The sequence below is a fragment of the Peromyscus maniculatus genome, chromosome 13, assembly GCF_049852395.1.
Source record: "Peromyscus maniculatus bairdii isolate BWxNUB_F1_BW_parent chromosome 13, HU_Pman_BW_mat_3.1, whole genome shotgun sequence".
NCBI classification, from domain to species: domain Eukaryota; kingdom Metazoa; phylum Chordata; class Mammalia; order Rodentia; family Cricetidae; genus Peromyscus; species Peromyscus maniculatus.
Genome location: NC_134864.1, coordinates 42,948,387 through 43,092,565, shown reverse-complemented (window position 1 = coordinate 43,092,565; position 144,179 = coordinate 42,948,387). Strand labels below are relative to the sequence as shown.

At 43.9% G+C, this 144,179-nt stretch overlaps 2 protein-coding genes and 1 long non-coding RNA gene across 14 annotated transcripts; 1 reads left to right on the top strand and 2 right to left on the bottom strand.

Moving 5' to 3' along the window:
* The first annotated feature begins 27,274 nt into the window (after positions 1–27,274).
* Atic (5-aminoimidazole-4-carboxamide ribonucleotide formyltransferase/IMP cyclohydrolase) lies at positions 27,275–53,226 on the top strand. The gene is made up of 16 exons (XM_006972242.4): positions 27,275–27,426; positions 27,656–27,782; positions 30,214–30,290; positions 31,763–31,829; positions 34,923–35,011; positions 35,419–35,570; positions 35,863–36,019; positions 39,715–39,840; positions 42,438–42,545; positions 43,263–43,348; positions 44,520–44,609; positions 46,268–46,396; positions 47,723–47,815; positions 50,114–50,296; positions 51,360–51,515; positions 52,364–53,226. The coding sequence occupies exons 1-16, from the start codon at positions 27,408–27,410 to the stop codon at positions 52,481–52,483; spliced, it is 1,779 nt and encodes a 592-aa protein (XP_006972304.1). The 5' UTR covers positions 27,275–27,407; the 3' UTR covers positions 52,484–53,226.
* A 9,082-nt stretch (positions 53,227–62,308) lies between these two features.
* On the bottom strand, positions 62,309–132,644 carry Fn1 (fibronectin 1). Of its 12 annotated transcripts, none has more exons than XM_006972238.4 (46): positions 132,259–132,644; positions 130,912–131,040; positions 129,867–130,004; positions 128,474–128,605; positions 127,271–127,408; positions 124,883–125,038; positions 122,498–122,689; positions 121,627–121,806; positions 120,869–121,045; positions 119,745–119,897; positions 118,468–118,596; positions 117,237–117,380; positions 112,440–112,561; positions 109,806–109,983; positions 109,407–109,583; positions 108,208–108,336; positions 107,902–107,991; positions 106,958–107,152; positions 105,861–106,133; positions 104,034–104,300; positions 99,203–99,297; positions 97,780–97,948; positions 96,966–97,052; positions 93,290–93,481; positions 91,708–91,980; positions 90,374–90,556; positions 88,608–88,697; positions 86,787–87,056; positions 85,429–85,545; positions 84,350–84,514; positions 83,546–83,701; positions 82,635–82,748; positions 81,286–81,555; positions 79,859–80,046; positions 78,559–78,646; positions 77,577–77,753; positions 76,095–76,184; positions 75,708–75,887; positions 74,817–74,906; positions 73,724–74,190; positions 72,712–72,850; positions 69,595–69,759; positions 67,391–67,516; positions 66,881–66,987; positions 63,667–63,777; positions 62,309–63,064 (listed from the first exon to the last, which is right to left on the bottom strand). In XM_006972238.4, exons 1-46 carry the CDS (start codon positions 132,407–132,409, stop codon positions 62,993–62,995), a joined length of 7,431 nt encoding a protein of 2,476 aa, XP_006972300.1. In that variant the 5' UTR covers positions 132,410–132,644; the 3' UTR covers positions 62,309–62,992. The 12 variants fall into 12 exon arrangements, with proteins under 12 accessions (XP_006972300.1, XP_042116099.1, XP_042116104.1 ...); XM_042260165.2 differs by having other exon boundaries at positions 73,724–74,115; XM_042260170.2 differs by having other exon boundaries at positions 73,724–73,830.
* LOC143268310 (uncharacterized) lies at positions 71,636–71,954 on the bottom strand. The gene is made up of 2 exons (XR_013044109.1): positions 71,815–71,954; positions 71,636–71,716 (listed from the first exon to the last, which is right to left on the bottom strand). It is a non-coding gene; the product is annotated as an uncharacterized LOC143268310 (long non-coding RNA).
* Positions 132,645–144,179: the final 11,535 nt, after the last annotated feature.

Here is a 144,179-nt window from a genome sequence, read left to right as displayed (position 1 = left end):
TGCTTGCAGATCTAGGCATCTTGCACTATCACTCTCCACCTTACATTTTGAGACCGGGTCCCTCACTGAATCTGGAGCTCACAGTTTCATCTAGACAGGGCTGTCCAGTGTGCTCCCAGGAACAACCTATCTGGGCCCCACCCTTACTGGGGCTACAGGTTCACACCAACACCCCCACCTTTCACGTAAGTGGGGATCCAAACAGATCTTCATAGCACCTGACTGAACAAGCCATCTCCTCTGCTCCAATTCTGTCATGCTGTAAGATCATGTAAACAAGCCTCCTTCGCGTCCAGCGGCAGTAGAACTGGTGACCGTCACTTAGGGCCTGTGATGTTAGCTATTTAAATTGTAAAGACTAGTGACTACAAATAATCTCTAACCGGAAGAGGAGCTAGCTCTGCAAGTCTGGGTCTATTGCCCTGTAGAGGCACTCACCAGATTTGCATAGGATTTAGCAATCTAATTTCAGGTGTTATTTATTGTTTTACTTGCTGTATATGTCAGTCTGATATTCTCATTTACATTGGCTCAGTTAACCTTCTGATTAAATAAAAACCTGATTCATGTTATCAACTTGAATGCAAGATATATATAGATAGATAGATAGATAGATATATAGATATAGATATACATATACATATATACATGTATATATACACACATATATATACATGTATATATATATTGAAATAATACATTTGTACCTACTGCAATAACTTGTAGACAATCATATCAAAAGACATAACACTTGCAATTTTGTGTCTGGTTGGCTAGAGATAGAAAAGGACAAAGGAAAAGGAAAAAAATACATCTCAGGAATTGTTTTTAAAGTTGAGGGGAGTGGAAAGCAACATTAACATCATGGTTTAAAATGAGACTACAGCAAATAAGCTTCATAAATTTATCTCAGCATATCCAAATATGCAGCTAATAGTAATAATTTTCAGTAAGTGCGTGTACTAGCTAGTTTTATGTCAACTTGACACAAGCTAGAGTCATCTGAGAGCAGGGAGCCTCAGTTGAGAAAACGCCTCCATAAGACTGGGCTGTAAGGCATTTTCTTAAAGAGTGATCAGTGGGGGAGGGCCCAGTCCATTGTGGGTGGAGCCATCCCTGGACAGGTGGTCCTGGATTCTATCAGAGAGAAGGCTGAGCAAGCCATAGTGAACAAGCCAGTAAGCAACACCCCTCCATGGCCTCTGCTCAGCTCCCACCTCCAGGATCCTGCCCTGTTTGAGTTCCTGTCCTAACTTCCTTTGGTGATGAACAGCAACATGGAAGTATAAGCCGAATAAATCCTTTCCTCCCCAAGCAGCTTTTGTTCATGGTGTTTCATCACAGCAATTGAAAGCCTAACTAAACAACCGTCTTCCGTATCCAGAGGTCAAGAGGGTGCCTGGACTGGTCTACTCTGGTGACCGGTCTAGTGAATACCCTAACTGTCATCATAGAGCCTTTGTCCAGTGACTGATGGAGGCAGATGCAGAGATCCATGGCCAGGTGCCAGGCTGAGCTCCGGGAATCCAATTGATGAGAGAGAGGAGGGATTCTGCAGGCAGGGGACTTCAAGATCATGATGGGAAGATGTGCAGAGATGACCGGCCACACTGGTGGAAGCCCATGAACTGTGGTCTGATGGCTATGGAGCCCCCTGGGACTGGACTAGGCCCTCCGTCAATCTGTCATCTTATTACTATTTTGTATTGGTTACTATTGTCCTTTTTCTCTGTTTTTAATCTTTTTATTTCCTTTATGGTTTTAATTAAACATTTTATATTATCCTGAAAAGAAAGAAAGCCTAACTAAGACAGTATACGAGAATTATATGTTTCTTTTAAAAGGTGTGGTATAAAAAGTGTCAGTTTGTCAATTGTTAATTCAGAAACGGTGGGATGTAAATCTCACTCCTAGAAGTATGATGTGCCTTTTTGTTTATTTTTCTTGTTTGTTTGTTTGTTTTTAATTTCAGATAAACCAAAATTTATATTTGCCAGAAATATACTGTAAGGCTTTATTTTGGGGCGTGTCATAAATGGTAGCTGTATAAATCATTGCGGTAATCAATTAATTCAGTGTGTGAGCTCCTGTGCAAGGCCAAGGCCTTGCCTCTGACTCTCAAAAGATCAGTCTAGTCTTGTGGACTTCATGCTGTGTCATTAGTCTCAGGAAACTAATGGGAATCTAGATAAAGCAGTACAAACCTGTCAGTGCCATGACCTCGAATGACCTCAAATGACCTCGATTGCACACCCCAAAGTCCACGGGGTTGTTAGCTTCCATCATAATATGAGGCCTAAAGGAGCAGGTCAAACCTAACACTAATTATAGACACTGAATGCTCTTTTGTGTTTTTTAAACTAATGAAAGATAAGATTGTTCATCATGAAACATCATTGAAAGCTTATTTAGTTTTAGTAACCCATCCACCAAACTATTAAAAGATAGCTCCTCTTATACAATTAAAAAAAAAAAGTTTTCTCTATCCATTGGCTATTATGAATTGAAGCTTCATCTGAACCCAGCCACTCTCAGGCTTCTACTCACTCCGTATTACAGGGATTGTGGGGTCCCCACCATCAAAACAGTTCTAAAGGATGCTAAAACCACTGGAGGAAGCCCTTATTCCTTTACTGTAGTTTTTAGGGTCTAGAATTCAACTCCCCTCACCTCCTCTCTCCCTGCTTCCCTTCGCCTCCCCTCCCGCTGCTTCCCCTCCTCCTCCCTCCCTTCCCTTCCCTCCTGCCTCTCTCCCCCCACCTCCCTTCCACTCCCCTTCCCCTTCCTCCTCTCCCTTCCTCTCCCTAAAGACCCAACATGGTCTTCCTTGGCATCTTTATGAGAAAGAAATGAGAGTAAAATCCTTTCCTGAATACATGTTTTCCTTCTATCAATCACATTCGTTTCTTAATTCCCAGAACTACATCCAACAGAGTTCCATTCATAAAGCAGTAGGGTTTCTAACATTTACTTGGCTTTTTTTTACTTAAAAATAACATTAGAGGTAACGTTACTTCTAACATCACTCTGGCTTCTTATCAAAGTCTGTCCTCAATGAGGTGTGGAAGTTTGGTTGTGTGGTGGTGTTGATGGTGCTTTTGTGTTTATTTGGTTGTTTGGTTGGTTGTTTGGTTGGTTTGTTTGGTTGGTTGGTTGGTTGGTTTGATTTGGATAGTGCCAGGGATTGAACCCGGGGCCTCATGCCTGCCAGGTAAGTACCCTGTCACTGAGCCACAGCCCCGTCTAGAGATAGTTTTTTAGACAACCTCTTACACATTCAGACAAAAGAGACTCTGCCCATATACCAAGCTGTTTTCTCAGTCATGGCCTGCACTTCTGTCTGCTACAGGAAGCCAAATGCTGCTATTTCTTTTGTTTATTTTTTCCTTTGGCAATATTCCACCAATTGTACTTGCGAGGTCACTCTTGTTACATATTTTCATAGTTTGTATCCTCAAAAAGATTCTTTTTAGGCCTAAGTTCAGTAACTTTCTTTAGAAAAACAATAGGAATCCTAAACTTTTGTAATAATTTGTTAAATTTTCCACTTCCTACTCCCACAGTGATTATGGTCAACAACTCTCTGGGAGAATGATGCTTGCTCCTCAGAAGTTCAGTAAGGTTATGACACAATAGGGTCACCCCAGATGCAGGTTTCCCCGATTTCCACAAAACAGGGCACCTGTCCCGACACTCCCGCCATAAGGCTGTAAAGGACACCGTGCTCCAGCAGACCCACACAGCACACTGCCCATGTCGCTCATTTCCAAACACATGCTTTCTAATCCCTTTGTGGTCATTCAAAGCCAGGAAGCCCAAACCCTGACAGAAAAGACAAATGCAGGACCACTCTGAGGGAACAGCTTTGGTGGGTGTTGCCTGTTGGCCCCTGGGAACTACCCATTGATTGACCCAGGTTTGGAAAGCAAGAGCTTCCACAGGAGGAGTGGCATCTAGAGATAGGTCCTATCTTGGGCCTCTCACCAGTATGATTTTCCCATTTAAGTTCATGTCTGAGCTTAATTCCAATCTTTTTACTTCTTAAAAAAAAAATCATGATAGTAAGGGCTATAGTTGAGCCCACAGGTCAAAGGCCACTGGCAGGTCTCTCACTGACAATCGCAAGCAGAAAGAGTGAAAGATGACTGAAGATAGGTTGTGTATGGGAGAATTTCACCTGAGAACTAGTCTGTCCCCGCCACCACCACCACTGGAACTCAGCAACCTAGCTTTGCATGTCAAATATCACTCTTTATTTAGATGACTGGATTCTAGATCAGATGGAAACTCTAGTCCAACAGGGGTGTAGCTGAGTAAGAACGGAAGAACCCGGAGTTCTAGTGTAGTAAAATAACTATGCTTGACCATAAGTGGAGTAGTTGAAGATAGCTCTCTGAAAGGACGGTCAGTTTTCCCCACACAAAGAAATAATCAGTGTCTGCAATGGTAGATGTCCTCATTGTCCTGGTCTGGTCATGGTGCACTGTACATGAACTGCAGAACTACACCCCATCCCACGGTACACACAAGTGTCCATTAGAAATAAGAATGCTGGGGCTGGAGAGATGGCTCCATTGGTAAAAGCAGTGACTGCCCTTACAGAGGATCAAACTTCATTCCCTTTGGAACTCAGAGTCGAGGTGTATTTTAAGTAGATCTACTTTTTGAAAGGATCACTTCCTGGCTACTCTGTGGACTGCAGGATGCAAGAACAGAAAGAGAGAGTCCAGTTGAACAGAAATAAACAATCCAAGAGAAAGGACAAGGACCCAAGCATGGCTGGTGGTAACACAAAGCCACTGGATTCTGTGAACATTTAGAATTTCTTTATTTTTATTATTACTTTTTATATATTATTTTTATTTTTTATTGGCAGGATTTGTTGGCATGTTAAGTGTGAGATACTAAGTCTGAGAGAAAGAAGATAAGGAGAACTTCAAGGCATTTGCCTTGAGCGTGTGGGTAAATTTTGGGAAGCATTCTTGGGAGTTGGAAATAACATGTTGGGATCAATAGTTGTCTGCCACATTCTCTCTCTTTCACACACACACACACACACACATACACACACACACCACACACACACCACACACACACCACACACACACCACATACACACCACACACACACACCACACACACACCACATACACACCACACACACACACATCACATACACACCACACACACACACACTACACACACCACATACACACACCACACACACACACACACACCACACACACACCACATACACACCACACACACACACACACACCACATACACACCACACACACACATATACACCACACACACACCACACATACACACACCACATGCACACATACCACACACACACCACACACCACACACACACACACACACCACACACACCACATACACACCACACACACACACACACACACCACACACACACACACCACATCAACTCTTTGCGCACTCTGCAAAGATCAGTACTAAATTTTAGAGCCCGTGTTAAGCCATCCTCTTGACTCCGTAATAGCTGTCTCTACAGGTTTCTATGTCTTTTTGTCTCCCAAAGCTGCCACCATTACATATTCGCTACAGTAAACCATGCTTAGGGCCCAAATGACTCCTTGCAAATCCTTCTAGAAAGATGCCACACAAAACTGGACTTCTATATCCAACCATAGATATCATTTAGCTGGGCTGGTGGAATTCCAGCACTCAGAGAATTGGGCAGAAGGATTATGGATTCAAGGTCTGCCCAGGCTATATAGAGAGACCTTATTTCAATTAAAAAAAAAAAAGTCATTGGCTGTAATATATATCATTGGTTTTTTTGTTTGTTTGTTTGTTTTGGTTTTTTCAAGACAGGGTTTCTCTGTGTAGCTTTGCACCTTTCCTGGAACTCACTTGGTAGCCCAGGCTGGCCTCGAACTCGCAGAGATCCGCCTGGCTCTGCCTCCCGAGTGCTGGGATTAAAGGCGTGTGCCACCACCGCCCGGCATATATATCATTGTTTTTTTTATCAGTGTTGAAAAGAAAATATAGTCATCTGACATATGAATAATGGTTCTTATGCTTATCCATGAATTACTCAGACATAATTACACACACATAAAAGGGGAAAGATAAATAAATAGTGAAGTATTCTTAAAATGTTTTTCTTTTACTAGGGTATTACCTGCATAATTCATTAAAGTAAAGCCCTCACTTACGCAATTAAATAAAGTTTGGACATTATGCCCTAGTTAGTATTAAGTTCATCAATATTACTTAAATAATAGGGAAAATTTTAGGATTAGAGAAAGTAGAAAATAGGCCAGCAGTTAAGAACAGAAAATAAGGGGCAGCTTCCCTTGACCCACTACCAAGTTAGATTTATGCCCAACATCCATTGTGGATTAAACAAAACTTGTTAGGCCAGAGTCCACCGTGTTGATTATAAATAAACCATGCATAATTGTAAGAATGCCTGTGGGCCCTGCAACTTCTATATGCTTCTAGTCTGACATCATTTCAAACCCATGCTAGCTGTGTGACAAGGAACTTCCAAATTTAGAAGATTAAAATGACAAACGTTTATTACCTCAGTTTTTAGGAGTCCCAAGTCCAAGAGACGATTAACTACGGACCCAGTTCAAGACATCTCCTGAGGTTGTAGTGAGACCTGTCCCCAGAGGCTGTGGTCACCTAAAGGACAGCTTATTAGACTGTGGCTCCTGTCCCAGTATGGGTTATATAACCTACTGTGGTTGGGCTTGAAACCTTTGGCAATAGTAAAAGTTTTCTGGGCATGCAACATCAAAACCTCGTTCAAGATCAAATGTGAAATGAATCTGAGGTGTTTCTGTCATTCTGTCTCTCCTGGGTTGTATCATACTACTTCACTCCAGCCTCAATTCTGAATATACAACATAAGCACCTTGCACTGTGCATGCCATCACGCCAGCCAGCGCTAATGGATGCTACCTAGGCATGGGCTCAGATTCAAGCCTATTGGAAGGTATGGGTTACGGTTCTCTTACTGTACACATACAGTTTTCTACTATCGAAGGGACACAGTGGTTTAATTATGGGAAACAAAGACTTGTAATCATTTCCGCCTGTCATGCCTCACCATGCAAGAATCAAACTAGTCCATCTTTGGATTGTGTTGCATTAGAATGTTCCACTTTTAAAACTGCTATTTGAGTTGCTGACTTGAATTTCACTTAAAAGTTTATTAAATTAATTTTGGCTGCAGATTAAAATAGAATTTCCGATGATTTCTCAAATGACCTAAAATATACTTCTGACATTTTGTGCTATGTTTTCATGTAAAATGAAATTCTCAGCAATAGCAACTATAAAATCACACTGTTGACCAACTCTGAAAGACATTGAAGATGTTCTACATCCATTTTGTGTAATGTTGGACTCTCTATTTTATAAATATCTTTGGAAAGGATTTTCTTATTTTGCCTGTAGAGTTCCACAGAGGCTTCCTGGTAAGACCTTACTCAAGGTCAGAGAATCTGAGCTTGCTTTACTCAGCAGGGCTGCATCATGGGATGATTTGACCACAGGCATGGTTACCAGGTATTTGGAAGGGTTTACACTTGCCTGTATGTTGTGCTTTGATCTTGCAAGGGGTAGGTCTTTTGCCACTCCCCTTGGCATTTATAAAAAGTCTTTTTTAATAAACCTTGAGGTGGCTGGGAATTGACCCAGGGCCCTCCCGAAGCTATCCTGTGTCTCTGTCTCTCCGTTTATGTCTATATCTCTATCTATCTAATTTCCTCATTCTTCTCTCCTCCCCCCAAGAACCCTTCGACAGGTCAGAGCTGGACTCCAACAGACTCCCACATTTGCCTTATTCTTTGCATATCCTGCAGTATCAAATATTCAGTCAAGATCTAATTTTTTATGCAAAAACAAACAAGTGCATTCTTCTGACTGGTAAATTTTCTTTTACCTTTAACAAATTACTCATATACCAAATAATTGTTTTAATTAGTTGATTATTGGTAAATGTTTGCTACGTACAGTTATTTTCTATGCCTATATACCCAAGATTACAGAAGAATTTTTCAGGCAAAAAGAGATCATAAATGGAAAAAGTCTATGATGCCCTCATCTAAGGGACTGAATAAGAAAGAGCTGTTGGCAGGAAACCGGCTTCTTGTCACTTGGACCTCCCTTTAGGTCTGTTCACACAGTGGTACCTGATACTTCCTGAGCTATTCCAAGAGAGAGGAAAAGTAAGTGGGAGTACATTACTGGTTACATTGACCAACTTTATTACAACGTGAGACACAACTACACAAAGCTAGGTGCTTCTACACAGTGGCCACCACTTTGTACTATTTGAGGATTCTGACCTCCACAAACGAGTTTTATTGATTTCTGTGATCGTCTGAACAATAGTTTCATATCTATCAAGAGTCAGTAATGCAACATTTGTCAAAAAGAATGTCTCACCATGCTATCCTTATATGAGGAAGCCAGAGGAAAAAGGGTTTTGGCAAGCAACTGACATCCATTTTGCATAATGTTGACTCTGCCTTAATAGATATCTTTTGGAAGGGTTGTCTTATTTTGCTTTGCTTAGTTTCTGCCTGAACTCTATCCTCTTATCTTAATATTTTCGGAAGCAATTTTAGGTAAGATACATAGTAGTTGTCCTATACATGTTTGTTGAATGAATAAACCTTTTAGATCTAATCCAGCTTCTTCATTTTAATAATAGTCCATCGGCCCTTCAGAAATGCTGGTCACAGCAGCCTTATTCCTGCTTGCTGTAAACTGTCTGGTCATCATTGGCAGCTGGAAATACACACAAGGCGGGAAAGGGCTGATTTATTATGATGGAGCATCCCCCCCACACACAGTGTTACTGAGACAATCCAAAGGCCACCTCTACCAATCACCACTACTATTTGACCTAAAATTGAACTTGGCCCTCTTTCTAAAAGAAAAGAATATTCTAACTCTTTTGAAGAAGAGAAACTTCTGGGTGTTCCTCTAGCTTTGCTGATATATCGGAAACTATATGGTAAACTTCACTCTGAAATTTCAACTGAGTATTGACTGGCCTTAAGGAAATGCTCTATGAGTATATTTCGGTATGGACAAAGAAGAGGAATAATTAGGAAGACACAAGATCAAAGGCGTAAGCATGTAAACTCCCTGTCCACTGTACTACTTTCTCTATAAGACTGTGCATGTCTGAGCATAAACACACACACACACACACACACACACACACACATACACACACACACACACACACACACACACACATTGGCTATTTGAATTATTTATATATCCTATTTTATTAAATATTCAGAACGCTTTTTTTGCGTTTTAATTTTCTAAAATTAGATGCAACTTAAAATTAGTGTGTTTTATTATACCTCTTCCCCCACAACAGCAACAAAATCATTTCTCAACAATAAAAAAAAAGGCTATAAAAATCAATGTTGCATACTAAAATTTAAGATGTCAACAGGTACTTCTTCATAGCAGAAATCTCTGAGCCCGCGTCCATCACCATTGGCTCTCTGCTCCTAATTATCCAAGCACACACGTTAGCACCAGGAAGGATGGTGTCAGCCCTACCCCCCCAGCACAGTTACCTGGAGCTCCATCAGGACCCTTCCTGCATCTGAACAGCGGGCTAGGAGTAGACCGGCCCCTCCTGGGGCTGTACTGAGAGCGTGAGAAAGGCACTTCAGCAGGCAGAAAGTGGAGCTGGCTCCCCTTGAACTGTGAAATGCTAACTGGCTGATACCCCCACGACAGCCTTTGCTGCGCCCTAGTGGCGGTGCGCGGTGCGCTCCGAGCTCACCCCTCTCGAAACTAAATCGTTCCCTAACTAGCCTCTGAGGAGATGCTTAAGATTTTTTTTTTTTTGGTAGAACAACTTGATGAGCTCATTCCATAAAGAATGCACAGAGGATAATCTTAAACTTCTCAAACTTCATCTCTCTCTCTCCTAGAGACAGGCCTAATGGCCAGGAAGCCCGCCTTTTCTCCATCCCCGTTTTCTTCTCTTTCATTGCTTTGCAAGCATGAAATTTTGGCGAGGTATAGCCGCAGCCCATACATGAATCTGTGTTATAGGCACTTGCCAACTCACACCTACCTTCTGTCGACTGGAGGTCCTCTGATCCTTTCCTAGCTTGTACAGTTCTTTAAAAAGCAAGAATAAAATATTATTTAAATATTGTTCTTTCTTGGTTTCAAAGAGTTTTTTTTTTTTCCTAAGGGCGAAAAACATGTCAGTGGCTTGTTACTTTAGGGCCCTAGTCCTTGCCCTAGTAACATACTATTCATATCCACACTGAACCAGCACAAGGGGCAAATAAAGGAGATTTAATTTAAAGATTCTCACTGTGTAGTTGAGGCCAGCCTTGAACTCATGATCTTCCTTTCTCAGTCTTCTGAGTTCTGGAACTGCAGACCACGACACCAAGATGCATTCTTACATGCTCATTGAAAATTTAGCATTCCAACGGTGTGTGGTAACACATGCCAGCAATTTCAGTACTGGGGGGGGGTGTAGAGGCCAGAGGATCAGGTCATCAGCAACACAGAGTTCAAAGTCAGCCAGAGCTACAGTGGACTCAATTTCAGAAAACAAATCACAGCAAAAAAAAAAAAAAAAAAGCCAAACTACCATTAAAGAGTCCAAGTAGAGTGTCATGCATGGTGACACATGCCTTTACCCCACATTCTGGAGGTTGAAGCAAGTTAACCTCTGTGAGCTCCAGGCCATCTAGAGCTACACAGTAAAACTGTGTCTCAAAAATTAAAACAAACAAAAAAGAGTCTAAGCAGATTATGTTTTAATATGTTATATTTCTGTATGTTTCACGTCCCTCAACATTTTATAATGGAAAAACATAATAATAAATTATAATGATGCTATTCCCAAACTATAGTTTTGCTTGAACCATCTTTTGGCAACCAGGTTCAGTGATAACCTGGATAGTATGTGCAGGGTATGATCTCCTGGGTCCTATAACATTCTAAATTTGAAGTGCCCTCCCCTCTCCAAAGGGTTCCCATTTTTGAAGGCATGGTCTCAAGCTAGTATGAATTTTGAGAGGTCACTGAATCATAAAAGTATTAACTTTATCACAGGATGGATGGATGGTTAGTTGGTTGGTTGGTTGGATGGAAGGATAGTTAATTGGTTGGTTGGTTTGGTTTGGTTTGTTTCAGAGAGACTTCCTTCATCTCAAGAGTTACAGTTTAACAGCCTCTACATTGAAAAACAACATGAGAATTATATGCTCTATCTTGGGACTAATTCATTATGGTATTTTTCTTGGTGGAAACATGGAAAGCAGGAGTCTGAGTTCTGAGCAAGGAATTCCAGATACCAATAATGAACGGTGGTGTTCGGCCCAGTGTGGGCTATGACAAATGCTGGAGCTGAGCAGTAGTCTCTAACTCCACCAGGACAGATGGCTGGCACACTGGACAAGATAAGCTACAACAGTTGAGTATGGCTGGCCAGGGAAAAGCAGACATTAGAAAATATTTGAAAATCTAGGTAGTCTATGTCTGAGATCAGCAGGATAGAGAGGATGGCAAAGTAAAGGCCGATTACTAGTCCCAGCTAAGGACTTCTGTGATAAATGGTGGGTGGTTGAAAAGAAGTTTAGATTAGAAACTCAAACTAAAGACATTAAAAAAAATCTTTGCCAGTAATGTCCATTCTTCCAAAGGAGCACAGCTCAATAGCTGACATCTCAGATACCAGAACCCTGGTAAATGTGGAGATAATATGGTTTTGTTTTAAACTCTTTAAATACCTGAAGGAACCCAAGTGGCAACCAAAATGAACAGGACACTCCAAAATCTTAAACATAAAACCATGGCAATTATCTTTGAGAAACCCCTGGTTCATATGTTACTAGGATTGATATTTCATGCTGTGTTGTGTTATTCATGAAATTACTATCAACAGAAGTTCCATTGGAACTATATAACTGTTGTTCAGTAGGGACCTTTGGAAAGTAGACATCGATCCTGTCAGCCAAGCACAAGACTCTGGGCACACAGAGTCTCCACACCCTCTCCTTGGCTTCCTATGGCTGTACTCCCAGTATCAACTGCTCTGCCCTAGAAACCTACTCCCTGCATCCATGTTCCTGCAGCCCACATTGTCCTTGCCCTCCTGGCTGATTGACATCTTCCCTCTTGTCTTCGCTTTCTCCCTGTCCTGCTTAGCTTCCATGATCCATCAAGTCCATCAGACTTGCCAAAATCCCTTGACTCCTTTATTTCCTCCCACAGCCTGCTGGCAAAATCCCAGTCCTGGATGAATGGAGCCATCTGCCTTTTTGTGTGTGCCTGGGCAAGGACTGTTGCGCTCCTAGAGTTAAATTACACATCTCCATGGTCTATGAATTCACGGTCATCAACTTCAAATGGGTCTGAATACTGTCTGGCACTCTTCCTCCAGACTGGCTTCTGCTGACACCACTCTACCAAAATGTCTCAGCCAGAGTCACTGGTGATTTTGATGACATTGCTCAGTCCAAGCCACTCTTTGGTTTTCAAAAGTCCTTCCCAAATTATTAAAAAATAATCAATTGTATTTTCAACACCTTGCCATTGACTTTCACAATATCCGGCTGCTTTCTCCTGGAACTTTGTCTTAAACTGTCTTGTCACCCTGCAGCTCCTCTTGCCAAATCATTATCATCTGGGAGAATCACTGTTACTGATGTGTTGAGCGGCCAAATTTACAACCCCAGGAAGATGTATTGACTCTTTTTGAAACAAAGTCTCATTCTGTAGCCTACTTAGGTTGCCTTAAGTATCCCAAGTGCTGGGAGAGTAGGTGTGAGCCCCCAAACCCAGATCCAGGACAGCGTTTCTGAGTATGTCCACTAACATGTTCCACAGAGACCTCTGAAACCGTGAGTCCCAAAGGAAAGTCTTTACTATCCTCCATCACCTGCCCCTCCCTGGTGTTTCCGAGTCAGGAGAGGAACCTTCTTGAAAGAGAGAATTGGGGCTATCCAGCCTTCTCCATGGTATTGCACTCACCACTTCCTGTCACTCACTGGTGATGTTGGGTCTACCTTTTAAATATTTACCTGACTCCTCACACTGTTTTTCACCCCCATTTTAATCTCCACTGCCATCAGTTTCTCTGGCAATCATCTTCTGTATTCCTCTCTGCTGCCTTCCAAAGACAGAAAGTTTGATGGTTGGTTGGTTGGTTTTGTTTTTGCTGTTGTTGTTCTCTAGAACAAATCGGGTGAGTCAACCCCTAAACTAAAACTTTAGTGGTTTATCATGTGCTTAGTATTGTGACTAAAACCTACAGCAGCCTGTCTGAATAGACTCATTTCAATACGCTAGCTGAGTGGTTTCTCTCACTCTTTAGAAACGTACAATGCTTCCTCTATAGATTTTAGTTCTAGTTTTTTGGGTCTTGACACACACTGACTTCTCTTCCTCAATCTCTCCCTCCCACTTCTTTCTCTGGCAATTTTTATATTTATATATATATATATTTGAGGTGTTACGGTGCTGAAGATTAAACACAGGTCCACAAACACACTACGCTAGGCAACTGCACTGACTACCCCTAACCTCTACCCGTGCTCTCTACCTACTTGCTTGTTTTTAATTTTTGTCACATCCTTTTGAAAGACACTGGTCCACAAATGTATTTCCATCATGAAGCTTCCCCACGCTGTCCATGCTAACTGAGGAAAAAGCCCCAGCCTCTGACTGCCTCAGCAAGCATCGAGGATCAACCCAGATGTCACACCGTCTGTCAGAGCAGAGTTGGGGTATTAGCAGCCACACAGGGCACAAGCCACAGACACCTGTGGCAACCTGATGCCTTCTTTCCAGAGACTTCTGCTCAGATGGAGCCAGGATTCTTGATGTCACTAGAGAAAAGAATTTCAGGGTGAGTGGTGTTTGTTTGTTTGTTTGTTTGTTTGTTTGTTTGTTTGTTTGTTTTAGACAAGGTTTCTCCGTGTAACAGCCCTGGCTGTCCTGGAACTCGCTTTTTAGACCATGCTGGCTTTGAACTCACAGAGATCTGCCTGCCTCTTCCTCCCAAGTGCTGGGATTAAAGGCGTGTGCCACCACTGCCCAGTGAGATGTATTATTACTTGTGTTATGACACGGATGGGCCACTGGTATTAACTAATCCATTATGGTGTTTCCAGGCATAGGATAAGAAGCCTACTGTGTTTTTGTTTGATGTGTGTAAGCAGAAAAATTCTCAAACAAATGAAAGAAAGACCCCATTGGGTTTACAGCAAAAGGAAATCTCAGCCCATGAACCAATTTCCAGACTTGAGCCAATGTATGGACCCAGAACCCCTTGGATGAAGAGATGGCCAAATTCTCCTGAGCAAGGACCTTGACAAAATACCTAAAAGTTTTACTATTAGCCTTTATCCAATCTTTCCCCAGAGAGAACTTTGACCTTGTACAAAGGTAACTATACACTGGGGGAGAGAAAATAATCAGACTTTCTGAGGGCTATTGGAAACTGGTTATGAGTTGACACTGCTTCAGGTAGACCTCAGGAAACAGTGTGGCCCTCCAGTTAAAGTAAGGACCTATGGAAGTTGGGTGCTAAATGGAATTTTATCATAAGTTCAACTCCCAGTAGGTCCAGTGGGTCTCCAAACTCATCCTGTCATTATTTCATCAGTCCTAGAATGTATAATTGGGATAGATATACTTAGAAGTTGGCAGGATTCTCACATTGGTTCCCTGACCTGTGGAGTGAGGGCTATTGTGGTTGGAAAGGCTAAAGAGAAGGCTTTACAGTTGCCTCTGCCAGGGAAAATAGTGAATCAAAAACAGCATGGCATCTCTGGAGGAGATGCAGAAGGTAGTACCACCATCAAGGTCTTGAAAGATGCAGGGGTGGTGATTCCCACCACATCTCCCTTTAACTCTCCTCTCTGGCCAGTGCAGAGGACAGATGGATGGTGGAAGATGATAGTGGACTGTTGAAAACTCAGTCAGGTAGCAACTCTGATTGCAGCTGCTGTACCAGATGTGGTGTCCTTACTTGAGCAGGTTGACACATCTGGTGCATGGTATATAGCTATTGATCTAGCAAGTGCCTTTTGCTCAGTACCTGTCCATAATAAGGACCACCAGAAGCAATTTTCTTTCAGTTGGCAAGGCCAGCAGTATACCTTTACAGTTTGCCTCAGGGATATTCACTCTCCTGCCCAGGGTCATACTTAGTTATAAGGATCTTGATCATATGTCTGTCTCCTCCACAAAATATTACATCGGTGCACTATATTGATGGCATTATGCTGATTGGACCAAGCGAGCAGGAGGTAGCAACCACTTTGGACTTGTTGGTAACACTTACGTAGATCAGAGGACAGGAAATAAATCCAACTAAAATTCAAGGGCCCTCTACCTCAGTGAAATTCTTAGGAGTCCCGTGGTGTGGGGCATGCAGAGATATTCCTTCTAAGGTGAAGGAAGAGTTATTGTGCCTGGCCCCACCCACCACCAAGAAAGAAGAACAATGTTTAGTGGGCCTGTTTGAATTCTGGAGACAGCTCATTCCTCACTTAGGTGTGTTACACCAGACAGTGTACCAAGTGGTCCAGAAAGCTGCTTGCTTTGAGTACGACCTGGAAAAGGAGAAGACTTTCAACAGGTCCAGGCTACTCTGACACTTGGACCTATGATCCAGTAGACCCGATGGTACTTGAAATGTGCTGTGGTTTAACTAAGAATGGCTCCCATATGCTCATGTATTTGAATGCTTAGTCACCAGGGAGTGGAACTTTTACTAGGAGGTGTGGCTTTGTTGGAGTAGGTGTGGCCTTGTTGGAGGAAGTGTTTCACTGGGGATGGGCTTTGAGGTTTCAAAAGCTCATGTTAGGCCCAGTCTCTCCCTCACCTCTCTCTGCCTGAAGATCAGGATGTATCTCTCAACTCCTTTTCCATGCACCATGCCTTCCCGCCATGATGATAATGGACTAAACTTCTGAAACTATAAGAAAGCCCCCAGGTAAATGCTTTCTCATATAAGAGTTGCCTTGGTCATGGTGTCTCTTCCCATCAATAGAACAGTGACTAGGACAAGGTGTCACTATAGGTGAACCACAGAATCGACCTCTGGGCTTTCAGAGCCAGGCTCTACCATCATCTACAGACAATCATTCTCCCTTTGAAAGACAGCTCTTGGCCTGCTATTGAGCCTTAGTGGACACTGAACATGATCAGGCCTAAACAGGTCCTGAAGGCACAAGTAAGTTATATGAAAAAGTCACCCAAATGCCAGGCATGGTGGCACATAGCTTTAATCACAGCACTTTGGCACAGAGGTAGGAAGATCTCCGAGGTTTGAATCCAGCCTGGTCTACAGAAAGAGTTCCAGAATAGCCAGGGCTACACAGAGAAACCTTGTTTTGGAAAACCAAAAAAGAAGAGGAGGAGGAGGAGGAAGAGGAGGAGGAAGGGGGGAGGAAGAAATTGCCCAAATGTCTATGGTTTCTATTCCTATTACAATGCTATCTGGTACCAAGCATGTACCTGTAGCCTCATGGGGTGTAGCCCTATGATTGGTTGACTGAGGAAGAGAAGACTAAGGCCTAGTTTTCTGATGGTTCTGCATGTCATGCAGGTACTACCTGGAAGTAGACAGCTGTAGCATTACAGCCCCTTTCTAGGACAACCCTGAAAGATACCAGTGAAGGGAAATCTTCATAGTAGGCAGAAATTTGGGCAGTACATATGGCCATGCATTTTGTTTGGAAAGGAAAAATGACCAAATGTGTAGTCATACAATGATTGGCTGGATGGTCAGAGATTTGGAAAGAGCCTAACTGGGAAATTAATGAGAAAGGCATCTAGAGAAGAAGTATGTGGATAGATCTCTCCAAATGGATGAAGGATGGGAAGATACTTGCCTCCCATGTAAATGCTCATCAAAAGGTGAATTCAGCAGAGGGAGAGTTCAATAATCAAGTGTATAGGATGACCTGTTCTGTGGACAGTCAGCCTCTTTCCCCTTCCTGTCATGGCCCAATGGACCCATGAACAAAGTGGCCTTGGTGGCAGATATGGAAGTTATACATGGGCTTGACAATATGAACTTCCACTCACCAAGGCTGACCTGGCTACAGCTGCTGCTAAGTGCCAGATCTGCCAACAGCAGAGACCAACACTGAGCCCTAAATCTGGCATCATTACCCAGGATGACCAGCCAGCGACCTGGTGGCAGGTTGACTACATTGGACTACTTCCTCAGTGGAAAAGGCAACACTTTGTCCTTATTGGAGTAGATACTTATTCAGGTTATTGGTTTGCCTTTCCTGCATGTAATGCTTCTGCCAAAACCACCATCCATGGACTTACAGAATATATTCCATGCAGTATTGCTACTGACCAAAGAACTCAATCCACAGAGAAGTGGGATAGTGAACCTATGAACATGGAATCCAGTGGTCTTACCATGTTCGCCACCATCATGAAGCGGCTGGCCTGAGAGAAAGACAGAATGGCCTTTTGAAGAAACCATTACACTGCCAATTGGGTGGCAGCAGCCTGGAGAGCTGGGGCTGGAGTCCCCAGAAGGTGGTCTATGCTTTGAATCCAACATATGGTAGTTTCTCCCACAGCCACATCCAGGAAGCAAGGGGCAGAAAATGGAATGGTTCCTCTCACTATCACCCCAAGGGACCCACTAGGAAAATGTTTGCTTCCTGACCCCACAATCTTAAGTTCTGCTGGCCTAGAAGTTTTGGTTCCAGAGTGGGGAGTGCTCCTGCCAGAAGACACAGACATTTCATTGAGCTGGAAGCTCAGACTTCACCTTGGCTACTTTAGGCTTCTGATGCCCTTAAGCCAACAGACTAAGAAAGGGATAGCAGTGTCAAGAGGGGTGATTGATCCATATTACCAAGAGGAAATCGGACTGCTTCTCCATGATGAAGAAAGATAATGTCTGGAGAGCAGGAGATCCTTCAGGGTATCTCTTGGTGCTACCACGTCCTGTGATGTAAGTCAATGGGAAACTACAATGACCTAATCCAGGCAGGACGACAAAGGGCACAGACCCTTCGGGAATGACGGTGTGTGTCACTGCTCCAGAAAAGAACCAAGACATGATGAAGTGCTTGCTAAGTTGGGGAAAAAACAGGATGAGTCGTAGAGGAAGGTGGTTATACATACCAGCTAAGGCCATGTGACCAGTTGCAGAAATGAGGATTATACTTGACATGAGTGTGTCCATCATATTTTGTTAAGAATGTGTTTGAACAGATATTTGTGTTTTCTTTCCTCAGTTTCTTTATCATGTAATGTAACATCAATTAAGAAAGTATCAGTGGTTATCGTATTTAAAGTTTTGAAATAACCAAAAGAATGTCCCTCAAAAGATATTGCCACCTATTCTAAATATATAATGTGTTTGTGAATGTGCATAGAATAGTTATATCATGTTAGACATAATTTTGACCTAGTTATTGTTTTTGTTTGTTTGTTTTTGAGACATGGTTTCTCAGTGTAATCTCTCTGACTGTCCTGGTACTCTCTTTGTAGACCAGGCTACCCTGAACACACAAAGATTCACCTGCCTCTGCTCCGGGAGTGCTAGGATTAAAGGTGTGTGCCACCATGCCTGGCTCTGGTTATTGTTTTCTTTTGGAAATTAAGCATGACATAAGGATGTATGATTGTGTGTCAAGGTGAAAAAGTGTGAGCTTGTGATGGCTATTCTTGATTGTCAAATTGACTACATCTGGAATTAACTAAAACCCAAATGGCTGGGTACACCTGTGAGGGATTTTTCTCTACCTTAAATCTTTTGAAGTGGGAAGAGCCACTTTTAATCTGGATCTTTTGAGATGAGAAAATCCACCTTTAATCTGGGACCCACCTTCTGCTGGCAGCCGGTATAAGGACATGAAAGAAGGAAGCTCTTGCTCTGTGTCTGCTTGTTCTCCCTGTTGCTGGTAAGTCCATTCTTTACTGGCATTAGATCATACTTCTTCAGGATTCTGGCATGTACTGAAGACCAGCTGCGACATCCAGCCTTGTGGATTGATCAGATATTAAATTTTTGGACCATCCATTGGTAAAAAGCCATTGTTGGACTATCTGGACCACAGCCTGTAAGCCACTCCAATAAATTTGGAAATTAAGCATGACATAAGGAGAATATAGATAGATAGAGAGATAGATAGATAGATAGATGATAGATAGATAGAGATAGAGATATATCATTCTATCAGTTCTGTCTCTCTAGAGAACCCTGACCAATACATATGTATATGTGTGCCTGTACACACAGGACATTGGATCCCCTAGGGCTGGAGCTAGAGTTGTGAACCACCAAATGTAATTATCAGGTCTTCTGGAAAAGCAGCAAGTGCTCTTAATTGCTAAGCCATCCAGCCCAGAACTGGAGTTATTATAGGTGGTGTTTTCCTGTCTTACATCCACTCTCAAATAATCTCTCAGAGGCTTAATATTAATACAAATGCTTGGCCAATAGCTTAGGCTTATTACTAGCTAGCTCTTACATTTTAAGTTAACCCATATTCCTTATTTATGCTCTGCCATGTGGTGATATCTTTATTATCATGGCACATTCATCTTCTGCTCCCTCTTCGTCTAGCTGGCAACTCCTCTGACATTGACCTTCTTCATCCCATCTTCAGTCTGGCTTTCCTGCCTAACTTTATCCTGTTCTGTCTATTGGCCAATCAGCTTGTTTATTAAAACCAATCATAGCGACATATATTCACATCATGTACAGAAGGATTATTCCACAGCAAGTTATTAAGAGGAAGTCATGAAGATTTAAGCATGGGGCTCATAGGAAGAAAAGTGGTTAAGGAAAGGATAGTACATACCTAAGCACTAGTGTAGGCTTCCCAAGAGAGATGCCCTTGAGTACCTCTGCAATAACGATAGTCAACATTTCGGGGGCTTCTGCAGTTACATCTCAAATGGTTGCCAAGGAACTTAAATGTGGTTCCTTGGGTGCACTGGACAGAATTACAGCTGATCAGATAAAATCCTAGGTCACAAAGGTTACAGGAGGCAGTTAAGATATGTTTAAAGACTATAAATGAAGTTCGTGAGAGTCCCAGAAGACAGGGACAGAAGCAGGGTTATATCTGGGAAAGAAGGAAGCTATCTGAACAGCATGTACACCTACACCTTGAGCATGGTGCATTGCTATCTTAACGTTCTTGTTTAAAATCTCTCTGTATAAAGAGAATATTGTATCTTTGTGCCAAGTGCTGTTGGTTGTTCAGACATTTTTGACTGAAGACATGTGTAGACCAGACCTGGGGTGCAGGGGGGAAGGATTCTTTTTCCTTTCTGCGTACCCTCAGTTTTCCTTGTGTTTTTCACTTGCGTCACTAATCACTTTATAACACATCTCTCTCCCTTCATGTTACTGAGGGTTAAATAGAAAAAGAAGTCTAAACATACCATCTAGCTTCACTAGCTTTCCGTTGACTAAAAAATGGCTACATCTGAAGGTTACACAGCTGGAGTGATGCCTTATTAGTTTCCCACTGACTTTGCATAGATAATACTGGCGTGTAGGTTACGGCAACAGCTGTCCAGGTACATTTTGGAGGCATAAAGGCCACGTTTGATGAAAACACGCTGACTCTTCAGCTGGGCTTGCCCATGTCCAGTGAGTGGCTGGCACAAGCCGAGAAGGTCTGACACCTCTTCGCTCACACAGCTTCTATCCCCTTTGTTACCTTGACCTGGGGGCAGAGTCTTCCACAGGCTCTGCAGGTAGACATGGTGACAGCTGAAGAGACATTTTACCCAGAACTGTACTGTGGGGTTAGCTCGACCTAGACTTGCCTGGAGTCTCTTTTCTCACCAGCTCTCGAGACCAGAACATAACAGGAGGGAAGTGGGGAGCACATGAGTTATGAAGCACCCCTGCCTGTACCCAGAGCATGCACGCATGCCTATATATCCTCCTCCTCATTAGTCCATCCACGGCAGAAGCTCTGAGCCACACCACCCAGGTCTTGCCCTGGCATGCACTGAAAGTCTCCCCTGGGGTCTGTCTACTCCCTTCACCTCTGAGCTCCACAGCTGGAGTGATCTAGCACCGATGGATTAAATGCCACTTCCGCCCCAAGTTTCCCAAAGCTTCCTTCTCATTTGGAATCGAAGCCCAGTTCTTTCCAGTGGCTCATGGTGCCTTATTCCACCTGTCACTCGGCTTCCTCCCTCTGTTTCCCGCGTTGCAACCATTCTGCTCTTCCGGCTGTTCCCAAAACTCTACCAGCACACTCCCTCTCTCTGTAGGGCCTTGGCATTTGCTGGTTTCTCTCAGCCTGGAACACTCTCCCTCAAGTTTTCTGTCCCCCTACTCAGTATTCGGCTCTTTGCTGTGATCAGTGAAAAAGTTTCTCTGACAAGCCTGCTTAAAATTGCAACTCCTGTCTGCCCTTTTCTGAAGGGAAATGGAGGCAAAGTAGATCTGGGGGAGAGGAGAAGGACGGGGGATGGACTGGGAGAAGCGGAGGGGATGGAAACTGCCGTCCAGGATGCAATATATGAGAGAATTTTTTAAAAAATGCAGCTCCCTGTCCTGACCGTGGTGAAGCAGGCCTGTAAACCATGGCAGCTCTCTTCTGGTCCACTACTGTCTTCGATAATGGTGAGGTATCTTCATCTAACATCCTGTAACATTTATCAGTTCCTTTTGCTTATTAACTTTTTTCTTCTCTGAGACTGCCAGCTCTTTTTTTTTAATTCAAGAATCTTCATACAATATATTCTGATTACAGTTTCCCCTCCCCCAGTTCCTCCCAGACTTACCCACCCACCCAAATCCAAACCTTTCTCTCTCTTTAGAAAACCAACAGGCAAGGAGACACATACACACTCGCACACACAGGAAACCTGTAAAAACAAAATCAGAAGCCATAACGTATAAGCAAAAGGTCTGTAAGGGAAAACAAAAACAAGAAAAACAGACAAAGTGCCATGACATCAAGAAAACCTCCAAACGTACCATCGAGATCATTCTGTGTTGGCCATCTACTGCTGGACATGGGGCCTCCCTTAAGTGTGGTTTGTATACCCAGCGAGACTCCACTGGGGAAAACTAACTTCCTTTGTGGGCAGTTATCAATTGGAGATAGCTTCTGGGTTTGGGATGGGGGCTCGTGTCAGTGATGGGACCCCCCTGTAGCGTAAACCTGTGTAGGCCCTGCGCATGCTGCCACCCATGAGTTCATATGTGCTTCAGTCCTGTTATGTCTACAAGGCCTTATTTCCTTGATGTCTTCCATCCCTACTGGCTCTTACATTCTTTCTGTCTCCTCCTCTTCCAGAGATTCCTGAACCCTGTGGGCAAGATCTGATGGAGACATCTCACCTAGAACTGAATGTCCCAAGGTCTCTTGCTCTCTACACATTCTCCAGTTGTGGGTCTCTGTATTTGTTCCCATCTACTGCAGGAGGAAGCTTCTCTGATGATGGCTGAGCAAGATACTGTATGGCAGAATGTTGTTAGGAGTCATTTTTATTGCTACATTCATTTAGCAGAACAGTATTTGATTTTCCCCTGGGTCTATGTCCTATCTAATCTCATGTTTGTGACCATCCAGGCATTGTCAGGCATGTGCTCCATGGAGTGGGACTTAATTCCAATCAGAAGGAGTTTATTTGGGCTTATGGTTCCAGAGGGTAAGAGTCCACAGTGAAAGGAATAGGAGGCTAAGAGCTCACATCTTGAACTGTAAACACAAAACAGAGACAGAGAGTGAAGAAGAAACAAATATTGCTGGTCTTTTACTCTCAAAGCCCACTCCCAGTGACTTACTCCAACAAGGCCACACCTCGTAAGCCTCCCCAAACAGCGCCACCAACTGAAGACCAGGCATTCAAATGCCACAGACTATGGGTGGCATTTCTCATATAAATCATAAACAACTCTCAAAAGAGATTGGTTTTGTTTGATGCTTGTTTTTGCTTATTTGTTTATTTATTTTAGAGGTCTCACTATGTTGCCCTGGCTGGCCTCAGGCTTCACAATCTTCCTCCCACTCACCCTCCAAGTGTTGGGATTACAAATATGTGCCTAACACTTCGTATATATGGATATCTGAATCCACTAAAAAATGTACAACATCCTCAATAAACACTTATAAGAAAAGCACTTGTTTTAATATCATCATGAACCTATGGCTTGAATTCTACTAGCTACATCCGCACATACTCCTAGAATATTAAATACTTGTTTGAACACATTTTCTGCTTTTGGACTGACCTCTTGCTCAGTCTGTTTGCAAACCTAATAAAGCACTCTTATCTTCTTCTAGGTTTATCAACTTCTAGGCCTTCGATGTCATTAACTTTCCAAATTTGTTTACCTTTAGCTGTCTCTCCCATTGCTAATTTGCATTCATAATTTCAACACCCTCTGTGCTGGCTAGATTTATGTCAACTTGATACAAGCTATTGTCATCTGAAAGGAGGGGACCTCAATTGAGAAAATGCCTCCATACCATAGAGCTGCAGGGCAGCCTGTGGAGCATTTTCTAAATTAATGGTCAATGGGAGAGGGCCCAGCCCATTGTGGGTGGTCCCACCCGTGGGTTGGTGGTTCTCGGTTCTATAAGAAAGCAGGCTGAGTAAGCCATATGGAACAAGCTAATAAGCAGCACTCCTCCACGGTCTCTCTGCATCAGCTCCTGCCTCCAGGTTCCTGCCGTTTGAGTTCCTGTCTTGGCTTCCTTCAGTGATGGACTACATTGTGGAAGTATTAGCCAAAGAAACCCTTTCCTCCTCCCCAACTTGCTTTTTGGTCACAGTGCTTTGCAGCAACAGAAACCCTCAAACACCCTCTGATACGATTTTAGAGTATGTCTATCAGTTATCTGTACTTCAAAATCAATATTTAGAAACTCAAATGATTTGCACAACTACTCACATTGACTTTACACAAAATATACAGATACTGAGACTATACTGTCTTATTTGCATAGGTATATAATAATGTACAGGTTACCTGCCCCACTATATAGTTGTATAACCAAGGTAGAAATGATGGATCTCTCATACCCCATAGATTTCTGTGTCTTCCTGTTCTTTACCTCTGATTTTGTTTTTTTTCTAGACCATTTTCTTTTTTCCTCACTCATTTATTCTTTCATTTCTGCATTGTTGTGAATTGAGCCTTTGCACATGCTAAGAAGCACTCTACCACTTAGCCACCTTCCAAGTCCACACACACACACATACACACACACACACTTCCTTCCTTTTCGTGGTTTCACATCTTTGGTTAAGAGTAGTTATGACAGGAAGATAAAATAACGACTCTGCATTAAAGGAATAAGAAATTGTTTATTCTAAACCAAACATGAGTGATGGTGACTTGGAAACTCAGATTCAAGACATCTTGAATGACCTGCTGCTCTAAAGCAAAGAGACAAGGAAGGTCAACTATTGATGCAGCTAAGAAAAGCACTGGGGGGGGGGGGGGCATTATGTAGGCTGGTTACAGAAAAGGAAGGTGGTTTTAGATGTTATCTTGTTATTCTTAGCCTTAGGGTAACTCAAGGCCAGAGGTCTACGAAAGTGATAGTCCAAGGGGTAATAAGAAAGTTAGGTAAGATATAAGATTCAGAATTGGCCTTTTTTTTTTTTTTAAATAAAGGGTCTAAGATAACTCTAGAGATGTAACATTCTATCTCTCCATAATTGTGATGCTTTCAGGATCTTTAATGAGGATGCAGCTTCTTCTGGTTTACAGTGAGCTAGTTCCAGAACCTTCCAAACTGCTTTCTCATTCTTACTCAATTTTGTATTATTGCCAACTTGCTGTTTCCAAACAGTTCCCAGACCTCAGGGGAAATGCTTGCATTTCTTGATATGTATTAGGTTAACCTTCTCAACTAACATTCTCTACCAAAAGTGATTTTGTAGAAAATACTTAGTATATTAACCCAATAATTTAAACCTCCAGGAAATCGCTTCTTTTGACAGATATTCCCACTGGATTGCACAAACCCTTCATTGGAGTGAGTCCAACATAAATCAGCTTCAATAGCTATCAGAAAAGCCTACATGTGGGAATGGGACAGAGACTTACTTGTAGTAGTAAACTGCCACAAGGAACAAACACCATGAAGCAAAATCAAACTGTAGTACATTCAAGATTGGAAAAACATATACACGAGACTTTTCAGATGTGTTAGGGTCTTTAGGGTCCTCAAGCTCCCTTTGGGTGGGGTAGAAAATAAAAAGATACGCAAGTGTAATCATTATAGAATTTACCTATTCGCTGTCAGTCAGTCTGCAACAGCAGTACCAGTGGTTGATTAGCGCTTCCTGAATGATGGATCTCTCGCTCCCAAGATGCTAGCTTGCTTTCGATGGGCATCGTCAAGGATGTAATCAGAAGCTCCGAGACATATCCAGGTGGTCAAGAGGACGAATGGAGGAGGCATCCTTGTATGTTACCACATTTGCCGGTCACTTCAAAATTTGTTCATTCAGTATTATAGGAAAGGCAGTGATGACCGCCCCCCCCCACCCCGAAGAAGTGACTTTGTCCAGGGTGACGAAACTAAGAACAAAACTTTTTTTCTTCCTGTTACTAACATGTGAAAGAACAATCAAGTCTGTATTCTAAAACTATGAGAGAATTAAATTAATCAGAACTAATTTCAATGGCTTTAAATTAAAGGAATGTGTCTCGCTCTGTTACCAGGGGCCTGAGTTAATTCAATGTAATACCTTGTTTTCTTTGTTCACTGCTCCAGGGTATGCGTCTGTACTTTCTTCCCATCTTGAGTACCTGGGCGGGCAATCAGGCCATAGTTTTCTGTCTTTATGTCAGGCAGAAGGGGTTCAATAAATATTTACCAAATTAAGTACATATGTGTGTGTATATATATATATATATATATATATATATATATATATATATATATAATAATTTACGAGGGAAATGTCTAATATCCAAGCATTGTTTATTTCCTTTCATTGTTTACTGTTTTCTTTGCTTTCTAGTTCCTATAGAAATTTTTGTTTTGTTTTGGTTTGGTTTGGTTTTTCGAGACAGGGTTTCTCTTTATAGTTTTGGTGCCTGTCCTGGATCTCACTCTATAGACCAGGGTGGCCTTGAACTCACAGAAAATTGCCTGGCTCTGCCTCCCTAGAGTGCATGCGTCACCACCTGGCTCCAATGAAATCTAATGTGATTGGCCAGGGTAGTTCCCTGTACCACTAACCATGAACCTCATCTCTGTACATTTAAAGTTGTTAACACATTCTGAAGACACTATGATGATCTTAATATATCTTTCTTAGAAATGTGAGAGGTGTTTAGAGGTAAGGGAAAAATGAAACTCTTGATTCTGGTCAATAGGTATTTGAGGGAGTAAAAAGAGATTGGACTATTAGAGAGGGGAAGACGAGAAGCAAAAATAAATAGCACCCAGGCAACAGAAAAATAGATTTTGCACAGATTGGGAGCCTAGACTGGAAATAAAAAGCTAGGTTTTTAATAGAATTGTAGCATTTTGGGTTATTCTACAGAATTGTAGGTTCTTTTGTTGAATTGTATTAAAGAAGGTTAAAAATAAAAACAATTAAAAACAAAAATTAATAATATTAAAACACTAACGTCAAAAATAGAGCTGTGTTCACAGCAAGATGTGTTTATTTTGTGCCAAAGGTGTCACTTTTATTAAAAAGACTTAGGTGTTCAACTTTGCTATTCCGTTTTTTAGTAAAGAAGTCTTGTTGCAACCTTTAATTATTATCACTCTTCTCACCTGGGCTTGAAGGAAAAGAACATTTTACCTATTTGCAAGACGGTGATCTTGATGTAAATTCTAGGCCGTTTTATAATAAGGTATGAAAACCTCAAGTGATGGTCAATTTCACTTCGTTTGGGCTCTCAACTGGGCTGTGGAGTCAATGACTTCATCTGTAGGTCTCAGGCTTGCTTCCCAAACCTGTAAAAAAAAAAAAAAAAAAAAAAAAAAAAAAAAAAAGGCGATCATGGTAGAAGGCTGCACAAATTCTGACTTCGCCCTCGACTGGGGACTGTTTATTTCTCTGGCTAGTTCCCCCAATCGGTGCTTGGGCCTCGACCGCCCCGCCTCCCGGGACCTCGGCTGCACCCTCCCAAAAAATCCCGCGAATCCCGGGCGTGCACGCCCAGATCTGGTGGTGTCTGAGTCCGGAAGCCCGCGGCTGCAAATTCCCGGCTCGGCATCAGCTGCTGCCCCGCCCAGCGGCACCTCCCGCCCTAGGCTGCAGCTTCGCGGGGCCGGGGCGGGGCCTCGGGTCACGTGGGGGGTCAGCACGCCCCGCCCACCGCTTCCTGAACCGCGGGGTCCCGGCGTACGCACGTGGCCTGCCCATCTTCTTCCTCCGCGACCCCCGCTGCTGCAGCCATGGCTCCCGGCCAGCTTGGTGAGGCCCTCGCGGAGCACGGCCCGGTTCTGCCTGCCCCAGCTCCGCCACCCGCCTGTGCAGCACGCCCGCCGCTGGCCGAGCTGGGGAAGGCCCGGAGCCGGGCCTGCAGACTTGGGTGGCCCCAGTGCCGGGCCTGGGCCCTGCTGCCATCGCATGGCCCCTCCCCAGTCCCGGGAGAACGCCGTGCAAAAAGCCCGCGAATAATGAGCAATGCCTTCTGTTTCAGCTCTGTTCAGTGTGTCTGACAAAACTGGCCTAGTGGAATTTGCCAGAAACCTCGCCTCTCTTGGTTTGGGTCTAGTCGCTTCCGGAGGCACGGCCAAAGCGCTCAGGGATGCTGGCCTGGCAGTCAGGTAAGGCAGTCAAGTAGTGTTAAAGGTAAGTCCAGGGAGAAAAACGTGGTGACCATAGTAACCCGGAAGAGATGTAATCCAGGCACTGTGAGGAAAATAACCTACTCCCAGTAACACTGTGAGGCCCATATGACCCTACTCATTTGTGGAAGAGGAAACTCCCACGTAACAGCATAACAAACAGCGAGGGGTAGACGTGGGGTAGCACTCAGCCGCTGTTTGCAAGCAAATCAATTTAGGCAGGCCGTTTGTTATGCACAACAAACACAAATTCTCAGTGACCAAGGAAGGCCTGGCTTTAACGTCATGATTTACAGCTAGCTGCCTCTTCCATTAGCATCCTGTAACCCTGTGAAAGCACAAGTCATTGGCTTCCTCACAAGCTGCCCATCACCTGACGACTAGGCAGTGGGAAGGGATTGATTGACAAGAGAAGTCAGGAGATGATCCCGAATGTCTGGAAGATAGAAAAGGAAAAAGATCTCAAGGACAGGAAGTTCAGAGGAAGGACACACTTAACCACTGGGATAATATTCAGATAGACAATAAAAGACCTGTTGTCTGTCTTGCTTGCCATAACAATTCTTGGCCTATGGATAATTCCTGGAGAGGTTTATTATCCACCTCTTCATACTCTAGTCTGTGTGAGCAATACGTATCCCCTCTAGATTCGACAGTTTCAGACTGCAAGAATGCCATTACTTCTTAAATGAGTGTTTCTCATTAGGATCTTTTTGCAACTTCTCATGAGAATCAGGAGCATCAGGGACAGCAGACAGTTAGGCTGTTGTGAGTCTCTGGGTCCTGTGGCCAAGCTGGTGCCCACCATTGTTGCTGTTGCGTTTCAAACGAATCAAAATTATGAAGTATAAGGAGTCCTTACATGGTGCATCACCTGGTTTAAATGTTTATCAGATGGTCATTCATATTCCCAAGCCACTGCCCAATCCCTGCTTGCCCCCATTCTGCCAGTAGCTTTTTGATTCTTAGTCTTTTGGTGGTATTGAACATTGACCCCAGTGTCCTGCCTAGTCAGCCACTGAGCCATATCCCTAGCTCATCTTTCGTTATTTTACTTGAGAAACCTTTGAAATTGAGAACCAAGGTCTCTTGAGTTGCCCAGGCTGGTCTTAAACTTATGACCCTCCCGCTTCAGCCTCCTTGAGTGAATGTTGGATTGTGGATATCTTTTAAAGATGAAGAACATCAGTATATTTCCTGCAGAGAGTGAGTGTGTGTGGCCTACATGGTTTATTTAGAGCCTGGCTCAGTCGTGTTCACTGAGTGGAATGTGGACAAGTGGGAGGCATGTTCCATGATTAGTTCTTACAGTTGTTGTAACATCTTTTCTTGATTGTCCTTGTTGGACAAGTGTGTATTTGAAACACAGGCACAAAGAAGTAACTTGTCCAAGGTCATGCAGTTAGCCAAGAAAGAGGTCAAGATTTTCTCCCAGGAAGTTGACCAATGCCTTGTGCAACAAACAGATGAGAGTACCATTAGTGAGGTGCAGTAGTGAGCAGATTGCAAGCTTTATATACAGATTTTAAAATATATTTTATGGCATTTTTTTTGTTGCTATTCAGGCATGCAGGAAGGGAGTTGGTTCTCTCCCATTATGTGGAGCCTAGGGATTGAACTCAGTTCCAAGGCAGGTTCATGTCCCCCCATACACACACACTTTTTTTTTTTTTTGAGCTGAGTCTCTCAATGGACCAGAAACTCTTCAGTTTAGACTGTCTCACAATGTAGCCCCAACTGACCTAGAAGTCCAGATCCTGTGACCTCAGTCTCTTAAGGGCTAGGAATTCAGGTGTGTGTGTGGCCACTCCCAGCAAAGACCTATCTAATGGCCATTAGACTAAATTCCCCCACCCTCTGTGCATAGTACTGAGAATTAAACCCAGGCCCCCACATAGCCAAGACAGGCTACACAACCAAGTAATATTCCTAGCTCTTGTAAAATTAAATTCGTTTTTCTCCTTTTTGGTTTCTGGGTGGTTTTGTTTGTTTTATACAGGACCTTGTGCATTCGAGGCGAACTTTGTACACTGAGCTATACTTCTAGTCCAAAGATATGTTTAATGTTCGTTGTTGTTAATTCTCTATAAATGACTCTCCATTGAATTTATTTCTTGATTAAAGATATTGACTTATGTCTCTGGAAATTGTAAAGCCAATGCTTTCATACCTAATGGATTCTCTAAAACACATATCATTCAGAAAACATAACATTTTTTGTAAAATAAATAAAATTTGGAAATCCAGCATAGTGAAAAAAATTTAAAGGTTTAAAAAATTTAAAAATATACTTGTTTAAGTTGGACTTGAAAAAAATAATCTCCCGGACTGAGTTTAGTAAACTTGGTGGGATTTGCCTGAGGAGTGGAAAATGATAATTTCGTAACTGTTTTCGTTACTCTGTTTTCAGAGATGTGTCTGAGCTGACGGGTTTTCCTGAAATGTTGGGGGGGCGTGTGAAGACCTTGCATCCTGCTGTTCATGCTGGTAAGTGGTTGACGCCTTCCGTTTATAACAGATGCTTTGGTTAAGAGCTTCGAAGGACATAGGAAGAAGACATAAGTCATAAGCTCCAAAACGGTGTTTTTAAACAGTTGTGTTGATTTTATCAGCTTTGCCTTCTGATTTCATAGTCTATTAGAATCCCTTTGGAAGATGACTGGCCTCACCGCAGGACGAGTCCAGATCGCTTTCCCCCAGTTGCTGTTGATCTTGACTAATGACTAGTTCGGCTAATCTGGATTGCAGTGTTTCCTCGTTAGAGTCTGACTGTAGACTTCTGCAGGAGTTCAGACTTGGACTATGGTGTTAAACTGTAACTGACTCTCGAAAGAAGGTGACTTCTGTTCATTTGTCAGGCACAGCAAACCCTCTGTAAACAGTCACAGCAGCAGGAAGTGTATTTCTGTCTTGCGAGCTGTAGGTGAACCTTGAGAAGCAAGGCCAGAAAGCCTGGCTAGAGGGATGGCTGGGCCTTAGCAGTGGAGAGCACTGGTTCGCCTGGCAGAAGACACAGGTTCAGTTCCCGGCACCTACATAACAGCTCATCAGGGGTTCCACTTCTTTGTTTTGACCTCCTGGGGTACCAGGCATGGATGGTGCACATACAGATAACACAGGCCAAACAGTCATGCACATAAAATAAATAAATCTAAAAGAAAAAATGCTGAAAGCGAAGGATTACCAGTCAAGTTGTGAGCTATTGCTTATGAAAACGTAGATGGAAAGACTGGTAGAGGTGACGTGAAAATTCCTTTTACAGTTTTTTTTGGGTTTGGGGTTTTATTTGTTTTGCCGGAGAAAAAGGAATTAGATTTGTTTCGGTTTTTTGAGACAGGCCCACCCTGAGGCAAGACTAACTCGGACTCCACTCTGTGTTCCATGCTAGCCTGGAACTCTTACCAGCCTCCTAAGTGCTGGGATCGCAGGTGTGAGGCACCAGGCCCGGCGACGTTTACTCGTTGAGGGAAAAGGTGTTCTGTTCTGGGTTGGTTTTGTTGTTGTTGTTTTATTGAAATATGGCCTTGCTTGGTAGCCCAGGCTTGCTTTCGAACCTGCTGCTGTCCCCCTGCCTTAACCTGGGTGTTTAGAGTCCAGGCCTGCACCACTGTCTGTTGTTAAATTCTCTAATTTTTTGTTGCAGAACTCTTCAGCTGTGCGTAATGCTCTTTAAGAATATTAGGTGCTTGGTGCATTTGCACAAACCTGTAATCCTAATACTTAGAAGGCTGAGGCAGGAGGATCATTTGAACCCAGGAGTTTAAGACGTAGCAGTGCACGCCTTTCATCCCGGCACTTGGGAGGCAGAGGCAGATAGATCTCTGAGTTTGAGGCCAGCCTGGTCTACAGAGTGAGACCCTGCCTCAGAAATAAAAAGAATACTAGACAGTTTTTTACCTTGTGACTGATGGGACTACACAGCATAAACTAATTATGTACCTCCCACTTGATTGCATTAGGAATCTTGGCCCGAAATATTCCAGAAGATAATGCTGACATGGCTAGACTTGATTTCAACCTTATAAGGTAAAAAGTTTAAAGCTGAATTTTGAGTGAGTTAAAGACTTATCTCTAAGTCTCACTGTATAAATGATCTGCTGTCCTCAGGATATAAATGCTTTTTTGCATCTTCTATGTGATATTTTTTCATGTATGAGCATTTTAATTTTGCCAAATTCATGTTTTTAAACTATGTAACTTAAGTTAGAACAACCTTTGCCTTGTTGTTATTGTGCATTTGGAGCAATAATCGCACCACTGAATTAGACCCTCAGCCCCAATCTTCGTTTTTCAAGAGGTAAGATTGAAATTTCACTGCATCAAACCAACCAAGATACTGTTTTCTTTAAACATCCGTGGTAGCTTTCTTGAGGTGTGCTTTGTGAATTATTATATAATTCAGCCTACTAAAAAGGTGCAATTTGATGGTCTTCAGTATATTCAAAAGAAGTTGTTGAAACCATCACCGTGTTGATTGTTAGAATGCTCTTGTCTCCTGTCTGTACCTCCCACCAAAGCCTCCTGAACTTGGTAGTGTTCCTTCTCACTTTGTTCCTGATTCCTCACGTTTCTCCCCTTCTGTGGGTTGTGTCTTGCTCAGTGGTGCCATTCCGACCGTCACAAGTTTTGATTACTTCGATGGTGGCCAGTTTCTTTCTTTTGGATCTTGTGCTTTTCTTGTCATACCAAAGACACCTCATTATTGTGATGACCTTTTTTTTCCCCTTTTTTTGCTTATGATTTTGTGGTTAAGTTTGTGATTCGAGGGTTTTGCCTGTTTGTATTTGGACAGAACCTCAATTGTGTGGTTGGAACTAGCTTCTGATTCCCCACCTTCCTGCCTTAACCTCCCCAGTGCTGGGATTACAGAGGTGTGCCATTTTACACCCAGCTCTGTTGGTGGAGTTAATTTTTTTACCTAGAGAGGTGTGAGGCAGAGATCTCATTTGTCACATTGGGGACTGTCCCGTTGCCCCAGCATCATTTGTTGAAGGCTGTTCTTTGCTCCACGTGGTCCAGGCATCCTTGGTCTCTGTCTGTGGTTACGCCAGTGCGCACTACTGCGGTAGATCTGCAGTAGGATTTGAAGTAGAGAGCCATCGGTCCTCCCGCTCCGGTTGAGCCATTCAGGGACCCTTGCATTCTCACGTGACGTTCGGATTGCTCTGCACCGCTTGCAGGGAAGGCGGTGGGACTTTTATAGGGTCTGTGGATGGATGTGGGGAATTACTGCCTTCTCAACAGGAGAGTGTCTTCTAACTCGTGGATGGGAGCTCTCTTCCCTTTTGAGAGACATCGATTTTCTTCATTCCTTTTCAGCATTGTTTTGTGGTTTCGGTGTGTCGGTTGGACACCTTTGTCATTCTGTTCTTCAGTATCTGATTCCCTCAACGCTGTCATTACTGCATTGCTTCCTTGATTTCCTGTCGTGATTGTTGTTTGCTAATGTGTATTATTACAATTGATTTTTACATATTGATCATAAGACCGGCAGCCTTGGCTGGACTCACTGATTAAGGCGGATAGGTTTTCTTCATATATGAACATCATCTCACTTGTATCCAAGACTGATGTCTCACCTGTACTTTTCTTTATACATTTCTTTGGCTAAAACGTGGCAAAAGATTGAATGGAAATGGTTAAGAGTGAATATTCTTATTTCTGAATCTTAGGAGGAAAATAGTGGTTCTAAGATATCGATAACCACGATGTTAGATTTTTATTACATTTTATCATGTTGTGAAGATTCTACAGTCCTGAATTTATTGATGTCTCCTTTTTTTTTTAAATTATGGATAGATAGTGAATTTTTCCTACTTTTTGTGCATTGAAGTACTCTTGTGGCTTTTGTCTTCTATGGACCTTACATTAATTTATTTTTTGAAGATCTTTATTTACGGGACACACATGCTTCCACCCTGTGGGTTCTATGTATCAAACTGGGGTCATCAGTCTTGGCAGCAAGCACACTGACTTCCTGAGCCCCTAATGGGTTTCCAGGTGCTAAGCTAGCCCTGCCTTGCAGGGGCGATGTCCTGCTTGGCCGTGGTGTGTCATTCTAATCATTTTTGGGGTTGGGCTGACAAGTTAGCTTTTGTGTCAGCCTCCATTAGAAGCAGTGGAAGTTTTCTTGTAATGTGCTTGTCTTGCTTGGGATCTGGATAGCAGGCCTGATCTGGTGATCCAGGAAGTCCTCCTCCCGTTGTACTGGTTTCCGCCAGCCGGGCTCATACTGCAGTCCTGGGGTAGATAGTCCTTTGACCTTGTTATACCATACTTGTGACTTCCCTGAAGGCAAAGCAAGTATTCTACCCTTACATCAGGTGCACAGTCTGTCAGGAAAGCAGTGTAAATGTGAATGTCCTAGGTAAACATCACAGTCGAAAATGAGATTTTTCTATACTTTTTTTTTGAAACCAAACACATTTGCATTTCTTTTCTTTTTTTTTTTTTTAAAGCAAATGACATAGACCCAAATTTCTATACTCTTATAATTTTAATTTCTTCTTAAAATAGTTTGTTTTGAGGTAGGAGTTTAACTGTGCAGCCCGGGTTGACCTCAAACTCTATTTAATCTTCTGGATGTTGGGATTATTAGCACTCCCAGCCAAAATAACCAGTTTTGAAATTTGAATGATTCAATAGTAATAGTTAGCTGAAGCCAGTCGAGCTTCAAGCTTGCACGGTGGTCTGGGGAGGACGATGTGTCCTGTGTCCAGAGTGCGTGCTGATTCTATGCTCTGCAAGTGGAGAAGTGGAGAGCCTCCAGACCTCTTTTACTTCTAAGATTTTCAAAATGTTGGGGGCTGGACAGGCGGGCTCGGAGGTTAAGAGCACTCGCTGTTTTTGTAGTGGACCCAGGTTTGGATTTTACAGCACCCACCACAATTTGTGACTAGTTCTTGGGGGTCTGATGTCCTCTTTTGGCCTCCCCGGGCCCTGAACTCGTGAGTTACGTACACATCTGCAGGCAAACCCTTGTGAGCAGAGAGTCAGTCTTTCAGAAAAGAATTTGAAAATGTCAGGCTTGCAGTGTATGTTTTAGGTATTCATGGGTTTTGCTCACATCTCGACAAAGCTTGAGTTTTCCAGTGACAGCTAGTTCTCCTCGGTTGACAGAGTTGTCGCCTGTAACCTGTACCCCTTCGTGAAGACGGTGGCTTCTCCAGATGTGACTGTCGAGGCAGCTGTTGAGCAAATTGATATTGGTAAGTCGGAATAAACGTTTCAGAACTGGCAGGGGTGGAGATTCAATTCTCTTGGAGATTTTGTTTTTGTTTATTATTGAGTGTTTGTGGTTTTGTTTCATGTTGAGACAGGCGTCTGCTACATTGTCCAGGCTGACCTCTAACTTGTGATCCTCCTGCCTCAGTCTCCGAAGTACACAAATTCTGATGTGTGTCCCACATCCAGCTTAGAAAATATTTTATGAACTCTTTAGAAAATATTAAACTATAAACTAAATATTTTGTGTGTATTTTGGGGGTTCCTATGGGCTATTCCCCCTTATTTTTTTAAGTCAGAAATTAAGGTAGAAGTATTGTGCACAGTGACTAGAGAACTCATCAACTGATAGCCAAGTGCCAAGAAAAATAATATATTTTGTTCTTCAAAGGTGGAGTGACCTTACTGAGAGCTGCAGCCAAAAACCACGCACGAGTGACAGTCGTGTGTGAGCCGGAGGACTATGTGGCCGTGGCCGCAGAGATGCAGGGCTCCGATAGTAAGGACACCTCCCTGGAGACCAGGCGCCACCTGGCCTTGAAGGTGGGGTGCACTTCTGTAATCCTGTAAAACAGAGTCCATGTAGTCCGTGTGCCTGTCCAAGCAGTCTGCAATTCTGCTAAATATATCAGCTTTGCACACTGCTTGGGGCTTCTGTCCTTTCGTTAAACATGGACAGAGCAAATATTGGGACTATTCTGTCAGATTCAAAGGCAGAAAGGTTAGTTGTGCTATTTAGGGTTAATTGGGGGTGGGGTGCGTGGGGCAGGGGCGTCGTGTAAGGCTGTGTACGTAAAAGCATTCCCAGTATCTCACAAGATGCAACTTTTTGTAGGCATTTACTCATACTGCACAATATGATGAAGCGATTTCCGATTACTTCAGAAAGCAGTACAGTAAAGGAATTTCCCAGATGCCCTTGCGGTATGGGATGAACCCCCATCAGACCCCTGCCCAGCTGTATACGCTGAAGCCCAAGCTTCCCATCACAGGTAAAGCATAAGGAGTACGTCCTGCGTCCGGACACCTGGCTTTCTCTGTGTTTGTCTGGTTACTCCCGTTCAGAATATAAACTAAATTACTTAATACCTCTTGTAACCATCCAAAATCAAGTGCCAGTTGGACACTCTGCACAAAGTGTCAGCGTGGCAAACCACAGGTCCTGGCTGGTAAACAAAGCTCCAGTTGAAGGTACAGCTTTTTGGACATTGGTGTTTTGGAAGACTTGAGGCCAGGTGGGACTGCTGGGATTTCCCAAAAGAGGACCCCGACCAATCCTGTGACGTCACTGAGGCAGTGGAGAAAGCAGAGGGGGACCTGTGTATCTTTGTGGGTTGAGAGCCACTCTCTGTTTGACAGATATTATAAGACCTGATTTCCTGGATGGCCTGACAGGCCAGTTGTAGTGGGCCAGATAGAAGTGTGACGTTAAATCACGTTGAGGGACCAGTGAGATTGGTCAGGGGCAAAGGCACTTGCTAAGCTAGCCTGGCGACCGGAGTACAGTCCCAGGTCAGAATGTCCCCTGAGCACTACACTCACGCCTCTACTTCCCCACACACATGCACAGACAATATAATAAATAATTTTTAATTTAAAAGAAAAAGAAATGACAATGATGGATAATTCTGTGAGCTGGGAATTAGAAGTATGGATTTGTAGTTGAAATGTGAGCATGTGTCTACTCACTCCAGATAGGGGACCAGTAACAAACAAGCTTGTTGAACTGGTGGTTTTTATTGTGATTACTTACAAGAATATTAGAGAGAGGTTATTTATAGGAGCAGAAGTGACTCAAACAGCCACATCACCAAAGCCCGCCCTGGCATTGGTGACAGCTCACAAAAGCTAGAAACCTGGAGCACACTGCACAGCTCAACAGGTTGGAGAGCGTCCTTTCCAGGCATCTCAGCTGGTCTGTCTCCCAGTAGTCCCTTCAGCTTCCATAGGTGCCTGGTAAATCTGCTCAGTTTCAGGGACTTCCTGTGCTTAGCCACCTTTGCTGTAGGATGGACTGTTTCACCTCCTTTTTAAAGTTCTATGTCCAAAACAAGAGTTTTACCTGGGAGGAAATGGCTGCGTGACCTATTGTAGCATTAACAGAAGGATTTTCAGTGTTTGGCCCTGTCTCGTTCCCCCTGAGAGGCGGGAGGGTGGGCAAGGGCAGAGGAGAGCTCCGGGTGTGGAACCCTAGCACCGTAGGAGGGTTAGCACGAGCTGAGAGTCAGGGCAGCTTCACCACACTCCGGGCAAGCCACACTGGCCCATGTTTTCCTGTTGGGAAGCCGCGGTTCTTCTGGTGGCTGCTTCTGTCACAGCCCAGGGAAGGGTGGAGAGAACAGGGTGGGAGGTTTGAGGGTTTCACGTGCTCTCCTCTTATCCTTCCCATCCAGGGAGCTAAGGATCTGTCATTGCCCTGCCACAGCCACATCTTGTACCTAATGATGCTAAGTCCCTCAGTCACCCCAGAGTCTCCCAGACTGTGCTACTTCTGCCTACAGTGTGTATCGGGTGATGCCGCCTTACTTAGGGCCCTTCCTTGGCCTTCCGTGCTCCATAAAGTACATCCCCCTGCCTCGCAGTCTTCATCCCCCTGCCTCAGATCTGCTTCCCGAGTCACTCTACAACCCCCTCTGCTCTGCTCCTGGCACAGCGCAGCCTCTACCCTAGGGTCTTGATGTTGACAGACCTCTTCACTCAGGCTTGCTCCCCTCGGCTCCTCGTGGCCCTGGCTGCCTTTTTTCAGATCTCAGCACCCCAGACCAGAGTAGCTGATCTTCCCTGTTGTCACCTCCCCCAGCTTTGCGGGTTCTCCCATGAGGGTGGCAGCCCCAGAAGCAGAAACCTTGATTGCAAGTGTAGTCTGTGTACTTTGCGTTTTTTATAAGAATTTCCAGGGCCCGAGTGTCACCTGCACTCTGAGAAGCTCTGTGTTCACCCTCGGCGCTCAAGAATGGTTTCCATGTGTGTGTGTGAGTCTCCCTTGTTCCTGTGTGTATAGTACTTCATTCTTCCAAAATGTAAAAGGATTATTTGTACTTAAGGCAGAGGTGGCCCCGGGCATGGAAACAGCAGCTTCTTGCAAGACATTCACAGGATTTCTCTCAAACACATACTTATTTTTACAACAGAAAAAAGAAGTATTTTGCCTTTCCGTGTGGTTTGACTATTTGGCAGTGATACAATTACAGTGTCCATGCCTGTTTGGAACAAAGCCGAAGCAAAGAGTAAAGATGGACTTGTATGTCTGTGTGATTTTTGTCTTCTGTTTTTTCTTTGGTTTTGAGACACCTCCTTGCGCAGTCCTGGCTAGCCTGGAACTCACCAGGCCGGCCTCAGGCTTCTGACACTCCTGCCTCCGCCTCCTGAGGACTGCCGTTGGAGGCATGCAGTACAGTGGCCGGATTTGGTGCGGCTGGCTGCTTTCTTCCAGCCGGAAGTGAGGCGGTGCCTGTGTCTCGTCTGTCTAGTAGATGAAGCAACGTGAAACATTTCTCTGTAGCACGCTCTGTTATGTCTAACCAGTTGTTAGCACCTCCGAGAACGTGATGTGTCAAGGGGAACCAGTGTTCTGCGAAGTGTTTAGACACACGCTTTCCCACTCACCTCCCTGTTCACACTCACTGGGCTCCCCACAGAGGTGGGATCTGAGCTCACAGTCTCTCTTCTGCTCTGCTTGCTGGGTGCCTCGTGAGATAGCTCATGGGTATTGTTTATCGCTGACTTTGTTTCTTCTCGGCCTGTCATCTTAAGTTCCGGGAGGATATGGTGTGGTTTTCTTCTGGTTGGGGAACTTGTTTTGAGACAAGGTCTCTGCTCAGAGAGTGCTGGGATACAAGCACGCACCATCCTGCCCTGCTGCACTTGCAGTCTGTCGTGGGACTTTTTGGTTTTTTGAGACAGGGTTTCTCTGTGTGGTTTTGGTGCCTGTCCTGGATCTCACTCTGTAGACCAGGCTGGCCTCGAAGTCACAGAGATCTGCCTGGCTCTGCCTCCCGAGTGCTGGGATTAAAGGCGTGCGCCACCACCGCCCGGCCTGCAACTTCTGTTGCATCTGCTCTAACAGGTGCAAACACTTCTGTTTCTGTCTCTCTTCTGCCGTCCACAGCACTTGGACTTGTACCGTAGTTGTTGTTGTTTAGTTGAAAGGTTTATGGCTTGTGATGTACACTGTCACTGTACTTTGCATAAGTGTTTCATCTTAGTTACGGGGATGTAGGAAATGGCTGGTTTGTCATTGTTGCCGGGTCTCTTACTGCTGTGTTTCTAGTCTGCAGTGACGGGGTGGGGAGGCGGGAGGGGTGCATGTCTTCGAAGACGACCCAAGTGCAGTCGCTCTGCTCCTTTTGAAATTGGGTTACCGCTGTGTTTATAGGTCTGCATTCACCTCTTGTTCAGTTTTTCTTTATGTGGGGCTGTGGGTAGTTCTTGAGACAGGGTCTCACTGTGTAGCCCTAGCTGTCCTGGAACTCACTTAACCAGCCTGGCCTCAAACTCAAAGAGAGATCCGCCTTCCTCTGTCTACTCCCCCAGCATTTGGTTACTTTTTGTAGACTCGGTTCTCAGCCCTTTGACTAAAATCACATGCAAGTTGTGTAGTCTAGACATGTTACTTTTTAAAGGAATGTACGTATATGTGACCTTACTCAACCGTCTTATTAATGTGTATGTGTGTTTCTGTGTGTAGTTCTCAATGGAGCCCCTGGATTCATAAACTTGTGTGATGCCTTGAACGCCTGGCAGCTGGTGAAGGAGCTCAGGCAGGCAGTAGACATCCCCGCTGCGGCTTCTTTCAAGCACGTCAGCCCAGCAGGTAAGGCACTGTGCTCCAGAACGCCCTAGAGGCTTGGGCTCTTCTGTTTCCTCTCTCCAGTGTTCTTCATTATCAGTAAGTTCTGATGATAGTTGTAGAATCTGAACATGATAGGCCACTTTGGGCAAGTCTGTTGCTAATAGTGTCCATGTCGTTGTATACAACCGGATAACATAATAAATACACACATAATTATGGGACATCAGGAGATGGGGAGCCTGCACTATTGGCTCTTGCAGTGTCCTTCTTAAGTTCAGAGATGAAAATGAAGTGATGTAATGGAACAGAGGCAGCCCGCTGCTCTCTGTCGGAAGTGTACCTCAGTAAAGATGAAGAGACGGTTGGAGCGTTCTGCTCCTTTTCTGTTGAGTGAGCTGTTCCTTATTTCCATGATTGGGTTGGGTTGTCCATAATGTCACGAGGTCTGCTTGCGGTCTAGCATGTCATTGTTCCTAATATTTATTAGCTGCTAAAGGGAGATGGGTGAGGAAGGAGTCAATGGTCTGTGACACCAAGCAGAGTTAGGAATGCGGTGGTCCAGCTTCCTACACAGGCCAGTGTGGTCAGGCTTCGGGCTCTGCTTTCGGAGGCCAGGGGGAAAGTGCCCCTGCCCCTGTACTGTACGTGTACTGTTTAATTACCTCACGGAGTGGTCTTCGTTTAATTTGGTACAAGTAGTAGAAGATATACTGCCTGGATGTTTGAAAAATACAGGCTAAGTCTTTGAAAAATGTGAATTTTTTAAATGTGTTTTGTTTTCTTATTTTGTGGTGCCAAGAATTGACTCCCTGTCCTTGCACATGGTTCACCCCTAAGATACACCTCTAGCCCTTTAAAAAAAGACTTTGATGTCAATTTTGAAAAGTAGCAATTTGAGTTTTTAGGTTATTTTATAGCTTTCTAGAAAATTGTGTGTGTGTGCATGTAGGCAAGGAGGGCCTCGGCTAGTGCACAGCTATGCACTACATCTCCCCCTTGTCTAAATAAGAAAGTTCTAACCTAATACAAACTATATGCAATAGAGATGATTATTAAGTGTTGTCCAGGAGAGGGGAAAAGTAATAACATAAACAAAAACAGCAATACAACCAGCAAGAACAACATCAAACAAGAGACACATACTAAAATCCAGACATGTCCAAAACATAGGTAAGTGTCATGTTACAGAGATTACTTCAATAGCTGTCCTATCTTAAAGATTCTAACTTTAGTGTCTAAAATGTTGTTAGCTAAGATATGAGAGGATTATAACTGTAACTATCTGGTCTTCAACCCCATCAAAGAACAGGAAAATAGTGTTACCTGAGAAAACAGGAAGTACAGGCAAGCAATTTCCAAAAAATTGCAAGAATAGACAGACAGCTGACAGCCTGGACTTTCACCTAAAGATTTTCAGCACCGTTGAGGCATCCATTTTGTCTGCAGGCCTAGAATATCTGACAGACCATTTTCAGAAGCAGGAATTTTGAAAGACCATCTTACCCTACAAGGTTCAGTAGTTGCTGTCATGCTCATCCGTGTCCGCAGTCGAGGCAAGGGCAGTTCTTTGCCCAGCAGGCCGTTTTGTGCCAAGAAGAAGACAAACTTCCAAACGGAGTGTCTTAGAACCCAACATTCTCTTGGGAGTAGATTGGTGCTGCCAGGAGCAATCAAGTTATCAAAACATTTAAATGCTATATTCTCTAGATCTATCAAGTGTTTGAAGATTACTTATCCATCCAACATATGTTTTCGTAAATCTGGAAAGCCTAACTAACATAACTATAGATATGACAAGCATGGGTGACTATTATTTTGCAAGTCTTGCCTACCTAAATAACCTAAGGACTAAGGCTTCACCTTAACGAGGTAAACAGTCTGTAAACATGTACATTATAAAGACAATGACCGCAGAATTGTGAAAATACACAAAATATCTTAAATGGAGGTGGAAATGTATAGTGCAATATAACAGTATCGGTAATTGTATCAATATACAAAATATCCTAAACAGGTAGAACAGACGTACAGTATGGCAAATATAATCTTACATTTGTATCAGTATACAAAATATTTCAAATAGGAGTAGGAACATGTGTACAGTATAAAGATTATAGTTTTGAATTTGTATCTATGCAAATTATCTTTCTTTCTTTTTTTTTTTTTTTTTTTTTTGGTTTTTCGAGACAGGGTTTCTCTGTGTAGCTTTGCGCCCACTCTGTAGCCCAGGCCGGCCTCGAACTCACAGAGATCCGCCTGCCTCTGCCTCCCGAGTGCTGGGATTAAAGGCGTGTGCCACCACCGCCCGGCCAAATTATCTTAAATAGGAATATAAAAATAGTTTACATTTGTATCTCTGTAGAAGAATCCATATCAGTGCAAATCATCTAAGGCTGATAGTTTGCTATCCACTACTCTTGGTCAGTGCTTTACCTTGATGGGGTGGGGGTGCTGGGTCGGTGCTTTACCTTGATGGGGTGGGGGTGCTGGGTCGGTGCTTTACCTTGATGGGGTGGGGGTGCTGGGTCGGTACTTTACCTTGGCAGGGTGGGGGTGCTGCGTAGGTGCCTTTCCTACCTGCCACCATTGCCAGCCCGACTTTTTGCTTCCTTTGGCAGGTGCTGCTGTTGGGGTTCCCCTCAGTGAAGATGAGGCCAGAGTCTGCATGGTCTATGACCTCTATCCGACTCTCACACCTCTGGCCACTGCATATGCAAGAGCGAGAGGTCAGAAGAGAGTTTGTCATTTAAAGGGAAAACCAATGTTTTAGCCTTAATAGAATAAGAGTATAGGATTTCAATTTGTCTTTCATTGTTTTTTAGTTAATACTTAAGATGAACATATTTATACAAAAGTGCATGTCAGTATTCTAATGTAATGAACAAACAGTGAGCTTGATACAGTTTATTTTAGATTAGGTCTTTGATTGCATTTTTATTATGAAAACACTTGTAGGGTTATTCTAACCGCTGAGTTTGGTTTGACTTGCATTTTTCATACTCGGAAACACCAGAATCTTGGGTGTGATAACCAGCAGATACTAGTTCCTGAGGGGTTTTGAGACACCAGAGGCAGCAACTGTAGCCTTGTGCTATTCTGTATACACACTCTTGAGTGGATGGTGGCCACTGGCCTCCTTTCTAGCTGGTGCTGGCCTACAGCTAAGCGCTAATTTAGAAAGGAAAATGAGTGAATACTCTCTTACTGGTTATTTGACTGATGTATTAACTCTGAGTAATAAAGGAAGCTTTAGAGAATATTCTTTTGTTTCCACATCACATACATAGTATGCCCACATCATAGTAGCAGAGTTTGGGGAGATGCATGCCACACCCCAACATGTTTATGGACCTGAAAGGGATCAGAGGAGAAACTGGATTTGATCACATAGATTTTTCTATGCAAGGATACTTTATGGCAAATCTCTTAACTTTCCCTTACAGGGGCCGATAGGATGTCTTCATTTGGTGATTTTATTGCATTATCTGATGTTTGTGATGTCCCGACGGCAAAAATCATCTCCAGAGAAGTGAGTAGAGGCTTGGCTATTTTGATCCGTGTGTAACTGAATAACTTGTTCCTGGGCTTCATTGAACCTGTAGCCGACAGTGGTTGTTTGTACCAGCTCTTTACCATGTAGGATACTGAGATTATATGTGGAACACAAATCCTTGACTTATTGTTAATTTTGAGATAGGAGTTTTCAGGTGGATGTGTGTCTTGATGGGGATATTCATTATATGTTTAATTATTCTAAATTTTCTGCTGGGTGGTTTTTTCTGTTTTGTTTAATTGTTCTCCACCTCCCACCCCCACCCCTAGATCAAGACAATGTTTCTCTGTGTAACAATCCTGGCCTTCTTGGCACTTGCTTTGTAGACCAGGCTGGCCTCAAACTCACAGAGATCCACTGCCTCTGCCTCCCGAGTGCTGGGATTAAAGGTGTGCGTCACCACCATCCAGCTGCTGGGTGCATCTTAATGCCAGAGTTACTGTTCTGAAAGGCAGAGCCATCTTGCACGATGAGGAAATAATAATGGGCCTTGCTATAAACCCTTTAGAGACCCGAATGACTAGGGTGGAGGAACTTAGAAGAACTTTGATGAAGTAACCCTCATCACTTAGCACCAGACTTGCCTCTCACCATTAGCGCTGGGAGGCAGAACCAGAAGAGGTAGCTCAGAGAGGAAATTAGAGAGGGTCAGGAGGGGTGGGGAGGCTTTGGCGTGGCGGGCAGTGTTCAGTTGCTGTAGAGGATCTTTCTGTGGTCTTAAGCCACCCCAACCGTGCTGGGCTGGCATGCCAGTCCCAGGACTTGGCGACACTGAGACATCTGTGTCTCTAGTTGCAAGATGACAGACCTGGGATCTCGTCCCCTTGCTTTGTGTTCTCTGGAGCCAGGCTGGATGGAGCATGCTCTCCAGTGCAGGCCTCAAGGCCACTTCATGAACAGACTAGCATCAGAACGAGTTTTCCTTCCCCAAGGCTCGTGCATTCAAGTCAGTCATCCGTCTGTTCTTAGTTAAAACTAAGATTAGCCACAGAAAATAGGATAGGATAGCTTGCAAAACAGAGTCAGCCCTAAAGAATAACTCTGTTGATAGTAATCGTGCATTACTTACGACAGCTAATTGTTGCTATTTCTTAGAGAGTTGTTCTCTGATTTCTAAGAGTAAGAATTATATCTAATGTATTTACAGGTGTCAGATGGTATTGTTGCCCCGGGATATGAAGAAGAAGCCTTGAAAATACTATCTAAAAAGAAGAATGGAAACTACTGTGTTCTTCAGGTCAGAGCCGCTCCTAAATTAGGTGGTAATTTAGTCTTCGGTTTCACATTGTGCTCTTTTCCCGCGAATCTTGTCCATAGCCATCTTTCAGGTTTACCCCTCTTTAGTGTATTGGTCTCTGTCCTGTTTTCCTTGATCTTCTTTCTGAGATAGGGTGGTACTCTGTAGCTCAAGGGTGGTACTCTGTAGCTCAAGTCAGCCTCAAGCGCACAGCTTTCCCTGTGCTGGGTTAGACACTTAGAGCACCACCTCAGACTCCTCTGTTCTTACTGTTTTTTTATGAAACAGGGGCTCACTGTGTAGCCTTTGGCTGGCCGAGAACTCAGAGATCTGTCTGCCCCGCCTGCCTCTGCCTCCCAGAGCTGTGATTAAAGGTGTGTGCTACCATACCTACCTTTATTCTTTTTTTTTTTTTTTTGAGACAGGGTTTCTCTGTGTAGCTTTGCGCCTTTCCTGGAACTCACTTGGTAGCCCAGGCTGGCCTCGAACTCACAGAGATCCACCTGGCTCTGCCTCCCGAGTGCTGGGATTAAAGGCGTGCGCTACCACCGCCCAGCTCCTACCTTTATTCTTAATCTTACTATTTTTTTTATACAGGTAGTTTTCGGGATCTAAGATTCTTTCCTGCTTTTTTTCTTTTTTTTAATTTTATTTACATGCTTGCTTGTTCAAATGTTACTGTTAACATGGTAGAAAACCTCCTGCCTAAGTGACTGCTCTAAATTTCTTCTTTGTCCTTCCAGAAATAGAACATATTCCACCAGCGTTTTCATCTGCACTTCTTTCTTTCGGTTTTTTGAGACAGGGTTTCTCTGTGTAGCCCAGGCTGTCGTGGAACTCACAAAGATCCACCTGCCTCTGCCTCCCAAGTGCTGGGATTAAAGGCGTGCGCCACCACCGCCCGGCTGGTTTTGGTTTTTTTCCCATTTATTTTTGCTGTGCTGAGAATTGAACTGGGGACCCTTGTGCGTGTTAGACAGAAACTCAACTACTGAGCTACGTCCCCAGCCCTTCTTCTGTTACTTATCACGAGACAAAGTCTTACCAGGTTGCCCAGGCTAGCCTTGAGCTGACTCACTTTGTAGCTGAGGCAGGCCTTGGACTTGCAGTTCTCCTAAGCCCTCCCAGGAATCTAGAGTGACCCGCACGTGCCACAAGGCTGGAACCCGTTTTTTATTTGTAATTCAAATATTAACTAAATTTCTGTAACAGATTTTTTAGGAAGAAAGGAAAAATAGAATGTAAATTTTGTGCCTCAACCTGTTCTGGCAAGTCTGTGTTATATGCGTATCCAGGAAAGGACCTGAAGGGGTGGTGACCCGTGGTTAATATAACAGTGTGTCCGTGGTGATCAGTATTAGGCCCATACTAAATGATGTCATCACACATCTTCATGTTAGAGAATGAGTGTAACTCAAGAGTGAAGTCTTTCTTTTGCTAGTGTTTGGTCCTGTTTTCTGAGACATGGTTCGGCTGTCTAGCTCAGGCTGGCCTGGAACTCACTGTGACCCAGGCTGGTCTCTAACCTGAAGTCCCCCTGCCACGTCCTCCCAGGATTACAGGCGTATACCATCATGCCCAACAAGAAGGGACATTTTTGTGTGGAAAATTTAAGACTAGAGATGTAATACTTGTAACTTTTAAAATTTGTGTCCTAGATGGACCAGTCCTACCAACCGGATGAAAATGAAGTCCGCACACTCTTTGGTCTTCGTTTAAGCCAGAAGAGAAATAATGGTGTCATCGACAAGTCCTTATTTAGCAATATTGTCACCAAGAACAAAGATGTAAGTTTGAAAATGTCTAAACCAAATGCTAATAACATGTCTGTCTTCAGTGAGTATAAACTTATCATTTATTCAGGTTCATGCTTGTAATTGGTAGATACGCAAGCAGCTAGCTCATCTTTGAGATGTCGGGTAAGCCGGACACATTAGAAGCGTGTCTGTATATATGTACTTACATAGAAATAAGTGTCTTCAGTCATACCTAAGTGGATTGTGTTGTCTGTAGCTGCATACATTAGGTTTCAGATGTTTCTCTCTGCTGATGAGTGTTGCTTCGAATCAGTGAAAAGCCACATGACAACCCAAGTGTAGAGATCTATGCCAAGATGGGTATTTAGGTCATTTCCTCTTTCAGGGCTTGCTAATTGTTTTTAATGGGAACAAGTTCTGTGTTGTATTTTGTCAGCCTGTAGAAGAGGTCTGTTCTTGGGATAATGATGACCTGAGGATAAGTGCTCACATGCTGTATTCCATTCAGTCCCAGTGTATAGAACACTATTCTCTGTATTGTAAAGATTACAGAGTTGGGACCGAAAATAGCTAAATCTGTCTAAAGTTACAAAGTAGGGAAATGAGTGTGTGTGTGTGTGTGTGTGTGTGTGTGTGTGTGTGTGTGTGTGTGTTTAACATTTTCTCTGGATCTTTTCCATCAATGTGAGTTGTGGGCCTGCTTTTCTCTGCTTCTGGAGGGAACTGGTCTCTTCACAGACAGGTCATTGTAGCAAGAGCAGAAGATAGAGGGGGTCTGAGACTGCTCTGGTCTTGATTGCTGGGCAAGGGAAGTTGAACACATGACGTCTTACCCTTTTTACAAATAGTGCTTCACACAGTAGGTATTGTATGTTGACCATATCCCCACACACACATACTCCTTTTGCAGAATATTTTAAAATAGATTCTTACAGTGTTCTCAGCAAAGCATAAAATGGTATAATTTGACTTTTCCAGAACAGCGTTGGTTGGGAGTACATCACAGTAGTGTATAACACATGAAATTTAACCTCATATTAGTTCTGATCCTAAGTTTTACATCCTCAGTCATAAAGTCACTCTGGAGAAAAGGTAATCATTTTAAAATAAGAGCACTGTTCCCATCTTGTTGAACAGTTGCCATTAGTTTGAGGGGGACACAGGGGACTCTGCACTCCATCAGTCACAGATCTGCTGACGTGCTTCAGTCTCTCGTGAAGCGTGGCAGCAGCGTGCGCTATGACTCGTTCATCTGGCTGTCGGTGAGGGACCTGCGTGTTACACTGGTGACACCATAGCTTAAAGCTAATGAGGATTCGAAAGCCTGGTGAGACTTAAGCGTCCTGTGTGTTTCAGCTGCCGGAGTCTGCCCTCAGAGACCTCATTGTAGCCACTGTGGCCGTCAAGTACACTCAGTCCAACTCCGTGTGCTACGCCAAGGACGGACAGGTAACCTCGCCCTCAGCCCACCTCACAGGCACTGCTGTTGACAGAACTCCGAAGCCCGTCTGTCTCGGGTCCTAGGCGCTTGAAAGAAGAGACTTGCCAAGTTTCTCTCCCTGCCCGGTAGGCCTAAAACTAGTAAGAACTAAGTCAGCAGCCCCAGAGCCAGGCCCTGTTGATTCTTGCTTGGAGTGAGCTGGCTGATTTTGGTTTAGGGGAACTGCCTTCTCCACCCCAACCCCTCGCTGGTGGTATCTATCCCATTGACAGGGAGTGAGGGGATTTGTTCAAAGGGCAGCAAGGCTAGAAGTCAACCTGAACTTGTTGTTGAGATGGTCCTTGGAGTCCCAGAGTTCCTCTTGCCTCTGCCCCTGCCTTGTTAATGTTTGGGTTATTAAAGAATAATTTGAACACAGTGAAATTTACTATTTTTAAATGTGTGTGTATATGTATGTATGTGTGTGTGTGTGTATATATATATATATATATATACATATACATATACATATACATACATACACTTTTTTATTTTTATTTTTTTACAACTTACATGGTTGTGTGACCACTATTGCAGACAAGATAGATCACCCCCAACTTTTTCTTAATTATTTTTCTTTAATTTCATTGGTGTTTTGCCTGCATGTATGTCTGTGTGGGGTGTGTTGGGTCCCCTGGAACTGGAGTTACAGACAGTTATGAGCTGCCATGTGGGTGCTAGGAATTAAACCCAGGTCCTCTGGAAAGGCAGTCAGTGTTCTTGACCGCTGAGCCATCTCTCCAGTCCCAGATCATTCTAAATTAAAATAACTGAAACTGGGGCATTTCAATTTAAGGACCAAAGAATAACCTTTTTTTTTGCTTTCAGTACAGTGTGAATTTGCATGAGACTATTGGTTTAAATATTAAGGCAGCTCCACATAGTTAAAAGGGAGGTTTATTTTGTGGAGTAACTAACAAGTGAAGGGATAGGTAATAGGGTCTGGGAAAGGTGTGTCGCAGTCCGGCGGTGTTCTCTGGAGAACTCTGGTCAGTCTACCTCCAGCGTCCAGGGTCCAGGAACCAAGAGAGCCGACCCATCCGGATCTCGGGTCTTCAGGGGTCCTCTCTCAGCTCCGCCTTATAGGCGTGACAGTTACCGACGCCTCAGTGGGGGTGGTACTTCCAGGTCAAAGCTGGAATGGCTACCCACTACATGAGGCTATTTACCATTTGGTTATTTTGTTTGGGTTTTGTTTTTGCTTTTTGAGACAGGGTCTCACTTTGTAGCCTTTGCTGGCCTACAACTCACTCTGTAGACCAGAATGGCCTTGAATTCATAAAGATGTGCCTGCCTCTACTTCCCAAGTGCTGGGATTAAAGTCATACACCAACACTCCCAGCTACCACATGGTTCTAAGCTAGACCTAGACTGGATGATTTTGCTCAACTAAAGTCCATATTCTAGAACTGTAAAGTAGACTCTGCTAACCTGTAATGTTGGTTAGGTGAGGGAATTTAGTACATTTTCTTGTGACATCTTCAGCTTACCATGGAGTCAATCTTTTTTTGTTCGGGGAGAGGGAGGATATGGGGGGATAGGGTCTGAGGCTGTGAACATTCCGTGACACACATTAGATCTCAAGACAACATGAGAGTTCTGTACTTCTGCTGTGTGGGTTACAGGACTCACTCAGTGGCTAAGCATGTAGTGCAGGTGCATGTACCTGCCCAGCCATCTAGCCAGCTCCTGTAGTAAACATCTCTCAACCGTGTGTCCCAGCCATGGGATGCAGCACTGACCCAGCTCATCACGAGGGTCTTGCCTAACTTGTGAGCTTGGTTTGACCACAGCTTCAGCAGTTTATCTTCTGGTCTTCTGGCATTTTTTACATGTTTAGCCCACAGTGACAGTTGTGATGGCTGTCGGGGCCAAAGAGATACTAGTATGCGATTCAGAAGGCTTTTCAGGATTTTCATGGACACCAACTATTAAGATTATTGATTCGGGCTGGAGAGATGGCTCAGCGGTTAAGAGCATTGGCTGTTCTTCCAGAGTTCCTGAGTTCAATTCCCAGCACCCACATGATGGCTCACAACCATCTGTAATGAGATCTGGTGCCCTCTTCTGGCCTGCAGGCATACATGCAGACAGAGTACTGCATACATAATAAATTTAAAAAAAAAAAGATTGTTGGTTCTTGTCACAAAATCCTGACTGGTTGTAGAAACTGGTCCTTGGGCAGGGTCTCTGAGGAGCCAGCAAAGCCACTCAGAATAAACGCTTTTCTACCGGCATCTTTTAAAAGGAAATGTCCATGTTCTCAGGTTATTGGCATCGGAGCAGGACAGCAGTCCCGGATACACTGCACACGCCTTGCAGGGGATAAGGCAAACGCGTGGTGGCTCCGACACCATCCACGGGTGCTTTCCATGAAGTTTAAAACCGGGGTGAAGAGAGCGGAAATTTCCAATGCCATTGATCAGTATGTGACGGGCACCATTGGTGAGGTACGGGCTGCTTGAGGTCCAGGGGGGGCTGTGTTGATCATTCAGTGTTTGGGACAGACTTTCACAATATTACTACAGAAAGAAAGACCTTAAAATCCTGCGTTGTCTGAAATTGTTAAGATACCTCGTCATCTCTGTCACCTTCACTGCCGCCCCCTTTCTGAAGCCATGAGCCTCTGCTTCCTGGGTCATGAAGATTGGATTAACTTTGTAGGCCCGTGCTTCCCCTGCGGGTTATAGTATTGTCGTTGCAAGGACTGCTTTCCACCCGTCTCCGGCTGTCAGCAGTTTTGCTGCCTGGTAGCATGTATCGACTTGAGCTGTAGTGACTGGTGGCTGCTCACCAGGGCCTTTCTCCTACCATACCTACCAAGGCCATTAGCAAGTTCGTGTGGTTTGAGTACCTTTTCTGTTTTTTAACAAGAACGTTCTTAAGGCACAGTCTCCTTATGATGACTGGTTTTTTTTTTTTTAAGTTTTGTTTGAGATGAGGTCTTCTCTGTAGTGCAGGCTGACCTGAACTCAGCTTCCAGTGCTGGGATTACAGGCTTGTTCCACCTCGGCCTGCCGAAGGCCTTGCTTCTTAATACCTTTGCACTAGGAGTTACATTTCAGTATAAACCTCAGGGGTAACACAAACATCCAAGCAGTGGATTGTTTGGATTTGCCTACAGCTGACTTTGCACCTGAGATAGTTGTATACGTGTGCTTCATCTACAAAACACCAGTATCATCTTCTTCCTAGATTACAATGAAGACTTGTCTTAAATGTTTTGGTGAAGGTATATAGACATACAGATTGAACTTAGAGATTTGGGGACACGGTAGGTTTGAGATAAACTGAGTTACAAAAGTAAGATAGAATCTCTTTGGTGATCTAAGAATGACCTTTCCTTCATGAAGATGTTTTTAAGCATCAAAGAGCTTCTGAAGACAGGAACTTGGATGTGATATTGTTTAGTGAGCAGTGCTAGGAAAATGCCCGGGTGGTTTCTGCATTGTGCTTTCCACTGGATAAAGCTGACGTGGTGATGCTGAGCCCCCTTGCTCCCTGGCCCCCTAGGGAGAAGACCTGGTGAAGTGGAAGGCACTGTTTGAGGAAGTCCCCGAGTTACTCACCGAGGCGGAGAAGAAGGAATGGGTGGACAAGCTGAGGGGTGTTTCTATCAGCTCCGATGCCTTCTTTCCTTTCAGGGATAATGTAGACCGAGCTAAAAGGGTAAGTGAGAATCGGTGTGAGATGGGGACACAGAATCCTAGAAACAATTTTGGCCCCTTTGAGGCTCGGGATGTAGCATAGAGCACCTGGCCTCAGGTTCAATCCCAGCGCCACACAAAAGTTGTACTAGGCAGTGGTGGTACATGCCCTTAGGCAGAGAGGCGGATCTCTGTGAGTTCGAGGCCAGTCTGGTCTATAGAGCAAGTTCCAGGACAGAAAGAGCAACATAGAGAAACCCTGTCTCAAAAAACCAAAAAAATTAAAAGTTGTGCTTTTTATGTTTTAAGCTACTTAGAGTTGCATATTAAAGCTGTGTTGATTTGATACAAGTGGAGAATTATTTCACTTTTCTGTGTGATATAGGCATAACCCAAATCCTGTTGCTTTGCCTGAATATGTCAGTTAGCTTATGCTTTTTTAAAAAGATGTTTTACTTTTATTTATGATCAGATTTTATCATACATAATTGTGATTGTTTGGACTGCCTCTGTATATATGTGTGTGTACCTTCCTGGTGCCCAGAGAGGCCAGAAGAGGCCACCAGAAGCCCTAGAACTGGAGTCACCACCGATGGTTGTGAGCCACTATGTGGGTGCTGGGAGCCAAACTCGTTTTTTTGTCTGTTTGTTTGGTTTTTTGGGGTGTGTGTGTGTGTGTGTGGGTGTGTGTGTGGGTGTGTGTGTGGGTGTGTGTTTTGTTTTTGTAAGAATAGCTAGTGCTCTGAACCACTGAGAGAGTCATCTCTCCTACCCCTGGCTTCTGCTTTTGGAGGGGAATTTTGTTTTTTCCTGGGTATGCAGGTCATTGCGTTTTGAAAGTCAACACGGTTTTGGGGCTTTCCTCTGCAGAGTGGCGTGGCCTACATTGTCGCTCCGTCTGGATCCGCTGCAGACAAGGTTGTGATCGAGGCGTGCGATGAACTGGGGATCGTCTTGGCTCACACGGACCTCCGGCTCTTCCACCACTGATCTCACTTTCTGTTCTTTCCTGCTTTACTTATGTGCAGTGGATAATCATGTGTGGGATTTTTAAAGTACCTTTTAGAAAATGAGTCGTTTGCTTTGTAATAATTGGGTCTGTGGTTTTAGGTAGTTGGGTCTTACTCATCTGAAAGGTATAGACTCCTAGAGGTTTGTGTGTGCAGAACCTAAAAGCATCCCTCCCTCCTGGAGCTCGGCTTTCGAGACAGTCCTGTGTGACACCTAAAAGTGCAGATAAGCCGGAGAAGCCAAGCTGCCTTATGCTGACACGTCCCCACTGGGGATTGCTCTCCACGGGCTCTTTCATCGTGCCTCTGATTGTTTACCTCCTTGGCAAACAGCCAGTTATCCCCTGGGAACTGGATCCTTAGCAGGATCTGGATAATGCTGATACCGCTTTTCCTTTCTTAGGTGAAGTGTTGTTCATATTTCGGCACCCATGATCTTCCCTCCAGAACTGCTTAAAACTCATGTTAGCTATTTAGTAACTTGTTTGGTACCTACAAGTGGACCCGGTGTTCTACTTAGAGCCCTTATCCAAAGTGAGCATCGGGGGTGGGGGGTGGGAGTGTCAGTACCTCCCTGTGCCGGATGTGAGTGGATCTGTGGCCCTGCCTTGGGGTCCTGGCTGTTCACAGGGATGGTGCCTGTGGGCAGCTGTAACCTTCAGTCAGTCAGCCTCAGCCCTGCCTTCATTCCACTCCTTCCCTAAATAAACAATGCAGAAGGTTTTTGGTGGTGTTTGTTTGTTTTGTATTTCAAGACAAGGTTTCTCTGTAGCTCTAGCTGTCCTGGAACTTGCCCTGTAGATGAGTCTAGTCTCAAAACCAGAGATTGCCTGCCTCTGCCGCCAAGCTCTGGTGTGCGCCACCACTCCCATCACAGAAACTTTTATAAGCAGTCATCTTTGTGAGTCATTGTATGCTGACTGATCTTCCAGCTCTAGGAATAGCCCATTGAAATAAATCAGACTTAAGTAATCAGTAAAATCCTGTGGCTTCTGTGTTAGGTCACAGGGCAGGAGTCCCTCAGAGTAAACAAACCATCTTGTGTGTGCTGACTGCCAGCCCTGCCGTGAGACATCTTAGACGTGGATCTTTCTGCTCCAGCCTCTGCCCACATTAGGCTTCTACCTCTTGAGAGGCATCTGAGTCAGCTTTGTGCTGATCATCTGTTGCTGTACTAGGGACCAGAACCCGGGGCCTTCATGCTAAGCAAGCGTTCTGCCACTAAGTTGTAACCTCAGCCTCGGTGGAACTCCTTAATTCCCAGCTCACAGACACATACTGTTGGCCACAGCATTTTTAACTCATTTTTTTGTAGCAATAAATAGCGAGTAGATGTTGGCTCATAAATTATTAAATGTGCTGTCTCCCTCGAGTTATTTAGCTTGACTGAAAGTGAACATTAAGATGTAATTGGAACCATTTTTCTATTAACCCTATGCTGTCTCATTAGGCTTACACATGCGATGCCAACCACGACCCTTTTGAGTGTTTAAAGTATTGTGCCCACACACCTGGGAAGGGACGGTGGGATTCCAGCTTCCACATAATCTTCCTGCAGATAGTGATAGGGAATGGATTAGTTTAATATTTTTCACAGCAATTAGATGTTCCGTAGCACCGTTTTTAACAGTATTTAAGCATGGTTGATCAACAGAAAACATGCCTGCATGACGTCATAGGCCACAAATCCCAGGGAAGCCAGGACGGGATGGGGAGATTGATGTCTATCTGGACCATGTTGCCACACGTCAAAAAAAGATTAAAAAGAGGATCCCCAATTTCATAGTTGGTTCCACAGAGTCCTTCGACTTGAGAGTGTTGTGTTCAATTTTAAATTGTGATTTTTTTTTCTTTCTTTCCTTACCAGTGATGTTCAGTACATCCCTCAGGTCAGACAATAGCAGAAACAGCTCTGCGGGGGGGGGGGGGGGGGGGGGGGTAGGGACAGTGAGTGCCCCTGCAGTGTACTGTTGGTAAACCATGAGGCCAAAAAGGCCATCTCCCATGTAGGCTATTTCCAAGTTAAGATGGGATTATCAGAACTCCACTCTGCCATATCTTAAAGAACGTGTGCATTCTGAGCAAGTGGTCATCCCCCATCACCTCCATTCTACTTCTGTCCCATCTGTGGGTACCTTCACATCAGGAGTTACATGTTTAATGCTCAACATTGCTGCCTTTGTTGGAGTTCATATTCTACCCTATTTTCAAATTCTCTTCCAAAATATGTTAGAGTTGTTCCTGCTTGCCCTTGCCCACAACCAGGCAGAGCTTGGGGCAGGATAGTTGATGCGTCCTCCCTTCAGGAACAAGAGTCTCCGGTGGAACCATGGAAATTGCCCCATACAACAACGTCTGTTGATCGGTTCTTCACAAAAGTTGAGGGTTGTCAGCAGGTCCCTTTCCGGCTTATCTTCCACCACCTTGCCACACAAGCCAAAACATCACTCCTCTCAAGCCCATGTCCCTGATGCCTCCTTGATTCTGTGACTTAGTTTCCCTTTTTGTACTAGGTGTAACTTGGTGGAGGTAGCCGGGTCAAGAAGTGGATCACTGGGGAAGTCTTGACAGCAAGCCAACTCAGCCTTTCCTAAAGTGACTAGAGAATTCATAACTATACGTGTGTGATGAGACTGCCTTCAATAAATAGAAACTAAAACTGTTTAAATGAAAAGCATAGTGATATATCCTGTTTTCAATGGTTCAGAAGAGCCATAGCATAAAATACCTGGATCATTAATGGGTGTACTTACGTTGGGGTGCCGCTGAGCACTGAAGAAACCCACCAGACCCATTAGAGGTGCCCTGCCCTCCTTGTTACCTGGTCCCATGACACTGCTGGAGTTACCTTTCTAAAGCTATCAGCGTCCCTTAAACCCTGAAAGGCTTTAACCGCCCAGATTTGTGGATACTCTTAAACCTTGTTTTTGCTCAACAACGTGCTAGGCAGGAATTTATCTTAACTTGTAAGAAGTCCTCCGTCTGAGAAAGTGTGAGACACTTCTGTTGACATCAACAATGCAGCCCAGAGGTAGGACTTTTCCAGCATCCCCTACACACACACACATACACACACACACACACACACACACACACACACACACACACACACACACACACACACACACACACCATTCCTGTTCTTGATCATGGCCCCACCTTTTTCTCCAGGAGATTATCTACCTGCCTTTTAGGATAACCACCCTGTTTGCTACTCAGCAGTTGAGTAATCTTGACTGTGCATCTTAACCTCCTATCCTTTGCAGACTATAGAATGGCCATGGACCCAGTAAAGAGGCTGGATAGTCCCTGAGTCAAGTCTCACCTGTGGTACTCACAAGCTATGTGACCATTGCTGCTTCCTATAGCCTCATGCCCAACTGTAGGCTGTAGCAATGATGGTAATTTACGTTTCTGAGGAATCAATGAGATAAAAATAAAAGACTCGTAGTTCTACCTGTCACACGTTCAGCACTGTTTAGGAAACGATGCTAACTGTCATTTTCACATTGTTTTTGTGCATGTGGAGGTATGGGAGCTAGTGGGAAAAATGATGGGTGGAAATGGCCATGAAAAATACTAAGGTCATATTGAAGACTTCTGTAACTGCAATTTTTCCTTTATTAAGATTAAAAAAGTCGGGGCTGGAGAGATAGCTCAGCGGTTAAGAGCACTGGCTGTTCTTCCAAAGGTCCTGAGTTCAATTCCCAGCAACCACATGGTGGCTCACAACCATCTGTAATGAGATCTGGCGCCCTCTTCTGGCCTGAAGGGACACATGCAGGCATAACACTGTATACGTAATAAATAAATAAATCTTTTAAAAAAAGATTAAAAAGTCGTCATTTTGTACAGCTGAGGAGATGGCCCCGTGGGTATGAGTACACTTGCTGCATTGGCATGAGGACCCCTAAGAAGAAGGATGTGTTCACAGCTACCTTGCCCTCAGCACCAGGGCTGGAGAGGTGGGGTAAGACAGGAGCATTTGGGAAGGTGGTGGAATGTTAGGCCACCAGCCTAGCCAGATGGCAGGTCCAATGAGGTACTCCTTCTCAGTGGAATAAAGCCAAGAATGATAGGACACCAGACAACCTCTGGTTTCATATGTGCCCTCAATACACACATGCAATTCTACATAAGCATGCATCATACACAAAATTCATCAAAGCCCTGATGCAAAGTGCTCACTGGTAGAACCCTGGGCCTCCTGTCCACTTGACCCGGTGGAGCTTGCATGGTGCACGGCCTGAAGAACGGATGCCTGCAGACCCAGACCCACCCAGGCCAGTACAGAGTGCTGACCGTGACCCCAGACGCCTGCCTGTGCACCCTCCCACCGAGAGGCTCACAAGACCTATTTTAGAGGTAAATGTGGCTCCGAGGGTTGTTAAAACCCCTCTATCTCTGAAGAGTAAGCAGTGAGAAATTTAAGGAAATGTAAAGCATGCCTTTGTGTCTCATACCTGACTACTGAGGAATGTTAAGAGGAATTTCCTGTTTGCAGATTTTAGCTGGAGAACAGTTTCTTGGTTCTTTTATTACTTACAGTATTCCCTTCATTTGAAATTTATGGAGTTTTTTTTTTTTTTAACAATCCAAATAGAACCTTTTAATGAAAATAGAATAGGATGGTGTTGATAAAAATAACATTTCAAATGAAAGTGCCAAAGAATCTTAAAGTGTGTGTGTGTGTGTGTGTGTGTGCGCGCGTGCGCGCGCGCGCGCGTGCGCGTGTATGTACTATACCATACATGTGGAGGTCAGAGGATGCCTGCAGGAGTCAGTTCTCTCCACCATGTGGGTCCCAAAGATTAAACTCAGGTTATGAGACTTGGCCACCAGCACCTTTTCCCACTGAGTGATCCCGGGGCTCCCCCCTCCTGAGTCGTTAAGAACTTGATTAATCTGTGCAAGGTCATCTGCATGTGGCTTCTGCTTTGGCAGTCTCTGGTAGTCTTTAGATCTTCCTTCCCTAACACGAGAGGTCCCATCAATGCTTTTCTTTTTTTTTTTTTTTCTTTTCTTTTTTTGTGTTTTTTGTTTGTTTGTTTGTTTTGTTTTTCGAGGCAGGGTTTCTCTGTGTAGCTTTGCGCCTTTCCTGGAACTCACTTTGGAGACCAGGCTGGCCTCAAACTCACAGAGATCCGCCTGCCTCTGCCTCCCGAGTGCTGGGATTAAAGGCGTGTGCCACCACCGCCCGGCAATGCTTTTCTTTTTTAACAGGTGAATTCCATTCCCGGGTTTGTGAGACTTTAGAAACTGGTAGCCTGCTACTTTCCCTACGGTAGTACTGGGAACTTCCTGAATAGGAAGCGATTGCAGCACTTCAGTGTGCTGCTGGGATGTTTCTTAATCACCTTAATGAGTTTCATATGAATAGAAATGCAATAGAATTTTCTATGGAAATATAATTAAATAGGAAAAGTCATTTCCTATACTTGCGATTTCTACCTCCTCATTTCTCCATTCACCTCCCTAGAAAGTGCCTTACAGGCTTATAGCGACATTATTGTAGGCTAATTTACATAATTCATTCAGGTCATTAGAGCTGAAAACAGTATAAATACAGAACAACATATTTCATCACAAGTCAACTTTGGCCGGGCAGAGTAAAACTTCAAAATTGTTACTTTCTTTTAAAAGTCTAATATTTACTAATTTTAACTGAATTATCTTGAATTGTCTATCTCTAGCCTAAGTCCAACTAAGTCTTTTAATTAGGCCTTGGCAATCTGGCTTGCTCAAGGCAGTTCTCAGAGGACTCAGCAACCTGAGTCAGTGAGACTGTAAAGGTCTTCGGAAATACTAAGTGGCCTTCCTGTTGAATGCTCTTACTGAGAAAGGACCAGTAGAAAAGAGTTTTCTCTTTCTTGCATTATGATGCCCAAACAGAAGAGGCCCTTTAAATTTGCTTCATGTATTCCTAGTTGAGTTGTAAGTTCAATGTCTTACTTTGAATGTCCAGCAGAATGCTAGGCGTGATGGCCCATGCCTCTCATCCTAGCACCCAGGAGGCTGAGAGAGGATTACAGTAGGTTTGAGGCCAGCCTGGGCTACACCGTGAGATCCTTTCTTAAAAGTTAGAAAAAGAGGGGCTGGAGAGATGGCTTAGCAGCTAAGAGCACTGACTGCTCTTCCAGGGGACCCGGGTTCAATTCCCAGCACCCACATGGCAGCTCAAAACTGTCTCTAACTCATTTCAGGGGACCTGACACCCATGGCAAAACACCAATGCATATTAAATAAAAATAAATAAAATTAAAAAAAAAAAGTTAGAAAAAGAAAAGGCAATGGAGGACCATAGGAAAGACAGAGCTGCTGCTGGAGTGAGGACCATAGGAAAGACAGAGCTGCTGCTGTTGGAGGACCATAGGAAAGACAGAGCTGCTGCTGGAGTGAGGACCATAGGAAAGACAGAGCTGCTGCTGGAGTGAAGACCCTAGGAAAGACAGAGCTGCTGCTGTTGGAGGACCATAGGAAAGACAGAGCTGCTGCTGGAGTGAGGACCATAGGAAAGACAGAGCTGCTGCTGGAGTGAAGACCCTAGGAAAGACAGAGCTGCTGCTGTTGTTGAGCTTCTTTGTTGCTGTTTTTGTTTTTGTTATTTTGTTTGGATTTATTTTTAGGGTCTGGAGAAATAGTTCAGTGGTTAAGAGCACTGCAGCTCTTGCAGAGGTCCAGGGTTCGGGTCCCAGCACCCATGTGTGTGTCTGAATGAGTACGTGCATGCATGTGCAGGGACCTTTGGAGGCCAGAGGCTTTGGATCCCCTGGAGCTAGAGTTAGAGACAGCTGTAAGCCACTGGATATGGGTGTTAGAACTGCACCTGGATCCTCAGCAGAAGAAGTGAGTGATGAGCCACTGGATATGGGTCTAGAACTGGACCCGGGTCCTCAGCAGGAGCAGTGACGAGCCCTTAATAGCCAAGCCGTGTCTCCAACACCTTGTTGACATTCTTTAATCTTAACCACAAAGCTTGTGGTTTTTTTATATTGCCACATAAAAGTAGCCAGAGGGATTGACTAGTCAATTAAATCGGTCCAATTGACTGGACTTAGTTCAGCCATGTTTCAGGGACTCTGCTTTGGCTTGATGTTTGGCAGGCTGGCTGGAGCACAGCATCAGCTAGAACCTGCTCTTTGCATGTGTTAGCTTTGTAGCCTTTTATGCCAGAATCTCCCTATAGACAGGCTGCTGGCTCTTCCACCTGTGGGAATCTTCCTTCCTTTCCCTCCCCAGTGCTGGCCTTACAGGTATGAGCTTCCACGCCCTGCTGATCTTGGTTTTTTAACTCTAAAGACCTTTGAGTAAAATCAAGCTGAAGTGTTTTCTGGACCACTTCACTTATGAATGGACTGGCTCACTCCTCACATCTTCAGGGAGCATCAGATGAGGACTGATGTGAGCCAAATCCTCTCTTCAATGACGTTAGGACCCACCCATGTCAGCCAGCCATTTAAAAGCACCTGGCTCTGTATTCCCTGCCTTTTGAGTGGTAGTGGGGGAAAACAGGGTCTCTTGTAAGGCAGGATGGCCTCCAACTCCCCACGTAGTTCACGATGACCTTGAACTTCTGAACCTCCTGTCTCACCTTGGCTAGGATTGGACACGTGCACCACCATACCATTGCTACAGTGAGGGCTGAGCACAGGGCTTCTTCCCACATCTGGACAAGCGCTCACTACCCCCAGCCTCATAGCCTAGTTTGGCCATGTAGTCCAGGTCCAGCCTGGGCTCAAACTCAAGATTCTCTTGTCTCCACCTCTGAATGCTGAGATAACAAGTGTGTGCCATTACACTTGGTATATCCTGTGATAGTTTTCTTTTGTTTTTTTGTTTGTTTGTTTTAAAGCAGGGTCTCCCTTACCAAAGTCCAGGCTTAGCCTAGAACTTCTGTGTAGTCCACATTCATGACAATATTCCTGCTTCAGCGTCCTAAGCAGTGTGACTGGAGGTGTAAGCCAACAGGTCTCTAGCGCTTTTGTTTTGATAGATACACTGCAGCTAGCTTGCTAACTATTGGGTTGGGGAAGCCAAAATAGTAATCTTAAAAGCTCCGAGGCTGGGCCTCTAGTTTGTAAGGAAAGCTCATCTCACTCAGCTGGGTTCTCTGCAAAATTAAGCCTTGGAACCTCCCCCAAGTGAGAACTAAATGACAAGGCATTTTGCAAACTGCAAATCAATTCAAAAGTGACCTAGTATGTTCTTCTAGCAAATGAACCAAGAAGACATCTTTATGAACTGATTCTTTGCCAGGTGTTTACTAAATTACTCTTTTTACTGAATAATGATGTATTTTAAAAGCATTTTCAGGGGGTCGGGGATTTAGCTCAGTGGTAGAGCGCTTGCCTAGCAAGTGCAAGGCCCGGGGTTCGATTCTCAGCTCAAAAAAAAAGAAAGAAAGAAAAAGGAAAAAAGCATTAAGCATTTTCAGAATCTCTTACTAATTAGTAATTGCAGTTTGAATGAGAATGCCCCTCATAGGCTCATGTATCTGCATACTTAGTCCCCAGTTGGTGAGCTCTTTGGGAAGCACTAGGCATCGTTGTCGGAGGTGTGCACCTAAGGGTGGGCTTGGAGATTTCAAAAGTCTACAGCAGGCCCAGTATTTTTGTGTCTCTACCTGCGGATCGGGATGTGGAACCCCCAGCTACCTCCAGCACTACACCTGCCGGCTTGCCTGCCACATTCCCTGCCACGGTCCTGGACTCACACTCTGAAACTATAGGCAAGCCTCCAATTAAATACTTCCTGTACAAGAGTCACATGGGTCATGGCGTCTCCTCACAGCAAAGGAACAGTAAAGTAACTATAACTAGGACAATAATGAACTTTTTACTGTTTTTCTGTGCTACTGTTTCCTGTACCAAATGTCAGATTTGGGAAGTGGGGAGGATGTCAGGTGTTAGGTAGTGAACCTAGAGCCTCCCACATTCTAGGGAAGTGCTCTGCCATTGAGCCACATGCCCCGTACCACATACACCGTCCCCAATATACAGATTTAAAAACCCCTACATCTTGTTTTCCAGGGTGAAATTGAAAAGGAAATGACTTCTGCAGATCAAGTGTAGGCAAATTATGAGCTGAGAGTTCATCACATCACACTCAAAGTGGCAGGTGGCCTGAATCAAAGGCTAGATTGAAAACATAGCATGGGGTTTCCTAGGGAGAAAATCCCAATACTATGCCATTCAAGTAATTGTAACAGCTCAGCCATCCTCTTTTCCCTTGCAAATGATCTACTTGAATGGGTGTTTATTCAACGAAGAAGCAAAGGTCTATGATGGTTAAAAAAGAACGACAGGGCTTGGGGAGATCAGCGCACCCATAGCTCTGTCATGAGTTCAAATCCCAGTGCCTCACACAAACCTGTATCTACCTCCAAGGGATCCAAGCATCCCCCCCTTTGGGCCTCCTGATCTCCATGGGCACCTGCACATACATGTATGTGTACACACACACACACACACACACACACACACACACACACACACACTGAAAACAAATGTTAAGAAAAACTGAAAGTTACCTCAGTTATACTTCTAAAATACTAGCTAGCAAGGATAACAAATATTTGAATCCACTTAAATCTGTTAAGGCAGAACCACAGGCAAGGACACAAATGACAAAATCTAAATCTGTGCTTCTGTAGGGCCAGGCAGAGGTTCACGTACAGAAGTCACCCCAAGTGAGCACATTGTGGCTTTTCAAATGTTTGTTGAACTGAAAAGAAAAAGACATCCATGAAGATTGTGATTTTTCTCCCCTAACGCCTTATGTTAAAAAAAAGAAAGTGACCTTCACATCATGGAATGTAAATCTTTTTATTAAAACACTTGTCTTTCCACAGTAGTAAAGCGTTAGCACGTACAGTATAAAAATAATCACCAACCAGAATTATATTGAATTCCTCTCATCAACCGCACACTGTCTTCAATACAATTTTTTCCGTATAAAAATACTGGGAAAAATTGATAAATAACAGGTAAGAGAAGGATATTTCTAGGCAATTAGAATTGTTGGAACAGAGTGAGTACTGTGAGGTGTTTGAACACACGGCCACAGGACATGCCTCCGGACAGCGCTGCAGGCCACATGGTTATAGAGAGCAGAAGTAAGTGTCTGGGGAACTTTCCGACTCAAGATTTTGGATACTAAGACATTTTTCATCTTGGTTGGCTACCTGTGTTTCCCTGTGGATCCCAGACCAAATCACAAGGATCTCTGATGCTCTTAAACAAGACTGGGCGGTACCGAATACTCGGGAGCAGAACAAGGTAACCAACCGCCACCGTGTGAAAGAGAAGTCTTAAAACATTCCCCAGGATGGTGCTTGGACAAGCTGTGAGTTGAGCTGAAGCTGAGAACTTCACTCCAGAGCAAAAGGCTTAAGGGAGAAATGAACGCTCAAAGATGGAGGGGCCGCTAACATCACTCGGGTGTGGATTGACCTCCGCAGAGAGACACTTGTTCTTCCGGGTTGAAAATATTACTCTCTGGAGTCGTCTCTGTCAGCCTGCACATCTAACGGCATGAAGCACTCAATCGGGCAATTAACATTCTGTAACAGTAGAAGAAAAACATTAGTAGCAATACTCTGAAGTGTGGAGGGGAGATTTGTTTCAAAAGACTAACAAGGCACTGAGCAATAGACAATGCCCAGGAATTTAGTAACTTACAACAAGTTATAATGCTGTTCTAAGGTACAGAATTCTACGTAAGTCGATCATCAGACTGTGTATGTATGTATGTATGTATGTATGTATGTATGTATGTATGTATGTATGTAAGGGGCCAGAAGTTAACCTTTGGGTGACATGCAGATGCTACCTACCTTTGATTTTTGAGACAGGATCTCATGAGCCTGAAGCCCACTGATTAGGCTAGGCTGGGGCCCCAGGGACCCCCTATTTCTGCAGCCTCATTGAAGGGGTTGTAAGAGGTTACAAGCACTTGCCACAGCACCCAGCTTTTTTCACATGGTTTCTGGGGATTGAACTCGGGTCTTCAGCACTGAGTTATCTCCCCAGCCATAAAAGACTTCTCTCCAATAAAAATCATTTGGTTCACTCAAAAGAAAAGCATCTATACAGAGACTCCTTATTATGCACCTAGCCGAATTCAGAAAGAGGCGCTGGGGGGGCGGGGGGCACGTGCACTTACTGTGTTTGTTCTCTGATGGTATCTCTGAGTATACTGGTTGTAGGTGTGGCCGGTGGAGCCGTCGGGACCGGGTTCAGCCCCAGGTCGGCGGCAGTTGTCACAGCGCCAGCCCTGAGAAGAGAGACCTGAAGTTAAATGGGGTTTGTGATCACCTGAGGACATAATTTAGTGCTCTTTGAGTTTGAAAACTTCAGCTCTTATGCACTGGTAATATAAGCGGTTAATCAAACAGGAAGCGCCAATGATGCCTTCATGGCTGATTACCATGCCTTACACATATATCTGTCCACACAGGCTTTTCTTTCTTCTGAAATGTCCTAGATTCTTTTCCTGTTGTTCAAGCTCTGCTCATTTCACTCCCCACCTTCCTCCTCAGTAGGCTTTCTACTCTCGGTGGAGGATTTCTCACAGCCCTCCATGGCTCCTAACAGTGACTTAGAGCATGTGGACAAACTCTATCACTTCCCAGTGAAGGAAACAGAGCCAGAGGAGAGGAATGACTTAGAAGAAGCCAGAAAGGACACAGTGGGCCTCAGGAAGAATTGGATAGCTGGCCACTTTCTCTTTCCGGTCCCTTTTAAAACCTCCCTAGCCTATAGCATGGTCGCCCTGGCCAGAGATGGGATGGGATACAGGAAGATCCCACCCACAATGGGCCTATGCTTCTTCCTGAGTTTTGCTGGAAAGGGATTCACTTTCTCATTGTCCTTGAGCTGGAAGGAGGAAAAATGAGCTGATGGGGTGAAGATGTCACCATTAGCAGGAACCCTAGAGGAAGCGGAAGTAGATACTAAGGAAGGCATAAAGAGAGGTGCAAACTCTGGCTTCCACTGCTCTAGCCCCTGAAGCTCACAGACTGGGGGGGGAAGGGGGAGTGTCCTTCAGTACGGTGGCTGTCTTTTGACAAACTTGAATGAGACTTTCCCTTTCTAATTCAAAAAAATTAAGAGAAAAGGCCAGGTGAAAATGATGATGCATGCCTTTAATCCCATCACTTAGGAGGTGGAAGCAGAGGCAGGCAGACTGCTGGGAGTCAAGGCCAGCCTGGTCTACATAGTAAGTTCCAGGATACATAACAGAGAGACCCTGCCTCAAAAGTAAATAAATACTACAATCATTTTCTTATACAATCATTTAAATATTTTTGATATATTTCTCTATTTAAGAGCCTATTTCCCACTAGACCTCACTTGCAGAATCAATAAAGGTGCTTTGGTGTGGTGATATTTTGCTTGTGCTCTAACAAATAAAGCTTGCCTGGAAATAAGAGTGTGGAGCTAGCCACTAGTTAACCACAGAGGCCAGGCAGTGGTGGCACACACACCTTTAATCCCAGCACTTGGGAGGAGGAAGCAAGAAGATCAGGAGTTCAAGGCCACCCTGGGCTTTAGACTGATCCAGTCTAAAAGAGAAAGAGCCAGAAGCTCATGCTTTTAATCCAGTACTTGGGGCCTCTTGTCTTTGATCCCAGTACTTGGGAGGCGCATTCCTTTAATCTCAGCACTACGGAGGAGGAGATAGGAAATGATGTGGTGGCTGGGCAGAGAGAGGAATATAAGGCCGGAGGAGACTGGAGCTCAGACTTTTGAAATAAGTTTCTCTAGTGGCTGGCGCCTCCTTTACTTCTCTGATCTTTTAGCATTTACCCCAATATCTGACTCCGGGTTTGTATTATTAAGACCAATTAGAATCTGTGCTACACTTTGGTATAAAACCAGAACAATCCCTACCATTAGGTTTCATTCAGAAATTTAGAGACAGGCATTATTCAAAGGGTTTCGTGTTCATAAATTATAAAGAAGTGATGAAGGAAGATCAAAGTCTACTTCCAACAAAGTCACTCAGTCAGACTGTGATGACTGGGTTTTATATCTGCTTCTGTGTTTGTCAGAGGGAGAGAGAGAGAGCACTTAACACATTATGGCTGAACGAGATGTCAATCCCATAGGCTGCCCTGGGATCTAATGAGTCTTGTGGTCCACAGGATCCTTCCTGCTGCCGCTCACTTTCCTTCTCTTTTTAAAAAGATTTATTATATATTTTTATCTTATGTTGAGTGCTTGCCTGCATGGATGTATGTGTACCATGTGTGCCTGGCCTCAAGGAAGCCAGAAAAAGGCATTAGTTCTCTTGAGACTCATCATTAGGGACCATGTGAATAGAGGAACCAGGTCCGGGTCCTCTGCCTGAGTAACAAGTGCTCTTTCGTAACCACTGAGCCATCTCTCTAGCTCCCAGATTTTTTTTTTCCTTTCTCTTTGCTTTTTTGAGACAGGGTTTCTCTGTGTAACAGCCCTAGCTGTCCTGGAAATCACTTTGTAGACCAGACTGGCCTCAAACTCCGAGATCTCCCTGCCTCTGCCTCTGAGTACTGGGATTAAAGGAGTGCGCCATCACACCTAGCTCTATGTCTATTATTTTAAGTTATAAGTCATCTTGACATTTCAACTGTTAAGAGATGGACTATAAGTTGATACAGAGAAAGAGGGCACACATTAGAAATGGCTTAAGTAATGAACTTCCCAGCCCTCCACACTTCTCTCCCTCCTCAACTCTAATTTCTTCACAGAAGACACCATGGGGAAGGCCGCCTCGCTGGAACCCCACCTGGACCAGCTCTTCCTAGGCCCGGGAAGATGATCACATCTCTGCTTTCTTCCCTCCCTACTTATGTTAGCATCCTACACCCTAGGCGGTTTATTCCTCTTTCCTATGGAGCCTTCCTGCCGATTCCAGCCCATCCAGAGCGGTCTTAGTCAGAATTAGTGATCAGCTTGGATTGGCAGGGTATGCTAATTTAATGTCCCCAAGTAGGTCATTAAGAGCCAGGGCCACTTCTTCTTGTTCCCTGTTTGTCCGTTATTACTCAGCTCAGTATTAGAGTGATAGGCGATCTATTTCTAGGTTGAGCAAGGGCACAAAAAAATGGCATTTTCTTAGATCAAGGTGTTATTAAACATATGAACAATACTGCCACAGAGATGCTAGCCCGTCAGCACAGAGCTGGAGGAGGCTTGGTGGTACAGCTCAGGTGAGGACAAACAGGACAGCCTGTAGTCATGCGTGGGGCTGCTGACATTTTAATCAAGGAGAAGGGCATGTGGGGAGGAATATACCCATCTTAGGGACTCTTCATACGAGGCAAGGCACCCCTACGCACCCAGCAAATCCATGCTGGAGCCTCCTCTGTACTTTACCGAAACACCAATCTTACCCGCTGGCCCCCGAAACACGTGCAGGAGCAAATAGCTCCGAGATATTCTTTCTGCCACTGTTCTCCGACATGGTAGGTCTTCCCGTCATCATAGCACGTTGCCTCATCTGCACATGGGCACAAATCAGAAAGCGTTGTAAGACCAAGAACAATCATGCAGGTTAAGTTGATGTACCTGCCATAGACTTGCATGGACACAGGCCACATCTCAGCAACTTAGGTGAATCAGAAAGAGATGTTTCAAAGCCTCAGTGTAGTAGGCCCGATGGGAAGGTGGAAATCGTATTTTAAAAGCCGAGTCCACTTATAACACTTCACTGCAGATGATCAAAGCCGTTAAAGGGCTTGGATATAACATTCAGTCACGACTCACTTTTGAAGCACGCTACTGATTTCCCGACCACAACATTGACAAACCCACCGTCTCCAGCCCATCCTGTGAATGAGTGTTTTGGCTCAGTTAGGAAGGTGAGAGTACTCAAGGGTCTAGAAACCATTAGGATGACGTACGGGGGTCGCACTTGAATTCTCCCTTTCCATTCCCAAGACACGTGCAGCTCATCCGCTGGCCATTTTCTCCCTGGCGATCCCACTTTTCTCCAATCTTGTAGTTCACGCCATTGTCGTGGCACCATTCTGTAAGGTGGGGACATCACAGGCAAAGAGTTAACTTGTGTTCTGACTCACGTGACAGGCAGAACACTGGGACATGACATGAATCCGTAGAGCGGAAAGTTGAAGATCACATTCCCTATGGTAAACCGTTCATGATAACATTTAATATTTAGTATTTTCCAAGATGGTGTTAGGACAACACTATTACCAAAATCATTTCATAGGTCTAATCATCGATTCATTGGGCTTTTTAAACCTTACAATCATGGAAAACTAAATGGGATTGGAGAATAAAAAACTATTTTGGGGTTTGCAGCATCATAGATATAAAATAGTTTAATTAGACATTAAAGAGAAATCAGCTAGGAACTACCTGCTACCACCTGATTCATATAAGTAAAGAGAATAAATGTAACAACAAACAAAATGATGACTAATCAGTGAGTTAGGCTTGTACAAATAGATAAATTCTAAGACGTAGCCAGTCATCACAAGCTGTGTTTAATGTCATATGTAAAATGACCTTTTAATCTCTAAGATTTATTCTAAACAGAATACACTTAAGACACTTATAAGATACAGTGTTTCTTCTACCTTATCAATAATTCAGCCTCCCTTAAATTGTAAGTAAAAGTATTATGGCAGTCCAGCCAAGAACGTTGAGCCCAAGCCTCACATGTAAAATTGCTGTAGGCCTCCACATTTGCGAGCAAGCACTGACTCATGAACAACACGCAAACTTCAATGTGGTTCCATCTCAGAATGGAAAAACCTCCTGTCAATGCCAAACGTTCTCCCCGCTGGCTCGAGCAAGGGCGGGCAGTCCATTGTGCTCCATTGAGTACACAAGTCTATGTACCCGAAACCACCCCTTGACTTTATACTTCCAGTCTGGATTTAGCAGTTTCACATAAAGTGAAGGAAAATGTTGCATGGAAAATTTTAGAGATATGTTAGATGTCATTCCATGGAATATGGTTTCTATAACTGTCCACCGGCTTGTACTTAAGACATAATGATTACCACATTAAAAAAACATAAACTGCCCATAATAATTATACCTCCAAAAACAAAGAATAAATGAATGGTTATATACTCCAGTACTAAATTTCTAGACACAGTAGATAATTCTTGGGATCATTTCCACCAATAATATGAAAAAACAAAAAACAAAAAAAAAACCCACATTGAAAATTTAAAAATCAAATATTTTCTAGCCAAAGTTGACTTTGAAGCTTTTATTTCCATGTGTATGTATGTGTATATGTGTATGTGTGGAAATTCATGTCCTACAGTTCATATATAAAGGTCAGAGGCAACTTGTGGGAGCTGGCATCATGTGGGTTCCAGAGATGGAATGTGGGTCACCATCTTGCCGTCACCTATCTCACAGACCCTGAACTGGACCCTTAAAAGTTAAATGCTGAGGTCGCCAGGTGGTGGTGGTGCACACCTTTAATCCCAGCACTTGGGAGGCAGAGGCAGGCGGATCTTTGTGAGTTCGAGGCCAGCCTGTTCCACAAAGTAAGTGCCAGGAAAGGTGCAAAACTACACAGAGAAACCCTGTCTTGAAAAAAAAAAAAGTTAAATGCTGGGGTTGGGGATTTAGCTCAGTGGTAGAGCGCTTGCCTAGCAAGCACAAGGCCCTGGGTTCGGTCCTCAGCTCCGAACTAAAAAAAAAAAAAAAAAAAAAAATTAAATGCATTACCTAGATATTTTCCCTTCTATTACTAGCAATGTTTGGGATATCTAGGCTGTGAGATGTGTGTGTGTGTGTGTGTGTGTGTGTGTGTGTGTGTGTGTGTGTGTGGTTAGACATAACTAAACCCTTCAAAACGTGTATCGCTGCTACAGACATGTTTTAGTGAAGAGTTGGATGAGCACACAACTCTTGAAATGCAGTTAACAGTCCACAAGTAAAATTTCCCATCATTCTTCCATGATGCAAAATGTTACTTCGCGTCCAACAGTCTACTTTTGTTTGCATCATGTTTGGAAGAGCCTGCCGCTGCCAAACATGCTTCTGTGGCCAGCTAGTGCGGAGGCAGGAGCCTGGAAGAGATGGAGGAGTAGGTCGATGGACAAAGCAAGCTACTCACTAGACGAATCACATCTGAAATGGCCACTGCCAAAGCCCAAGCACTGGCATGTGAGCTTAAAGCCAGATTCAGACAACCGTTCCCATTCCTCTCCAATGGCGTAATGGGAGACTGTGTAAGGGTCAAAGCAGGAGTCATCCGTAGGTTGGTTCAGGCCTTCGCTGACTATGGAGCAAAGGAGAAGGGGGAAAAAGCAAAAAAGACATCTTATTGATGGTTTCAGGCCACACATAGAAACAGACATACTGTGTACATGACCTAATCCAGTAGCACTAACAAAACCAGATAATTCTCATCAGCGATGCTCTGATACAGCCAATGCGCACTTGACGCGCAGCAGGGTAAAAGAATCCCATCTCCTTTCATTCCCGTCTGCAGTTTCGAAATGTGATCTCTTCTGGGAAATCTACTTCACGTGAGTTACACCGATCTTCAGACAATTTAAACTAGTTATGAACGCGGGCAGTGATGCTTCTCCAAGGTACCAAATTTCTCTGAGCTAATTAACGTTTCTCTGCCTCCCTTTCCTCGTCCATTACATAAGAACTGTAATATAAATACCTCCACCTCCTTAGGATCTTGTAGAAGCTACATGAAACGGAGATATCTCTTCATCAGTATACAGAAATTACCCGTTAACAATTATTGTTAGCGAGTAATTAACAACCATTATTGTTGGACACCATTCTTTGCTTACACTAAAAAAGTCTTGACATTTTTATGTAACATTAGAATGTAACCTTCACTTACATTTTAGCTTTTTTTTTTTACAAAATAATTTTGAAAACCTAGATTTTTACAGTTACTATAAAACTGGACAGATTTGGAGAAATCACCATGATGCAGACAACTTAGGAGTAAGTAAAAAATTCTCAGTGGGTCTCCCAAGATCTCTCCCTCTGTCTTAGAAAATTTTGTTTTAAAAATTAAAAATTATTTTAAGAACATCATCTGTGCAGAGGGCTGGAGAGGTGGCCGGGGGTTAAGAGCACTGCCTGGTTAGGTTCCCAGCACCCACACAGTGACTCAAAACTGTCTCTAACTTCCCAGTCTCCGGGGATCTGATGCATGTTCTGCATCCCATGGCCACCAAACATGTATATTGTGCACAGACCTATGTACAGTTAAAACATTAATACCCATTTCTAATGAATAAATAAGTATAATATGTACAAATAAAGCACACCTCAAGTTATTCTCTAAATGTTAAATGAGCTAACTTACTAAACAACTTTAAATCCCCCATGTGGATACTTCTTTTAAGTGCGTAAAAATCAAAAGAACAAATGCAACCAATATTTGAAATGCCTAATATTTCCAAAGCCTTTATCCTGGAAGAATGAAAAAAAAAATCTAAAGTGTTTTAGGACCCAGAGAACATGGTAAGTGGGAACACTGATGGACTAAGGAGCTGGAAAGAAAGCGGAGGGGCTGAAACTCTTACATGGGGGTTCACTATTTTAAAAACACCCCGGAGCTAGAATTCGACTCTAGTACTATGGAGCCTGAGCTAAAGGGCAGGTTTCCCTCCAGCAGACTGTCTAGTAAGATTCTGTCTGAAACACACCCCACCTTCAAGAAGACAATGTGGGAAAGCATGAAAAGCCCTATGCTTTTGAAAAGGCCTTTCATGTGGCACTTTACTCGGGAACCCACAAAAGGCGAATATTCACTACTGTGGATGTCATACCAACCATCTGCCCACTTCTGCACTGCCAGCCAGGCAACTGCTTACTTTACGAGTGAAGCAGCAGTCTTCTCTCAGAGGAAGGAGACTGAAACCAAGAAACTGGCCCTACCCAGAAGTCCTGCGACGTGGAAGAGGTTCCTTACAGTGATCGAAGACTTGAGATTGACCCTTTCTGTTATCCCCTAGCTCATGTTCCACCGCCAGCCTTCAGCTACTGCAACTTAGAAAGCCAAATGGCACACAGTGCTTTCAGAAGACTTTCCAGGGGACACACAGAAGAGTCAAGGGTCATTCAACCTTTATTAAGGTGTTTCATGATTAAGGTCATTTAACCTTTGTTAAGACGTTGACTGGTGACCATTCAACCTTTATTAAGATGTTCCACGGGGGTCATTTCACCTTTATTAAGATGCTGCATGGGGGCCATTTAACCTTTATTAAGATGTTGCATGGAGGTCATTCAACCTTTATTAAGATATTGCATGGGGATCATTTAACATTTATTAACATGTTGCATGGGGGCCATTTACCTTTATTAAAATGTTGTACGGTGGTCATTTAACTTTTATTAATATGTTTCATGGTGATCATGTAACCTTTATTAAGATGTTTCATGGTGGTCATTAAATCTTTATTAAGTTTGTGTGATGGCCATTTAACCTTTATTAAGATCTTGCATGTATGCAACATGAAATTAATATATATCTAACAAAGGGTATTAAAACACACATAAAGGGACTGGAGATATGGATCAGTAGTTAAGAGCACTGGCTGCTTTTCTAGAGGACCTGGCATAGGTTCTAGCACCCACATGGAGGCTAACAACCGCCTGTAACTCCAGTTGCAGAGGATCCCGCGCCCTCTTCTGGCCTCCGTGGGTGCTGCATGCATGTTGCACACAGACATAAATGCAGGCAAAACACCCATACACATAAAATTTAAAAAGTACATCTAAAAGAAAAAAAAACAGAAAGAAAACAAAGAAGTATATAAAATTGAAAGAAATTTTGAATAGAGAGCTCTTTGGAAAGAAAGGGACAATGTTGGTAATATTTTACATTGGGAACAAAAAATCTAAGTCATCACTTAATGTTGCCAAGCAAGACTAGAAGGTATTCTGTTTGGGTTAGAAATGTTGAAGAGAACCACAGTAAGGGACAAGAGAGGAGTAAAAAGTACCCAGAAACCAACTAGATCCTCAATGGAAGGGAAAAAGAGTATCGGACTAAATGATATTAGCATCCTTCCAGGCCTGTCAATCATACATACGTGATAGTGAACACCCTAGGGTTGCACAAGGGGAATTCCCAGCTGTGGTGCAGTCTTAACTTCCCTAAGTTCAGAGATAACAAGGAACGACAGACAAAGCCTTCTCCGGGGCGACCCAGCAGGAAGCGTGAGCCTGACCGGGACAGCAGGGTACTTACCCGCGTTGCCCACGGTCACCACCTCTTCCCGAACCTTGTGCCTCCTCTGGTTCTGCAGTGCCTCAACTATGATGTTGTAGGTGACCCCCCGGGTGAGGCCGGTCAGGGTCGCACTAGTGGAAGTCCCAGGAACTTGGAACTGTACATCCAGAGCAGGGAGACAGCATTACAATGACAAGCAGGCATGAGCTCCCCTATCCCATTAGTAAACCTCCCCGTTTAAAAAAGAACAAAGGGAGAGCTGGGCGGAGGTGGGTTATCTAGGATTCCCACCCAGTCAGGATGAGATGTTCAATGAGCCACCATTTCTGATAGATTTTTTCTATCTAGGTGGTCCACAGTTACCAGAAACCCTCCACTATACTAGCCTCCTCTGAATCCTGTGGCTCTCTAGAACTCCTGGCAAAAAAAACTCTTCATAAACATGGACACCATGGGAGACAGGCATATGTGCCTTCACACTAGAACTTGGGTTTTCCCAAAACACTGGCAATATCCCTAGACTGAAGTTTCTAAGCAAACAAATGTCCTCCGGTAGAGTCAACTTTGAAATTTCTGCCGCTTTCTAAAAATAACACAATAAAAATTGATTCTAGCACCTATGGGACAAATTAAAGAATAGGGTTTTGGAGAATCAATCTCTCATAACAGCTGGTACCCAAAGGTTCATCTAATCTTCCTAGACACATCATAGATAATGTGACTTTTCAAGGGCAAGGGTGGCATTTCAGACTCCATATAAAAGTAGAATATTTTTCCTTCTTTTCTATCCATCTCACTGAGTAGCCTCCAGTGTATGAGAATAATAAAAATGATTTCATTCTCTCTACCAGGGCGAACTCAGTGACACTCTCTGGCTAGTCCTCCAGAGCCACAATGGGATATGAAAATACACAACTCCCAGAGTTGTGACATCTTTCTAGGAGTCCTGGGAGAGCAGACATCTGACATGAAAGCTTTGGTTGCTTCTGGCTGACAAAGTTACAAAAAGAGAGAAAAAAAAATTAGTTACCTGTAAGGGCTCCTCGTCGGTGCCAACAGGATGACATGAAATGATGTACTCAGAACTCTCCTGGAATGGCGTCCAAGAGATGGTTGTCTGAGAGAGAGCTTCTTGTCCTGTAGAGGCATTTGGATTGAGCCCCGGAACGTGAGGGTAGAGGTGGTAGTCTACGTCTCCCCTGGGAACATGACCGATTTGGACCTCCTCATCTACATTCGGCACGTATGGTCTTGGCCTAAGCCTGACGGGGGTGGCCGCGGTGGGTGGTGTGGTCCGCCTAAAGCCATGTTCCTCAAAGATCATTTGTTGCCCAACACTGGGTTGTTGGTGGGTTGTGCCAGGAAGCTGAATACCATTTTCGGTGTCATACCCAGGGTTGGTGATGAAGGGGGTCTTTTGAACTGTGGAGGGAACATCCAAAATCTCTGGTCCATGAAGATTGGGGTGTGGAAGGGTAACCAGCTGGGGAAGCTCATCTAGCCAAAGAGAGGTTAGAGCCAAAAAAAAGAGAGCAAAGCGCGGTGAGCTCGAGGAAGAAGCAACAATCACCATCAATCCAGGCAACAACTGTTCATCAACCCGATCGAGGGAGGCGCCGAGCCAATCAGCGGTTCTCAGATCACAAACCACTTTCTAGAAAGAAATCTTGATTTTCCTCACAGATTTCTTTATAGTGCAGACAGGGGAAAAAATGTTAGTATGAACTTCTCGTACAGACAAAGCTTTGAACCGCTGAGCCCCACAGAAAGCGACCTCTGCTCCCATGAAGCCTTTGCAATCCAAGCATTTGATTTGAAATTTCAGAAACCAACGGAATAAATGACGACAAAGAGGAAAGGTTTTTACTCCCACCATTACAAAGTTTTGTTTTGTTTTTCCCCCCCAGTTCAAACTATCTAGTTTGAACTTCTGAAAGTTGAATAAGGCTTTAGGTTGTAGAGAAATAAATAAATCAAATAGCTTTGGGTGATATTGGGTGATCCCTGCCAAAGAGTATGATATATAAGCCATACTGCTAGAAAAAAAATAACCCGTGAGAAACATATCACAACGTAGAGAACTTCACCCTGCAAGCCAACCATGGGTTATTATGACTCTTTACCTGTCTTCTTTCTCCCAATCAGTGGCTCGCTCTTCTGGTTGTTCTTCAGGGCAATGACGTAGATGGTGTACTCGGTTCCTGGCTCCAGACCTGGTGGGACACACAGCCATTTTGTTGTGTTGGCAGACTCGGCCAGTCCAGCAGGAGTCACCGGCAAAGGCCAGTGGGGAGCGAGCCTTCCTCCCAGATGTCTCTGGAGTCTTCAGAGGTAAAACCAACTTTTCTTCTAGCTACATCCAGACTCTGCGCAAAAAGGCCACCCAGCCAGCTAGCCATCTTCCAATCACAGCTGACACTTGAAAAAGCAGTGTCACGGTAACCTTACTGGAGTATTGTTTCAGTATGGACAGTATTGGTCGGCAGTATTAATAGTAGATAACCTATCAACACTGTAGGCCACCAGTGGAATATACATCTGGGAGAGCGCATCGCAGACTTCAGACTTCTGCTTAGGTCTAAGCACTGGCATCCTTCAATGACAGTGCAAAAATCCAGCTCACTCAAGTCTTCCCATACCAGATTCTATTTTCTTGTCCCACAGATGCAGCTAAGAAGCTGTGATCCCTTCAATCTGGGTGTTCTACAGGGACTCCAACATCCAGGGGATACTATAGATATGATTTATCTTATTGAGGGGGGGGGCAAAAATAATGAAAAAAATAGGTGAACTTCCATCAAAGAGCAATACATCTAGCTATATCATATGATGTCACTGAAATTACATGCTCAGACCTTTTGAGAACACCACTGTCCCTAAAGAGAAGAATGGCTGCCTTCCAGAGTGCCGGGCATCCCATTCTCACGAAACAGCAAAGACACAGTTGGAAAGTATTCTAGATTTGGGGTATCTGTAATTAAGGGGGAAAAAAAATCACAGCATGGAAGCAATACCAGTAATGGTGGCCTCCGTGACACCAGGCCGGGGCCGAGGGACCACTTCTCGGGGTGGGGATCCAGGCTTCTCGTACTTGATAATGTAGCCGGTAATCCTGGCGCGGGGTGCCTGCCATGATACCAGCAAGGAGTTGGGTGTGGTGGTGAGGAAGTGCAGGTTGGATGGGGCATCGATGGCTGAAAGGAAACCAAATGATGTCTGAGAACATGAACGGCCGTGAAGATACTCACACCTGCGCCCAGCCCGAGCAAACCAAGTAGGGAAAACTGGAGGGCCCTGGGAGATATCCCATGGGAATTCCAGCTTCCCACTTAGTTCTCAAGTTTACGTGGTTGACTCCATGATGTATCAGTTAACATTTCCTTAACAGAAAGTGTAGTTACCAGTGGAGGCATCGATGATCACAGGGGAGCTCCGGGAATTGTCATTCAGGGTGTACAGGTAGATCTTATAGTCAGTGCCTGGTTGTAAACCTGGAATTTTAAAAGACACACCTTTTATCGGTCCCTATCTTATTGGTGAGTTCTCATGCTCGCCTGCAATTTCCTTGACTCCTCTACCACCCTAAATTTTTGTAGGCTACAGAAGCAGTCCACAGGAGAACAGTAAAATACATCATGGTGTGGACACTATTAATGAGAAACCCATTTCAAAAGAGAATCACTTATGTCCCTGATACTGAACTCTGATTATTAATCTCTGATTATACTTCAACCTTTATTATATGTTGTTGTGGAATATTATAAGACGTGTTACACTTGTTTATACTGTGGAACATTTGTTTAATGATGAGAAGATGTATTGCATTCTTTTATATTGCATTTAACACTGCAAGTCTGTGTTACTTTGCCTGACTCAAACACCTGATTGGTCTAATAAAGAGCTGAATGGCCAATAGCAAGGAAAAAGGATAGGTGGGGCTGGCAGGCAGAGAGAATAAATAGAAGGAGGAGAAGATTAGAGGAGAGAAGGAATGAGATGAGAAGGAGGAGGACTCCAGGGGCCAGCCACCCAGCCACCCAGCCACCCACCTATCCAGACAGCCTGGAAGGAAAGAAAAGATATCCAGAAATAGAGAAGGGTAAAAGCCCAGAGGCAAAAGACAGATGGGACTATTTAAGTTAAGAAAAGCTGACTAGAAATAAGCCAAGCTAAGGTCGGGCAGTTGTAAGTAACAGTAAGTCTCCATGTGTATGTATTTGAGCTGGGTGGTGGGCCCCTGAAGAGCAAGGAGCCAAAAGAATATAAGCGAAAAACAACCAACAACAACATGTTGTTTGTTGTTTGTTTTCTTAGGAATTTTTTGTTTGTTTGTTTTTTTGTAACAGAGTTTGTCTGTGTATCCCCAGCTGTCCTAGAACTTGCTCTATAGACCAGGCTGGCCTTGAACTCACAAAGATCCACCTGCCGCTGCCTCCCAAATGATGGGATTAAAGGAGTACACCACCACCACCACCACCAGGCATGTAGTGTTGTTTGTAATTATAAGTTTCATTATACTTTTTAAAATATAGTCATGCTAATGCTAAGAACTATACACTACTAATTCGTATCTTTTTGTTTTCTGTATTAACTTTTTTTAAGAAAAAAAATAAGAGTTTCACTATGTCTGGTCTCAAACTTACATCCTCCTGCCTCAGACTCCTGCCTGTGACTATGGGTGTGCATTTTCTTTAAATAATAATGAGCATTTTGTGGGAAAAAAAATTGATGAAATTTATAGGTCAAACAAAAGTCGGGAAGTAAAAATATCATGGGATGGCAATCATATTTTTAAACTATTCTCATGAAACACTGGTCTTGGAATAACTAATCGGCCAGTTCATGCTGTGGGGGCACACAGTCAGACTGTTGAGCACACTGACCTGTGATGGTATAGGTTCTGACGTCTGGGCTGATGGTCCTCTGAACTGGGGTCTGGCCATTGGCTGGGATGGCGTCGACTTGGAAGCCAGTGATTGTCTCAGTCTTTGTTCGCCAGCTAATAGTGATGGTGGTCTCTGTAGCATCTGTCACGCGGGCCCTTCTTGGAGGACTGACATCTGTATAGGAACACAGCTAGAGATTAATGCATGCTGGGCTCATGCATGGAAGGTTCTGATAGTTTAAAACACTTCCTCACTGTACAAAGACATTCACTGCAGGAAACGCACTGATTAATAATGTGTAGGTTACCCCCCATTGGCATTCACAAAGAAAGGTTAACGGTATTTAGTTAATACGAAAATATTTATTCTCATGTCTTTCCTTTGAAGAAACTGAAAAGCTTTATCAATACTACCAGTGGCTCCCAGGGCTGACTCTATAGTATCCAGAAATCTTCCAAACAAGTATTATAATGATTAATTTACTGCAATGTAAAAATGTGTGGTAGGAATCCTAACATAGTTAATTAGTAATAACATGAGCATGGCTAGCAGTATTCTGTCATTTTTATAAGGCATCTCCTCCCTTCATCATCCTGCAGATGATCAAACAGACATGTTCCAGGACCGCTGCTCATCAAGTTATTGATAAAGCAGAGAACTAGATCGTGGGCCTAATTCAGCCCCATCTTTCCTACAGCAGAAGCCAGTTCGTCCTCCCCAAACTGAACTCCATGAAAATAAATCCTCACAAGTAGAGTGTACACCAGCTGTGGGTTTTAACCCACCAGAATGAAGTGATTCCGTTTTGTTTCAGCAGGCCATTTTCTAGATGGCATGCAAAGTGGATTATCAAAAAGATCAGCTATTCTAGCAATTTCCAAATTCTATTGTTAAATTCATGGTCTAAGAGATCACTTACCTACCTTCACTTTCTACTTACACTGAAGGTTTGTCCAAATTAAAACATTTGATTACTTACTCTCTAGAGTTGTGATGACTCCCTGGGCTGGTCTGCTCGTCAATGTGTCCTTCAGAGCATAGACACTGACTTCATATTTGGTGGCCACCTAGAAGTAAGGTCAGGAGAAGCTTTTGCAAGGGTATTGCATAAAGCCTAGAGAGTTCTACTAAAGCATTAGAGAAATGTATAAAAGACAATCTGTAAAACCCACAACACTTCAAATTCTCAGATTAACTTCACTTTTACCTGTGATTGACAACAGATTTAAATTGGATGAGTTTTAAAATGGTCTCAGGGGTTAAGTCCAAGCAATTCACAAATTACATATTTATACTAAAGTGGTAATAAAAAGAATAAGAAAAATCAATAGTAGCCTTTTTTTTTTTCTTTTTCCTTTATGGGAACCAGAGTTCCAATCCCCAGCATCCATTTAAAATGCCAGGCATATGAAGGTGTGATGGTATATGCCTTTAATAGATCTCTGTGGATTCAAAGTCAGCCTAGTCTACCAAGTATGACTGTGCATCTACATTCCTCACGCATCAAGAGACAAGTAGGTCACTGGAGGTAGCTGGCAGATATAAATCACATCTATATTATTTGTTTGTTTGTTTTTCTGATCACAAAGAGGCAAGAGAAAGTTTCTCTTCTGTCTCTGATCTCTCTTCTGCTTCCCCTGGAACTGGTCTTGTGTTAAGATGTCCATCAACCCCTTAGGGATGCTGGATATTTTGCTGCATGTCTAGAAAGAAATGGTGTTTGTTTATTTGTTTGTTTGAGACAAGGTTTCTCCATGTATTTCTGGCTGTCCTGGAACCCATCCTGTAGGTCAGGCTGGCCTAGAACTCAAGAGATTTACCTGCCTCTGCCTCCCTAGTGCTGGGAACTGAGGCATGTGCTAACACACCCAGCTGACGTTTAAATGTTTTAATGAGGGTAGTGTCAGGTTAGGTTGGCATTAACTGAAGAATGCTTCCTGCCAAGGAAATGCCACTCATAAAAGCCATAAATTCAGCCAGTGGATATATAAATAGATCCCTACAGAGTACAACCTTTAAAAAAAAAAAAGCATAATACTTATTAATATCTGCCAAAGAACTGCACAAAATTCAATGCTATTTCTTCCATTCTAATCCAACAGTCATCTAGAGAATCTTGGCTCAACATAAAAGAATTCTATTGCATACATTTATAATAAAATTATTTGATGGTAGAAGGAAAGAACGTTCTACTTATTATGAGATTACACTGCTGTTCTCTGATAAAGGCAGTGAAACGACCTACTTCCTTATTCCAGGGATGTAAGCTCACTCCTTACCATGAGCCCGGATATAACCACAGATGAGCTGTCTGGAGAAAGGTTGATTTCCTTCATCGGTCCTGTCTTCTCCTTCGGGGTCACCCGCACTCGGTAGCCCGTGAGCTGCACGTTGGGTGCTGTCCACTGGGCACTGAAGCTGGTGGGTGTCACCTGAGTGAACTTCAGGTTGGTTGGAGCAGGAATGGCTGTCAGGATGGTCATTGGTTAAAAAATGATCTCAGAGCGGGTGGGGGAAAGGGAAAACAAAGCGACTTTTAAGAAGTAGAATGGGGTCGTTCTTGCAGGGGCTGGGAGGGCTCCCGGGCCCAGCAGAGATTCAGCACAAACAGGTAATAAGAAGGGATACACAAGAGGGAAGTGTGTTTTATACCGGCAATTCTCAGAATCGCTGAAAACACCTGGGTAAATGTCAGGCCTCTAATAGACTTTGGGTTTTAAAAGGTCTTATCTTCCCACCCCTTTTAAAACCAAGAGCTGAATTGCCTTCTTGGTCATTCGAATTGATTTTTCTTTTCTTTTGTATGAAAAAGATGAGCAATGGCCCCTTTTCTGTATAGATTTATTTTCATATGGTAAACCATTTCACAGAGTGTTCCATCCAAGAGATGGAACTGGGCTTTTATTGTCTCTTTTATTTGGACCCCATGGCAAATATCACTGCTAAATGTGAAGTTTTCTCTGCGGTGCGGCGTAAGAAGAAAATTGGTTCACAACAGAGGCAGGAGAGAGCAGCCGAGAGCGGTATCACAGACAGTCACTTCTACACGCTTTGAGCATCCCAACCCTGCTTCAGAAGTCAAGCACAGGAGGACAAAGGATTGGAGGAAGCACCTGCCCTAACCACTCGGTCCTCTGTGTTTGCATCAGAATCCTTCAAGCAAGTGACGCACCAGCACAGGCTATCTGGTCAGGGAAGACGTTCCCAGGTGTTCTTAGACCATGCTGCAAGGAACTGCCTGGATTAGGGTCCTTTCTCATAATAAACTCTATGATTCTAGACTCTTTCCTTCATGTATGTGTGTGTGGGGGGGGAGGTAGCTACAGAGCTGTGTCACTTAGGAAATAATTCACAGTTTAGTAACATCTTCAAATGTCTTACTCTATGGTCTTCAATATATATATGTATATAATATATATTATATATATAATACACACACACATATATATACACACACATCTATATGTGTATATATATGCTAAGCTATTCTAAATTTCTTTTTACTAGACTTAGGTAACTAACGTCACCTAACTTCTATTGTGTGTTACCATTCTTCAGTAAAGAGGGCCTTTCCCAAGCGTTTGAGGGCATTTTTTTCTACTCTCCCTACCATGGGAATCAATAGCCCAGGACAGTATAATGTCAGCAGGGCATAAAGCCGCTGCTCCCGTAAGCACCCGGGTGGTGCAGTTCGTTAACGATATACCTGTGGACTGGATTCCAATCAGGGGCTGGCTCTCCATATCATCGTGCAAGGCAACCACACTGACTGTGTACTCAGAACCCGGCCTGAGGCCTTGAAGCTCTGCGGTGTCTTCTTCACCGTCAGGTGCAGGGAAAAGCTCATGGATTCCATCCTCAGGGCTTGAGTAGGTCACCCTGTACCTGGAAACTTGCCCCTGTGGGCTTTCCCAAGCAATTTTGATGGAATCGACATCCACATCAGTGAATGCCAGTCCTTTAGGGCGATCAATGTCTGTTAGGCAAATTAATGGTAAGAGGTTATGTGAAAAGCCAAGTTGTGAAACAAGCATATTTTTATACCGTGCAAAGCAGTTCTGCAGATACCATTTTCTTTGATGAATTAAACTCCAATTATCACACTATTAAAATAGAAAGTTACTTGACATTTGCTTAAGAGCCTTTGGGGGGGGTGGTTTAGATATTTATCGTCCCATTACTTATTAAAACGCAGGTGTGTAGACACCCTGCAAAAGTCCCCACAAAGGAATTTTTTATTAATTTAAAGATATTCTATCAAGATTTGATTTTGCAATGTGATGTTAGTCTCATAGACCTGGATTTTCTATATCTTGGAAATGGTAAAGTTTTTTTTTTTTTTTTTTTTTTTTTTTTTTTTTTTTTTTAAAGATTTATTTATTTATTATGTATACAGTGTTCTGTCTGCATGTATCCCTGCAGGCCAGAAGAGGGCACCAGATCTCATTACAGATGGCTGTGAGCCACCATGTGGTTGCTGGGAATTGAACTCATGACCTTTGGAAGAGCAAGCAGTGCTCTTAACCTCTGAGCCATCTCTCCAGCCCGGAAATGGTAAAGTTTTGACTTCCAATGTTCAATTTACTATTTCTCAAACTCTTCTCCTCCCCCCTCCCCATTAAATATGTATATTAAAATGCCGGCCCAGCCACAGGCCTCTGAACATGACGGCTCCACGGGGTACTTCAACTTTACCACCCAGTCATAGAAAAAGTAGGTCCTAGAGAAATATTTCACAGATCTGCTAAAGGCAAATGCGATTTTGCTGAGGCTATTTGAGCAAAGGAGGTTCAAAGCAGAGCAGCTGTTGGTGGCAACGCTACCATGGTTTCCCCTGCAAGCTCGCTACGTGGCAAGAAGACAAAATAAAATGTTTGCTAAGGGCTCATCTCAAGATACGACCCAGCTAACATGTCGCCTTTCCCTGTACAGAAGGGCTATGACCCAGCTAACATGTTGTCTTTCCCTGTATAGAAGGGCCAAGGGCATGCAGGGGGCATCTACACCCAAAACCAAAAGGACTTCGGGAGGAGAAATCAAACATCGGTTACATACTGGTTACCGCAGTCTCAACCAGGGGCTGGCTCTCTCCGTTCCGATTCTGAGCGTAGACACTGACCACATACTCCACGGTGGGTTGCAAGCCTTCAATGGTCATTTCTGTCTGATCTGCAGAGGAAGGAGAAGCAGTTGCAGGTCTACACAACCACCCAAGCCACTCCCGAGAGAGAAGCTTAATCAAAAGCAGACGTACACAATCATCATGAAATACCTATTCCTCTTGGGAAAGTCAGATGCCTATCTCCTCGTGGGGAAACCTGTTCATTGGTAACAACGGTTTAACATGCTGGGGCTAGGGAACGCCGCTTAATCGGTAGAGTGTCGTCTCGCATGAAGAAACCCAGGCTTTGATACCCAGCAGCACAGTAAACTGTATGCCTATGGTACTAGCTTTTAGGAGGTATATATAGACAAGAGGGTCAGAAATTTAAGGTCAACCTTGACTACACAGTGCATTCAAGGCCAGCACAGACTTCATGAAACCCTATCTCAAAAAAAAAAAAAAAAAAGAATTTTATCATAGTGCAGTAAAATCATATTCAAGAATACACCTTAAGATGTTATTATATATAACCCCAAATTAATGAGGTATTCTTGAAAAAAAATGAAAGAAATTAAATTGACCTTAAGCAATTGCCTGAGATCATAATCTTGGAAGTCATTTTATATATAATAGAAACATCAGATCTAGAAAGGCTCCACAATGTCCGTCCGCCCTTTTCTTCCTGGTGTGTCCACATTACTACACAAAACAAACCCAGAAATACTTGCCTTGCGAAGTGATCTGGCAACATAGTCTATGAATGGCAACACCACAACACATACCATACAGGACATTTAAAACGAAACCTTCCATGCTCCTTCTGGGTTTATCCTCCTAGAGGCGCCACGCCGGTTTTTCTTACCTGGACCAGCAGTTTTAGTTTTGGTTGGTCCCGGGCCATTTTTGGGAGCGGTGGTCACTCTGTAACCTGTCACAGGAGAACTTGAAGGCAGCCACCTGACACTAATGCTGTTGTCCTGCACATCGGTCACCTGCATCTGGGATGGCTTGTCGATTTCTAGAGGGAAAAGAGAAACCAGTGAAGTCCCCCTAGTGTTTGAGGGCAGGATTGGACAGGCCGGTTGTTGTTAGTCCTCGTGTGTGTACAAATGATCGTTGGCTTCTATTAATGCACTGTAGAGATTTCTTTTGACAAGAATGAAGGGTTAACTTGAAGAAGAAAATGCATGCATCCAGACACTGTTACAACTATTTTCAACATGACTGCTTCATTCCACAAACAAAATCCCACATCTCAGGCAGAGCTTTGTCCTCTACCAATCCACTCACCGTCATTTCTACAGGTATTTATGAATACTCTCTCTGTCTTATGTCTACTGCAGACACATGAGGTTTAGCAGTTAAAAACACAAGACAAAAATGTCTGCCCTTGGGGTCTTCTTTCTACATTTGTCTCAAAATTCTGTCACCTATAGATGTTGTCGGCTACAGGCTTTTGTCTTATTAAGCAAATAAATAAGGATTGAAGGTGTAGTTCAGCGAGAGAGCACTCATTTAACATACATGAAATATGCCGGGTTTGATCCCCAGCACCACTCAAAAAGGAAGGAAAATCAATTTCACAGTGAAGGAAATACCCCGGGAGAATACTGTGAGAACCATCTGCATAAACAACCCTGGGTCACCCCAGACGGGAAGTGTGTACCTGTTCGATAATTGATGGAAATCGGCTTGCTGCTGGCCGGACTGTCCCCACGGCCAGTGATGGCGTACAGGGTGATGGTGTAATCTTCTCCAGGTTTAATGTTGTTGATGGTGGCTGTGGACTTGCTCCCAGGCACAGTAAACTCCTGGACAGGACTGTTCCCGCCTGTAAGAAAGGGGTCCGTGGGTAACTGGAGCAGCCAGGAGTCACTCCAACATGATTGACACATTGAAAGCAGTGCAGAAATCACTGCTGCTTACAACTTGCCTTTTAAGGAGTGCTGCTGTAACACAGACTGAACAGGCAGGTGTATTCATGCACATAGTAAGCCCCGGTAAGTATATAAAAACCGGGAGAACTCTCAAGCTAACGCCAACTTAACATCCCTGGGTTAAAATGTCACTGAGTTGCAGATTAACAGGCAAAAGGTGAAAAAATCCCCAGGAATGAGTTTCCTAGTTGATTACAAAATACCAACAGACTAGGCAGGTTGTACTTTAAACATTTTTGTGGGAGTACATGCACACTCTTGGTGTGTGTGTGTATGTGTGTGTGTGTGTGTGTGTGTGTGTGTGTGTGTGTGCTTGCGCGCGTGTGCATGTGAAACAAGAAAAAGAGGCCAAGAAAATTAAAAGGAAGTGGTGGGAGAGAAGCATGTGAGGGTTTGGGGGAGGAAAGGGGAAGGGGGACATTTTTAATTTTTAATTAATTTTTTAAATTAAAAAATGGAGGCAAGAATGTGGCTCACTCAACCTTAAGTTGAATAAATTGCATTCTTTTCAAAAGCGTTAACAGAATATTTGTTAATTTTAGAGAACACATAGAAGAAAATACAATACTGATGATAATATTTGTGAATATATAAGCTTTTTCCCCTCAGCTCTGCTTTCCACCTGTAGCTGTAACATATAAACAACTTTTAAACTTCATTTGACAATCAATTATACACAGTTCCCATATATTTTTGGATAGAAAAAAAGAAAAAGAGGTTTTCTTAAATAGGCCTGCTTGCATTTAACCCCAAACCACACTGCCAGGTTTCCGAGTTCCCCACCCGGACCTTGATCTAACGAACACACCTGTCTCTCCATAGGTGATCCTGTAATAGCGCACTGAGACAGCAGGGGGTTCCCAGCTGATCAGCAGGCTGGTCGGGGTGGAGGCAATCACTTCCAGATCCCTCGGGACGTCAGAAACTAGAAAAAAAAAATCACAGGGAAATTTCACATCCATAACTTCCAAAGAAAGCTCAGAATCATTCTTTGCTCTTTTCCTAGATAACTGTTACATTCCTTCATACAAAAACATAGACACTAAATTAGCAAAATTAAAAACTATGAAGAAGTCGAGGGAAGGGGCTAAGGAGACAGTTAAAATTGTGATAAAATTGTGAATTCTCTTTCCTCCACATTTTCTTTGGTAAATCATTTAAATCACAGAAAAGTTATAAAAACCTACAGTGGTACTTGCCCATGTGCTCTTAACTATATGCTGTTTGGAAGTAGTGATCACACACAGCCCTATCGGCAGGTAAGATATAGATATCATGATAACAGGTCTCCCAATCACTGTCACTGAAAATAAATAATCTACACCTATAGACATCTGAATGACGGACGGCTGGACTCCTGCCAGACAAAGCACTCTACTGATACACCACAGCCATAGCACCTCTTTTAAAAACTTTAATTTGGAAACAAGGTCTCACTGAAGTGCACGGGCTAACTCTGAGCTCACAGCAGCCTACAAGGGCCTTGACCGCTCCATCTTCCTGCTCTAGCCTCTTGAGTATCTAGGATTACAGATCTGTGCCTCAAGCCCAACTGAAAATCAGTAACTTACAGTAACTCTGGGACCATAATATGTTTTTGAACGAAACTTTATTAAAAACCAATAAACATGCAAGCTGGGAGTAGTAGCTCATGCCTATAACTCCGGCACTCATGAGTTGAGGCAAGAATATCTTAGATAAGCCTGGGCTACGAAGCCAGTTCTGGGTCAATGTGGGTTATGAAACCATCTCAAAACACTACAAAAAAACTGACCGGCCAAAACACCAAAACTCAGATAACTGAATCAGGTAAAAATTTCTCAGGGTTAAAAAAAGTTATCTTTTTAATGTATATTCTAAGAGGGAGATATTCTGGCCACACATTGTCACCGCCCCTTCCCCTTTTTATTGAGATGGAGTCTTTCTCATTGCGTAGCTCTGGCTGGTCTAGAATTTACTGTGTAGACCAAGTTGATCTCCAACTTGGAGGTCTGCCTGCCTCTGCCTCCCCAGTGCTGGGATAACAATGCCTGGCTCTGTGCTCCATCACCTCCCTTTGAGTGTTGATGCCAACTCAGATGCCAGGAAGCTTTGCCACAGACTACACCCAACCGCACAAAATCCATACAAATGAAATTTCTTGGCAGATTCAAACAGCAAAATTACCTGTCGACTGTTGGCCAACCAACGGGGCGCTCTCCTCTCTGCCATTGACGGCGATAATGCTGACAATATACTCAGTCCCAGGGTTGAGGTTGGTGAGTGTGATAGAATTCCGGGAGGGAGGCACTCGGTCTTGCCTGGGTCTTCCAGAAGAATGCTCGGCATGATGGCGAATTATGTAGCCGGTGATGGGGGCTCGGGGGGCGACCCAGTGGACGGTGAACGAGTTGGCAGTGATATCAGAAGAGTCAAAACCAGTTGGGGAATCAAGACCTGTTTTTTTCCCCACCCAAGGAAGGGAACAAAAGACAATATCCACCAGCTTAGACATAGAGGAAGATGTGGAGGAAAGCAACATGCCCTGTTATATGGTACTGAGAGTTGACCACATCAGCTCACACTCATTTTATCTTTTCTTTTTCAAAGTAATTGAAACAACATGTCCAATTAATTCTAGTTGATTTCTACACCATACTTATTATGCACCGATATTTTCAAGGGCTTTGGCATTGTACTGGATAGCTTTAGGTCAACTCGACACAAGCTGACATCATCTTAGAGGAAGGAACCTCAGTTGAGAAAATGTGCCTGTAAGATTAGAGCAGGGCTTTTTCTTTATTAGTGATTGACAGGGGAGGGGCCATCCATCCCATTGTGAGTGGAGCCATCCCTGGGCTGGTGGTCCTGGCTTCTATGAGAAAGCAGGCTGAGCAAGCCAGAGGGAGCCAATCGGTAAGCAGGCACGCCTCCACGGCTTCTGCATCATCAGTTCCTGCCTCCAAGTTCCAGCACTGCTTGAGTTCCTGTCCTGACCTCCTTCAGTGATGGACTACTTGGTGGAAGTGTAAGCCAAATAAGCCCTGTCCTCCTCAAATTGCTCTTGGTCATGGGGTTTCATCACAGCCATAGGAACCCAACCAGGACAGCATTCAAGCATGTTATATGTGTTGTGTATGTCTGTCAGTGCATCTCTCAAAGCAGAACAGTCTTGTATTTGGCTTTCAAAGCGGTTCTCTGCGCTGCATATGGAACTGATAGGTCAACAGAGTAGCAATGATGCTAAACACGAGCCCTGTAAAGCTTAAAGTCATCACCCCAGACAAATTACAATACACATAATCCCTTTTAAGTGAGAAATTAGTACTTCTTTGTTGCTATTAATTAATTAATTAATTTTAAAGTACTGGGGATTGAAAAACCACAAAAACAAAAGAAAAGAAGGAGGGAGGGAAAGAGGAAGGAAGGACGGAAGAGAAAATGTGATACATATACACAATGGAATATTATCCATAATGAAAAATGAAATTTACAGGGCAATGTATGGGACTAGAAATTATTATGTTAAGTAAAGTAATCCAGTCTTAGAAAGACAAGTGACATGTTTTCTGTTATGTGGATTTAGTTTTCATCTATGTATATATACACATGTGTGCAGAGCACAGGTCATGAAACTAGAAAAGAGAGTGTGGGAAGAGAGGAAAGGACGCCTTCTTAGGGAAGGTGGAAAAGGGTCATAGAATACAGGTGACATGGGACAAGGTGACGTGAGAGCAGAAAGGGGCTGTCCATTCCCGCAGGGAGGAAGGGGACCAGGAGGGGTGGCATGGGGAGGAGGGAGAGGAATGGAATAGGAGGACCAACAGATCGTGTGAAAATACCACAGTGAAACCCATTACTTCATGTTAACTCGAAAAAACAAAAATTAAGTAATGTACCAATACCATAAAAAGTGGAGATGTATTTTTAGACCCAATCTAAATCACTTTGTTGTTTAAGACCGGTAGGCGCGAGCTACTTGAGAAGCATGTCGCCAACATGACTCACCCGTTTTCTGTCTTCCTCGAAGAGGGGTGCTCTCATGCTGTTCGTAGACGCTGGAGACACTGACTAAATATTCCGTCCCAGGCAGGAGATCTAAAGAGGCAAGCGGGACGTGCTTTAGAGTCGAAAGCATGGGAAACCACGGCCCTCCCTGGACTACTCCATCTGATGAAACAGCCAGGCAGGCAGTCCCATAGCTTCCTTGTAGCTAAGTGAGCATCTGTGCCTGGCAAAATCTGTAGTTAAGGGCCACCTCCTCCTGTACCTCTTCAAGCCCCTCTGTTCCGCCGGTATAAATGCAATTCGGTCAAGTGTAGACACGGCGCACTAAAGCCTCTTCCATCCGAGTGAAAGTGCATCTACTAAGGGGCAACGGACGGACAGTTTTGGGGGACTGTGCATTACCCCCTCCCCATCACAGCAACCCAATAAGGCGGTCTGCAGCTCCCATGCTATACAGTGTTGCATGTATTTAAATGCACAGTTGGACGACATTGGACATGTGTCCTTGGGGAGCCGCCAATGTTGTATTCAAGACAACGAACATACCCAGTACCCCCGGGCTCACTACGCTGTACCAAGCTGCTCAATCTTTAAAACATAGGAATAATGACTTCTCAAAGGGGGAGAGAGAGTTACTTGAACGTCAATATAGCATTAGGGCTCGTGAGGTACACCATTAACACGTGACAAGGGTAGGCTAAACTGGAGCCAACGTGTGATTCGGGGTCTAGTGTATTGGGTAATGTGGTACCCGGCGACTGATTCGGCCCTGTGGCCACAGTCAAGCAAGCATCGGGATGCTCTGACCCTCACAGTGAGAAAGCAGGGTCAGTCATGCCTGGCTGCCTTCTTGTATTTCACTTTCTGAGACGCATCTGAACAAGAAAGGCTGTTTTCTGGCCACTATTAAGGAGTATATCTAAATGTAACTACTTTCCTCTCATGTGGAACTGTATCTTACATGTGTATGGAAGCCCAGCATCATGTTGCAACCTCATACTTTCTTTAATACAAAGTATCACTTCCTAAATGGTAGGAACCGGCAAGTAGCCATTTCTATTAAATTTGTCTATTTTCGGGGCTGGAGAGATGGCTCAACAGTTAAGAGCACTGACTGCTCTTCCAGAGGACCCGGGCTCAACTTCCAGCATGCACATGGCAGCTCACAACTGTCTGTAGCTCCAGTTTCAGGGGACCTGAAACTGCCCATGGCAAAACACTAATGCACATTAAAACAAAAACAACAAGAAAAAGTCTATTTAATGTCAGTTGTTTTCTGAACTCTCAACCTTCTGGGAAATTCTGCCAACAGATGTTATCTGAATTATGAACTAAACTTCTCCCTCTCTCTTTCCACATAAAACCCTGATCTAACTCCCTCCCCTGGCCAAGTGACCAGTCTTCTAGGATCATCTGTAGTGTGCTATCACACCAAAGGACAATACAATAGACGCATAGACGCCATCTTTCTTATTCTTTCCTTGGTTACAGAAGTCATGTGCTATTCACTTATTTTTGAGCATTTATGTGGTAGTGGAATGTGTTTGAAGTCTTGGACTTCACTGATGATTTTTTCCACTGTGATTTGTAGAGAGCAAGTGTTTCTCACACCAGCAGAAACATTACATCTCCCACAGATTTACAGAGCCGCCTGGCAAGGCCGGATGGTGTGCCGCGCCGTTACAGCTCTCCTCCTCCAGAATGCAGAATGCGTCCGTTTTGCTCCAGGCGAGCATGTATGGAATGTGTATGTTTGGGGAGCTTACTTGTTAGAACCACTGCATTGTCTGAAGGCGAAATCGACAGCTCGGCCACATCCTCCTCGTTTTTCACGGGTGAGTAGCGCACCAAGAGGTTGGTGAGTTCAATGGATGGGGGTGGGGCCCAGGTGACGCGCATGGTGTCCGGACCAATATTGGTGAATCGCAGATCAGTGGGAGGAGGGACGGCTGATTTCAAATAAGATATAGGAAGACCGAGTCAGTGCAACTTTAAAGTTAAACCGAATGAGATCGCTGGAAAGGTAAAAACCAGTATTTCATGCACAAAAGAAAACAGTCAAAAATCATGCAAATAGTCTACTCCAAATCTAATCTAAATCATGATACACTACTGTTAAAAAAAACATACTATACAGAATACTGTTAGGCCCCTTTAACCTTTCTGCCATCATCCATGCATTTTAAAGAATATTAACAATTTTAACCTATTTTCAAATAGGTTTTTGTTGTTGTTTTTTTCTTTTCTTTTTTTTTTTTTTTTTTTATTTCAATGCATTAATACCACTAAAGATTCTTATCCCAGGCTGAAGAGGCTTAAGTTGCCACACAGCAAAGAGACATAGCAGTACTTTCCAAAGAAACACATGCACACAGATAAAAAAAGACAAGGGGTCCTCCACCGCCCCGCAGTGACGTCTCTACAAACTACTGCATCGCCATAATTCCACTCAGTGACCGCTGCTTACAAGTGAGGGGACTCATGCAGTGGTTCTCAGCATGTGTCTTACCATGCAGGGCAGAGAACCTTTCCGATGTTGCATGCTGGTCTCCAGACTGTGGTTAAAGAGGAGTCTCTTCACCCGGCATAGCACACGAGCTAAGTGGCCCTACGGTTCGTGTCTTCCTACCTCTAAACCCCCCGCTTCCGGTCCACCCTAATTTTTGATGGATGTTTTACTAGCTACAAAGGAGTGTGGGAGCTTATCAAAAGGTAAGAGGAGACACACAGTGGCACATTTTGGAGGTGTGTCTTAGTATTAACCAGTGCTCACCATTCAGCTTAGTATTTGTACTTAAAAAAAAATAAATAAATAAAATAACTCAAGGTCGGCAAATTTTATCTACTTTGTATTTCATAGATCAGCTATCTAGATTTCTCTAGTTTGACATCTGTTTGTGATCTGAATGAAAGTGCATAAGGGCTGCTTATACATGTTTTCAATTAGGTTCATGCATTCCTTATCCCTGAATGCACCCCATCTTATCTTCATCTCTGTGGCCAATCTGGCTTCTCCTTGGAAACGTCCAGGTTTAACCAGAGTGACTGAGCAGCATGCAACACCATCCATGTCTCAAACACAGAAGATTTCAAGATTCACCCGTTTGCTGTGTCAGTGTGGTAGGGGCGCTCTCTCCGCCATTAATGAGAGTGATAACGCTGATGTCATAGTCAATGCCGGGTTCCAGCCCCGTCACTGTGTAGTATCCTACTGAGGAGTCCACAAAATCTTCAAAAATAGGGATCCCTTCTCCTGCCGCAACTACTGTGATGCGGTACCCAATAATGGTGGATGAGTTTAGCGGGGTCCACCGCAGGCCGATGGTTGAATCGGTTATGTCAACAAAGCTTAAGTCAGTGAGCTGGGGCACCTCTATTGAGTTACAAAGCAGAGAAGAGGCAAAAGGAAGGTAGAGGCAAAAAAATAAAAATAAAGCAGTGTACACATCAGGTGACCAGCAGTAAAACTGACAGAATCGCAAAGCAATGATGGTAATATGCAGTTTGTCCCAAATTATTTGAAAAGACTTCCCAAGCATCGCGAATAATTTGCTTCCCTGGGAGAATAAGGCAGGTTAATATACCGCATTCTTTCAGAGACTTTCCTGCATTTAGAAAATGTCCCTGAATGGTACAGTTTTAACTTCTCAAGTTCTTTAAAAAATAAATAAATAAATAAACATTTACAACGTTAAAACCATTCTCAGAACTTAAGACATAATATCTGCAAGAGATACCAGCAGTGTTGAGGGAAAGGAATCCAAAATCTTCTTTAAGAAAATAAAATCTTACTAAGTATAAGACTTTTTTAAAAAAAAAAATGGCTGGTTAATTGATTTGTTTTCCATGTTCAAAACTCATGACAGCGTCGTGGCCATCGTATTAACGATATATTCTGAATGTGCCACTCAAAGGCACAGTCAGCCCAAGGCCAGGCAGCCCTGAGCCCATGCCACTGCCAATATTTTAATTCCTATAATTTAATTAGTAGTCATAAATGCATACCAAAATACCGCAGAGGGGAACAGAGTCTGCCCAGGGCTTTTATTCCACCAAAGACTTGGGGCAAACAATGAACCTATCCCTAGATAGGCCTATGTGGTGGGGTTTTTCAGTTCAGAAGGAAGAAAGACCTATAGCCTGGCCTTTATTTCTCCCTTCCTTTCTTACCCCACCTCCAATTTTAAAAGGATTTGAAGCTGCAAGGTGAAGAACTGGATTGCCATCCAAGTGTATTGCAGTGCTCACACAGGGAGACAAAAACTGTTGTCTTTGGTAACTGTTGGAGGTGGATCTGGATTGTCAAATCGGGCACAAACGTCCCATTGGGATGCATTTACCACATTACTTTCAGCCTGTCGGCACCGGGTACAGACACACGACACTGTTTAGTCATCTTTCCACGTGAGCACACAGTAGAGCGTTAAGGCCGTGGCTGAGCCCATCCCATACCCATGGCAATGACAAACAGCATCCCAGGGAAGCACAGACAGTGAAGCAGAGGCAACAGCAAAGCCTTCATCCAAACATTTGCTTTGGCTTCGTGGTTTTGGAGAGCACACTGGGGGGCTGGCATTAAATCCCAATTCTGTCTCCCACTCTCCGCTCTCTGGGATTAAGATGCTAATTCCCACTGCTACTGAAACTGCCACTCTGAGGGTAACAGCTTATTTTTCTATTACCTGGGATGATGGTGTCAGAGACAGGGGCACTTTCCTTGTCATCTTTGACAGTGTAAACACTGACATTGTATTCCAGGCCAGGATTCAGGTTATCGAAAGTGCAGGAGCTCTGGTCGGCATGGACCACTTCTTCCAGAGAGCTCCCCTGCTGCCCGTTTGTGGGGGTTGTGGTTATTCTGTAGCCAGTGATATCTGGAGTGAATGGGGAGAGGAAGTTACCATACAGAACTTTTATGAACCAGGGTATATTAAACGACACACCAGTGATGGACCCATAGAGGAAGAGGTGAGGGAAAGCGACAGGCCAATGACTTGCACCAACCGTCAGAAAGGGGGAATTAGTTTTAATCTTCTCCAACTCTGCAGAGTGAAGACTAGTCCACAGCAATTTAGGGTGCATTTGAAAATACCCAGACAAGTCTGAGGGTCTCTCCAGCACATAGAAATGAATGTTTGAGATGGAAAGGCTAAGCTTGATCATTGTACGTCATATCCACTGGATGATCTTACATACGTACAAATGTGTTATGACAAAATAAAACTGTGAGACCCTTAACTAAGATAAGGCAATCTCAGAAAGAGGAGTGATGAGCTGAGACTTTCCTGTCTCCAAATTCCAGCCTCCTTTCCACACGCCGTTCTGCTTTTCCTTAATGGGTGACCTGAAGGAAAGCTAAGGAATATTCTGTTTTTGATCCATTTCCACCTAAAAACATTCTCCAAAGAGTATAAAGGTTTGGATCTATGGATGGGGCTTTCAGGAAGAGAATTGGGGTGGCGGGGGTGGGGTGGGGGGGTGGAGGGTGGAAAATGTAAGTACAGGTGCTCATCCTTGAAAAGGAGTATTAATCACAGAAGACTTCAGAATTATGAAAATGGGGCAGTGAAGTGTTGAAGGGAAGGAGACAAGAATACATCTAGCGGATGTGGCCAGAGCTCTGCAGGTGCAGGTTGGGAGAAAACATCACAATGTTGACTCATAAGGAAAGGAAACGCAGGTATATTCTGTCGGTGGGGAAAAGGTAAACATTAAAGCGGTATGTGCTAGGAAGCCCCATGGGACGGGAGATCAATAACATTCAGGTCATTTCCTTTGCTACTGACCATCTGAATGGGCAAGCCATTGAGACCAGAGATTAATGACCCAGCTGCCAAGAAGCAAGGGACTTGTCAGCTTCACGTTGCCAACCTGAGTAACTTATCTGGTAACGGTGTTAACTGTCACCTTATACAATACGTTGAGACAGAAACTTCATGTGACATTCAGTCCATTCCGAAGTGAGGTTTAAAGGAACATTTTAAGCTAGTTTTATTTTTGTGTGACTGTCAACACACGTGTTTATAGATAATCACCTGACACATATACCCAAACAAGGCTAAGAACTGTGTAAGAAATTATTTCTACAAATTGCAGACTTAAAAAATTGGCCCAGTGGGTTAGGTGTTTGCCATGCCATCCTGAGGACCTGAAGTTCACATCCCCAGGATCCATATAAAGCTAGACACCATAGCATGTGTCTGTAATCTCTATGCTGCTGTAGAGAGCTGGGAAATGAGACAGGAGAATCCTCAGAAGCCACCAGCCTCCTCCTCTACTCCCCCATCTCCAACAAGATGGAAGGCAGTCATGTACACTGAAGGTCATCCAATGACCTTCATACACATACAGTGCCCAGCTGAACTTACACAGATGAATATGCATGTGGACATGCATACATCATACAAAGGCACTTTAAAATTACATGTACACATGCATGCGTGTGTGTGTGTGTGTGTGTGTGTGTGTGTGTGTGTGTGTGTGTGTGTGTGTACACACATAGATACAGTTTTGTCTTGATTTTGTTGAGACAGGGCCTGCACTGTGGCCTGGTCTAGCATTAAGTCTCACTATGTATACCAGGCTGGCCTTGAACTTATGTTAATCCTCCTGCCTCAGCCCTAGGGTTGGTATAACAGTTTCACTTTTATAAAAATATTACCAACACCAGTAAAATTAAAAACAGTTAAATAATAAACCAAATACATTTCTCTGATTAAGTACAGCTCCAATCAGTTTGCTTCAACTTAGAACGTTCTCAATAATGAGTATCATGTTGTCTCAGCAACAGTCTCCCCCATGCTCATTATTTAATCATAAAATTATATCTAAGTTAATATTCTTCTAGTGCATTATGCTCCTTGAATAGTTGTATCTAATGATTTTATAAATCTTTTTCATTACTATTAATTCTGTTTATTTTTATTAATTATTTACTTTGTGTGTGCATGTGCACTGGTGTGTACATAAATTATTACATTTATTTTTAAATTATTACATTTATTTGTTGAGTGTGCAAATGTACGAATGCACATGTGCCATGATCTGCCTGTGGACATCACAAGACAGCCTTCAAGACTCAGTTCCTTCCTTCTATTATGCAAGTCCTGGGGATCAAAACTCACACAATGGAAGACTTGGCAACAGGAGCCTTTACCCACTGAACCATCTTACGAGCCCCCAATACATGTTAGCGTGTGTGAACATGTTTACAGCTTCATTTGCTCTCGCGCTCCATTTTATTCCCTTGAGTCAGGGTCTCTCACTGGACTTGGAGCTGGCTGACTTAGGCTGGCAGTCAGCAAACCCCAATATTCCTCTTGCCCACTTCTCTCCCTCCTCCAGAACAGGGTTACAGGTGTTCGTGCAGCCATGTCCAGCTCTTTGTGTAGGGGCTGGGGATGAAGTCACAACCTCACGCTCATACAGCAAACCCTATTACACACTCAAGCCCTCTCTCCAGCCCCGCCTCGCTTACATTGTGTAGAGCACAGTTCATCACCTAGCCATAAGTTATACATCTGGCATGGAACTGGCATGGATAAAAAAACATTTGAGACAATCTGGGTCTGAACTGTGCATACAGTGTCTTGTTATTGTCCCCGAAATAATCCAGTAGGACAACTACCTCCACAGCACAGGCTGCACATTAGGCTATAAGCAGTCTAGATGATGTGAAGTTCGTGCGCAATGCGTAGATTAGAAGCGAGCACATCACCATCTTATGTAATGGGCTGAGTGAGCAGCTGCAGATTTCAGAATCACTGCGAATCCTGGAGCCAGCCTCACCCAGATACCAAGGGATTTATCAAACTCCAAAGAAGAAAGAGTCTATTTAAGATTTACGGTAACTCACACCGGAGAAATGATGTGCTATGGTTTTAGCCATTTGTTCAGGTTCTTTTTTAATTATTTTTTGTGCATTGGTGTCTCGCCTGCATGTGTGTCTGTGTCAGGTCCCCTGGAACTGGAGACACAGACAGTTGGGAGCTGCCTGCCGTGTGCGTGATGGGAATTGAACCCAGGTCCTCTGGAAGAGCATCCCTCCAACCTGTTTGGGAATTTTTTTTTAACGTACTGAACAAAATCTTGGTTCCATTTGTCTTTTCCCCCACAGCCTCACACTTGATGGCTCCCATGCCCGTGACTTGAGAAACTACACGGACATGTTTACGTGTAGTGAGCACCCTGTGTGTGTCCTGAGACGTGTTTACGTGTAGTGAGCACCCTGTGTGTGCCCTGAGCTCTCTTATATACCGCTGCGTCACTGGTGGAGAGAGAGCTGAGTCATTGGTTTCCGAATGGAATCTGTCTTGGAGAGATGGTGTACCCGTGCCCTCAGATCCCCCCTGCGCTCACCTGGGGTGGTGCTCCTCTCCCAGGAGACAGTGAGGACTCCAGTGTCAGGGTTTGCCTCCAGGTGCAGGTTCGTTGGCGGGGACAGTGCTACAGAGAGAAAAGTGAAGAGTTAAAGCGAGCATGAAATGTTTCCTTTACTGTCTCTTTCTCTTTTTTTCCCTCTCTTTTATCCCTTCCCTCCATGATCAGTAAAAAATAGAGAAAGTGTACTATAAAAAACACAGTGACAGTGACCCTGATAGAGGATTGTTTTTTTTAAGATCAACGCTATTGTACCACTACTGAAATTGCTTCATCTTGCCTGTCTGGAAGACTTTTGACACGGAAGGAACATTTCCAGTGCCAACGCTGTGGAGACCGCATGGCACCAGCTAAGCCGGCGACATCAAATTCTGAAGACTCTAATGATGTAGCTAAGGGGTGGACTCTTCTCGTTCTTCTGTTCTCATAAGCAAGCTGTGACTCCGGTATCAGAAGAATTAGAGGAATCTGCTGCCTTTTTTTTTTTTTTTTTGAGACAGGCTCTCACTGTGCAACCCTGGTTGGCCTGGAGCTCGCTCTGCAGACAAGGCTAGCCTCACACCCTCCGCTATCTGCCTCTTTCTGCCTCCTACATTGCTGGGATTAGAGGTGTGTATTATGACAACCAGCTCTTTGGCCTCCAGCTTTTGGTGTAGGTGAGGCTGGCCTTGAACTCCCGATCCCCCTTCTTCACCTTCCAAGCACTAGGACTGAAGGCATGCACTACCACACCTGGCTTTGCTAGTCCCTTTAAACAGTTTAAAAGTTAGAAGAGGAGGAAAGGTCTTCTTACGCGTCACCACCCTGTTGACAATCGGAGCATCCCTCTCCTGGCCATCTCTCAGGACTTGGATCGTGTAAGTGTATTCTACGCCCGGAGTCAAGCCAGACACAACGATGCTCCCCGATTCCGAAGTGACTTCTCGGGGTGCTTCGCCTCCCTCACTTGGTCGTACACCCAGCTGGATGGAGGGAAGCAAAATCAATGTGATGAACGTCGCGGAGCTCCCAAGAGCTTGCAGGTACACTAACACCGTGAGACCTCCTTGAAAAATCCACACTGTGCTTTTTATTGGATGGGTAACAAGTTGGGGGACTCGCTTTAGTTATTTTGCAATTAACTGGAGAGTGTCTTCCTTGGGCACCAGGGACGTTTATGATAGAAAGTTCCAGAGAAATGTCATTACAGCTGTGTGACGAAGACCCTTCTGGTACATACCAGCAGTACACAGGGAAGAAATCCCCTAGGCTCTGCCTTTAATGAGTTACTCACATACAGTTAACTTTCTAGTTATTACCAGCTACTCTGACACTTGGAAATGAAAAACACATTCCCATGAAGAAGTGTGTTCATAACTTCAAAAGCCTAGGTAATACTATCAAACAGTATTCAACTCAAGAGAAATTCATCATATTCTCTGCGGCTTCAACAACTCTGAATGACATTATTAAGGGAAACTAAAAAGGTGCATTGGCGGTCTTCCTAAGGAGCTCCTGTATTTGAGTAACATGGCCATCAATGTGGCTATTTGCATACTAAAAAAATGAAGTGACCTTCGATCTATTTTTTTTTCCGTTCCTTTTAAACTATCAGGCTTTGATTTCCAGGCATAATAAACATTTCTTTTTTCATCCTTTGAATGCCAAAGGATGGATTCTTTAAAAGATATTCATTTGTATTCATCATTTCCCTGGTATCATTACTTGAAAGAACATGACTCCAGAAATCTAAAGCGAAGACCTCAATTTTAACTCCTATTAAGAAATTCACCCACAGGGCTTTGAACAAGTTGAGAGGAAACTGATTGGATAAAAATGTGATTTTGAAGTGACTCTAAGTTTAATTGGTCTCCCCAAATTGGTTCCCATAAGCTTCTTGACACCCATTTAGAGCAACCAACCCATCAAATGAAGTTCTCCTATACTTTTATTTTTAAAATGGGGTTCCCTGGGGGGATGGACAGAAATCAAAACAAAACAATAAGCACTATAGTCTCATGCTAATGGCTTTCTTTCTTCCTCTGCAAAAGAGGAAAAAATAATAATTAAAAAAAAAAACCCGCAGTGCAGACAAGGCCTTGCTCTCACAAGGCCCTGGAGTATGACCATAGGGCTTTAACAAAACCCACGTCTCTGGAGTGCAGCTGGTTTTTCTCATAGGCAGAAACGGGAAGGCACTTCTGGGCTCTACCGTGAGAGGTACATGTTCGCCTCACCTTGAAGCCAATCCTTGGAACGGGGGTCCAGGTGATCACAATGGTCGTCTCTGTCACCTCGGTGTTGTAGGGTGGAATGGACCGCGTAGGCTGCACTGTAAAGTAACCAACATGACGCTCAAAACCTTAGGCTTGGAGGTACTGACTGACCAGGACTGCGGAGGCACAAGCATTTTCACCAGAACTTTGGTCTACCCAGCACGTAAGACAAGATGAAGCCTGAGCTCCTTCATCGATTGAGAAGCCGAACATTGCTGCTTCATAATCAGTAACGTCAACACCAAGTCACCGGGACCCGATGACAACAGTATGGTGAGTCTCCAGGTCCAACATTAGGCTGGGGCCTGAATTCCTGGCAAAGACCCGTCACTCAAACGTGAGTAAAACAAGCGGCCAGGTGCCCTCAAAGTAAGTAAGTCCCTTTCCATTTCTTGGTTTTTATGACCTGTTATCATTTCATCCTATCATATCAGATCAAATCAAAATCCCTTTAAAAATACACAACTGCTCACGGCAAACTAGTAGTCATTCTGTTTCTGTATCCTTATGAACGAAGACAAACCTACAGGAGTAATCTCCAAGTGGCTTCATGCCGAATTATTTCACAATAGTGGAAAATTACTTTTCGACGCAATTAGAGGTTCTGACACTCTTAAGATGCGCTACAAGTTCTAAAGATCCGTCCCTCAAGCATGTGATGGATCATTCAGAATAATAATGCTACAGACATTTGGGACCTAACAACCAGAAGCAGGAATGGCAACGGAAGTATGCTTCGTATTCTCTTAGTCTCCTGATAACACCATCAATTTTTTTAGTGAAAATACTGATTTTTTTTTAAATGCAAGGGCCAGAGAGAAGGTTCAGCAGTTAAGATCAAATACTGCTCTTGTAGAGGACCTACGTTCAGTTTCCAGCACCCACGCATATACCCATCGCTCCCACACTCATATGCATTATTTTATTTTCTGTTTCTCATTGTAGCCCTGGCTGTCCTGGAACTCACTCTGTAGACCAGGATGGCCTCAAACTCACAGAGATCCGCCTGGCTCTGCCTCCCAAGAGGTAGGACTAAAGGCATCTGCCAACCACTGCCGTTAATTTTTTTTTTAAAAAAATGAAAATGTAAAAGAGAAGTATGTACACAGAATTAAGATGAACATTCTCAACCACCTTGTAGGTTTGATTATAAATGTAGAATAGCAAGGCCCCAGAAACTGAGGTATGAGTTGTTAAATTCAAAGGTGTTTGTTAAGTATTTTAATAGTCCCGTTCACTCTTTCTTCTGTTTTCCAGACAAATTCTTTTCCTATTGGAATAAACCCCACAGAATGCATTTACATAAATTATGAATGGCTAGTTACCCCCCAGTCATACAAACGAGGATTAATTTCTTGTTTGTTTCTTTCTCTCCCTTCTTTGTTTAGTCAGGGTCTCGTGTAGCTCAGGCTAGCCTGACCTCCTCCCCCACTTCCTGTAGTCCAGGTGTGCACCGCCATGACACAGTGTAATGTAAATGCTGGAGATCAAACCCAGGAGAGCAAGTGCCCTTCCAACTACACTCCATCCCCAGCCCCAGACAAGGAAAAAAAATGTTTTCATCTTTCACTCTACCCAGCTCCATATTTTTTTTTATACGACATGAGAATTCAGGTCCAGTATTACAATTCTTCCATTTTTATCTTCTCAGTTTGGATGTATTGTCTCACTTTTAATTTTTATTTTAAAATGTATGCACCGACTTTTGGAGAGAGTGCTGTAGTGGGTGAACTGAAGCCTTGTACTGACTGACTACCTGCTCTGTTAGGAGGTGGTTTCACAAGAACGCTACTTTGATGGCATTTGAGGGAATTCGGGTTGGTGACCTGCAATCATACACTGCTCGCCTGTTGCCAACTTTAAACGCCTGAGCCAGTCTTGGGTGACCATTTTTAACTGCCCACCAGAAACAATTCTGAATGAATAATCCTTCCCCAGCACTCGGGAAGCAGAGGCACACAGATCTCAAGAGTTCGTGGCCAGCCTGGTCTACAGAGCAAGTTCCAGAACAGCCAGGGCTACACAGAGAAACCCTGTCTAGGGTGTGGGGGATGGACCAAAGCAAGCAAACAAAACCAATTCGGAACAGTCCATTTCTTTCACCTGGACAAGGTATTTTTCTATTGCTAGAGCCAGGCAGCAAAATCTTCCCCGTCTCGAGACAATACTCTCTTGCCTAGGCCGACGATCACAGGAAAATCACCAAACCACAAACCCACAGACTGATGTCAGACAAAGGATGTGCCTGTAAGTATGAATTATGGGTTCTGGCAGGGGCTGTTAGGTGAGGAACAATCTGACTGTGGAGAGATAAAAATATGCCCTCCATACAGGAGAAGGCTGGATTATTGCCCCCAGAAATAGCTTATTCTCCCTACTTTTCTCACGATTGCTCTTTAAGAATTTAACATCAGATAGGAAACTCAGAAAAGCTGTTTCCAAAATCCAGATTTACTAAAGCTCCCGAAATTAGAGTCCATAGGCCCTGCTGATGTTTACAGCTAGAGACTATTTGAGGTTCAGATGGACTTGTGTTACCCCTGGCTTACATTGGTTTATTTAAGTCTGAGCCTCGGTGAGCTGTTTTTATTTTTATTTATTTATTTATTTATTTATTTATTTATTTATTTATTTTAAACAATTTATCCTTCAATTACTCATCTACTCAAAAGCTTTGGGAAAGTACACCATGTACAATAAAGTATGTTAATTAATCTTCAGCTAATTCAAATTTTATTATGACTCCCAGAAGCCACCTAGTAAGAGGCTATGTGCATTGAAACCTCCAAGCTGCTTCACTTGAAGGACATCTATTTAAAAAAAATGGGTATTTGCAAGAAAAAACAGACATTAACTCCATGAGAGTGGATCTTAGGCTATCTCAAAACCAGGCAACATAGAATAGCAAAAATTTAAAATGAATTCTCTTGCAAACTAAAAGCAGACTTCATTTGCCTGTGATTAGCAAATTCATGGGAAAGAGCCTTCGTTGTTTAAATTCACACCAAATATACAGGCAAGTAAGTTTGTGGTAAATTGTAGATTCCCAGGGGGGACAGGTGACAGAGAATCTTCTTTGAGAAATTCCAGAGTAATTTACAAACTAAAGTTTTCTAGATTATTGTTATATATATAATTTTTCTTTTCTTTTCTTTTCTTTTTCTTTTCTTTTTTTTTTTTTTTTTTGAGACAGAGTCTCTCTACATATCCTTGGCTGCTCAGGATCTCCCTAATGTAGACCAGACTGGCCTTGAACTCACAGAGATCCACCTGCATCTACCTACTGAGTGTTGGGGTTAAAGGCATGCCCCACCCCACCTGGCTTAGATTACATTTTAACGCTTGTGTGAATCCATATTTTAAAATCAAGCAAGGAAGACTTGTTGAAAGCTCCTGGAAAGCCAGAGAACCTGGAGCACACAGCAATAACTGCCGAAAGCATGCTTGTGGCGGGTGCTTCCATAATTCAAGATGTCAGGCTGAAAACAACAAATAAGCGCTCAGCACGAAACAGCCTCATAATTCTTTGTCATGTAAATGGAGCGCACTTAGTAGAGAAAGCGCTTGGGGATACACACCTTTATGGGGATGTCGCTAAATAAGAGCTTTAAGGCCATTTCCTCTAAAAGGTTGAGTAAAAGGATGACCATGGCCAGAAATTCTTGTATTTTTTTCCTCTCCGAGGAATTTACAGTTTAGAGAAGAGGAAACCAGGTCTCAGCTCTGTGAGGTACCTATAGCCTGAAGCAGTCCAGGCTCTCAAAGAAGTCACTCACTGGCTTAACCTCTCAGTCTATTTGCTGGTGTCCGGGGTGGTTTTGGTTTTGATGTCCAGAGTAATGTGATAATGCTGGTTATATTAGATACTGACTACACTCTGTCTGTTAGCATTTAGTCAATATTTTCTTCTTTGTGTATATGTGTGTGTGTGTGTGTGTGTGTGTTCTACATGTCCACGAAGTCTGTGAGGAAGACAGAGGTCTGCATCAAGGCACTTCCTCTATCAGTCTCCACCATAAATAAATAAATAAATAAATAAATAAATAAATAAATAAATAAATAAATAAAACAAACCTATAGATGCATGCATGTATGTATGTATATTTTTTGAGACAGGGTCCTGATGTTCTGGAACTTGCTATGTACATCAGGTTGGTGTACAGAGATCCACCTGCCTTTGCCTCCTGAGTGCTGGGATAAAAGGCGCGCACCAGCACACACAGCCTCTGCCATTTAGTTTTTGAGAACCTGGCGTTACTGACTAGCAAGCCTGGCTGCCCCGCCTCTCCAGATCCTCTTGTCTCTGTCTCCCAATGCTGGGGTTACAAGTATGCACTACTGTACCTGGCTTTTTATGTCCGTGCTGGGGAACCGAACTCAGGTCCTCACGTGTAACCAGCACGGACTTTATCCACTGAGCCATCTCCTAAGCCCTCCTGACTCACAGTGTTATTAGTCCAGGAGGACAGAAGGAACTTGGAAATACCTGCAAATCCACACACTGCTTCCTCTAGCAAGGAAATCTTGCTTCCAAACATTTATCAGCCCAAGCAAAGGCCACGTGCTGTGATACCCATTCTGGCGAGGCGCCGTATCTTATAGCAGACCAGTAACAAATATTCCCAGACCGCCAGCCAGTCCACAGCACACTTTCAGGGGCACTGCTATAAATGACGCACTATGGTTTTTAAATGAACTTTCAAAGCGTAGAAGGACAGAAAAAAAAAAAAAAAACCAGCATCGTTAAGAACGCGTAGCTTCCCTAAGGAAAGGTTTTTGAATTTCAGCTTACGCGTAGTAAAGACTCCGGTGGCTTTGGGGCTCTGCTGGTTGCCTTTCACGGCCACCAGGGTCACAGTGTACTCAGACCCCGGCTGCAGATTTCTCAGGGGATACTTGGAGGCTGAGGGTCCCACGTTGTACTGCTTGGGCTGGCCTCCCCGAGTCAAGCCCACTGTCAGTCGGTAGCCTGCTATCCGGGCCCGAGGTGGGGTCCAGGTCACCAGAACCGTTCTGTCACTTTCGTTGACAAACTGAAGGTTAGTGGGGGCATCAAGTTCTGGGGAAAAACAAAAAACAAAAAACAAGATGACATATGTCAAGAAATGTTTAGGTCAATAATTACCATGCTGAGAGTCTCCAGCTTGATTAAATATTCCAAGTTTTTTCACTCCTCAAGGTTGAAACTAGAGAGCCACATCCCTGGAAACTGGGCTTCCTGGGGACTGAGGGTAGTGTAGAATTTTGCCAAAACTCTGTCAGTTATGAGAATTCACTGACCTTTTTCACTGGCCCATCATCTTTAAAAAGGCTAATTTTCTCAGCAAGATTAACCCACCACCACCCTTGGAAATTATAGTTACACTGTAGTGACAGTATTTTTTTTTTAAAAAAAGCAAAACAAACACTTTGCAAACCCCACAATTTGCTTTGGTCCAGAAAGGTTAAGGGAGGAACAGGCTCAGGGCAAGGACAGCTTGGTCCATGCTGCAGGCAATACGCTAGTTAACGTACGTGTAGACTGACTAGTCCTCCACTGGGAAAAGAAAAGCTCTCTCACAGGGACCTGACTGCAACAACTAAAACAGATATGCAGGACCCCAGTCTCATGGTGGGACGGTGGGGAACTTCTACGACCAGAAGGAATCACACAGATCATCACTTTCCTTTGTGAGGATGTTAACTGGGTTTCCCATGGGAACTTAAAACAAACGGTTGTGTGTCCTATGAGAGCATGAGCTTTGGAATCCAAAAGGCAGTTCAGACACACTTCAGTCACTTCCTGGACACAGGGCTGAAAAGGACCTGAAGTTTCTTCCCATCTCCTGAGCCACACACCCCTGCCTGCCTGGCAACTGCTAGTCTCAAATTCTACTGTAAATGTGTTAAGAGACTACGCTTTAACTTTGATATAGATATATCTCATTACACATACAAAAAAAAAATGTATGTAAGGGCTGGCAACAGTGGTGGAGCACTGTGGATTCCCAGCACCAAGGATAAAAGAAAGAGACAGGGAGGGAGGGGAAGAAGGAGGAAAGGAAGGAAGACAGAGACGCACTGAAATTGCATCTCCATGCCTCCATTAGCAAAGGAAACTTTTTCTAACTCTCTTAAATGCTCTCCTTCCTACATTCCAGCTGCCTGCATGTGGGGAGCAGTGTTCATGTTAGAAGCGCTGTGCATGTTGCAAGTGGTGTGCACGCTGGGTGTGGTTCATGTGTGGGAAGTGGTGTGCATGTTGGGTGTGGTGTGCATGTGGGAAGTGGTGTGCATGTTAGAAGTGGTGTGCATGTTGCAAGTGCTGTGCATGTTGCAAGTGCTGTGCATGCTGGATGTGGTACACTTATGGGAAACGGTGTAAATATTGGATGTGGTGTGCATGTTGGATGTGGTACACATTTGGGAAGCAGTGTGCATGTTAGAGTTAGCATCCTTGGAACCCTTGTTCCAATTTTCTGCCTTCAACATTCCTTCCAGCTGGATGTTTCATGACCACTAAGCCATGAACTTGGGAGTGAGCAGCATGTAGCATATCACAGGTAGAACTGAGGCTGTAGAGCCTGGAGGCACGGCAAAAGGACAGACAAACAGGCAGGCAGGCAGGAAGAGGACATACTGGTGGTCTGCTGCGCAGTCAGAGGCTTGCTTTCCCTGCCCTGGTTCACGGCAAAGATGTTGAACTGGTAAGTGACCCCGGGGGTCAGGCCGGTGATTTCGGCAAAGGTGTTCCTGCTGACGGGCAGCCTCTGTCCGTGTTCCCCGGGCAGGTTGACGGGGAGGACATCCACTCGGTAGCCAGTCACCGCACTATCAGGAGGGGTCCACATGATGGTGACTTTCACATCCGTCACTTCCACAAACTGTAGGTCCTTCGGAGGGGGAACTTTATCTAGCAGACAAGAGAAATGTGTCATTCCAAATTCCCACTGCGGGTTGTGGCTAAAAGTCCACTCCCTGAATAATCGAGGCATTTCTTAGACCCATCCATTCTTGGCCAATACTGGGTTTCCCCTCTTACTCAAAAAATGAGATTTTTTTTTGTGTGTGTAGATATTCATGGTTAGTCTAACTGATGTTGGAATCTTTATCTAGTGTCTATAGATAGGCATAAAAGCAAGAAGTTGAAGTAAATACACAAAATAAAAATGCCTTCACTTTAAGATACTTCCAGAAAAACTGGTGTATTTGTTTAATTGGCTCATTTGATGGTTGTTCAGAGAACAGATTAAGTAGTTCTTGGGTGTCTTGGGAAAAATAAGATGAGACCTTGCCAGTTTTTAACCAGAAAACCTAATAGTTGTTTTTGATAAGTTCCTTCCTAGTGTTGATATTTCTGCATTTACATTAGCAGTACTCCACCTGTAGGCCGAGACGCCCTTGGGGTCGGAACAACGCTTTCACAGGGGTTGCTTAAGACCATCAGAAAACACAGATGCTTATGATTCATAACAGTGGCAAAGTAAGTTATGAAGTAGCAATGAAAATAATGTTATGGTTGGGGGTCACCTCAACATGAGGAACTGTATTAAAGGGTCGCAGCATTAGGAAGGGTGAGAACCGGGGACCTGTCACGTGACTTGCACTTCCGTCCTCCCCGGAGGCTAAGGGAATGAATTTAACCCACCTAGGCTTTCTCTTCCCCTGGAAGGTTTAGAGCGGCTGTCTGGTCCAGACCAGATCAGACAGCGGGAGAGGTGGTGGTTTTTAAGTTACCGGGCCGTGGGACGCCGGTAGTCTCTTGCTGGATGAACACGGGTGTGCTCTCTTGGTTCTCCTCCACGGCATAGATGGTGATGTTGTACTGCACACCGGGCTGGAGGTCACTCAGGGTGACGGAGTTGGCAGTTTCAGGAAGGTTGAGCTCTGTGCTGCCCCCTTCTACCGAGGGTGAATAGACGATCCTGTACCCTGCAGGTTTAGGAGGAAAGTGTCTAGACACATCGTCTTCTGAAGCCGAGGCTAGACAAATAATAAATCTCTCCTTCCTAACGGCCCTCTGCATTTTGTTTGACTCTTTGTTAAGAATCTGCAAGACTCTTTTGGGGTCTTTTAGTGTTATCATTTCCTACGATATAAGGACTAACCAGCACAGAGATAAGAACAGTAATACAAATCTCTTAACAATAAACGTCCTTGAAGACAGGATCCTTAACAAATGTCAATTAGTGAAGCCATGGGGTGAGAGATCCATGGTACGCCCATTTCTGTTCTTGGAGCTGTGGGTGGGGGAGACAACTGAGGAAGCAGCCTGAGCACTGTCTGCAGCTTTGGGGACCCTCACTGATGACGGGAAAGCGGCAGCCCCGCTCCCTCTCCAGCAGTGAACGTCAGATTTGCAGGAACGGTCCACCTCTGCAACCCTTAGAAACTGCTTCAGTGCGCCGCAGGGCGGGCTGGCTTCACAGGCTGTGTGTGCATGTGTTGGGGTGGGGGTAGGGTGATAAATGGATCCGAGGGAAAACAATCCATAATGAAGTAGCCCCGGAAGATTTGAAGTACACACACACACACACACACACACACACACACACACACACACACACACACACACAGTTCTAACCACTTAAATGGGAGATTTAAGGGTGACGCCAGTCTAGTCAGAATTGTCTCCTTCCACATCTCTATATATCCAAGTAAACACAGAAGCCAAAGATGACCTGTGATGGGTGCCTGCGGTCTGCTCCACCGAACAACAATTGAAGTATCATCAACCTGGTCCACCGTAGGGTCTGGAGGGGCATCGGGTGCTAACAGAAAAAGAAACTCAGTCAATACTGCTACCAGGCCATGCTTTCTAGTAAAAGGGCCTTTAAAATTTTGTTTTTAAAACAGTGTCTTGTAACGTACACTAGTCTGGAACAGCCTCGGCCTCCCGAGCCTGGGATTACACACATATGTATCGCATAACCCATCATATCCCACACCCAAAGGTTCTTTGAACACGGTTTACAGTGCACACATACCTGTCGTCTGTGATGTGGACAGGATCAAGCTCTGCTTTCCCTCTTCAGATATCTGATAGACATTGACAATGTACTTTCTGCCTGGGAGCAGGTCAGGGATGTTCACAGAAGTGGCCGTGCTTGGAAGATCTTTGAAATAAAGGGAGAGGTCAGTGGCCAGAGCAAACCAACCTTCTCTGGCTTCTAACAAGTCTATATTCATAAGACTAGGAGGAATACTAGTGAGTAGGCTGCAATTCCCAATGTATATTCTCTCATTTTTCCACTTCTTCCCCAAAGATGTATACTTTTTAATAACCTCCCTCTGATATTTTAAATATAGCTATGGTTAGAAATCAGGATAGTAGCCAGGAGTGGAAGTTGAAAGAATTTTATTCATTCATTCATTCATTTATATTTTCATGAAAGGGTTTCTCTGTGTAACAGTCCTGGCTGTCCTGAACTCGCTTTGTAAACCAGGCTAGCCCCAAATTCACAGAGATCCACCTGCCCCTGCCTCCCAAGCACTGCGATTAAAGGCATGCACCACCACCACCCACCCAGCTAGGACATTCATTTTTATGATCTGGGTCCCATTCACACAAGTATTTATTGGGCATGGGGGGTCTGGTATGTATGCCACAGCACACGAGGGGGTCAGAGGACTAGGAGGCAAACAACCCGTGGGACTCAATCCTCTCCCTTCCACCCCGGGATTGAACTCAGGTCGTCAGGCTTGGGAGTGAGGACCTCTACTCACTGAGTCACTTATTCACCGGCACCGGTAAACTTAGAAGATCCCTAATCACTGGGATATTTAAAAAGCGTTCAAGACGGTAACGATGCAAGCCTAAAACACCGTGGTGGTGGCGCACGCCTTTAATCCTAGCACTCGGGAGGCAGAGCCAGGCGGATCTCTGTGAGTTCGAGGCCAGCCTGGTCTACAAAGCAAGTTCCAGGAAAGGCGCAAAGCTACACAAAGAAACCCTGTCTCTGAAAAAAAACAAAAAAAAAAAATTAAAAAAATAAAAATAAACAGCAACAGAGACAAGCAAGGTGCTCAGGGAATCCCAGCCTGGTCTGAGAGGATCTACCCTTCTCCTGACTTTAACAGGGTGGGAGTGTCTTCAGTTTGAACTGCGGAGTCGTTCCAGAGACCGAAATTCTCCCGAGCCAAATATCTATTAACCTACGCTGAGCCAGCTACACATTCTACTCACCAAGGTACCGAGGCTCATCTCCCTCCTCGCTCAGCTCATACTCCACCCGGAATCCCGACACGGTGTCGGAAGCTGAGACCCAGGAGACCACAAAGCTGCTGGCTGTGATTTCAGTGACAGACTCGGAAGTGGCCACCACGGGCGAGTAGGGCGCGGTCTCTCCTGTCACTGTGTTGCCTAGAGAGAAGGGGAACGCAAGCCATCTGAGCAGCTAGAAGGCTCACCTACTTTCTCGGTGCTCGGAGGATGTCAAAATGCAGGCACCGTTCACAAAAGGAAGCAGCCGAGAAGGAGAGATCCGTCTGCAAGGAGCCCATGTCTGAGCAATGCGGGCACCGCCCCAAGGATGGCACCCAGCCCCAAGGATGGCACCCAGCCCCAAAGACGCCGGATACGTACTGGTCACAGGCGTGCTGGCACTGGTGGTGAAGTCAAATCGTGTCACTTCTCTGTGCCCGTACTGCTGGATGCTGATGAGCTGACCCTCATACACCACACCTGGGGTCAGGCCTTTGATGGTGTAGGAATTGAGGTGGCCGGGAATGGTAGCTTCCTTCCAGCGGCCCACGGAGGTTTTCTGACAATGTAAAAAGAAAAACACGGCCCAGGCGTTGGCGAGGATAATCCCTCCAAGGTGGTGTTCAGTAATCTTCCAAGAAGGATCAAGGATTCTTATAGCTCCATTTTGGAGGAAAACGAATCGATTCAGAGCGGCCTCTACTGAGTGTGTGGATGTTAATTAATGACTAGGCCGACTGGTTTACTGTGTGCCTGGGTGGTTTGTTTGTTTCTCCTGTTAATCTTCATCTCTCTGCCAGAAGCCAACAGCATCACTGCTCCCATTTTACAGGCGGAGAAACAATTAAATGATGTTTTTCAGAGTCACACCGTTGAGGTGCTGAATACCTTCCCTATGGCTAATTATTGAATAATTTAATACCGGCATCCTCAGCTCAGCCTCTCTCAACTTTTCCAGTAAACCAAGACCCATTTTTCTCTGAAGTGAGAAAAGGCCACAGACTCTATCTTTCAACTTGGTGGGATACAGTTCAAGTTTCTGGCCTTACTGAGACTCTGGAAAGCATAACATTGCCTTGACTCAGATCCTGGGGCCATCACAAACAAGATTCAACTTGTCTGGTTGTGTGACTCATCCTTGGAAATGAACAACCCATCAAGAGCGGTTAGCCAACTTTGGGAAAGACTGCAGAAGAATATAGTTCAGTTTATTTAATCTTTTCCCTCCGGTTTACATTCTTATATCCTGTCCAACCTCATTAATATGTCATGGACCACAAAACTCATTGCAATAGATTGTGTGGAAAAGAAACACCCAGACTTCAAACAAGAAATCCTTTTAAGTGTAAATATTCTAAAGCGGTTTAAATATCAAATACATGTTTAATGCCTGGAGATTAAAAAAAAAAAAATGTTATCCAATCAAGTTTGTAGATACTTCAAATGTTCTAGGGCCAGTTTATATTCTGAAAATAAATGGAAGTGATCCAAGTATCTTTTAAATTTAAGTTTTAGCTCAAATATGCTGAAAGAAATTGAAATTAGCCGTTATGTTAGTTTAAAAATTAGCAATAAACTTTTATACAATGTAAGCTTTCTTGGCCATCAGAAGAAAATATCAGAATGTAAACTCTCAGATTGCCTACATAAAAACAAAAAACAAAAAACCCAAGAACCAAAAAGGACTTCTTGGTTAAAATTGTAAGGAGACCCATGGGTGTGGCGTGTGGCTCAGTTGGCAGAGTGCTTGCCTAGCATGGCCTGAGTTCGACCTCCAGCTCCACCTAGAGGGGGAGATGAACCACACCTGACACCAAGCACTCGCCAGGCGGCAGCAGTTCAAGATCTGCAGCTACCGAAGGACTATGAAACCAGCCTTGGCCAAAGGACACATGCCTCAAAGCACAGCAAAACCCAAACCAAAAACTACTCCAAGAACTTAATCAAACGTGCGGATGTCTCAATTCCACGGATACTTCATACCTATCTAGAAATGTCCCTTTTGTAGTGGCTTTGCAGAAAACTTCAGAGTTAAGTTCCAAGTCAATAGAAATGGTGGCAAAGTAAACAGATGAAGAGGGACAGGAGCTACTGAAGGGGAGAAAAACATCACGGATTGATCCGACATTGCCAGATGTTAAGCTGGTGATGGACTACTCAAGATGACGGACCACACAGTGCAAGTGAAGAAAAAGAATGATCTCAGCAGCATGGATTTCCCCCCAAAGAGTTTAAATTCACTGCGTGAGTTCATGTCACAAGTCAAATGTTTTTTGTTGTCTTGGATTATTTACAATTGGACAAGATTTGATTTTAGAAAGCACATTTTTCTCCTTTCTAAAATAGTGTTTTTCAAATTATGTCATGAACTTTGAAGAGGGCAGGTCTGAGAGGGACAGAGACATAAAAGCCTAGGAGACTAATAACCTTATTTATGTTACCATACTGATAGCCTCCTTAGTATAGTTTCAGCGTCTGGATGGCTAGAAAACTGTAGGGTTCATTTCCTTTCAGAAACCAACTATAATCCCTGCCCTGCACCTCCATTCTCTCATTACCTCATTCCTTTCTGTCTAAATAACTTTAGAGGACCAAAGTACAGTTGACTTGATTGAGTCAAAGGAATGATATTCATTTAGCTGGTTTTCAAACTCTGGAAATAATTTGAAAATGCAAATTTTACCTTTAATGGAGTTGCAAAGCATATCAAATTTTCACATCTTTCCACATTGGATGAGAATAGTTGTAGGCATTATGATTTCTAAGAGCTTTCTAACACAAAGACCTAATTTCTTCCAGATATATTAAAAACAAAACAAACCAAAACTCTAAATCGACATGCCAGTTCTCAGTTTGACTGACCACAGACTGCCTAGACACTAAGAAAATAAAAATACTCTCTGACAAGTGATCAGATCTGTTGACTCAAAAGCAGAAACAACCCCACAGAGCATCACATCCTAACCCAGAAAGGCCAGGAGTCTCAGAGTCCAAGACTTCTTAGCTAATACTCACAGGTCTCCACCTGAGAATATACTTGGTGATGTGAGATGGCTCCGGTGCATTCCACTGGATGGGGTGGGAATTGGGTTGGCTGGGAGTCTCTGTGATAATTACTTGGACAGGACCAGTTGTGCCTGAAAAGGAAAATGTGTGATTTCTTTACCTTATGCATTCTTAAAGTTCATTACACATGGATGCCCACCCGTAAAGACTGTTGGCTTCTCAAGAAATATGAGCATAATAAACATGACTGCGTTTAGCTACACCTTTTACATGTTGACATTAGAAACAGGTGTAATTTTACTTGATAATTATTGCCTTTTCCATAAGAAATGCAATTAGATTTTTTTCTCTAATAAATAAAACAAAACCACCCCGATGTCTCACAGCTTGCTTTCTTCTCTGCTTTCAAAGCATTGAGAGACAATTGTGAGATCTCCGTAACATGAATAATGTAGTTCAGAATGCACACCTCATATGCCAATTTTATTAACACTGTTTTAAGACAGATTCTGGATCGTGAGGCTTTCAGCACTGGATGGTGAGGCTCTTCTAGGAAGGAAGCAACATTCCCAAGGCCATACGGCATGATGTAAAACAAACATTTCTAAATGGGGTTGAATCCCGGACAAACAGACAAAGGTAATAATTAAAGACCTAGGTTTATTTCCCCATCTGGCTAAACCTTCTCTCCGTTTGGAAAAAGACATCTAGTTTTCCTTTTACTTAAGTGTACTCTAAGATCACTGTGGGTCAAACTGTTAAGAGATCAAATTTTTTGTTTTGTTTTTTAAAGCAGGTACCAAGTGAAATGACATTTGGAAGCATATACTTAAAAATTAAAATAGTTCCACATTTTGATAATGACCAACAAAGATAGATTCAGTTCTTTTGCTTGAAAAAAAAAAAAACAAAGCAAAATAAGAGAAGGGAATGAATTTTTTAGTATAGTGGACTCTATTCAGGATAATAATGAAATCTTGTTGAAAAATGTTTGCAAAATGCAAATTGAACTTCTCTGTTTCTTATCTTCGTCAGTCAAAGGTCACCTGTACAAAGTCCTTAGAAAAACATAAGGGAAGAATTTCTCACTGATGTTCTGCGAAACAGATCCAAGTTCTACATGTTGATAAAGTAGTACTCTACACTATGGGCAGTTTTCTGAATGCCCTTGGGAAAAATATATTGACTTTCAGATTTAATTATGGTTTTAGCTTCTAAATTCTTTGAAAACAAGGTTTTCTTTAGCAGGACAAATATGTAACTTACATACTTGTGTGACCTCCAAAAAATTTTAGAATAATGTACTCACTTCCACACTAGGAATAATTCAGTTTGTTGAAGACTAACAAATATTCATTGAATCTTAATTTCACTTAATGCCACAAGGTGAACGTCAAAATTCACACATAAAATTCTCAGCTCTGCCTCCTAAAGAGGCATATGATATGCTCCACACACCACACAGGTTGGTCATTTGACCATTTAACAAAAGTCATTTCCATGGCCTTCTGGAATCACCCCTTCCATGCATGAAGAGCCTCACAAATGCACATAGATTAAAAAAACAAAATTTCAAACACTGTTTAAAGAAATTCCCTATAAATCAGTAAAAAGGGATGTTTGTCCGTAGATTATTTGTGACAATTGCATAAGGTTGTTAAATATTGATCTTTTAGAGACATCCCACTATAACCTCTTAGGTAGAGAGACATTTCACAGGCATTTTATTTAGTGCATCAATAGTGAATATGAAGATGGGAAAATACGTGATGATTAAATCTCCCTGATAAGTTGTCTACTAAGATGATACAAATGACATTTCCTGTCCACTAACCATACTCCTATGCACAGGATGATGGGAAGATGAGAAAGGAAGGAAAAGACAAACGGTTTCAATGGTTAACCCAAGCGAGGCAGAACTCTCAAAGCTTTGTTTCCTTTCTTAGACTTCCAGCACAGGCCTGAGATTCTAGCATTTTTTTATTTCAATTTAATTTTTAAAATGCCTCTGTGAGTGAGGGCATACGTATGTGAATGCAGGTGCCGGCAGAGGATAGAGAAGTGAGCTCCCCTGGAACGGGAGTTACAGGCAAATTGTACTGTCCAGTGTGAGTGCTGGGAATCAAACTGAAGTACATGAAGAGTATGCACTCTTAACCACTGAACCATCTCACCTCTCCAGCCCCCTAAACTCAGGGCATGCTCTACCCTTAAGGGACTGCCCTAAACAGCAAATGGGAATTTTACAACATTTTTGTGCAGGAATGAAAAGAAAAAAAAAATCTGTCTGAGTTATTTTTTAGGTCAATTAAATTCCAGCCCATCACTACACTCTACACTACCACATTTGATTTAAAGACAGGAAAGTTAAGAGCCTAGCTCTCCTTTACACTATCTAGATTGAAATGTTTTTATAGTCCTTTTGATGCTGGTTAGGTGATGCAATTTTTCCAGTGGACCTTTCTGACATCTACGAGCAATTCCTACTGTGAAATCTTCACTTGCAGGATGACATGTTATGCACTTTCAAAAGCAGCTGAAAATGAGGTCAGAATGAGTGATTTCCAATAAGGGTGACCCTGGAGAAGTTAAACATTCATGACTTTTTTTTTTACTTGAACCGGTTTTCTCTACTTAATTTGCTGAGAGCTGCGCTTTTCCAGGTGCTTATTGACAAACCGAATTCCCGTTATCTTCTGTTAGTTTGAACAACTCCACCAACCCAGTAGGAAGAACAAACAGAGCAAGGCTCAGACACAATCTTTCAGCTATCTGCGGTCTTTTTTTATGATTCCCACAACACGGAGCCCCACAGCTTAGGCAGGAGCCACCGAGCAAAGCCCACATGGAGATAAGCACCACACGGTGTCTAAGGTCGAGCACTCATCTCCGCACCCTCAAATCTCCTCTGTGTTCTGTGGGCTTCTGATGTGGCCCTTTTCAGAGACTAGAAACAAAGTCAGCAGGTACAACTCCAACTAGGTGGGGCTCTGTCCCATCCAACTGGTCTACCTCAGTGCTTGCAGCAAGACCATGTGGGTGGGCTATTTGTAAAAGAAAAGGTCTCAAAAGAGAACAGATTTCAAAAAAAAAAATTGCCCTGCCAAAACCAACCGTAAACACAGTAAGCTTGTGTCCTTGGCCTGTAGCATTTAAAAATCCAGCCCTGCTAAGTATACATTTTCTGACTGTATAGCGTATCTGTAATCAGATTTTAAACTATATTAAATTGAGCAGGAATAGTAGTGTGCACCTGTAACTCCAGCACTCAGGAAATGGAGAAGAGGGAGGGTCAGGAGTTCAAGATTATCACTGGCTATATATATATATATACATATATATCTTAAACCTAAGTCCAACAAGAAATACGTGTTAAGAGGCAGATCACTCTGAGTTTTCATAAACCTGTGAGAGCAGTCGCCTCTCTCAGCCCTGACAATGTCTAAAGGCTAGGCAGAGGAGGAGGATGTTCCCAGCTCATAAAAACAATGCCTGAGTGACAGAGTGGCGTCCGGGACAGCTGACTGTCAGTGTGAAGGACAGGAAGGAACTGCGACAGTGGCTGGCTGTGCTAGTCTCCCTTGTACAGATGTGAAGAAAGAATGACGCTAACCAGTGTGTCTTTCACAGCAGTCAGAGCTCGGGCTCAAAGCTTGCTCACAGGCTCGCAATGCCTTTGGCTCCCATAGGTCACCCTGGGATGGTGACTCTTATGCAGAATTAATTTAATCTTAATTTTTAGTCTTAACTCTTAGGGACTTAATTTATTATTACAATCTCGATTACATGCAGATTGTTATCTCGCTCCAAATCTTTTCGTTTCTGAATACAGCCCATGTTTCATGGCTAAAATTAGGGCCAGCAAGATGGCTCCGTGTAAGGAGCTTGCCACATACAAGCCTGGAGACCGGGGCAAAGGAAAGTGAGGAGAGAACTTCACAAATTTGTCTCTCACCTTCACATGTAGGCCGTGGCACGCAGCCTTTCCCCCACATACTCAGAGGATGAAAACAAATTGAAATAAATAAATCATTAGCGGAGATCTAGGAGACTTTGCTGAAATGACTAATATCATAAATTCAGTATGTGTCATTACAGTCATTCAGTAATTTTTAAATGTTTTCCCCAAAAGTAATAAACACCTACAGCTAGGCATGATGTCTTTGTAGAAGAAAACAAACAAACAAACAAACAACAACAATAAATATTTTGGGGTATTTGAACTGTGGGTGCAGTAGACCAAGTTACTCCACTCTTGGCTCCAGACACTTTGTTCCCCATTCCATCTCATAAATGAGATGAAATTTAACACAAGGAAGGCTTAAAGATGGCAGGGAACAAATTTATACCTCACATTATACTTCCTACCCTCTGTCTATATACGTGATTTCTCCGTAAGAAACAGAATGAGTGAATCCTTTTTACTTCCAGAGCAAGTCACTATTTTTACACACACACACACAGAGAGAGAGAGAGAGAGAGAGAGAGAGAGAGAGAGAGAGAGAGAGAGAGAGAGAGAGAGAGAGAGAGATAAAATTAACTGCAATGTTTTCACCTAACGGAATGCTCTGCGGTGTATAAAATGCAAAAGGGTAACTAACATGCACCGTTTTATTGACTCTGGTGCTGTTTACCTGATGAACAGTGAAGAAAGAAAAATAGCTTCAGTAAAAATGTATTGAACAGTAATAATGTAAGGGATGGGATTGAGAAAGGCCCCCAATTTGGGCTCCCGATAATCAGGACTGGCGCTGTCCCGTTCTCATGACCACCCACAGGCCGGGTGTCGGTCTCAGACCTGCTTACCTGGGTAGGTCTGCAGAGGTTGGCAATGCCACTCCCCAATGCCACGGCCATAACAGTAGCACTGGTATCTGACACCATGCACAAACTTCTCCCAGGAATCACCAATCTGGTAGAATGTCCGGGTCTCCGAATCCTGGCACTGGTCTAGAACGGACGCAAGGAATAGATTAAAACAGTCCCAAACATGTCATTGTAGCGTGAGAGAGCATATTCTTAAAATAGGAATAAGAACTTGCAATTCTTCTTACAAATAGAGTTAAAATAATAGTTGTACATGTATGGGTGGGTGAGGTGTTGTGTATGTGTGTGATATGTGTTCATGTGTATGTGAGTGTACAAGCATGTGTCTGGAGCCATTTCCCAGCTCTAAAATAATATTTTGTTCCAATGCTTTACCTTATAGGAAAACTAGCAGTAAAAACTAAAATGTACATATTGGGAAGGAGGGATATTTAGCTTCCTAAAGGGGAAACATTGCTAAATTTAAAATGTAAAGATTAAAATTTCAGTATACATTCATAATCTGAACATTACTTTAAAAAAATTAGGTATCAATTAAAATTTTAAAATTAGATATCAAAGTAACTAACTGACTTGCCATTTGAATAGCAAAAAAGAACTTTGCAATGACTCCATTTTATATACTTCTTCAAAATTCAGGAGCTAGTTTTACATTAATGAGCTAAATTTTAAACACGAACGGCTTCTCTAGGCCAGCCTCTTGGGATCTCAGCTTTGCAGTCTCAGGCCAAACAAACCACTGGGATCAATTTGTTGTCTCATTTAGCAACCTGCCTCCTGCAGTAAAGGAATACGGGTTTTTGGAACAGGGCTGTTCTGAAGGTTGAACCTTCAGCATGAGCACAGACCTGTCTGTTATACAGGGAGCCAAAGGATGGAGTGTTTTGAAGGGAGGTATTTACCGGCTTAGCCCTGTACCCAAGATTCTGCAGTGAGTAAAAGAAATGATTTTATGATTCACAACCAAAAAGCTTAACTCCGCTCAACTGAAGTAAAGCCCACGCTTGCCACCAAAACATGAGCGGCAGGACAGACTGCACACACTGGCTCACGATGAGAACACACTCTGCAGACCACTAAGTCGGGTCTGGAGCGAACGCAATCCGGCAGCAACAAAGAGCTTTCCTCATCCACCCCCGGCTAACCGCGCTCCACGGTGGGAAAACCACGCTCCACGGTGGGAACTCTGCAGTCGGGGGCAGCCACTTACCAATGGGGTCGCACTTCCACCTGCCCCGGCCCTGACCGAAGCATGTACAGTTCAGCATATGTCCCTCTTCATGGCGCTTGTGGAACGTGTCGTTCACGTTGTAGGTGATGTCGTCAACGATGCACTGATCTGTTCGAGGGACAGTTGGACAGGTGACGGACATTAACTGATGACAGAAGAAACTGTACTTTTTTTTTTCAAAGCATTAGGTTCTATTGCTGGGTTTAACGCGCGCTAAAACATCTTTTCTACTGGCATAAAAATAAACTTTTTCAAAACTTAATAACACAACTTTTATTCCCCTCTTATTCTAATAGACTTATAAGTGTCATGGATTGGTCCATTAAAAGAAAAGCCATGGTAAACTCCAGCTTCCTCTGAAGAAAGTAGTTTTTCAACAAATACACGTCTAAATCCCTGTAACATTCTTGTGTAGTTGATGATTTTATTTAAAGTTCTGGTTGTTATCATAAGATGAGTAGAGAAATTTGTACAGCATATACTACAATTTGTGGTCTGGTTTCTGGAATGGAGAGGAGGATGTGCTTGTTGGTTTTTGCCAACTTGACACAAACCTACACATATCTGGGATGAGAGAATCCCAGTTGAGAAAATGCCTCCAGAAGACTGGCCTATAGCTGCTGGGTGGTGGGGGCAGAGGGCACATGCCTTTAACCCCAGCACTCGGGAGGCAGAGGCAGGCAGATCTCTGTGACTTTCCAGGCAGCCTGGTTTATAGAGTGAGTTCCAGGACAGCCAGGGCTACACAAAGAAACCGTGTCTTGAAAAACCAAAAGAAAGAAAGAGACAGAGAGAGAGAGAGAGAGAGAGAGAGAGAGAGAGAGAGAGAGAGGAAGAGAGGAAGAGAGAAAGGAAGGAAGGAAGGAAGGAAGGAAGGAAGGAAGGAAGGAAGGAAGGAAGGAAGGAAGGAAGGAAGAAAGGGAGGGTGGGGGGAGAAGAAATGATCATATCTTGTCTAGACAGAAGAAACACAGACATAAATAACCTAGAGCTACAGGGATCAAATGCTGATGCTCTCCCCTAGGAAGCCACCCTTTGGGCTCAACCTAAATTTACACTCTGGGACCGTCTCCAGAGCCCTAGAAGCGCTCAGCACTCTCGCCAGCTTTTCTCAACGGGCTGCTGGAAACGAGAAACTTCTCTAGCACACTAAGTGAATGAAAAGCCTGGCACTGGGTGCCTCCTCCTCTGCTTTGGGTAGGTACAAGTTTTCACACTGTCTTTCTGTACCCTTGCTCATCAATGAACCAGCGTACCTCGGAGCTGGGAGTAGGGGATGCAGGTCCATTCTCCACGACCGTTACCAACACACGTGCACCGCATCATGTGGCCCAAATCATGCTGCTTATCCCACTGATCCCCAATGCGGTACATGACCCCTTCGTTGGTTGTACAGATCTCCTCATGGACTGTTTGGAAATGGATTAAGAAATGCTTGATCAATGATCACGAGATACAAATAGGAATTAAAAACAGGAAGTGATGGGTCTTGTTTGATGATTTTAAGAATTCTCATTGGGGAAGAAGATGTGCATGCACAGTGCTGGGTGAAGGTGGAGAGTTTTGAACTCTCCAGGAAAGAGCTAGTCCTGAGGGGACTGGAGAGAAATACCAGAAGGGCTGCAGAATACTAGACTAGAAAAATCTCATACATTCATGCCATTGATTCTCATTGTCCAGAAGGCTGGACTTAACTACAGCCTCGTGACTTCACCTATTTCAGCTCACTCTAGTTCAAAGGAAAACTGAGCATTAATAAAATCCCCTGGAAAAGTGATCTTTCCTCTTAAACCCAATGTCGCTTTTCGTTGAAATGAGAAAAATGAAGTGTTCCTTGTTCCCTTGCCTCTGACCACACATGACTGCCTAACACTCAAGGTCCTGATTCTACATTTGGAAAACCAAATGTCTTCTACAGGACTCTCAAAACTTAAAAACAAAATAACCAATACCTGATTCCTCCTTCTTTACTTAGGTAAACCAGGGACAGTTCAACACCTGTCAGAAAACAATTTGACTTATTTCGATCACTTTGGCTCTTCAGAGCTGTGGTGTCTGTCAAACCAGCCATGTGTTGACTAGTCTGTGATGAGTCAGATTGCTTTGAAGATACATTTTGTGAATTTGTTTGAAGACTCACAAAATTTTAAAAGTACCTGGTTATTGTGTTTTAGCTCTTGACATTTAAGCCTGTCAATGGGACTTTAAAAACACATCCATAATCATTGCTATTGATAGTTTTCTCAACTGGCAACCCGTAAGATATACTACATATATGGGTATCATACTCTGTCAAATTGTCTTAGGGAGAGATGAAGCGATCAGCATCAAGAGGCTGCTTAGTGGAGCCCCGTGCCTAACTCACAGGGCCTCGTCTTACCAGCCATGGGGCAGAATCCAAACTTCTGGTCCACATCATAGTTCTGGGTTGTCCCACACCATTTCATGTTATCCCGCCTGCCCTCCGAAGTACAGTCGGTATAATTGCGGTTATTGTACAGGAAGGGGAAGTGGCACAGGGCCCCGTTGGAATTCCCGCCTCGAGTCTGAACCAAAACTGCCCAGGAAAAAAACAAACAAACAAACAGGAAGATTACAGCTGAGCTTCGGGGTGTACAACAAGGAGAGACTACCCACGGCTTAGCCAGAGCCGGGTTCCGGCTGCTCATTCCCAGAGGGCCTATGGCAGAATAAAAGGTATCTGATAATAGAGTCCTAAGCTTCTTAGTGGATTTTCATCTTCACTTTCAAAATAGATTTAAATCTCGTGTTCTCCCAGCCAAGGAGGAAAAAGAGATTAAACGATAGCTTTGTGTAAAATATGGCTCTAAACAGAAGATAAGTGGAGGCACCCTTGACATTTATCCGGTGTGTTCATCGGCTCTGTGGGATCATCCACTGATTTCAATACTTGAGTGTCTTTAATCATATTGTAATCCCTATGTGTCAAAATAATCACACCGCAGGGCTTTTTCCCTTGGTGTCATTTCCCCAGTGGTGCTAAGGGCCATGAGCCTCTGCTGCGGAACTGGCTGTGTCTCTGGGTCCAAACAGATCAAAGCGGTGTTTCTTGTGGGGCCTCACAATTAATGATTGACTGCGGGCAAACACTGCCCCGGCTACTCCCGGGCCACTCACTGGTATGGTCTGTACAGAAAGAATACTTCTGGTCTTGCTCGTAATTCGAGGTCGTGCTACACCACAGATGTCCATCCTGCCGTCCTTCTGTGGTGCAGGAGTAGAAGGTCCGACCGTTGTAGGTGAAGGGGAGGACACAGGGCTCCCCGTTTGAATTGCCACCGTAAGTCTGGGTCACAGCTACAAGCAGAACATACAAGCGTCTCGGTCAGTACTGTTGTGCCCCACCCCCACCCCACCCCAGCGGTGGCAAATTTCTAATTTCAATGGAAGCTGAGTTTGAGCCACTGAAGGCACACAGTGAGAGACATCTGGTTAATGGCAACTAAATGTATTATTATTTAGGATAGAGCCATGGGCCAGAGTTCCTCTGTCAGTGTCCATGAGAGCCATTTCTGCTACTGTGACTCAGTTTCTCCATTTGCAAAGCTTTATTAATTATGGCCCAAAAGACGACAGAGAGAGATTTATGGTTATATTCGTAGCTGAAGAAATAGTATACAAGGCTATTCTAGGGGGAAAATAATGAAAGATAGACGTGCTTGTAACCTAGAAGGGGCCGTGAGTTGTTGAAAGACATCAATAATGGTAAATTTAAAACTCAAAATACAGATTATTAGCTATTAAGAAAACCAGGAGTCTTACAGTATCACTTTCGGCAAACACAGATAACACAACAGTTTGTTCCTCATGATAGGAAGAAAATACACAAAGTAAAAAGGCCGGAAGAAAATGTCAACCATTGCGATTTTTATCACAGGGGAATAAAAAGTATAAACTATTCTGGTTTTATGGTGTTACATTTTTAACAAAGATGTTGCAGGAACTAAATAGGAGTTCCCCGGTGTTTCTGTAGAGAGAGGCTGCCTACCTGTCTCCTGGCAGCTGACTCCATTGCCCAGGCAAGTGCACAGCATCTGCTTGTTTCCCTGTGACTTCAGCCACTGCATCCCCACGGAGTAGACCACCCCGCTGTCTGTGACACAGTGGCCAAATGGAGCGGGCTGGAGGGGAGTCTGTGGCTGGTAAATCGCGGTCCGGACGTCTGTGAGGGAGCCAGATCCTAGGAGCGTGAGAATGAAAAGTTATAAAACTAGAAGAGTGGAATCAATGCGTCCAGAACCTGACCTGGAACTTGAATCAAACATTCCTTCCATTCTGAGTTTTAGCTTTGGCATTCAGCCCAAGAAGCGATCCACAAGACCCCTCCAGATAACCTCACCTGAGCCACATGATTCTGCCACCCAGAATACCTTCAACAAACCTTCAGGCATGCCGGGAAGCCCCTTGGTCTGTGAACTCCAAACTTCTCCATAGCTCTCCTCCTGCTTGGCCGCCAGTCCCTCCCTTCCACGTTGTAAGCTTCAACCCACTGACCTGCTCGCCGTTCCTGGATGCCATGCCCCTGCCCTCCCTTCACCTGAAGTGGTCTGTCTCTTCCTTCTTCCCTCACAGCCCTCATACACGCAATGTGGGGACCTTCCTCTTCCTGAGAGACCCCGCCAATTCACAGCAGACTTCCCGCCCTTCTCTGAAACTGCACTCATAGGAGGGTACCCTGGATAGCCACGGACTTCCTTCTTGTTAGTCCCTCTTCCTGGGTGTTGTTACTCGGCAGACTTACTCAGGGTGTGTGTGTGTGTGTGTGTGTGTGTGTGTGTGTGTGTGTGTGTTTTCCTAAAACCAGTCAACCCTCACAAGTTTTATTGGATAGGAACACAACAGAATGTGCTATCTTCTCTTGGAACTTTTAGAAATCTGTCCTCTGAAGGCCAGAGCCCACAGCAGCAGCAGAGCTAACAGGGCAATGACTAGCGGAGTGAGTCTAGCATCTTCCCCATCAGGGCTGAGCGATAGGACCCAAAGACACCTCAGAGGATGCCAATGGTGTCCAAGACCATACAGAAGAACACCAAGGTCCTCGTAGAATAGGTTGTTTTGTTTAACAGGGTTTCTCAAACATTTTAATAATGAAGTGCCTCAGCATACTATCAGCAATGCCATAAAAATAGTTAGCACATATTAGTCATCCCAGTTAACTCCCAGTTAATCCTCCATCTAGTTCAATAGGCTGATGCTTGTCACTGTTCTCTTTCGCCAATTGCTACTTCATTGATGATAATTAGATAATGTAGAGATCATCAAATCCAACCTTGTTTGCTTTCACAAGAATTAATTAGGTCAGGATAAACTCATCAAAAGGGGAAAAAATCTAATTACTATTAGCTAAATGATTGATTGCTAAGAGGCTAAGTAACAAGGCTGGGATATCACATAGTTAAAAACTAGAGGAAAACACAAAGCACAGGATTGGGAAGGCACACCTCAAAGGCTGTGTTGCTTTCTTCAGATTTGTGGTGTGAGAGAGAGAGTGTGTGTGTCTTACGCAGAATAGGCTTGACTAGAACTCACTAAGTAGCCAGGGATGGCCTTGAACTTATGATCCTCCTACCTCCACTTCCTGATCGCTGGGATCATAGGTACCACCAACACCCCCATTTCATTTGGTGATGGGGCTCGAACCCAGGACTTCATGCATAGGGGGCAAGTACTCTATGTAAACACTCTCAGCCCTTCTTCAGACTCTCACAAAACACCTGTGTTCCAAGTACCTTTACCTCTTTAGTTGTCCCTTTAAATTCTAGACAATAACTAGTGTTTGTTTGCATGCTGGGAATGGACCCAGGGCTGTGAGGATTCTAAGTGCGTATTACACACTCATTCACTATTATTCATGCGTGTGAGTGAGGGTCCATGTGCACATGTATGTACACATGTGTAGAGAGCATTCACATGTGGAAGCCAAGGATCAAGCCCAGAGCCAATCATCTTGTTCTCTAAGACAGTGTCTCTCACTACCCTGGAACCCCCTGCCAGGTAGGGAAGGGCGGCTAGCCAGTGCCGCCATCCTCCTGCCTCCACCTTCTTTCTTTGGTGCAGGGATAGGACCACCACGCCTGGATTTGCATGCTGGTTCTGGGCCCTGATCTCTGTTTTTCATGCATAAAGCACTGTACTGCTGGAGCCGTGACCTCAACCTCACTGTGTTTTTCAAACCTCTGTTCTACCTTGTGGAGCTAAATTCCATTGCTCAACCCCCAAGACCCATTTTTTTTCTTCCATTCAAATTTTTGTTTAAAATATAGAACGACTGTTTTTAAACAAAATTATGGAAATGTTCTCAGCTGAAACTCTATAAATCGTCTTCAAATGGTATGTCTGTCCAGCTACTCCCCAGTGCCCGGTGGTGTCTCACCGGCCGATGTGCTCTGGAGAGCATGTCGCTCACACTTCCACTCCCCTCTGCCGTTGCCTGTGCAGACGCACTGGAGCAGGTTTCCTCGGTTGTCCTTCTTGCTCCAGGTGTCTCCAATCCTGTAGGATGTCCGGGTGTCCTGATCATTGCATCGGTCTGTTGTGGAAAAAGAGGCAATGGATGTAGAATTCCGGTAGGAGACAACAAGCAAGCATTCATTCAAACAAAAACAGCAATGCTGTAGTGGAATGCTTCTAAGTGGCTGTTGGTGTAACGTGCCCATGCCCAGGGCTGGGGCTGCAGATACTAAAATTCATATACACGGGGTCACGTTTGTTACAATACAGTCCCATCTCTCCAATTTGCCAAAAAAAACCTTGTTCAGTGTCTTTCACTGATTTAAAAAAAACAAAAAAAAAATTTTTTTTTGAAGATGTTTTACATTGCTTCTTGGACCCAATGCATTCTCTGATATTCTCCTATTCTTTTAACTCCTTAGAGACTCTCTCTTGGTAGTGATTGCATATGGCCCTGCTTGCAATAGCCAACCCTCCTCACAACTCTAGGGACAGCATGGGGGTGGGGGTGGGGGTGGGGGTAGGCAGTTGTCAAAGGGTCTTTGCCTGTTGCTCCAGGGAAGCCATAAAATGATTAAAGCGTCCATTCCTCCATTTGTTATGTAAAAGACTTTCGGGGGAAACAAGGGAGATCCAGGAGAAGCACCAAAACTACACAGAGAAACCCTATCTCAAAAAACCAAAAACCAAAAAACAAAAAACTGTTCTGGAGTTAAGGAAGTTGTCTCATTATTGCTGTGAAAAAAAAAAAAAGCTGGCCTCAGGCATCCTTACTGTCCCTTCTAAGATTGAAGTCTTAATTGCTGCTTCTGTGTTCAAATTTCCCTGTGTAGAATTTCAAACTAACAACAGCCTTGGAATTTGCTGAAGCCTGGTTTTAAAATGAATGTAAAATCAAAGCTAAATACCTTGAATGTGGTTTATTTGTCCAGCTTAAAATAGTTAATTAAAAATACCAGCCAAGACCAAATTCGCTAATCAAAAGTAGATCATGGGAAACAATCAAACATTTCCCCCAAACTAACTGGTTCATTAGATCTTTAGCATTTAAAAACGGGACGGTCTTCTGAGACCTTTGTGGCAACATCTAATTCTGGGCCACCAATATGGCTCAGTTCTGGTAAAGGCACTTGCCACCAAACCTGACAACCTGAGCTCACTGGACCCTGCTGGGTAGAGAGAAGCAACTCTTCCAAAGTGTCCTCTGACCTCTACCTTCACACTGTGGCATGTGTGCCTCCCACCTCCACACACAAACATAAACGGATAGAAAGAAATCCAATTCAAATTCTTACGTATCCCTTAAAACTCTCCTGATAGCAAGCTAAGAAGTTTCTCAAAGAAAAATCATTTGTTCAACAAAATTTTATAAGCGCTCACACTCACTTTGTATAAGGTGGTATAGGGAGGGAAATATGAATTGGACAATGGCCTGGCCTTCAGAGAACACTGAGTAGGTCAGAGATGAGGAAGGCTTCTATCTATTTAGTCATTTACAAAGCACAGCATTAGGAGTGTCAACAAAGACACTGAAAACAGTACTGGGAAGGTTCAGGTGTGACAACACTCTTAGGTGAGGTCTTGACAGAAAGCATCGACCAGCAAAGACCTTCCTCTGATCTCCGTTCTTGTGTGTTTAAGGGTTTGCCTACATCAATGATTGATTTTTTTCCTGACTCGGCATTTCAGCAATACCTAAGTCACAAAGCAGCGAGACCCTTAATAGTCATATTGTAGCTCAAGACTAAAGATGGGCTATAATTCGAACAGTCTGTTAGCTCAATAAATGAACACACAGAAATTGATTCCAGGTTCCTATTGGAAGGATAATACTGAACACTTTTCATTTTCACTAGGTTTTTGTTTTGTAAATAAATCTTACTTAAACTTCAAACACAGAAGGAAATCTGAACTTTCAGAGCCTTTTATTTCCATGTCAATAGCTCCCTCATGTCAAAGGATTTATTTACATGCTACTTTAGGGATTTAATTGTCCTTAGTAGTAGGAAAATATCTCAGTGATTATCTCCAGGTCTAAGATGACCCATTCAGCATTGGAATAAACACTAGGGCTCTTTTTACTAGCTGACTGCCTAAGATAGTATTGACTTGAGAACTGTCTTTTCTACTTATTTAGTGTTCTCTGGAGAAGCAGAATGTGTTAGTTTTACAATTTTTCTGGACATCTTAAAGTTGCCAAAGCATGTTGATGTGCTGGGCCTCTTCCAGGTGACACAGCATTACAACTCTCTCTAGGAATCCTGAAGCCACCAGCAGGCCGCATTTTCAACAGAAAAGAGTTAAAACCTACTTCTGGAGGTACACGTGATACGGCCGTTGCCTTCGCCCACACAAGTACAGTCCACCATCATCCAGCCTTGGTAGGGCTTTTCCCAGGTCTCGCCCACAACATAGGAAGTCCCAGCAGCATGATCAAAACATTTCTCAGCTGTAGAAGAAATCAGAAAACAGAGAAAGAGGGAGAAAGAAGGAGAGAGAGAAAGCTATTTAAAATTATAGCATCTCCCTGTAATTTAAAGTGTAGCCTGTAAGCAAAAACCCAGCCACATTTTTTTTTAAGTAGCACTCTGTTCAGAAAAGAAGGCACGCCCTGCAGCTAAGCACATAGCTCAAGTAGCCAGAGCAAAAGGAAGCCCTGGGCCAGTTGGCAGGCAGATTCTTTTCTCCTAATGAGTACATAGACTGCATTTTCTGCCAGTTCCCAAGCTTTCCACTAGCATTTCAAGTGGAAAGAATCAATGTATACACCCTGTGGGAGATGATTCTTGCAAAAATCCCAATCTTTTTTTTTTTTTATCTTTAATTCATTGATGTGGTGCTGGGGATTGAACCCAGGACCTTATGTTTGCTTCAGCAAGGGCTTTATCACCAAACTATGTCCCTAAACCAAATCCCAACCTGAATTACGAATGACTTAAATAGAACAAGAAGGAAGCTATTTAAATTTTAGACTCCTATAAAAATCAAAGACAAAACAAATCTGAAACACGACAACTATGATTGGAAAACTAGGAAAGAGACACAAAAAACATTTGGATTCACCGAGTACAAATGAGGCTGAGACTAAAAAGAAAATGTTTGTTTTTAGAGAAATTACCAAGGTGTGACCAGAGCCACATGCCATTTGGTGTTTCAGCCCACTGCATTCCAACAAGAAATGTGTCAAAAGTGTCATTTTTTCCCCCTTTAAATAACAAGTCTTCACCAAGGAGACAGCCTCTGATAGAAACAAAAGAAATGACTTCTTCCTAAATATTTTAACTCTCTCTTGGGCTTCTGAAATAAAATTAAGATTTCTCTATGGTTTGTACTTCAGGATCTGATTTCGTTAAGACTGGGGATCACACAACATTTCACTAATCCTTACACTGTAATTCAGATATCCTGCCCGGTGATTTGGGTTCCACACATTTCTGCACCCCCCCAACCCTACCCCCACCCCCCCCCACCCCATCCCTTCCTCCGCAATCATCCCAACGAGCCACTCACTTACCGATAGGTTTACAAGTCCATTCTCCTTTTCCATTTCCCAAACACAGACACTCTAACATGTAACCACCCGTCTCATGGGGCCGCCTCCACTTGTCCCCAATCTTGTAGGACTGACCCCCTTCATGGCAGCGATCTGTTACAGCAACAAAGGCAAAAGTTAAGAGGAAGTGATGCAGAGAATCAAGGGAGGTGGTGACCCTGTGTTCCACCTGAGATAAGTACTTATCGGGGGGCCCAAAGGAAACCCCTAAACCTGAAAACAGCTTTTCTGAAGTCAGAGGCAGGAGAAAGGCTAACAACTTATCTGCTTACTTTGGGTCAACTGTTAAGGCACCAAGGGAAGCCACAGGGAAACCTGAATAGCAAAGGGGTCATAAATAATGGTTCCCCCAGAGACATCACAGATAATTTGTTCCCAAGACAGAAAAGGGCTGGGAGGAATGGTCTCCTCTCACACAGTAAACTGAGCTGCGTGGGCAAAGCATTCCAATTTCCTGGAGTAGGGACAGGCTGCATTTTACTCTAGGATGTAAATGTCACTCTGGGGCAAAGCAAACATACACACTCATGAGTGTGGAAGCCCTGATTCTTTCTCAGGCTGTTAAGTCCAAAGGCTGAATTGCCTGCAGAATTATAAACACTGTGTACTATTGACTCTTGAGTTTTGCCAAGAAACTTGGGAAAACCCTAACATTAAGTGTTGGGAATATTGGTTGGGTGTACTCAGAAGGGACTGATTGGTTCTTTTGGACAGAGGACTTATATGTAAAAGCTAGTTTTTGGTGTTTTTTTTTTTTTTAAATACATTATTAATAGAAAGTACTGGCAACCCAGTGAGTCATACTGGAAAGATTGCTTTAGCTACAGAGTTCATGAAGCCCAGCACTTGGAGTTCCTTGGAAATACACTGTGCTCATGATCCATGTTGTATTTGAGAACAGACAGCTCAGCTCCCCTAAGTCTTATCCACTCATCATAAAGAACCAGACTGCATGACAAAGAACACAAGTGTGGCTGGTTCATCACTGCAGATGATCACGTGATGATCAATTTGGCTTGAAGATGCCCAGGTAATTTAAAATAAGGAGGTCCTCTGGGTCTACTTTATTGAAAAGAACCAAGAGATCTACCTGGTTCCACTGTACACACACACAGAGAGAGAGAGAGAGAGAGAGAGAGAGAGAGAGAGAGAGAGAGAGAGAGAGAGAGAGATTGTGATTCCATCTCTACTTAGATCATCTTCCTCTGCCTAGGTACAAGAAGTAGGTGGGTGACCACACAAATATGGTCATTGGGGTAGATCCCAAAGGAATGGGCAAACGGAAACAGAAGGGACAGGACAGATCAATACATGTCTATGGGACCTCTGTCACATTACAGAATGCCTTCCTTACTTGCAATGGTACAGCTGATTCTCCCTCGCCCGGCCCCGATGCAGGTACAATCCCAGATCATGGAATCTTTAGGGCGCTCATAGGTGTCGCCCACTTTGTAAGTGTTGCCGGTGTACTTGTCAAAGCAAGTCTCTTCAGCTGTGGAGAAGAAAACGCCTAGGTGAGCCTCACACACATGAAAACTTCTCCACCCCTCCCAGCCATCTGAAGGAGACACCTCTCTTCCGTTTGACACGGAGCATGGCTACCTGTAACCGCAATAAATGAGACTTAAGAAATTTCAAGTTACGCTTTAATGAAACCAGAGTTCTTGGCCTTGGGCAAGCTCTGTAACGTGTCCTCTTTTTACAAGGTAAAGAATTCCTCAAGAAGAAGCCACACCCTAGGACCAGCTGAGTTGCAAGGGAAAGATTTCAAATTCCAAGCTCAAACTGGGGAAATCAACTCAAGGGCCACGTGGGAGGCAAACAGTGCGAAGGTTGCCTACCTCTCCTCCTCTCCACAGGCCCTGGCCTTTGTCAGCTCCACTGAAATGTTTCCCCTGTAGCCAGCCAGGCAGGGGAAGCTGGAGGAACTGCTGTGATTCACAAGAAACCTATCAAGGGGCTTCCAAGTCTCAGAAGTGCTGGTGGTTCTTCATTGAACTGTGCTAACCAATCACTCTACAACACAAGTGCTTCAAAGCAGCTTTTGGCCCATAATCTGAGAGCCGAAGATCTGAGATCACTTTCCAATGAATTAAACTTTCAGAAGCAAACTTTTATATAAGTTTTTCTTTTTTTGAAGGAAGACAGGCAAAAACCTTTCATTTTCTAATCAAAATCTTTTGAGAGAAGAAAAGGAAGGCTTTTGGAAACTTAGTGTGGGAGACATTTGTTTTAGAGGTAAGAGGAGCACGTGAAAAGCCAGTATCAGCAGTTTTACAAAGAGGGAATTACCGGCAATTGGGGGTGTGTGTGGGGGGGGGGCAATGTGTTTTTATTGAAAGTTAACTTTAGTAAAGTCAGCCTCGTTTCTACCAGCGACCAGACTGCCTTCCACTTACGTTCAGGTTTACTCTCGCAGTTAAAGCCCCGGCTTCCTCCATAGCAGGTACAAACCAGGGCATTGCCTAGGTAGGTGCGTTCCCACTGTTGGTTAATCTGATAGTGTTTCCCATTGTCAAAACAACCAGCTGTGAAGAATTGAAGGAAAAGGTTATTACAGCTCCATCCTCCTCCTTTTTTTCCCCCCTACAAAATTATTGAATTTTCCCACCTGAATTGATGAGCCTGAACAAACATAAAAATCTCTTAAAAGCAATATTCCACTAAAATACAGATGTGGAAACTAGCTATCCAAAGACTAAAGCATAATTTATGTAGGTAGATGTTTAGGTATTTTCGTTCTTATCTTTTGGACTTGGCTAAAAGTTATACAATGATGTCATGTCCATCTGGCCAGGGGAACTACATCAGGAGAGTGGAAACATTCTGATAGGCAAATAATAGAAATTACTTTTAAAACATGCGAGAGCCTTCATTACGGTTAGCGGGGGGGGGGGGGGGGGGGGGGGGACAAGAAAGAAAATTTTAAGTTGGGTGTGCTGCTGACCATGCCTGTAACCCCAGCTCTGTGGAAACTGAGGCAGGAGAAATGCTCCAAGTTGAACACAAGCCTGGACTACACAGGAGAGTTATCCAGGCTACAGTGTGAGTATTAGGCTACAGTGTGAGACCAACTCAAAAAAAAAAAAAAAAAAAAGAGGAGGGAGAACTTTTAAAAATTTCCTGTAGCCCAAAGGAAAGGAAAGGTGTGTCTGAAAAACTGTTAAGAGAAGAAATCCCAACCCTTGTTCTTGGTGAAGAATCCTGGGGTACCCCAAAAGCAGCACTGAGCCAACGACAACTCTTTCAGGTTGGTCAGAAACTACCTATTTAGATATTCTTTCCTCATCCCCATTTGGAAAATATTTAACCAACTATTTAGCAATAAAGAAAATATGGAGCAGGGGGAACCACGCTAATCTCAGATGCAAAATGTGTAAGTTCCTGTCACTTTGGTCCTTCACCACAAGTTTTGGCTCCTGGAAGGGCAATCCGAAGGTGTCGAATTTGTTAGCGCACCGGGGGGGGGGGGGGGGGGGGAGGCCATATGGTCCCCACTTCCACTGCAGGATCTTCTCCAGGGCCCTCCACCCCCAACCAGCCCGTTCAAACCTAAGCCTTTTGTGTCCACAGCTGGTTTCTCTCAATAAAGCGCGCACTCACACACACACACACACACACACACACACGCTCGCCCAGCCACGCACGCGCGCAAAACTTCAGCGACAACTTCAGACGGCGGCGGCGCAGGGGGACGGAGCCATCCCTTGCAGCCGGCCGGTTTCAGCCAGACCGTCGGTACTCACGCTTGCTCTGACTGACAGGCACCGGGGACTGGGGCTGCACGATCTGCTGAGCCTGCCTCTTGTTCTTCCCGGCTTCGGTGCTCGCCCCCAGGCACAGGACGGCCAGCAGCAGCAGCAGCAGCCGCCGCCCGGGTCCCGGACCCCTGAGCATCTTGAGTGCACGGGAGGAGAGTCGCCCTCCCCGGGAGGCAAGTGGCCTCGAAGTGCGGTTCCCTTCGCAGCCTGCGAGGCGGGGGGAACAGTCCTGAGATGCGGGCGCCTGTTAAGAAGACGGGGGACAGAGGATGGAAAGACGGCGGGAGGGGACCAGAAGTTGTGGCCGCAGGTCCCGCGCTCACGCCCAGGGTATCCCTCTCCTCCCCCAGTGCAGCGCAGCGGGTGCGGGCGGCTGAGCCCCAAGAGCCGGGGCTTATATGGGACCGTCCCCTCCCGCCCCCCACGAGGCCCTGCGGGCCGGGGAGGAGGGACCGGCCCGGCTGCCCCCACCCCTCCTGCCGCCGCAGCCGCCGCCGACCGCGCTCCGATTGGCCCCGAGTCCGAGTGACGTCACGGGGGACGGTGGGTTCGCCCCGAACAAAAGAGATGCTGATCTCCCGCCAGGTCTGGGGCTGGAGAACTTTTTTTTTTTTTCTTCCCCCTTTGGTTTCCTTTGCGGTCGTCGAACTTTTTGGCGGAGGATTGGGGGTAGGGATGGGAAACGATTGTAAAGTGAGGTAGACCCGGAGGAAAGGGAGGGAGGAGCTGGAGCTGTAGGAAGCAAGGCTTGCCCCCTCTTTTTCCTTTTTTTTTTTTTTTTTTTTTAAATTGGTGGCTGTGGTGGTGTTTGAGGACATTGCGTCACCTCTGAGAAAAGTCTGGGCTCACCAGAGTGTATTTTGTGGGGAGCGAAAAAGTCCTAAAAGTGGCCACCACCTTGTCTCTCTGTAGGAATCCAGACTTCACTTTTGCAGCCCCGGGGCGGGGCGGTTCCTCCTGGGTGCTTTTCCTGGGTCTCCTGGGCGCCGCCTAGGGTCCCCTTTCTTTGCCTTACACTGTTGGCCTCAGACATCCCCCACGCTTCCAGGCGATACCTACCGTGGTTTCGAGGAAGAGCCGGCTGGGAGAGGGTGAACGCGGGGCTAAGGTGACCCTGGCCTGAGCTCCCACAGCCCCCCGGGGGTTCTGCGTGGAGCTCTGCAGATTGCAGGCGAACCCACAGACCCAAGTTTCTCCGCAAAGATGAAGCAACAGTTTCTACGTCCCGAAGCAAAGTTTTCCTTTCCTGGGAATGGAGTGCCCGTCCGTTTCTTTGAGAAGGAAAGTGGCCAACAGTTTGAGAAGGGGACCGTTGACCTGGCCGATGCAGGAAGGAAAAACCTCCCCGTCCAGGCCACGTTCACTGGGCCATTTGCACCCAAAGCAGAGACCTAGGTGGCCTCTGTGAGAGAGCTGGGCCGGGGGTGGGCAGAAAGACCTTTAAGTCTTGCCTTCCTCCAGCCTTCCCCGGAATCCCTTTGCGTGGTCATTTTCGTTTTTTGTAGACTTCACTGTCATGGAAGAATTCCGCTATCCACACCCCTCCTCCACCGCCAGATTTTTTCTTATATATATATATTTCAATTGTTATTTGCTCCAAGAATGTATAAAGTTCCTTTGAAAATTCTTCGTGCTTTCTACACTCTTGAGGTTGGCAAGGGGATCGGGGACGTCCCCTGCAGGTCAGCAGCTCTAAACATTGGTCCTTTTTTTTTCCCCCAGACACACACTTTTTTTTTTTTTTTTTTGCTTTTGAAGGGGCTTCAAAACGAGAAGCCCACAGTTTTCAAAGCAGCATAAACTCACCCCAAACTTGGCTTTCCCCTTCGGTTAGGCACGAGGTCTCGTTTGCTTTGAGAACATATTAAAGCTACCAGCAAAATATGTTATTTCTACCAGGTTCTTGTTTTCGCCAAAAGTTCCGCCTTCGGTAACTGCCGTGAGGATAATTTGAACTGTATGCTCTATAAAATCCTCAACACATTAAAGACACCAAACTAACATTTATATTTATTGATGTAAAGAACTAAAAACAAAAAACCACAGGGAATACCAGTTCCTTATAAGTGGTGTAAAATAACTCGAGAATCTTTCTGACCGACACTCGGAGTTGAAGGAGTGCCATAGATTGCCCCAAATTTAGAATCCCGTCTGGGTTAGTTTTTTTGGAATTTCTCATCATCCCTTGACAAAACAGTTTTCTCTTTCAAATATAAAAGGGCTCCTTGTAAAACAGTGAACTTCTGGGAAGTGTTCCCTCCAGGGGGGAAGGATACCTGGAAATCAGGACACTTGCAAGATAAACCTGTAGGAAAGGCTTTCTGTAAATATGCGGGTTCTGGAGGAAGGAAATAAGCGGCTAGAAAAGAATTTTGTCACAAAAATATGATAGTTTGGTATATTTACTGTACTCAAAATACTTTAGAATAATATTCCTATGAGAGCTTTGTGGGGAGCCCCCTTCACATTTCAGAAGAAAGTTTTCTCTTTCAGTTTCATAGAAATATCTCTAGCGGCCTACAAGCAAAAATATAATGATATTCGACAGGAATTTGATAGGAATCCCAAAACCCTTTTACTTGAAAGTTGGGTTTTGTTTTTAATTTTGGAGATGGAGATATTTTCTTAGTTAAGATAAATGTGCCTTGCTACTGTATCCTTCTGAGATCAAGATTATCTCCAACTTAGAGATAATTAAATCACTACACTACACCTGGGGTGGGGAACTGTAGATATCTCTAGCACTGGTTGCTCTTCTAGAGGACCCAGGTTCTATTTCCAACACCCATATGACCATGAACAACACCCACATGACCATTCACAACCATCTGTAACTCCAGGTCTAGGGGAATCTGTCTCCTCAAAATTAGGCAAATCATACCTCAATAAAGTTGGGAGTTTTGTTTGTTTGTTTTAGGACTATTTCTGTGTCTGTGATACTTTTAACTTTTCTGATTTCATTTCAAAGCCTTTATCCTAGGTTCCAGCAACGTCCACAAAGCATCCTCATGTCTTAGTTTTTCTAGAGGGAAGCTGACCTTCAGTATAGAGGTGACTTTGCCCATCAGCAGCTCGTTGGGGCGCTAGCTGATTGTATGTATGATGATGTGCATGTGACCAAGAGACACAACCAACCACGAAGGATGGTGCCTTTCTTCCTCCTGTAATTGCCACGATGACAGAATTGTCCCAGTGTTTCTGACAACTTAAAATTTCACTAAGCAAAGGGGAGCGCATCCATCTGTGTTTTGCTGTTGGAAGGAGATGGTTAGGAGCATGTGTGGTACAGAACCGAATTAGATTGACTTCTTTCAAGTTGAAAATTGGAGGTGGGGCTGGGTGAAGAGCAAAGACAATTTATCAGACCCACTCATTCAGGGTTGAAATTAAAACAATTTACAGGATGGGTATTGAGGGTGAATTTTTACTTCCCCAATGAAAATGTGGGTTTGTTTAAGACTAATAAACACGATAGGCAGTATCCCTACTGACCAGATGGGTTGCCCGGCGGGGGAGGGGCATCCCTGATAAGACCATCTGGGCTTAAAAAGATACAGTTGGGGGGCAGTGGCTGTTTTTTTCTGATAATCTTTTGCCTTTATCCTGCCGTTAATCTCTCAGTCCTGCCTGGGGAAGCCTTTGGCTGGGTAACCTTGAAACTTTCAGTCTCCAGGTCCTTCGGCTTGTTCATAAAATTTCCTGACTTTCTATAGGTAGGCTGGTGGAGATAAATTACAGTCATTTTTGTTGCTTTGGGGTTTGGGGTGTGTGTGTGTGTGTGTGTGTGTGTGTGTGTGTGTGTGTGTGTGTGTGTGGTTTTGTTGTTTTGTTTTTGTTTTCGTTTTTTGCATGAAACACTTATTTTTCTCCTGAAAACAGACATGCCTGCAAAAAACGCTGCTCATTAAGCACAGGTACAGAAAAAACATAAACTGCCCCATGGGCAGCCTGAGTGAACACAGTGTCTGAGCAGTTTGTCCAGAATTGACAGTCAGCCTGCAACCAGGGAGAAAATATCTGATAATGGTTTTAAATTATGCCATGGAAGCTAGCTAGTTTTAACTTAATAAGCATTTTGTTTATATTTAAAGTTACTTTTAAAAAAAAATCAGCACTTTAAAAAGCCTTAATCTACGCCTTTTGCTCCTTAATGGGAAGACTCTTTTCTCATTAGAATGATGTAACTCCCAAAGGCTTTGCAAAGGAGTCTACTTTAAAACGGGAAGAACTACTTACTGTTCAGCTGGACCACATCACCAGACCATCTCTGCTTCTCCAAGATAGGCACCATGTCGTTGGGAAATTCTTATTTGTATGAATTGTTGATTCTTTTTCCAGAGTGGCTTTATCTTATGTTGGCAACATGATTTCATGTCCAGTTTTGTTTTATGTTGGCAATTTGTTCTGGGAGATTGACTTGAAAAAAAAACTTGAAAGATTTTTCATATTTAAATTATTTTCAAGTTTTTGCACTACATATTTCAAATTTCTCATATGCAGTTGGCCAGGGAGATAGAATCAGATGCATTAAAAATAACCACAAATATTATGATTTAAATAAAAATGTATACCAATAGTAGACAATTAGGATAGAGGTGCCAATAGTCATTGTGTCCAGTTAGTGGTAACCAATGAAGGACATATCCAAGGGAAACGATATATAAAAACAAAGACAAAAAGACACTTCTCTCAAAAATTTATACTGAATTGTATCCTAGATTAATTCAATATATTCCTTTATTGGCTATGAAAGGTTTAATAGCATGGAATGGACACCTAAAACCCACTATTTTAAACATGAAAAAGGAAAGACATGGACCCCATGCATAGAATCATAACATTTCAACGCCTTAATAGAAAAAAATTAAGGAAGTAGAATTTACTAAACACGGATTGGAGCCAGATGATTGGTTTACAAACTACCTACCCGGTTTCTCACTCCCCTCTCAGCAACTGTCTTGTTTTGCAGAGTTGGGGCGGGAACTCAGCCTGGAGTCTTCTGGGCAAGTGCTCCCACCCTAAGCTCCGGCACCAGCCCCCACCAAGAACTTACGGCAAAGCCCCATCACCTTCTCATCTCTGCAAATGAGACCCTGTGGCTCAGAAAATCTCTAGAAGGGCATTTTCTAAGTCACCAGCTTTGTAGAAATAGTGTGCCACTTCATAATCTCGCTCTTGCAACAAAAGCCTGGGCAAAGCGATTGGCTACAATATTTGGGCGGAGGTGGTCTTCCACGGGAGGCTGATTCATCTAAGAGAGGACACATGTGAAGTTACTCGCTGTCCTACTGCTACTGGTTTGGGCTTGTTGTATAAGGGCTGGTCCATCGTCTAGCAGTTCGACTACCACGGGGAAGACATTGGTGGGGGTGGGATTTAACCCAGCCAGGGCTTTGAACATGCCCAGCATACTCGACTGAGCCGCAAGCCCCTCGCTCCTAGTTTTGGCATTTTTGAATCAAATGTGGAAGATGGTCCCTAGGGACTCTCTTCTAGCCTGAAAGTTTGATGGGGAGTCTGTTTTATAGCTGGCCCCTAAAGGCCCAGCCCTGTCCTCATTGTGCCCTGGGAGTAAGTACTTGGCAAGTGAAGAAAAGAATCTTAGATGTTGGCTGGGTGGTGGTGGCACACACCTTTAGTCCCAGCACTCGGGAGCCAGAGGCAGATGGATCTCTGTGAGCTCAAGGCCAGAGACTGGCCTACAAAGCGAGTTTCAGGACAGTCAAGACTGTTACACAGGGAAACCCTGTATCAGGGAAGGGGGGGGGGGGGATAAAATCTAAGATGATGAACACTTTCCCGTTCACATGGAGACCACAGCCGGGGGCAGCACTCAGTACTTTGCATGTGTTATTTAACTTTGTCCTCAAAGCAACTGCCAGAAATAGATATTAACAGCCCCATTTTACTCTCTGAGGCTCAGAGTTTAAAGATGAGAGAGACAGGGCTGGAATTTAAATTAAGGTCCCTGACATAGAATTCATGTTCTTAACCAAGACATTCATGGCTTTCCCTGAAGTCATTTTGTCCCACATAAGTTACAAGAAATGAGGGAAACTCTCTGGCTTTACCTTTTAATCTTCCCCCAGATCCTCTTGCTCTGCCCTGGGCCCAGAGCTTAGCCTTCTGGACTGTTCAGCTAGCCCTCTGCTTGCAGAGGTACCCGCGGGAAGAACTCGAGAAACTTCTTCCCCACATCTACCCCCACTGCCCTTCTGCCCGATCCTTCTAGAAAACCTGTGTTTGCAGGGGGGGAGGGCAGTATTTCCCCACAAGGATGAAGACTGGTTCTAGGACTGGGGTAGGGCGGAGCAGGGCAGGGAGGTGGTGTGAGGGAACATGGAATGAGCTGTTCTAAAACGATCTTCAGTTGTTCGTTTATCCCATGGGAATTCTAATCAACGTTGATTTATCTCTAGGGATAGGCTGGGTCAGAGATAATAAATAAGAAGACAAGCAGAGACGGGGAACTCTGATCCACGCTAGATTTCTATCAGGATGTTCTCATAGAAGGCTCCAGTTCCCAAGAGTTCTGTCCTACTCATGGTGGTCTAGAGGGTCAAAATTCTTCTGTATTTCCTTTATTTATTTTTTTTATTTTTATTTCATTTTTCTCTTTATAGCCTTGGCTGTCCTGGAACTCACTCTGTAGACCAGGCTGACCTCGAAATCACAGAGATACGCCTGCCTCTGCCTCCCGAGTGCTGGGATTAAAGGTGTGCACCACCACCACCACCACCACCACCACCACCACCACCACCACCAGGCTCTATATTTCTTTTTCAAAGATTTTAAAGCCTGTATATTTGTGTGGGGGTGGGGTAGGTATGGGCATGGGAGTACAAATGCCAGAGGAGGCCAGAAAAAAAAAATCCCCTGAGCTGGAGTTATTGGTGATTGCCTGGCCACGGGTCCCTGGGTACTGGAAACTGAACTCTGATCCCCTGGAAGAGCAGTATGTGCTCTTAACTGCTGAACTATCTCTTCGGCCCCATCTGTGACAAAGTTTCTCAGCTGCTAATTCTTAGAGGCGTAAGCATCAATGATTTATTTATCCATTGCTGAAACCTTGGTAATAGACCTTTTTCGAAGTCTTCCCACAAAAACCAATTGAATTCTATTTTTTGATGAAACACTCACAGTCCAAATTCTAGCAGTCTCTAATCATGATGGTAGTGTATGGTTTAATCTTACATGGCAACAATATATTTAAGGCACTTTTCCAAACTGAACAATTAGTATCTGGGTGTCCATAGGGTTCCCCTGGGAGCTCTCATATCTGTTGATGGTGTGCCCTCTAACACTATAGCTTTCCCAGAGTAAAATGTTCTAATCCAGTCACGACACAGCCACAGAATATAAACGGTGATGTGTCTACCAAGTCATTTGGTTCATGCAAAGAAGGAATCAGCAGGCAGATGTGGTGGCCCATGACTTTAATCCCAGCACTCAGAAGGCAAAGGCAGGAGGATCTCTGTACTTGAGGCCAGCCTGGTCTACAGAGTGAGTTCCAGGACAGCCAGGGCTACACAGAGAAACCCTGTCACAGAAAATAAAATAATAGATAAAAAAATTAAGAAGTGCTTCATAAATCTGCAGCCATCATGTACATAAAAGTGAAGGATGTTTTTGCTTGTATCATGAAATAGTTACAACACAATAAGATGTTTATGGCAACACAGCTTTTCTTCAGTGCTTTGGAACTTCTCAGGGTTCTGGAGACTTTTCAACTCTGTTACTTATCTAGTGAAATCTGCTTAGTTGGGGGTTAGGTTGGAACTCCACAGCAATTGCAATGTCTCTGTTAGTTGTGTGCGAGCAGTAATTACCGTGCAGGCCTTCTCAGAGATATTTGCTAATTGACTCTCTACTGCAAAGCGGTCCCGTTTCTGTCAGTAGACACAGTGTCCGGCAAGACTCCCCAGACTTCACCTAGTGACACAGTGAACTTGTCTGCCTGTCTGCTTCTTCCAGCCAAGCTTTCAAGTAAAATAATGCAAGTGCTGAGGACCCAAACGATGAAGCCACTTCAGCTTCAGGGAGCAATACGAAGTAAAGCCAGTATGGAATTCTGGGTGGCACACCAACTCCGTTCTGAATTTGTTCTCAGTGACTGAGTTTTTTTAGCAGACCAGCAACATCGTAAACGGGAAGATCATTTTCTTCAGTAAACGAAAATCTTTGTTTTCACTGTTCTTTCTTGAAGCGTGGCTTGACTTGGGGGGGGGGAGGTTATTAAAACAGGCTTAGATAAAGCTACCACTTAAACAATCGACTCAGATAGTTCAGCCAATTGTGATTGTGGATGCTCCCATGTAGAGGATTAAGAAGAAAGAGAGGCACCGTGATTAGAGCGGTAGGGCCTTTAAAAAGACGGTTTGTTGCTCTAGCGAGCATATTCCCATCATGTGTCAACTGCCTTTGAGATACACACTTCGATAAGGGTTGACCTGTGTACACCACACATGATAAGACAGTGGCCAAAAGTACCCTGGTCCTCGGAGTAACCTTCCCCTCCCGTCTTCTCTTGCCCCATGAGTCAGCTTCCAGCCACCCAGGGTTAGCTTGCATTTTCTAGAGTTTTATATACCTGTGGTGTCTGGCTCTTACACTGAGGATAATTATTTTTGAGATTCATCTCTGTTTATTGTATGAATAAATGATTCGTTGTATGTATGGATTTTTTTCGTGGATAAAGATCTAGTAATGAAATTGCTCAAATCGTTTGCTAGGTGAATGTTTTAGTATTTTAAGTCAATAGCCACTGTCCTGGCTTTGTTGTATCGATCCACCTGTCGCCATCAGTGGGTGACACCCCAGCTCATGTCCCACAGCATGTGTTATGTGAGACAGCAGTTTGTCCCTCTTCATGTGAGCAGCCTCTGAGGGGCTCCTGTATTTTCAACAGTTTAAGGACACTCATCAACAACTGGAAAAAAAATTATCCTCTTTGGCACCATGGTTTTCAGTTATAATTTAGAATTATGTAAATTTTTATTTTAAAAAATTTAACATTTTCATTTAAAAAATTTAACATTTACTATGTGTGTATACATGTGTGGGGGTGCATGCATGCCATGGTATACCTAAGGGGACCAGAGGACAACCCATCAGAGTTATTTCTCTTCCTACAAAGTGGGTCCCAGAGATCCAACTCGGGTTATCAGTTTTAGATACAAGCACATGTTTACCCATTGATCTGTCTCAACAGCCCATGGATTATGTGTTTTTAGAAAGTCTATTTTGTGCCTCTTCCATTTTGAGTCTGATAAAATGTGTTGCTTTTGGCAGCTTTTTAGTACATACGTTTTTCCTACTATTTTAATATTCCCTCTTTGCTTATCCAGAATTATATCATTTCCTACTAGTCCACTGTTTGAAAACAAGTTCTGTTTCTCTTGAAGCATGATGCCAAAGATTGAAACTGAAAGAACGTTTAATCAAAAGTCAATGAAGGAAAATACACTACAGGAAATAAGTACAATAACCGTGGTTTTGCCAGGTGTTGAATTTAATGATTATTAAGCTAATTGGTAGGTAATGATAGGGTCTATTGTTGTTTAATATAGTTAGTATGTAAATAAGGTGCTATCAATTAGTTTCTATGTGAAGTTGTTCCTCATGGCTCTGATGATTCTGGGCACTCTAGTGTTTGTCTTTCTCATCATGGTCCTAATTCAACACTTCTCTGTAGAGACCAATATCTTATTGTAGTTCTTGACGTTTTCATTGATCCTTTTCCCCCAAATAGTGCTGTCATCTCTTTAATGGAGGACACCAACTTCATTCTTACTAGGAAACCTGTTTTCCTCACATTGCAAATTTTTAAGGGGGAATGGTAGGGACTGCCAGATGTTTACACAGAGCATTCCCTTCTCAAGCACAGTAGACTGCATTTACAGCCTCCCTGGTAGTTAGACATGCAGTAGACACTGTCCTCATCAGTGGAATGTGAGAAGTGACATGTTTCAGATCTGGGGCGGGAACGTCCTTCAGCAGCGTGCCTCCTCCCGTCCATTCCCACCAGCAGAAATGCAGACATGGACAGCATCCAGCATTTACCGTAAAGATGATGAAAATGTTTGGGAAATTTTTGGGCTCTGAAACACTCTGATGAACAGAACTTGACCAGTGACCTGAGTCATTCAGTTTGCAACTGTTGCCTGGGACGGAAGTACACTTCTTGTTCATCCAGTCCCCATGTTACTAGCACATCTGTTCCAGGCCCAGGCTCTTCCAGAAGGCTTTTGTTGTTTTCCATGGCTGCCCTCCTTCTGAGAATGTTCTTTTCATTTGTCAGCTTTGTCTTGATATAGACACCTCTGTACCACAACCCTCTCTCTTTCTGGCTCCCTCCCCCCCCACCACACACACAGAATTGTAGTTTCTATGCCAAACTCCCCTAATGTTTTGCTATTTACTGCTGAATAGTAAATAAATTTAAATTACCCATTGAATGTTTTTGAGTACCTGCTAAGAACACTGGTACAAGTCAAAAAGGTTTTCCTCCCCTCAAGTCCACCTGTTGAAATCTTCACCTCTCCTTGGGACCTTCATGGGGGACAGCGTCTTTAAAGAAATAACTTAGTGACAAGTTCATTAAGGTGAGCCATGACGCTATGTGACTGTTGTCCTTACAAAAAAGGGAGACCTGGCAGTGAACAGTCCGAAACCTACAGCGTGGTGTTGACTGGAGCCTCAGGCCTCCAGACCCCAGCATGGCTGCTACACACATCTCCATAGCAACCACAACCAAAGCACCTGGTGACTTAGTCACGCCACCTGGGAGGAAATCAAACACTGAGGTCTGACAAAGGAGAAAGAATGTCTGGCTACAGGAGACTCTGGGATTTAGGGGGAAAGATGGATTTAAAGTAGGAAGTAGCAATACAAACTCTGAAGACTTATTTGAAATTAAATAGGGTAGCAATGAGTAACACAGAGGTATGGCGAACCTTGAAAGAAGGAATCAGTGTTTCCACAGATGAGTCAGAGGCCAAGGCTTGCCTTGGAGCCTGGAGGAAGTCTTAATTCTTTGTTTTTGATATAGAATCTCACTATTTAGTCCTGGTTGGTCTGGAACTCACAGTGTAGTCCCAGCTGGCCTAGAACTCAGAAGAGAGACCCACCTGCCTCTGCCTCCCTGGTGTTGGGATTGAAGGCATTCACAGCCATACCCAGCTTCCATAATACTGTTTAGAGAGGACTCTGCTTGAAGAGGACAAAGGTCCATGGTCAGTATTGATGACTTATAAAAAATAAAAAAAAAACAAAATTAAGCAAAGAAAAGAATAAGATCGTGAGGAATCTAATAAGTCCAAAGAAGAGTATCTGTAAGCCCTGGTACCATGAAGAACCAGTTTGAAGGTGGCTTGATATGGACTGATCGTTATTCACTGCACAGAATAAGAATGTGCTTGGAAGAGGCCTGTCTCCCAAAGGAGGTCCCTGAAACAGGTAGGCCCTCTCAGATGCCAGAGCTAGACAGAATCCCCTGGCCTTTGAGTGATCTCTAAAGTCAAATTGACAACCATGAGCCTCTGTCCTTCTGTCACTGTAGTCCCAAATCCAAAATGCTGAGCTCAGTTCGCTGGGTTGGATTTTGGGTGGTCTGTTCTGTTTCAGATACAGCATCTCTGCAGTCTCTGAAGCCATAACACAAATGTGGGTGCAACTGTCTACTTCCCAAGTCTGTTATCACATTAGACAAAAAGATGTCACCCTTGCCACTTGTGCTAACGACGGTTCTGTGACCCTTTTGAGTCTTGGCAGTGGTGAACCAGTGGCAGACAGTGAAAACCGAACTGTGTGAGGTCCAAGAATGTGGCATTCATCAGGATGTCTCCTAGGTACCACTTGCAATGACTGTTCATTCATGGCACTTACAGGATTTGACAACTCAAGAG

What these genes read in the sequence shown, in the direction of transcription:
- Atic (XM_006972242.4), top strand. An exon ending in GATGCTGGCCTGGCAGTCAG is followed by an intron (nt 27,783 to 30,213) that starts GTAAGGCAGTCA and finishes CTCTGTTTTCAG; the next exon opens with AGATGTGTCTGAGCTGACGG. An exon ending in CAAAAATCATCTCCAGAGAA is followed by an intron (nt 43,349 to 44,519) that starts GTGAGTAGAGGC and finishes ATGTATTTACAG; the next exon opens with GTGTCAGATGGTATTGTTGC.
- Fn1 (XM_006972238.4), bottom strand. Translation starts at nt 132,409, where the DNA reads ATGCTCAGGGGTCCGGGACCCGGGCGGCGGCTGCTGCTGCTGCTGCTG. An exon ending in GTGGAAGTGCGACCCCATTG is followed by an intron (nt 117,381 to 118,467) that starts GTAAGTGGCTGC and finishes CGTCCGTTCTAG; the next exon opens with ACCAGTGCCAGGATTCGGAG. An exon ending in CACCGGAGTCTTTACTACGC is followed by an intron (nt 99,298 to 104,033) that starts GTAAGCTGAAAT and finishes GTTACTTTACAG; the next exon opens with TGCAGCCTACGCGGTCCATT.